This window comes from Chiloscyllium plagiosum, unplaced genomic scaffold (genome assembly GCF_037043375.1).
Source record: "Chiloscyllium plagiosum isolate Xiang-an unplaced genomic scaffold, Cpla_swu_hap1 HiC_scaffold_5, whole genome shotgun sequence".
Taxonomy (NCBI): domain Eukaryota; kingdom Metazoa; phylum Chordata; class Chondrichthyes; order Orectolobiformes; family Hemiscylliidae; genus Chiloscyllium; species Chiloscyllium plagiosum.
In genome coordinates this window covers 14,579,672-14,723,850 of record NW_028270143.1, presented here as the reverse complement: position 1 = coordinate 14,723,850, position 144,179 = coordinate 14,579,672, and the positions used below count along the sequence as shown (strand labels likewise).

The 144,179-nt window shown below is 40.7% G+C and overlaps 1 protein-coding gene across 2 annotated transcripts; it reads left to right on the top strand.

Moving 5' to 3' along the window:
- Positions 1-38,968: 38,968 nt before the first annotated feature.
- On the top strand, positions 38,969-116,240 carry ice1 (KIAA0947-like (H. sapiens)). Of its 2 annotated transcripts, XM_087987018.1 has the most exons (20): positions 38,981-39,125; positions 56,599-56,661; positions 59,007-59,065; positions 60,696-60,731; positions 63,093-63,110; positions 65,056-65,167; positions 65,511-65,587; positions 65,682-65,719; positions 66,925-67,007; positions 74,274-74,310; positions 74,407-74,466; positions 75,977-76,057; positions 77,870-78,279; positions 81,009-85,913; positions 91,349-91,517; positions 93,567-93,727; positions 95,849-96,039; positions 97,126-97,232; positions 104,473-104,571; positions 113,405-116,240. In XM_087987018.1, the coding sequence occupies exons 1-20, from the start codon at positions 39,039-39,041 to the stop codon at positions 113,599-113,601; spliced, it is 6,990 nt and encodes a 2,329-aa protein (XP_087843144.1). In that variant the 5' UTR covers positions 38,981-39,038; the 3' UTR covers positions 113,602-116,240. The 2 variants fall into 2 exon arrangements, with proteins under 2 accessions (XP_087843145.1, XP_087843144.1); XM_087987019.1 differs by lacking the exon at positions 56,599-56,661 and having other exon boundaries at positions 38,969-39,125.
- The last annotated feature ends 27,939 nt before the right edge of the window (positions 116,241-144,179 follow it).

Here is a 144,179-nt window from a genome sequence, read left to right as displayed (position 1 = left end):
TTAGGCAGTTTTACTACTCCAGTATTTGGTCAGTTGTATAAGGCTAATTTTGTGCATTTACTGGAAAAGATAAGGCAGGACCTCCAGCGATGGGGAGACCTACCAATTTCCTGGTTGGGTAGAATAGCACTAATCAAAATGAATGTCCTGCCCCGTCTCCTATATCCTATGAGAATGCTTCCGGTGATGCTGCCGAGGACGGCTCTACGTAAATTATATGGCTGGCTGGGTTCCTTTATCTGGAATCATAGATGGCCCCTCATTAAGCTGAAGAAGCTACAGCTTCCACAGACAAGGGGAGGATTGGACTTCCCAGACTTTAGGAAATATCAGTTAAGTTCCTTATTAAGTTACATAGCTGATTGGGCCTTGTCTGATCCACAATCAATCTGGTTGGACATCGAGGCCTCTCAAGTAAAATACCCACTTATTAACCTTTTATTTTCAGACAAGAGGAAAATCATTTCAGATCACTGTAAAAACCCTATAAACACAATTAAGGCTTGGAATATAATGCGGCAAAATGAGGGCAACTCAAATAAAACATCCCCCTATGCACCGATAGTGGGAGCATGGGAATTCCAACCGGGGTTTACAGATGCCACTTTTAAACTCTGGAGATCCAGGGGTATCTCATGTTTAGGGGACCTATTTAAGGATGGGGTCCTGATGTCTTTTGAACAGCTGTGTCAGAAATTCGGATTACCTAACGGAGACCTTTTTCGATACTTCCAAATTCGAGATTATATACAGAAGAAGACTACGTTATTAGATAGTCTTTATAAATCAGATAGAGAATGTAGTGTCCTACGACCAGTGGGGGTATCTTCTGTCAGTACTATTAATCATTTACTACATGGTGAAGTATCGGGAAATATGGATAATCTGCTTAAAAAATGGGATCAGGATTTGGGACTAGAAATCTCTATAGAAACGTGGAATGATATTTGGGAAAACGCTAGAAGAATTACTATCTGTAACAGAACCCAGGCTATCCAGCTGAAGATACTTTATAGGGCCCATATAGCACCGGTTCGACTGGCAAAATTTAAGGCAGGAGCATCTCCAATGTGTCCCAAATGCAAAATAGAGGTGGGCACTCTTGTACATTGCCTATGGACCTGTCATAAGATCCGTAGATATTGGACTAATGTAGCAAGTACCCTGACAGAAATTTTAGGAACGGAAATTAAAGTGGACCCTGTATCTCTTCTTTTGGGCTTTTCGAACTTTCCCTCCCAGGACATGTACGGGAAGAGACTATTTTCTATTCTTTCTTTCAGTGCAAGGAAAAATATTTTGGTGAACTGGGTGGCTGAGGGCCCCCCTGGACTTTCAAATTGGCACAGATTAATTATGGAATGTATTCCCCTTGACTTCCTTACAAATATGGTGCACCGAAAGACCGAATTATTTTATAAAATATGGCAGCCCTTCTTGAATTACATAAATACAGATATTTCGGCTATCCTAACAAGGGCATTTATTTAATTGAGATTACAAACCTGGCTGGTCCAGGGCCCCTTAGGAGAGGAATCCCGCATGAATGCGGGTTTTATTACATCTGATGTTAACACATTCCGAGCATGTAAGAGACTTAAATATACACTCTGGTTAGTTGTAGGTTAGATTAGTAGATAGTTGAGTTTTGTCTTTTTTTCTTTTTCGGTATTTTATTTTTCTTATGTTAAATTTTGGCTATTGTATATTTGATCTAATTGTATTTTTGTAAACTTGTAAAAATGTTAAATTTCTAATAAAAATATCTATATAAAAAAACAGAAAACAGGGGATACCTGTGAGCAATTAGGTTGCAGTATTGTCAATGGACTCTGAAAACAACACTAAATATGTTAAGTTCAAGTAGATCCAGATGCTAAGATTAGATTCCCTACAGTGTGGAAACAGGCCCTTCGGCCCAACAAGTCTATACGAGCCCTCCGAAGAGTAACCCACCCAGACCCGTTTCCCTCTGACTAATGCACCTAACACTATGGGCAATTTAGCATGGCCAATTCACCTGACCTGCACACCTTTGGATTGTGGGAGGAAACCCACATAGACATTGGGAGAATGTGCAAACTCCACACAGACAGTTGCCTGAGGCAGGAATCAAACCTAAGTCCCTGGTACTGGGAGGCAGCAGTGCTTACCACTGAGCCACTATGCCACCCTAAGATTGAACACATCCTTGAGCTCATTCCAGTGTCACCCTAATGTTAAGTTCATTGATCCGATTTTATTCCATTTTGGATCAATTTTGTTTTCATAATTTAGCTATTACGGCAAACATTGATATCCAATGTATTTTGTTAGAGAACAGTAAAGATGGTATGCACGGAACTTCTGTATTTTGAAATGAAAATTAGCCATTTAGAAGTATTTTTAGTTCAGCACAATTACTCTTTTTACTTCGTACTGTTTCATATGATCTTTCTGAGAAAAACATGCTAATTGAATTTTACGGGAGTATTTTTCATAGAAGGAGGTATCGCTGATTGAAATCTTTCAGAATTCTGGGGTACACCAGAGATATTTTTCTGAATTTTGACTGGGAAATGAAAAGTGGTTTAAGGCTGACTGAAATGCCACATTCAACAGATGTAAGAGCTGTGAATTCAGCAAAATCATCAGCAGGAATCCCACCTTCACAAGAATGATGGCAACTAGGGATCACATGGCAGAAGATAATTTGTGTGGAACGCAGCAAGAGAGAATGAACAATGTTTAATGCAAAAATGATATTAAAGTCTTTTCTAGTAGATACATGCACAAACGTGGACAGCCTCAAAATAATGTTCAATCATTTTGGAATGAAACGATAGGATCAGTCATGCAGAACACAAGATACATATGAAATTAAATAAGGGATCCTGTTTGGTGGTTTTTCTATTCACTGTAAATTAGGAATGATGAATACTTTCAGATTGAGGTGTGATGGGTAGTCTGTTGAAAAAAGACCCCAGACATGATAAGAGGAAAGGATCTGAGCTCATTCCAACAGTTCTTGGCAGCAAAACTTTTTTTTTCCAGCTTAAGAAGCATAGGGAAGAAGAATTTAATTTAATAGCTACAAAGGTGCATTTTGCAATGAATCTCCAAACTGGCAAGCGTCCAAGGATGTGCAGTGAAAAAGGGGCCTGGAATTACAAACAACATTTAGGCCAGTGCACTTGCAATATCAAAAGGCAAATACCAGTTGGGCTTTACAGTTTCTTCAAAATACAGGTAACTAATTTATTCAAGTTTGTTTCATACTAAGTTTTAACTTATTGGACTCCCACTACTAACAGGGACCCAACTAGCCAGCAAAAGAGTTTGAAACTAACAGAGGATCTGGCAAGGCCAAGGATCTGAAGACATTACTGGTCTTAACAACATGTCAGTATATTGTGAGGCTGCGTCACATCTAGTGGCCAGCCAAATGGGACAGTCTAAATAAGGTGGAACATCAGAAGCAAGATGCTGCAGCTAAGGATTTTTCAGAATGGTGCCCAGAAATTGGGATGGCAACATTAGCTCCAGATAGGGATCAGCTGAGTTGAGAAGAGGCTGAAGGTCTGCACTGAGGGATACCAAAAGCTTTCATGAGGAAAAGCAAAATACTGTAGTTGTTGGAAACCTGAAATTGCTCGAGAAGTTTGAGTAAGCCCTCGAAAGTTATTTATCTTGGGAATCAGCAGCTCTTACTTTGGATCAGGGTAGCACGGTGGATCAGTGATTAGCACTGCTGCCTCCCAGTGCTAAGGACCTGGATTCAATTCCAGCCTTAGGCTATTGGGTGTGTGGAGTTTTCATATTCTCCCTGTGTCTGCATGGGCCACCTCCAGGTGTTCAAGTTCCCTCTCTCAGCCCAAAGACATGCAGCTTAGGTGGATTGGCCATGGCAAATTGCCCATAGTGTCCAGGAATGTGCAGGTTGGTGGATTAGCTGTGCGAAATGCAGAGTTACAGGAATGGGGTAGGTCTGGGTGGGATGTTCTTCAGGGGGGTCAGTGTGTACTTGATGGGCCAAATGGCCTACTTCCACACAGTAGGAATTCTGTGATTCTTTAAGCTGTTGGACATCACTTAACACAGCTACGCCACCATTGATGTAATCAGTCTTTGACTTTGGAATTTAATTGATGCCTTCCTTATAAAAATGAGTCAGACTGCTCAATAATAATATTTTATCCCAACTAAATGTGTCTTGCCAGTTAGGAAATTTAGGGGAGTGATGGGGTGAAAGAAAAGTCAGGTTTTTGTAAATGTTGCAAGAATAATATGCAAAATGTCATTGGTCATAAAATAATGAGAGTAATCATAAAATTGCTGCCCTTTTCCAATGGGCCAAAACGTTTGTGAGAGAAGTATTTTTCTGTCAGCATACACTTGAACAGCAGAGATGCCGTAACTCATGAGTAATATTTGATGAACAAAACCAAAGTGATCTTTGAGAGTGAAATAAAGTTTTAGGTGATAAAGTATGCAATGTATGCTGCAGGGGAATCACAGCTAATAGTGATGAGATTACCCATTTTACTGCATTGGCAAGTGCCACTATGTCCAGGGTGGGTAGGCAGGTTGACAGGATTTAACTCACATACTTAGAGTAATTAGAGCAGTTTGTCAGCTCAGAGCAGAGCCAGGCCAGCTGCCTGTCAGCACTTCACCAACACTGAATCTTGGGAAGAAACTGTATATGGCCAGTCCCTGTACTGTAGGATAAAAAAAATGGTTTACAGGTTTCTAAGTTAATACCACTATAAGGTCATGTTACATTATAAACATATAAATATTAACTTTTTGTTACACTTCTTTCTTAAACATTGTTGAGTTTAGCAAAATAAATTTTAAAAGTTTACATATAATTATTGTAGTTAAACTATATATTAGTTGAAGCAAGGAGTGAACATTGGTGAACTTTAAGAATGGAAAATCATTGAGAAACAACTTCTTGCCAGTAAAGGGAATATTATGCTTAAGTAATCATCCCATGAGAAGGACAGGCAACTGGTGGTGAGTTGAACCTGAGGGTTACCATGCTTCTAGAAAGGGGTGATCTCAGGCAGCAATTAAACCCACACTGTTGGCATTACCCTGCATTGTGAATCAATCAACCAATCTAACCAACTTCTCCTATGTCATGTGTTAAAATGCAGAATGCAGCAATGTTCGTGAATTTGTACTCTTAGATTTCAATCTTATCTTTTTTTAAGGAGAAAGTGAGGACTGCAGATGCTGGAGATCAGAGCTGAAAATGTGTTGCTGGAAAAGCGCAGCAGGTCAGGCAGCATCCAGGGAACAGGAGAATCGACGTTTCGGGCATAAGCCCTTCTTCAGGAATGAGAAAAGTTTGTCCAGCAGGCTAAGATAAAAGGTAGGGAGGAGGGACTTGGGGGAGGGGCGTCGGAAATGTGATAGGTGGAAAGAGGTCAAGGTGAGGGTGATAGGTCAGACTGGGGTGGGGGCGGAGAGGTCAGGAAGAAGATTGCAGGTTAGGAAGGCGGTGCTGAATTCGATGGATTTGACTGAGACAAGGTGGGGGGAGGGGAAATAAGGAAACTGGTGAAATCCGAGTTCATCCCTTGGGGTTGGAGGGTTCCTAGGCGGAAGATGAGGCACTCTTCCTCCAACCGTCATGTTGTTGTGGTCTGGCGATGGAGGAGTCCAAAGACCTGCATATCCTTGGTGGAGTGGGAGGGGGAGTTAAAGTGTTGAGCCACAGGCTGGTTGGGTTGGTTGGTCCGGGTGTCCCAGAGGTGTTCTCTGAAATGCTCCGCAAGTAGGCGGCCTGTCTCCCCAATATAGAGGAGGCCACATCGGGTGCAGAGGATGCAATAGATGATGTGTGTGGAGGTGCAGGTGAATCTGTGGCGGATATGGAAGTTTCCTTTGGGGCCTTGGAGGGAGGTGAGGGGGGAGGTGTGGGCGCAAGTCTTGCACCTCCTGCGGTTGCAGGGGAAGGTGCCGGGAGTGGAGGTTGGGTTGGTGGGGGGTGTGTATCTGATGAGGGATTCACGGAGGGAGTGGTCTTTACGGAATGCTGATAGGGGAGGGGAGGGAAATATATCCTTGGTGGTGGGGTCCGTTTGGAGGTGGCGGAAATGACGGCGGATGATGCGCTGTACATGGAGATTGGTGGGGTGGTAGGTGAGGACCAGTGGGGTTCTGTCCTGGTGGCGGTTGGAGGGGCGGGGCTCAAGGGCGGAGGAGCGGGAAGTGGAAGAGATGCGGTGGAGGGCATCGTCGACCACGTTGGGGGGGAAATTGCGGTCCTTGAAGAAGGAGGCCATCTGGGTTGTACGTTTTTGGAACTGGTCCTCCTGGGAGCAGATGCGGCGGAGACGAAGGAATTGGGAGAATGGGATGGTGTTTTTACAGGGGGCAGGGTGGGAAGAGGTGTAGTCCAGGTAGCTGTGGGAGTCGGTCGGTTTGTAGTAGATGTCCGTGTTGATTCGGTCACCTGAGATAGAAATAGAAAGGTCGAGGAAGGGGAGGGAGGAATCTGAGACTGTCCAGGTGAATTTGAGGTCGGGGTGGAAGGTGTTGGTGAAGTGGATGAACTGTTCAACCTCCTCGTGGGAGCACGAGGCGGCGCCGATACAGTCATCGATGTAGCGGAGGAAAAGGTGGGGGGTGGGGCCAGTGTAGTTGCGGAAGATGGACTGTTCCACATATCCTACGAAGAGGCAGGCATAGCTGGGGCCCATGCGGGTGCCCATGGCTACTCCTTTCATTTGGAGGAAGTGGGAGGATTGGAAAGAGAAGTTGTTCAGGGTGAGGACCAGTTCAGTCAGTCGAAGGAGGGTGTCAGTGGAAGGGTACTGGTCGGTATGGCGGGAAAGGAAGAAGCGGAGGGCTTTGAGTCCTTCGTGATGGGGGATGGAGGTGTACAGGGACTGGATGTCCATGGTGAAGATAAGGCGAAAATCATGGAGGAGGTGGAGGGCATGGGTGGTTCGGACACCACCCATGCCCTCCACCTCCTCCATGTACGTTCGGGACACCACGTTTCAGCTTATGCCCGAAACGTCGATTCTCCTGTTCCCTGGATGCTGCCTGACCTGCTGCGCTTATCTTTTTTTAACCCTATGTGGTCCAGTTTTTACATAGCTAAGTGTTTTTTTAATGACCCTTTATCTCCTCAGGTTAAAATCATGACAAGTTGGCAAATTTAAATCTGATTTGTAGTCTGTAGATGCATCTATTTTGATTTTACGGACTCCTACACCCAAACTTAACAAGCTGTTCATTTTCATGTCGCTACAATCATAGTTCTTAAGTTTACATTGCAACTGTCTTTAGTTTGGTATTGTTAACATCTCTCATTGACTGCAATTATAGCAACGTTGTTGCCCTAATCGTCTCTATTTTTCACAATCCTACTCTGGCTATACCTTATGCATGTTAGCATGTTCCTTTTTTCCTTTCAGGAACAAAGACCTTTAACAAAACACTTCTAATACTCTTCAGTACTTCAACAGCTTTCTCCAAAGTCTCACTGATCATTTTACTGATTTCTTTCACCAATTAATCTCCTGGTAATTCATTGAATCCCTGCAGCGTAGAAGTAGCAATTCAACCCATCAAGTCCACACCAGCCCTCTGAAGAGCATCCCATTCAAAGCAATTCCCCCTAGCCCATCCCTGTAACCCTGCATTTCCCATGACTAATCCGTCTAACCAGCATAGCCCTGGACATTACGGGTAATTTAACATGACCTTCTACTTAACCTGCACATCTTTGGACAATGGGAGGAAACCAGAGCACCAGAGGAAAAGCCATGCAGACATAAAGAGATGGTGTTTTTATGTACACTCAAAAATACAAGGTTAGAATGAGATGGTAGAAATGGAAACATACGTGAGTAACAAAATTGAATCAGAGTAAAAGAAAAAGCATTTAATTACACAAAGATGTCAGATGTCTGGACAGAAAATAATGAGTAATAAAGAATGACTAAAGGATTGAGAAAGGTGGAGAAATTAGAATACATGAGAAAGCTAGCTAAAATATGACAGATCATAAACATTTATGCATGTATTTAACAAGAAAAAAGAAAATCAGTATTAATACTGGTTACAAGGACAACCTGTTAGAGAGCTTATCTGGACAATTAACAATAGAAAATAAAGGAAGGACAGATGTATTTTGTATCTATCTTCACTGAAAGGATACAAATAAGCACTGCTGCCTCACAGCGCCAGGTACCCAGGTTCGATTCCAGCCTCGGGCAACTGTCTGTGTGGAGTTTGCACATTCTCCCCGTGTCTGCAAGCGTTTCCTCCAGCTGCTCAGGTTTCCTCCCACAGTCCAAAGGTGTGCAGGTCAGGTGAATTGGTCATGTTACATTGCCCGTAGTGTTAGCTGCATTGGTCAGGGGTAAACATAGGGTAGGGAAATGGGTCTGGGTGAATTACTCTTCAGAGGGTCGGTGTGGACGTGTTGGGCCAAAAGGACTGTTTCCATACTGTAGGGAATCTAATCTAATCTAAAACAACTTCCAAGAACTCATTGTGAATTAGGAAGCAAAGGGAAGGAAATTAAAACAATTACATTCACCAGGCAAAAGATATTGAGAAGATTATTAGAACTAAAATCTAACAAGTCTCCAGGCCTCCATGGACTTCTCCCTTGGGCATTAAAAAAAGTGATTGCTGAAATAGGGTGAGATTTGCTCTTAATTTTCCTAAATTCCTGAGAGTCCCATCAGATTGGAAAATAGCAAATGCGACTCCTCAATCCAAGAAAGGGGAAGATAGAAAGCAGAAAAATACAGGCCAGTTAGATTAACATCTGTGATAAGGTGGCACAGTGGCAAGCTGTAGCCAGTGGACTATAACAGTGCTGGAATTTCAATTATTTAAAATTTATATGACTTGGATGAAGAAACTCAACGTTGAGTTGCTGATAATGCTGGTGATATAAAAATAGGTAGCAAAGTAAGTTGTGAAGAGGGGGCTAGGTGAAAGGGAGAAAATTGCAAGGTGGTGTCTAATGTGGGAAAATTACCAACGTGTCCACATTGGTAAGTGATGAGGCTGTGCAAATGAACTGTGCAAAAAAAATTTCGAGGGACTCTGTGCTCTGAAATAAATTGTTGCATACTCCAAACAAATTAGAAGAAAACTTGATCTCATTCTCTTCAACAGCTAGCTATTCTTCACTCTTTCTCAGGTCTAGCTCAACGGCTGCAACAGCCACAATTCACCACCCCTTTACGAGGTGTAGGTTAGCTTTTAGTGCAAGCTTGACTTAAATCATGCAAGTTATTTATGATATTGGGTGCCCCACTAATGTGTGGAACAAGTGAGCAGCACATGAGATGATTATAATGAGCTGGCATCAGTAAGTTGGCGTGCTGCATGCATTACATTGAATGACTCTGCGTCTATTTTTGAGACCAACGAATTGAATTTCCATCATGTATTCATGTAGGAACAGCATTGTATAGTTTCCACACTTTTATTTTAGAGATTGATTACTTTGTGCATTGTGCATCACTAGAAATATTACTGATAATATTCAAAGCCATTTCTTGCTGTCTTCAATGCAAGCAGGTGATTGAAGCTGGTGCTTAACCAGTTAAAGTAGCTCTGTCTCAAGCGGATGGTGGATTGAGCTATAAAGCCATAGAAGAGGGAAGGTGAGAAGAGCTGAGCTATTATTATTAAAATGCTGACATCAAAGAGTGAAACTAAGAAAGAAAAAAGTTTCAAAGGAATACTCCACATTCCAAATTATCAATAAAGTTTTTTTTAAAACATAACATTTCAAAGAGAAACACAATTTTCTTAATCGACAAAACAAACACAAAACCAAGATGTTAGCTGAAAAAACATGAAAATGCCTGCTGCACAAAAATGGCTTTGGTGAATGATCCACTCAACCTCACACTGTAATATGATGCCTTAGGTAAAATAAATCACTTCAACCTCCAGCTTCCTGTTTTTCCTAGCTCTTTTTATCTCTTACCAGCATACAACATGTTGGATCACTCCTTAGAAACTTAGATTCTCTGTCTGTTGATTTAAATCAGGCAAGCATGCGTTCTTAATTTCCCTGTATTTGCAGTCCCCAGACAATCCAATAGTCTCAGGTAAAGAACAAAAAAAACTTGACCCAGAGCTGTGCTGAACAGAAGCACAATTCTCAATGTACCAAGGACATTTGAAATTTAAATATCATGCTGATACAATGAGCTTTTGTGCACTCAGGATCAACTAAATTAAGGATTATTGTGAAAGTGTTTGTTTTTGCAATAGTCGATGCCTGCTACAAAAACACAACCAATACTCTGAGTTGAAATCCATTTTTAGGTTAGATTTCCTACAATATAGAAACAGGCCCTTTGGCCCAACAAGTCCTCACCGACCCTCCGAAGAGCAACCCACCCAGACCCCCACATTTACCTCTGACTAATGTGCCTAACACTATGGGCAATTTAGTGTGGCCAATTCACCCGACTTGGACATCTTTGGATTGTGGGAGGAAACCCACACAGACACAGGGAGAATGTGCAAACTCCATACAGACAGTCTTCTGAAGGTGGGAATTGAACCCTGGTCCCGTGAGGCTACAGTGCTAACCACCGTGCCATTACCTACCTAAATACAACAACATTCTGCCCCCCCTCCTCCTAAATTTACTACATTTGCTGAGCCCACAGAATCAAGATGTCGAGCGACAGGAAAAGGTGAGCCTGGCCCCCAAATATATAGCATGGCTTCATCCAACAGAATATGAACTCCAACAAGTCAGATTGTTTAAATTTAGTTTGAATGGTGCAACAGTTTTCAATCTGGTGATTGTGGTGCCTACATTACGAAGCTCTGTACTGCTGCTATTGAATAATTTTCTGCATTGTTTGCTATTGCCTTGGGCATTCTGTAGTATTGAGCAGGGTGCGCAATGGTGCACTTTCAAACAGATCACCACCAATTGACTCCCATCAAAACTATGTTAGCTTGCATGCATCGCCTCATCTAAAAAGAAAATGAAAAAAAAGCATCAGTTTCTAATTAACAATTACAACATAAAAACTAACTACGATAGATATTGCTGTTTATTTCCATTACATTTAATCAACATGTGGTAAATTAAAACCTTAATTATTTGAAACAAGATCAAACTGTCATAGGTTCTGCTTCATTTTCTATACTAAAATTGGTACTATAATTATTCTGCAATCCTGAAAATGATTGTTATTTAACATAATTTTGAAATCCAAAATACAAGCAGCATACATTGAACAGACAGTGCCTCTTAGTGACTAACTGAGGAACTACAAAGTTAAAAATCACACAACACCAGGTTATAGTCCAACAGGTTTAATTGGAAGCACTAGCTTTCGGAGCACTGCTCCTTCATCACAAGTACCCAGTGAAAGAGCAGCACTCTGAAAGCTAATGATTCCAATTAAACCTGTTGGAGTATAACCTGGTGTTGTGTGATTTTTTAACTTTGTACAGCCCAGTCCAACACCAGCATCTCCAAGTCATAACTGAGAAATTGTCTGTGTCGACACTATTGTATAGTTGTTAAAGTTATTACAGATCAATGGATTTGAAAGAGTGCTGTCTACTGTCATCAGAGATCGTGTTTCATTATTTCCAATTTCACTGTACCATAAATTATCTTGCATTATATAAGTAGTGAGGATCAACATTCAGATTTTGAGTACATATTATCTGAAATTCCAACATTTCCCACTCCTTTAAAACATGACTGTTTGGAGGATTGTTGAAAAAAAATTGTAATCAAAAAGGTAGATACTTCCGAGCTTTCCTGGGTTATCAAGAATATTAGTTCACTAGATGCACAGCACTGTTTCCAGATTAACATTAGCAAACTTCAAACAAAATAAAAAGCACACAAACCTTGACATTATATTGGGGATACTAAACTGTGAACAACCATTTCAATTTCCTTTCCCCAATATTTTAACAGATGAGTTGACTCATTTATTCTAAATAGTGCCCTGTTGTTTAACTGCAGGAGCACAGAGGATAGTAATTAAGAATAATTATGAGATAAAGGTATGGTGGGCTGAATCATCTTCTTCTGTGCCATAAACATATATATGAAAATTCTATGTATAAAGCAATGCTATCAAAAATACAGGTAATGTGGCAGTCATATAGAGCCTGATACATTTTATATATTATCCAGGATTTAAGTAGAATCCCACCATCTATACTTTGCTGCTTACTCTTACCAAACTTAAAAGCACTCAGTTATCAATTTCATTAAATGTTTACTCCAACTCTTAGAAACTGCACTTAAGTCCTTCTTTGTGCTGTCTCCATGGTTACTTTTGTTGATTCTTCCTTGAAAGTTTAATGAAATCCTGACCCTGTGACCCATTTATCTCTCTGTTCTTTTAATCTTTAGCGTTTATGTGATGGTGTTGTAATTCACAACCAAAATAAACATTATTCTTCATAAACAATAAGATATGATAGCCCTGCCTCTCAAATGACAACTAGTGAAGTAACATTTCTCACTTTTTTTCTCTCCTGTGAATTGTTTTGTCCCACTAAAGCTGAGTAACTTGGGTAACATATTCCTCTTAGACATATCTGATCCTCCACTGTGTTCATCTGCCTGACTTTGGGGAATTTAGCATATGTGAACAACAGACAGAAACATAAGTCCTGCACCATCCAATAGCATAGCTTCATCAGTCAAAACCACGATGCAGTACTTCATCTTGTTGGAAATAAGCATTTGCAACTTTTATGGCGCACAGAGTTTGAAGCTTTTATATCTTACTAATTATGAATATGCAAGACTCCATAATGTCTGAGGACAGAAACCCAAAATTAAAGTAAAAATTACCATCTGTGAGACTCAAATGACCTGCATGCTATCATAGAACATAGAACATAGAACAACACAGCGCAGAACAGGCCCTTCAGCTCTTGATGTTGCATCGACCTGAGAACTAATCTAAGCCCATCCCCCTACATTATCCCAACATCATCCATGTGCTTATCCAAGGATTGTTTTAATCTCACTAATGTTGCTGATTAATGCTCACTAATGTTCAATTTGAAACTATTCGCATTTCCAAAGCTGAGTAAATGTAAATCTGAAGTAACCTTGCTATTGAAAGTTCCTGGTGTAGCTCAAATAAAAATAATATATTGCCATATCTCAACATACAAGGGGTACAATTTTCTCCTACTGAGGTGACATGAAAAATAGTAAGCACTTAATTGGTCAGGAGCCCAAAATCATGGATGAGTTCAAATTCTTGCCATTAGGCTGCAAGAAACAGATTAGCAGGTATGTCTATCTCCTTATTATCTGCTTCCTAATTAAATTCTCCCCAAATGAGAACTTCAACAGCTCAAAATTTCAACAATAGAACCTGAGTGGGTATCGGTTGAGATCAATCTTCAGTCTTGAATTGTTATGTCAGCAACCCTCCTTTTTCTGCATATTGCTTCATATATAAGACCACGAGACATAGGAGTAGAAGTAGGCTATTCAGCTAATTGAGTGGCTTCCACCATTAAAAGAGATCATGTTTGATTTGATAATCCTCAACTCCGCTTTCCTCCCTCTTCCGCATAACTGTTGATTCCCGTTACTGAGTTGAAGTCAGCCTATCTCTGCCTCCAATATCCATAAAGACTCAACCTCTGCAGCCCTCTGTGGTAAAGAATTTCAGAGATAATCCTCTGAGAGAAGAAATTCCTCTTTGTCTCTGTCTTAAATGTGTGCCACTTTCCTCTGAGATTGTGCCTTCTGGCCCTACTCTCTCCCACAAGGAGAAATAATGTTTCTGCATCTACCCTGTTGAGTTCCCTAAGAATCTTAAAAGTTTTTCAATAAGGTCACCTCTCATTCTCCTACATTCCAATGCATACAAGACTAATCGTCTCAACCTTTCTTTATAGGACAGTCCCTTTGTATCTGCTATCAACCTAATGAGCCTTCTCTGGACCACTTCCAATGCCAGGATGTATGTCCTTGGCAGCCCAGAACTATTCACAGTATTTCAGCTATAATCTGGCTCCACTTCATCTCCCCCACTTCCCGCTCCTCTGGCCTTGAACCCCACCCCTCCAATCACCACCAGGACAGAATCCCACTGGTCCTCACCTACCACCCCACCAACCTCCAGATACAGCGTATCATCCTTCGTCATTTCCGCCACCTCCAAACAGACCCCACCACCAAGGATATATTTCCCTCCCCTCCACTATCAGCATTCCGGAAAGACCACTCCCACCGTGACTCCCTCGTCAGGTCCACACCCCCCACCAACCCAACCTCCACTCCCGGCACCTTCCCCTGCAACCGCAAGAAATGCAAAACTTGCGCCCACGCCTCCCCCCTCACTTCCCTCCAAAGCCCCAAGGGATCGTTCCATATCCATCACAAATTCATTTGCACCTCCACACACATCATTTACTGCATCCGTTGCACCCGATGTGGCCTCCTCTACATTGGGGAGACAGGCCGCCTCCTTGCGGAACATTTCAGAGAACACCTCTGGGACACCCGGACCAACGAACCCAACCGCCCCGTGGCTGAACACTTTAACTCCCCCTCCCGCTCCGCCAAGGACATGCAGGTCCTTGGCCTCCTCCATTGCCAGACCATGGCAACACGATGCCTGGAGGAAGAGTGCCTCATCTTCTGCCTAGGAACCCTCCAACCACAAGGGATGAATGCAGATTTCTCCAGCTTCCTCATTTCCCCTCCCCCCACCTTATCTCAGTCCCAACCCTCAGACTCAGCTCCGCCTTCTTGACCTGCAATCTTCTTCCCGACCTCTTCGCCCCCACTCTCACTCTGGCCTATCACCCTCACCTTAACCTCCTTCCACCATCGCATTCCCAACGCTCTTCCCCCAAGTCCCTCCTCCCTACCTTTTTTCTTAGTCTGCTTGGCACACCTTCCTCATTCCTGAAGAAGGGCTTATACCCGAAACGTTGATTCTCCTGCTCCTTGGATGCTGTCTGACCTGCTGCGCTTTTCCAGCAACATATTTTTCAGCTCCGATCTCCAGCAGCTGCAGTCCTCACTTTCTCCTATAATCTGGCTAATACCTTGTATAGTCAGAGCAAAACCTCCCTGTGTTTTTATACACCACTCCCTTTGAAATAAAGCCCAACATTCCATTTGCCTTCCCTATTACCTGCTGAACTTGGATACTAGCTTTTTATGATTCAGAGACAAGGACTCATAAATCCCTCTGTTCTGAAGCTTTCTGCAGTCTTTCTCCATTTAAATAATATTCAGCTCCTCTATTCTTCCTGCCAAAGTAGGTAACCTCACATTTCACCATGTTATGTTTGACTTACCAAGTGTTTGTCCACTTAGAATCATAGAATCCCTATGGTGTGAAAACAGGGCATTTCGCCCTATACATCCATACTGACCATTTGAGGAGAATCCCATCCAGACCCACCTGCCCACCCTATCCCTGTAACCCTGCATTTCCCATGGCTAATCCACCTAGCCTGCACATGCCTGGACACTATAGGCAATTTAGCATGACCAATTCACCTAACCTGCACATCTTTGGACTGTGGGAGGAAACTGAAGCACCCAGGCACAGGGAGAATGTGCAAAGTCCACACAGACATTTGTCCAAAGCTGGAATTGAACCAGGTCCCTGGCGCTGTGAGTCACCATGCCACCCCTTGCTTAACCACTGAGTCACCATGCCACCCCTTGCTTATCCTCTCTCCAGCCTCTGCAGCAGATGCTTCTGTCATCACTGGGAATAGTCTCTCTGAACTTTCCATTCGCACAAGCAGACAACAGCAACCCATCAGCCTCAGAATAACTGGTTGCTTGACATTGACCTGGTTCAGGCATAATTTGTTAGCCTAGATGCAGCGTGAGTGGACATGGGCAGACAGATTTAATTGGCTTACAGGTAGCTTCAGTGGACATAGGTACTTGTAACTTTAACACAGGTGGACAGCCAGGTATCCTGTGGCTTGCTGGTGTTCAGTACAAAGGGATGCCAAGAAGTTTGTGGCCCCAGGAAACAGTGAAAAGTAAACTTTCTAAAGGGAAGAGACATGATGCTGCGTTCATATCAGAGGTTGTGCAAATGCTAGCGGCTTTGTTGGTGAACACACTGCATGAGCTTGAAGAGAAGGGTGATGCAGGAAACTCGAAAAGACTACTGTTTAGTGGGGCAAGACTGAACTCCAGAGTGTCAAAGGGTACTGCCACAGTCAGGCCATTTCCAGTCTGACAGATTGATTGTGGTCACTTGGGCAGATGATACAACTCAAGTCCAGGGATCCATGGGGTGCAGTCCCAGGATTAGACCATGGCCAGTTGGGGGGGGGGGGGCGGGGGACATTGGGTCATTGGAACAGGAATATGATGAATAGGTATAAATCGTGGGTCACAGGCAGAGCCCCTAATGTGGCTCATATAAACTTAAAAACTCACCATATTGATCCGACAATCAAATTCCAGAACTCAATATTGTTCAAGTAATTCAAACATGCACACATAAAGACACATTACAGCTGCATTGCATCCATTGATTTCCAGCTTGTGATCTACCAGCTCAACAATATTGAATGCATCACAGCCTTATCCTCTCAAATGGCCAAGACATACATTTCTAAGGACGAAAGTGGGTACTGCAAATGCTGGAGATTAGAGTCAAGATTAGAGAATTGCTGGAAACCACAGCAGATCAGGCAGCATCCAAGGAGCAGGAAAATCAACGTTGCGGGCAAAAGCCCTTCATCAGGAATCTCGAAATGTTGATTTTCCTGCTCCTCGGATGCTGCCTGAGCTGCTGTGCCTTTCCAGCAATATTCTAATCTTGACCACATACTCCTAAGGATGTGAACTCTCCTCTTGCAGCCAGATCAACTGACAATAAACAGTCAGTCTACTCTTACTTTACTACTGAGGTGGAACTGGGGGAAGATTGAGGTATTTCCAGGGGGTCCTCCTGGTATAACGACAAAAGAAAATACAAAACTTGGTGGCCAACCTTACACATGTAAATGTTACAGCACTTAAAATTCTTTATCCACACAGTACACGGGTTCGGTAGCACTGGCTGAATGCTATCCTCTGTGAGGGCATGAAATTAAATTCATTGCAAAGGAAGTCATGGTTAGCTGTCTCCACTCTGTTTACTTTTATCAGAGAACTGCATGTACCTGACACAACCTGCTGAAGCAAATGTGAGTGTTCTTCTGGCAGTGCTGCCTCTGATATTGGCAAAGCACATAAGAAACCAGAGAGAAGAGGGTATGGAGGGTCTGTCACAGCCTACAGATGGAGGAGTAGGGCATCATCATTGGAAATACCTAAAATAAAGATACAATGACAAAAGATATTAAGGATTTCTAAAGCCATCATGTCATATTGATGCCAGCTGATAAACGAGGATTTAGGTTCCCAAAGACTGAGTGCCAATTCCATCCAAGATTACTGCTTTCTTTCATCAATTTATCTGTGGCTTATCTGACCGAAGAATGAGTAACTCTGTAGATCTCACAAACTTCCACTATTAAATGCTGATGCAATGTTCAAAAAAGGCCTCTTCTTCATCTGGTAAGCCTCTGATGTGGCTAGTCAAACAGCTAGGACATCAGGATTCTTAGCCATTGCAGTCATCCCACAGATCCAGTTTGATACATGGTATCCACATGATTTTTAAGAGAGTCCTACCACCAACTGTGTTTTCGAAAAGTTGATTCCACTCCCTTAATAATAAAATTGCAGCACAGCAATGGCAAGAGTGCTGAAACACTTCAACAAGGGACACTGCAAACACGCTGCGTATCTCCTGAAGGTGAGGTTTTAATGCTTGGTCTGCCTCACATCTTTCCAATGCTGGAACTTAACTGAGGTCCATAGGTACTACAGCAGACACTGTGACAATGACGATATATTTATAAAAGTTGGCTATTTACAGATTAATTGAGCATCCATCTTACTGATGTGCCTTCTGTGTGCTGACTCTGCTTCTATCCACAGAGGCTGCCAGACCTGCTGAGTTTCTCCAGCAATTTCTTTCGTGGTTTCCCGAATTCTTTACAATTCCAGATAGGCTAACAAAACCGGTTATGTTCCCAAGGGAGGAGTGATAAACCGTCTCCCCTTCTTAAGTTGGATTCAATTTGTTTGGTTATAAGTCCAATTTAGAAAAGGTCCTTTTCTTTGTGAATATCTTTTCCCAATCTGAATGTATTTACATTTTAAAAGTGACCAAATTAACCAGGCTTCCTTGAGTTAATGAAGGGGTGAGTTTATTAGCTAAATAAAAGACACGTACACACAGATTAGAAATGTGAATTTGAGTAAAAGGGTAACAGTTGAAAAGATATAGGAATTAGTCTCTGTTTTTCATAAGAAGTGGATGATTGATCTTTCCAGCCATTAAATTGGATGATATTGATTATGCTCATATTGATTATCCTGATATTGATGATGCTGATATTGGTAGTGAACCAGTTGGTTTCATGATTCTTTGCTCCGGAGTTTGCCGATAGATTTTTACTTTCTCAACGCTGACTTCACTGGCTCACCTAGCTTCCAGCAATCAGACAAAGAAAGGGCCTTCCTTTTATTTGCAGCAGACAGCTGCATCACGACTGTCCTCAAACCACGACCTTCAAAGCAAACTAGCATTTAGCCTACTAACATGCACAGATACCAGAGGTTGCAGTTGGTTTTTAATCAATGTTTTTGCATAATCCTGCAAGGGTCAACCACAAAACATGTCTGCAATTTGGGACATAATCTGCAAATAAGCTTTCTGCTGAGAGAGATAGCCAGTCCCTCATTATCTTGTCTGTTTAAATATCCCTGTTTGAAGTTTCCCTGACAATCTAAAAGTGTAATATTCCATAGATTAATGGTGGCACGGTGGCTTAGTGGTTAGCAATGCTGCCTCACAGTGCCAGGGACCTGGGTTCGATTCATGCTTCAGGCGACTGTGTAGAATTTGCACATTCTCCTTGTGTCTGTGTGGGTTTCCTCTGGGTACTGTGGTTTTCTCCCCAATCCAAAAAGATGTGCAGGTCAAGTGAATTGGCCATGCTAAATTGCCTATAGTGTAAGGTGCATTAGTCAGGGGTAAGTATAGGGTTGGGGAATGGGTCTGGGTGGGATACTCTTCAGTGGGCTTGTTGGGCAAAAGGGCCTGTTTCCATACTGTAAGGAATCTAATCTAATTGAACACAGGACTTTTCCAAACAGCCGGAGAATTTACAGTCAATGTTTGGCTGTAGGGTCTCTTTTAATGTTCAATTTGTAAGTAACAGAACGTCATCATGATATTCTGTCCTCCCTGTGTGTGTATGTCTACTGGCACCATCCTGTAATGGAATTGGGCATTTGGTGTGAGGTCACATTCCATTGCTCCCCTATCACCTTATCATTGATTTTAAGCATTCATAGCTATGGTGATGGAGTATAGTTCAGAGTCCAACAGCCACTGAATGTTCTGCTGGAACTGGGTCTTCAAGGCAACTGTCACCCTTTCCATAGGTGCTAGAGCCACCACATTAGTGAGTCTATGGACAGACTCCTCAATCTTTTGCTCCAGTCTACCACTGGCCTCTAGCACACCAGAGCTTCCCTCTGCCTTTCCAGTGTATTGCAGCTGACTGGAGAAAGATGGAGGAATCAGAATAAAGTGTGTCATTATGATCCAGGCTTCTTTGTGTTGGTATCTACAGTCAAGGAATAATTGGATGAAAACTGGAGCTCTCCAATGGCCTGGACACTCATGATGCTACCTTTGAGGGACAAGAGAAATCTGCACTTTGATCAATCAATTCCTCACTCAACTGCAGCAATGTGCTTTCCTGCTATTGGCCTATAAAGACATACAATATATGAGCAGAATTATGCTATTCAGCCCATTCGGTCTTTTGATCGTGGCTGATATGTTTCTCAACCCTATTCTCCTGTCTTCTTCCCATAACCTTTGATCCCCTTACCAATCAAGAACCTACCTATCTCTGTCTTAAATGTACTCAATGACTTGGCCTTTGCAACCTTTGTTGCAATGAGTTCTACAGATGAACTACCATCTGGCTGAAGAAATTTCTCCTCATCTCAATTCTAACGGTCATCCCTTCACTCTGAGGCTGTGTCCTCAGGTCCAAGTCTCTCCAAGTGGTGGATACATCTTCTCCACACCAACTCTATCAAAAGCCTCTCAGTATTCTGTAGCTTTCAATAAGATGTCCCCCCATCATCCTTCTAAAGTCCATTAAAGACTGATTCAGAGTTCTCTCAAATGTTCCTCTTATGTCAAGCCCTTCATCCCAGGGATCATTCATGTAAAACCCTTCTGGACCGCTCCAATGCCAGCATACCCTTCCTGAGATATGGGGTCCAAACCTGAAAACAGTATCTTGAACATGGTCTGACCAGAGCCTTATATAGCCTCAGCAGTACAGGTCTACTCTTGTATTCTAGCCCGCTTGAAAATGATTTGCCTTAACTGACAACTGAACTTGCACGTTAAGTGTAAGAGAATCCAGAACTTGGCCTCCTAAGTCCCTTTGTGCTTCAGATTTCTGAAGCTTTCTCCCCATTTAGAATACAGTCTACACCTCTATTCTTCCTACCAAAGTGCGTAACTCACACTTTCCCACATTGTATTCCATCTGTCACTTCTTCACCCATTCTATTCATCTCTACAAGTCCATCTGTACCCTCCCCATTCCTGCAACACAACCTGTCTCTCTTTGTGTCATAGGCAAACTTAGCAACAATGCCCTCACTTTCTTCATCCAGATCTTTAACGTATAACATGAATAGTTGTGGTCTCAACACGAACAACTGTGGAACTCCACTTGTCACCGGCTGCCAACCTGAAAAAGACTCTTTTATCCCCACTCTACCTTCAGCTAATCAGCCAATCTTCTATCTATGCCAGTACCTTGCCACTAACAACATGGACTCATATTTAGTAGCCTCCTATGTCACACCTCATCAAAGGCTTTCTGGAAATCCAAATAGATCATATCCATTGGCTCTCTTTTATCTAGCTAGCTCATTACCTCCTCAAAGAATTCTAACAAATTTGTCAGGCATGACCTCCCTTTGATGAAGCCATGCTGACTCAGCCCTATTTTACAATGCACTTTCTGCAATCTCATCCTTAATAATGGACTCCCAAATCTTCCCAATAACCGAGGTCAGGCTAACCAGTCTGCACTTTCCTGTCTTCTACCTCCCTCCCTTTTTAAACTAGGGTCTTACATTAGCCATTTTCCAATCTTCTGTGAACACATGACCACACCCCTCCCTGCCACCCACCCCATGCTCCCAGATCACCACCAATGCTCCATTATTCCTTCAGAGCTCTGGGTGTGGTTGTTGAGTGATACAGCACAGAAACAGACCCTTCAGTCCATCTCATCCATACCAAACAAGTTTCCCAAACTTAACTAGTCCCATTGACTGCATTTGGCCCATAATCCTCCAAACCTTTCCCTATTCATGTACCTGTCCAAACGTCTTTTAAATGTTGTAATTATACCTGCATTTACCACTTCTCTGGCAGTTCATTCCACATATGAACCACTCTCTGTGTGAAAAAGTTGCCCCTCAGCTCCCTTTTAAATCTTCCTCCTCTCACTTTAAAATATGCCCCCTAGTTTTGAACTCCCCTACCCTAGGGAAAAGATCTTTGCTATTCACCTTATCTATATCCTTCATGATTTTATACCAGGTAATTTATCCACCTTTGGTCCTTTCAGCCTCACCAGCTTCTTCTCCTTCATGATGGCCACTCCACTCACCTCTGCCCCCGACCCACTTGGAGTTCTGGAAAATTACTGGTGTCTTACATCATGAAGACTGATGCAAAAGTACCTATTCAGTTGTTCTGCCATTTCTTTGTTCCCTATTACTACTTCTCCAGCCCCGTTCTCCAACGGTCTAATATCCATCCTGCCCTTCTCTTACCTTTCATATCTCTGAAAAAAACTCTTGCAATTTTCTTTTACATTACTGACTAGCTTACCCTCAAATTTCATCTTCTTCCCCACCCCACCCCTTCACCCTCTCCCCTCATTGCTCTTTTTGTTGTCCTCTGGTGGGTTTTTTCAAAGGCTTCCCACAATGCTTCACCACATTGTATGCATTTTCTTTTGCTGTAATGCTTTCTCTGACCCACCCTCTCAGCCACAGTTGCCTCGTCCTCCCCTTCATATTTTTTTTCTTCTTTGGGCTGAATTTCTGCTGTGCCTCTCAAATTATCCCCAGAAACTCCTGCTATTGTTGTTCCAACGTCTTCCCTGCTTGGCTCCCCTTCCAAGCAACTCTGGCCAGTTCCTCCCTAATGTCTTTGTAGTTACCTTTACTCAATTGTAATACTTTTACATCTTATTCAAGCTTCTGTCTCCCAAACTGCAGGGTGAAATTGATCAGATTATGGCCAACGCCCCCAAGGGGATCTTCCCCTTAAGATCCCTAATCAAGTCTGTTGCATTAGACATCACCAAATGCAGAATTACCTCTTCTGGAATAGATTCTAACACAAGTTGCTCCAAATAGCTATATTGTGGACATTCCACTTGGAGTTCTGGAAAATTACTGGTGTCTTACATCATGAAGACTGATGCAAAAGTACCTATTCAGTTGTTCTGCCATTTCTTTGTTCCCTATTACTACTTCTCCAGCCCCGTTCTCCAACGGTCTAATGTCCATCCTGCCCTTCTCTTACCTTTCATATCTCTGAAAAAAACTCTTGCAATTTTCTTTTACATTACTGACTAGCTTACCCTCAAATTTCATCTTCTTCCCCACCCCACCCCTTCACCCTCTCCCCTCATTGCTCTTTTTGTTGTCCTCTGGTGGGTTTTTTCAAAGGCTTCCCACAATGCTTCACCACATTGTATGCATTTTCTTTTGCTGTAATGCTTTCTCTGACCCACCCTCTCAGCCACAGTTGCCTCGTCCTCCCCTTCATATTTTTTTTCTTCTTTGGGCTGAATTTCTGCTGTGCCTCTCAAATTATCCCCAGAAACTCCTGCTATTGTTGTTCCAACGTCTTCCCTGCTTGGCTCCCCTTCCAAGCAACTCTGGCCAGTTCCTCCCTAATGTCTTTGTAGTTACCTTTACTCAATTGTAATACTTTTACATCTTATTCAAGCTTCTGTCTCCCAAACTGCAGGGTGAAATTGATCAGATTATGGCCAACGCCCCCAAGGGGATCTTCCCCTTAAGATCCCTAATCAAGTCTGTTGCATTAGACATCACCAAATGCAGAATTACCTCTTCTGGAATAGATTCTAACACAAGTTGCTCCAAATAACTATATTGTGGACATTCCACAAATTCCTTTTCTTGGTATCTACTACCAACCTACCTTTCCCAGTCCAACTGCATGAAGAAGTCCCCTATGATTACCGTAACAGTGACTTTCTAAATTGCCTTTTCTATCTCCTGATGATACTTTCTTCCTCACATCCTTGCCCTTGGAGGCCTGTACATAGCTCCCATTAGAGTCTTTTTGCCTTTGCAGTTCCTCAACTCCACCTATACAGATTCTGTGCTTCCCAACTTTACATTACTTAGCGTCATAATTTAATTTCTTACTGACATGGCAACCCCAATACCCCTGCCCATCTGCCTCACCTGTCGATTGGATGAAAATCCTTGGATAATTAATTCCCAGCCCTGATCCCCTTGCAACCACATTTCTGCAATATCCACATCATACCTGCCAACTTCAATTGATGCAAAAAGTTCATTTATCTTGTTTCATATACTAAGTGCATTTAAGTATATGACACTCAGTCCTGTTTTGACTGCCCCCCTTCCCCTCATAGTTGTTTGCTCATCTGCTGTGCCTGAAGTTTCTGAATTCCTGGATCTTTTCATTTTCTCTGTCCTATTACTTGTTCTGGAAATTTTAGCAACCTCTGTGGAACACCACCAACCAATCCGCCCATCGCAATCTGCACCCATCCCAACACCCACCTCACAGCCCTCCTCACCCCAACCAGCAGGATTCAGATGGAACCCATCCCATCGGAACTGCTTCCTCCTTCCCCTGGTCCTGGTGCAATACCCCATCAATTCTAACCCATTTCTCCTATACCAATCTTTGAGCCATGCTCTTACCTCTTTAACCTGTGGACCTCTGGCTCTGGTAGTAATCCAGTGATAGTTACCCCTTTGGTTTTCCATTTTCATTTCACCCCAAGCTGCTCATACTCCCTCAGCAAAACCTCTTTCCTCCTTCTACCTATATCGTCAGTACCTACGTGGACAGCCACAACTGGATTTTTCCCCTCCCACTGAGATAGCCTGACCCCACACACCAGGTAGGAAACACAGCCTTCAGGACTCTTGATCCTGGTACAGAGAACAATGACTATTTCCCTGACTATACAATCCCCAACTGCAACTACATTTATCTTTCCTCCACCTTCTTGAATGACCCTCTGCACCATGGTGTTATGGTCAGTTTGCTTATCCTCCCTGCAGCCCCAACTCTTATCCAAACAGAGAGCAGTAATCTCAGGTAAACTCAACGGCTGTGTTTCCTTTACCCTAGATCCCTCTATCTGCCTCCCTCATGGTCACATCCTCCTATCCCTAACCACAGACCAATTTCAAGTTAATTTAAGGGGTGTGATTGCCTCCTGAAACACAGCATCTATGTAAAACTCCACCTTCCTGATATATCAGTGTTCTAAGCTCAGACAGTGGCTTGTCAACTCTGAGCCGGAGTTCCTCAAGCAACCAACACTTGCTACAGATGTGGTCACTATGAACCACAATGGGGTCCACTAGGTTCCACATCTTGCAGGTACAACACATTGCCTGGTCCTGCTTTTCTATTTTTAGTTAGTTGTTAATTTCATTTTTAAAAAGCTCCTATTGGTCTTTTAATTTGTAATTATTTTCTCTTTTTACCTTCAATCTGAAAATAAAATATAATAGACTATCAAATTAGTAGCCAATACCAATCAATGAACTTATCGTTTTCCTGTGATGACACACTCTCTTTTATGCTGGGCCCCAGGCTTCAATTTATCTCGGGCTATGTCTCACTCCTTCCTGACCATACACAGCTTACTGGTCTTGGCTAGGAGGGATCTATGGGTGTCATAAGAAGGAAGATGGAGAAAGGGGACAGAAAAGTGAGGATTTTGCTCACTGCACTTACACATCTGACTCCTTGCCCCTGCCCAAACCTCTTCAAAAGCCCAAGTGCTGTCCTCATCTCCTGATGACCAAGTCAGTTTCTGCACTGACCAGTGCAGATGGGACTGTCTTTGATACAACTTTGCAATCTCACAATCAGAGAAACATTGGTCACATTCATGTGAGTAGTCAGGACAGAGACAAGATTCTAGCTCAGCTCAAAATACTGGGGTATCACCACATAGTTGATGAAAGATGACAGATTCAGGTGCTTAATACAATGTTACATTGTCACATTTCTTATTTATGAACCAGTAATTATGCACAGTTCTGTTATTCGATTCTGACCATTCTTGCTTGCCACCAGGCAAATGGCCTTTGCCCCATTAAGGATGGTCAACCCATTAAAGATGAGCAATTGGTTTGAGAGAGGAATCGTTGACTGCAGATCTGCCTTGTGCTGGGGGTGGTCGGGTAGATCCTAGTTCAAAGTTTGTTGAAAAGGGTACAGTATGTCTACCAGTTGCAGCATTGCCCCATTTTAACTGAAGCCTGAATTAGACTGTTCCAGGCATTCTTAGTGGCTATATGTGCGGCTGCTGGTGTCCTTGCCTGTTACTTCAGTTGTTATCCTTCCCCTCTTCTGAAGAGGTTGAGCATTCATCACGTTCCTCCTCCTGGAGCTGTGTTCCTCACTGCTGTACAATGTTGTGTAAGCAACAGTAGAAAACACAACAAGCCATTGCTCATGAATAATCTGGGGCATCATCAGCTGTCCACCCAACTGAATCATAGGCATTCATTTATGATGTATTAGTTATAGACAGGCTAATTGAAAATTGGTGGTGTAGTGGACAGTGAAAATGATTAACTCTGAGTACAACAGGACCTTGATCAGATGGCTAAGGAATGGCAGATGAAGTTTAATTTTGATAAATGTGAGGTGTTGTATTTTGGCAAATCAGGGCAGGACTTATACACTTAATGGTAGAGCCTTGGGGAGTATTGGCAAGCAAAGGGATCTTGGGGTGTAGGTTCATAGTTCCTTGAAGGTGGTTTCACAGGTAGTCAGGATAATGAAGAAGGTGTCTGGTCTTGCCTTCATTGGTCAGTGCTTTGAACACAGGCGTTGGGAGATCATGTTGCAGCTGTACAGGACATTGGTGAGACTACTCTTGGAATACTTGGACAAAGTCTACAGGCACATTGCATTCAATTCTGTTCTCCCTGCTATAAAAAGATGTTGTTAAACTTGAAAGGGTGCAGAAAAGATTTTCAAGGATGTTTCCTGGGTTAGACGGTATGAGTTATAAGCTGAATAGACTGAGGCTATATTCCCTGGAGCATTGGAGTCTGAGGGGTGACCTTATCAAGATGTATAAAAGCATGAAGGACTTGGATAGGGTGAATAACCAAGGTCTTTTCCCCAGGGTAACGGAGTCCAAATCTAGAGGGCATAAGTTTAAGGTGAGAGGGGAAAAGATTTAAAAGGAACCTAAGGGGCAACTTGTGCATACAGAGAGTGGTGCGTATATGGAAATGAGCTGCCAGAGGAAGTGGTGGAGGCTGATACAATTACAACATTTAAAAGGCATCTGGATGGCTGCGTGAATAGCAAGAGTTTATAGGGATATGGGCCAAACACAGGAAAATGGGACTAGATTAATTTAGGATATTTGATCGGCAGGGACAAGTTGGACCAAAGCATTTGTTTCCATACTGTACAACTCTATGACTCCAAAATCCAAATTTCTAGAGTAAATTTCACCATCCAGACATTTTATTCTATTTATAACACAGCACTCTTTGCCCTGTTGTATATGATGCACTGTGAGTGTGTGCTGTCATTAGCACGCTCAAGGTCGTTTCGAGAGAAAACATAAATTAGATGTCGTAATGGATGGAAACAGACCATAGGGCTAATGTACAAAGTGCTCTATTTGCTTGCCAAGTGTCAATTTGTGAAAAAGGTTGATACATGCGCCCAAAATGATTTAGATTTTGTTTAATGTTTCATTTCTTAGCGCTAGGTCTTGTTGCCACTTGAACAGTGTGTATTTTTAAGTGAACTTGAGAAAGCCTGTCACCTGCTTAGCTGGCTTGCCTCAGGACAGTTTGGTGAGCGTCTTCTAGTCACCTGAAGCCTGGGGAGCTCCAGTCTGCTTGAGGTTACTTGCACAAATGCAGGTGAAACCTTCTTAGCTGGCCTTGAAAGAGGTGTTTTGTTTCCTGGCAGAGGTGATGTAACAGGTCACTTTTCGAGTGTCCTGAGATAACAATCCATGGGTAGCAGTCTGTTTCTCCTCTTCATTGGTGTGCAGTGGTATCACCTTCACCTTTTAAGCAGATCGGTTGCTACACTTCACTGCAGTCTACACATAATAGCTCACTAATGACAAAGTCTACAGGCTCATCATTTATACTGGGCGCAGCAGGAGCATGTTCCCCAACAGTTCAGCAAGCTTCATGTTGATTTGTCAAACCGGCTCAGTCAGGATAGCCTGGAGGAGGAGTTCATTGAGTGTATCCATGATAGTCATCTTGAACAGTATGTAATGAAACAAACAAGAGAGCAAGCTATCATTGATCTGGTCTTGTGTAATGAGACAGGAATAATTAATGACCTCATAGTTAGGGATCCTCTTGGAAGGAGTGATCACAGTATGGTTGAATTTAGAATACAGATGGAGAGTGTGAAGATAAATCCATTACCACTCTATTGTAGCTTAAACAAGGGAGGCTACAATAGAATGAGGGAGGACTTGGCTAAAGTAGACTGACAACAAAGATTTTGTGGTGGGACAGTTGTCCAGCATTGGAGGACTTCCAAAGGAATTTTTCAAAGTGTTCAGCAAAAGTATATTCCAGTGAAAAGGAAGGACTGTAGGAAAAGGGGACAATCTGCCATGGGTGTCTAAGGAAATAAGGGAGGCTATCAAATTGAAAGAGAAAGCATACAAAGTGGCCAAGAACAGTTTGAAACTATAAGATTAGGAAAACTTGAAAGGTCAACAGAAAGCCACAAAAAGAGCTATAAAGAAAAGTAAGGTAGAACATGAGAAAAACCGAGCACAGAATATAAAGACAGATAGCAAAAGTTTCTATAAATACAGGGGAATCTCGATTATCCGAACATGATGGGCGGGCACTATTTCATTCGGATAATCGATTATTCGGTTAATCGATCAAATGCCTTTCCTCTGGGGCTCGGACCTTTTAAGTCTGCTCCCTGTTCTGGAGCAGCACACAGCACGCGAGACCCCACCCACAATGCTGTTCAACATCACCCCCCGCCCCCAACCCTGTCCAACACTGTCTCTCGCCCCCAACACTGACCCCGCTCCCCACTCCCATGCAACACTGCACCCCCACCCCCAACCCTGTCCAAAATTGCCCCCTTCCCCCCACACCGTCCAAAAAACCCCCAACACCGGCTCCCTGCCCCCAACCTCTTCCAACTCCCCCCCCAACCCCATCCCCATGCAACATCGCCCCCAACCCCATCCAACACTGCCCCCCACCCCCAACGCCGTCCAACATCCACCCCACCCCCAACACTGTCCCTCACCTCTAGCCCCATCCAACACCGCCCCCTGCCCCCAATACCGTGTCCCCCCACCCCAACCCCATCCAACACACCCCCACCCCCAACGCTGTCCAACATCGCCCCCCGTCCCCAACCCCATCCAACACTGCCCCCCGCCCCCAACCCCGTCCAACACAACTCCCTGCCCCCAACACCGTGCCCCCCGCCCCCAACCCTATCCAACACTGCCCCGACCCCCAACGCCGTCCAACATTGTCCCATGCTCCCAACCCCGTCCAACACTGTCCCCCACCCCCAACCCCGTCCAACACTGCCCCCTGCCCCCAACACCGTGCCCCCCCACTCCCAACCCCATCCAACTCCAACCCCCGCTCACTCCCCAACCCTGTACACACCCACCCACTCTCCGAGGCAGCTGGACTGGACACCAACAGGACTGCTGCAGTAGCCTTTGTGGGGTAAGTCTCGGAATAGCACACACACACATATACACACACAAGCACAGCCACACACACATTTTACTGCAACTTTTTGACCGGTTCCACCTTTGCCCTACCTTTGACAGGACAATGTTAGAGAGATTATCTGGGGAAGGGGGGGGGGGGGGGGGGGGGTATGGTACACCCCCGCGTAGAACTCCAGGGAAAGTGTGGGGAGAGAGAGGGCGGGCAGACAGTCATTTGGAGACGGTGCCTGTTTAATCACCGCAAACAAAAGACGCAATCACTGTTGGAAACATGTCTTTGATGCAATGTTTCCATCAGGACCTCGAGATCTCCTTCGGATAATCTGATTTTCAGATAATTGGTATTGGATAATCGAGATTCCTCTGTATATAAAATGAAAAAGAGTGATTAAAGTAAACGTTGGTCCTTTAGAGGATGAGATGGGACATTTAGCTATGAGATATGATTAAATGGCTGAGGCATTGAACAGATATTTTGTATTGGTCTTCACAGTGGAGGGCACTAATAACGTGCCAGTAATTGACAAGGAGACAAAGGTAGGTGAGGACCTGAGAACAATAACTATCACAGAAGTGGGCAAGCTAATGGAGCGAAGGATAGACATATCTCCTGGCCCTGATGGAATGCATCCCAGGGTACTAAAAGAGCTGGTGGATGAAATAGCAAGTGGTAATTTTCCAAAATTTTGTTGGACTCTGGGGCAGTCCCAGCTGATCGGAAAACACCAAATGAGACACCACTGTTTAAAAAGGGAGGTAGACAAAAGATGGGGAATTATAGGCCGGTTAGCTTGACCTCTGTAGTGGGGAAGATGCTTGAGTCTACTATCAAGGAAGAAATAGCAAGGCATCTTGATAGAAATTGTCCCATTGGGCAAATGTAGCATGAAGGGCAGGTCATGCTGAACAAATCTCATGTAATTCTATGAAAATGTTATGAACAAGGTAGACAATGGGGACCAAGTGGATGTGATGTAACTAGATTTCCAAAAGGCCTTCAACAAGGTGCCGCACAAGAAGCTGCTGCATAAGATAAAGATGCATGGTGTTAGGGGTAAAGTATTAGCGTGGTTAGAGGATTGGTTGACGAACAGGAAGCAAAGTATGGGGATAAATGAGTGCTATTCTGGCTGGCAATCAGTAACTAGTGGTGTGCCTCAGGGATCAGTGTTGGTACTCCAATTATTCACAATTTATATTGATGACTTGAAGTTAGGGACCATGTGTGTCAAAGTTTGCAGATGACACTAAGATAAGTGAAGAGCAAAGTATGCAGAACACTGTGACACTTTGCAGAGGAACACAGACTTTTTAAGTGAATGGGGAAAGGTCTGGCCAATGGAATACAATGTTAATAAATGTGAAGTCATCCATTTTTTTTTGTAGGAATATCAGTAAAAAGGATTATTACTTGAATGGTAAAAAAAATTGCAGCATGCTACAATGCAGAGAGACTTGGGTGTCCTTGTGCATGAATCACAGAGGGTTAGTTTGCCGGTGCAACAAGTAATTAGGAAGGAAAATGGAATTTTGTTCTTCATCGCTAAAGGGATTGGCTTTAAATGCAGGGAGATTATGTTGCAGTTATACAAGGTGCTGGTGAGGCCATACCTGGACTTTTTGGTCCTGCATATTTTTGGTCTCCTTACTTGAGAAAGGATATATTAGCACTAGAGGGGGTGCAGAGGAGGTCCACTAGGTTAATTCCAGAGATTAGGGGGTTGGCTTATGAGGAGAGACTGAGTAGACTGAGATTATATTCATTGGAATTCAGAATGAGGGGGTATCTTATATATAGATATAAAATTATGAAGGGAATAGATAAGATTGAAGTAGAGAGGATGTTTCCATTGGCAGGTGAAACAAGAGGGCATAGCCTTAAGATTAGAGGGAACATATTTAGGACTGAATTGAGAAGGAACTTCTTCACCCAGAGGGTTGTGAACTAGTTGACACTACTTCAGTAAACGTTTTTAAAGCTAAGATTGATTTTTTCTTACAACAAATGAACTAAGGGATACGGTGAGAGTTCGGATAAGTGGAGTTGAATCCACGATAAGATCAGCCATGATCTTATTGAATGGTAGAGCAGGCTTGAAGGGCCAGGTGGCCTACTTCTGCTCCTAGATCGTATGTAAGCATCATTGACCTCTGCTGCTTTCTTTTTCTCCTCTAGCTGCAAACTCTTTTCAGTGTTGTGCTCACCATAATATGACCTTGAATCTAATCTAGATAGATTACCCATTGATTAGATTACTTACAGTGTGGAAACAGGCCCTTCGGCCCAACAAGTCCACACCGCCCCGCCGAAGCGTAACCCACCCATACCCTTACATTTACCCCTTACCTAACACTACGGGCAATTTAGCATGGCCAATTCACCTGACCTGCACATCTTTGGACTGTGGGAGGAAACCGGAGCACCCGGAGGAAACCCACGCAGACACGGGGAGAACATGCAAACTCCACACAGTCAGTCGCCTGAGGTGGGAATTGAACCCGGGTCTCTGGCGCTGCGAGGCAGCAGTGCTAACCACTGTGCCACCGTGCCGCCCACTAATGATTGCCACCCACAATTGATGTGAATGTCTCTATGCTGCTCGACCTTCTTTGAGGTTCATGACTGCTCCTCCTCAAAGATGTACTTTCAGGGGCTGATAGGCATGAGCCTGGGGCTCTTCCGTATTTTAGCTCTGACTTGGGAGTGGAAACTGTAAGTTCCATAGTAAAACGCAACAAATTCTTAGTATCATGAGCCACCACCCTTACCTAATGTTTCCTTCAGATGGTGGGGCTTGATAGTGGAGGCAATGGTCTAGTGTTATTCTTGCTGGACTTTTAATCTACAGACCCAGGTAATGCTCTGGAGATGTAGATAATGGGACTAGAATTCAATAAAAATCTGGAATTAAGAGTCTAATGATGACCACTAATCCATTGGCAATTGTCAGAAAAACATCAGGTTCACTAATGTCCATTAGGGAAGGAAACTGCCATCCTTACCTGGTCTGGCCTACATGTGACTCCATACCCACAGCAAAGTGGTTGGCTCTTAACTGCCCTGTGGGCAATTCAGGATGGGACATAAATGCTAGCCTGGCCATTGATGCCGACACCCCATAAATGAATTTTAAAAAGTGCAGTTGGGAGAAGCAGATTGAAGGTTTTATCAAATAGCTCCAGACATCGAATCTCTACTTCAGCAAAGGTGCTTTGTTCTCCTGACAGTTCAGCAGTGTCCTCCTCAAAGGGGGTTAGCAGGTGTATTCAGATATCACTCCTGTCCCCACATCCAGGTCTGTGCAAGTTCTTCTACTGTGCATGTTCTTCTCCAGCAGAAGCATTAAGACACGTAGGCATGGTTGGATAAACTCTAACTGTGCTTTTATAGAAATAAAGTTAAAAATCACACAACACCAGGTTATAGTCCAACAGGTTTAATTGGAAGCACACTAGCTTTCGGAGCGACGCTCCTTCATCAGGTGATAGTGGAGGGCTCAATCCTAACACACAGAATTTATAGCAAAAGTTTAATTTGCTATAAATTCTGTGTGTTAGGATTGAGCCCTCCACTATCACCTGATGAAGGAGCATCGCTCCGAAAGCTAGTGTGCTTCCAATTAAACCTGTTGGACTATAACCTGGTGTTGTGTGATTTTTTAACTTTGTACACCCCAGTCCAAAACCAGCATCTCCAAATCATGACTTTTATAGAAATAGATAGAGATGTCAATCCCCAGAGCTGTGTGTTATTAGTGAGAAAACTCTGGTATGGGGCATGTGTGGTGTAAAATTATGTCCCAATACATGTGTGAATCATTATGCAACACATGTATTGGGCCAAGCAGTGGAATGTGGTGAAAGGGTTAAAATTGTGTCCCAATACATGTGTGAATCTAACCGAAAATGGAAGGTGTCGCTTAGTCCCGTGTGAATCTTGTTATACACCTTCCCGTGTGAATCTTCTTATCTGTATGTAACCAGAATGGAATGTGTTTTTTAGCCTTGCTCTGCTGTTCACATGAATGTTTATATCTGGAAAAGGGTATATCAGCTGGAGAAGTCTCCAGTTCGGTAGAGTCTGCTCCGGGGTTACGTTTAACCGCCGAGCGTGGGTTGTTGGCAACCGCTCTACGAGAACTGACGGCTCCCAGTTTTGGTAACATGTAGAGTGAGTATAAGCCAGACCCGTTGTAAGTACGAGACTGGTTGTGGTGACACTGCGGGGAATAAAACACTTATATTCTAGCAGACTCGCCTCTTGGCTGTTTGTTCTGTGTCAGACTACTTTCCTGCGAGCCTGGTCCTTGACCTTGAGAATTTTTTAAAACATTTTGGCGTAGCCGGCAGGATCAATCGCAATTGAGGAAAGATTTTGATACAGAACAATGTTTTGGAAAAAGGCTAAGAAACCAGAGGAACAAACTGTGGAGGTCCCGACCGTCCCGGGATGGCATGGGCCGTGGCATGGCGTGGCAGTTTGTTTGAGAAATGGTGGGGGGCGACCGGAGGACTGGGAGGCCGAGGGCGTAGGAACCCCAGGGTCGCTGCTGTCCACCCTTGAGAGGATCCCAGTCCTGCCGAAGAACCCATTGCCTGGGGTACAGCGGAGGATGTGGGCCTGTGCGGCGGCTTGTAGACAACAGTCAGACAAGCGCCAAAAAGCTGAAGCAGAATTAGCCCTCCTGAAACATGAGCAGGGACTCAGTTCGGGAGATGCCTCTATGTTGAGGCAGGAAATTATGAAGTTAAAAGCTGAATTGACAGCATTAACTGAACTAGCAGGACGAACTATTATGTATCTGTCTGCTAAGAAACGGAAAGAGAAAAGGAAGGTCCCTCGAACCCCGGACCCGGTACAAGTACGGGCGTTTGTAGCCCAGTTAAATAACGGGGATCGGTGGGATATCGATCATTGGGATGGGAACATTTGGGGAGATTTAGATGATCAGTACGAAGAGGACCCACCCGTACTCCAAGCTAAACCAGTGGTTAGGAGAAAGCAGGTTCAGAGACGTCTCCCAGTGCAACGGGAGGTAATGTTAGATGAGAAAGGAAACCCTATACGGAATGAACAAGGGGAGGCAATTATGCATGAATTACCGCGGGCTCAGCCTCCCGCAGAATTCTCTGAATTAACGGAAGACTTCACTACCGATGAGGTGCTGTTTATCACCCAGAAAACCCGACGTAATCCTGGGGAGCCGTTAGAGCTATGGCTAATTCGGCTCCTCGAGGAAGGGGGGCAACAAGTGCAGGTAGACTATCAGGATGCTCCCAAGTTTGGTGGACTAGCAAAGGATGCTGCCATAGACCTGGGGTACCGCAACCAAGCCAAGGATATGGTAATAGATCGCAGTATGGGGACCCTATTTGGGATGTATGCCAGGGCAGTGGCCGAACAGTATCCCTTCCCGTCCGATTGGCCCCCCTTGGAAGGAACTTGGACAACGATTAAGGAAGGGGTTCAGAGGCTAACCCGTTTGTGTGTGCGGGATGCCCTGTTGCTGGGAGTGCTGGACGAGGTAGATAACACAAATGTTAGTAGACAGACTAGAGACCACCTAGTGAAGACTGCCCCCCCCCATTATAAACCACTGTTATTAACCATAATGTTGAGTGGACGGGGAGAAACCCTAGGAGATGCCCGTAGTATGATGAGGGAGATGGGTGGTTTGGGGGATTGGGGACCCACAACCCGTGCTTCTCAGGGGGGCACGGAGGGGCGTCGCCCTGAGGCTCGGGCAGGGGGAAAAGTAAACCCTAATCAAGGAAGTAACCAAGGCCCCTCACGGCGTGCTTTGTGGCAAGCTTTGATACGGGCGCAGGTCCCAGCATCGGAGATTGATGGCCTACCTACACCGGAATTAAAAGACTTATGCAGACGAAAGGGACTGAAGGTGTCCCGGGTAGAGACGGAGTCCCGACCCACTATGGAAGACCTAGTGGAATTACTAACACAAAAATGTCAGACACGGGGTCCGGTTGTTAATGAGCCTCGAAGGGGTAGAACTTCCACTTCCCAGCGGTGGGAATCCTCGGAGGACGAGGAGGAGGAGGAGGTACGGCCTCCCCTCCGAGAGTGTTATAAAGTGGATAGGCGTGGCCGGAAACCTAGTAAGAAAGGCAAGAACAAAGAAGGGCGAGGCAAACGTCTTTACCCAGTGCTGTCTGGGGAAGATGAATGGGAGGAACAATAGGAATCACACCTATTTGTTGACCACTTATAGCAGTGCTCGCCACTTTACCAAGGTGCAGTGGAAAGTGCTGAGGAATCCCTGGAACATTTCCCTGGATCGGTTTAAGCGGGCATTGGACCGATCTGAGGAGCTTAAGCAGATATTACGAAAGCATCAAACCAATGTCACCAAGGTTACGGTGTCTACCTTTATACATGGACAGGAGGTAGTACATGCTGCCCGTGTAGTGGACGTGGAGTCAGCTCATCATTGGTGGGACATATTGAGTGGTATGTCCTCCACTGCGGGGACATTCCTGTTCCCACCCTTGTCGATCCTGGTAGCGGTCCTGGTGATTTTAACATGCTGTAATGTCCTGACTTGCTTGTATATTTGGCGTGTACGTAGGCGCTTGTTAGAAAGAATACATATGGGCATAATGTAACACATGTATTGGGTCAAGCAGTGGAATGTGGTGTAAAATTATGTCCCAATACATGTGTGAATCATTATGCAACACATGTATTGGGCCAAGCAGTGGAATGTGGTGAAAGGGTTAAAATTGTGTCCCAATACATGTGTGAATCTAACCGAAAATGGAAGGTGTCGCTTAGTCCCGTGTGAATCTTGTTATACACCTTCCCGTGTGAATCTTCTTATCTGTATGTAACCAGAATGGAATGTGTTTTTTAGCCTTGCTCTGCTGTTCACATGAATGTTTATATCTGGAAAAGGGTATATCAGCTGGAGAAGTCTCCAGTTCGGTAGAGTCTGCTCCGGGGTTACGTTTAACCGCCGAGCGTGGGTTGTTGGCAACCGCTCTACGAGAACTGACGGCTCCCAGTTTTGGTAACATGTAGAGTGAGTATAAGCCAGACCCGTTGTAAGTACGAGACTGGTTGTGGTGACACTGCGGGGAATAAAACACTTATATTCTAGCAGACTCGCCTCTTGGCTGTTTGTTCTGTGTCAGACTACTTTCCTGCGAGCCTGGTCCTTGACCTTGAGAATTTTTTAAAACAGCATGTTAAGTCTTAAACAGTTGAGTGAAAGAGTAAATGTCATCTGAGCTACAGTTGATGAAAAATAACAAAGCATTATATGATGTGTGTGACATATACCTATGAGGTTTTCATCCCAAAAGAATCGTTTATGGTTATGACCTTGTCCCATGCCAGTGTTTGGTGTACAATTATCAGATGTGTATGTTCCCCTAGTTTTGATGAATAGTCAGTGAACTGATGATGTATGAGCTATTTTGTGCTGCATCTCCTTGTGTTTTAAATGTGAAATATGACAGGTGTGGAGCAAGCAATGCAAATTGGTTATTGCAATAACAGACATACAATGTACATGAGGCATCCGATGACAATCAATCTTGTGTCTATCAGCCCTCTGCAGTAGCAAGACTATCTCAGATACAGAGAGAGGGTCATGATAGTGGTACATATTCTGGCAAGATCATTCATTTTGTTACAGATTCTCTTGAGCTGCACTTGGGTGCTGATGTCTGCAGACAGATATGTCCAGTCTACCTTCATGAGTTAGGAAGACATCCTTAATTTTCTTTCTCTACTGGACAGCCTCTAGCAGAACCTCCAAGAGGGCATCACCATAGCATGGTTCCACATTCTGCCTGGTTTCTGACATCTCAAGGAGTGGTTAGGGGTGAATTAGCAGAGGCTGAATGATGCAGAGATTGAAATGCTGTCCAGCTGTCTTTCAAAGCCCCTAAAGTCCTGATAAGAGGTAGATGTTCCAGCCTTCTTGCCCGTAAAACGTTCCTGATGTAGTGCATGCAATGAGCTGCGAAAAGTGTAACTGACGAGCAAACCCAATCCAACCCTATACAGATGTTTCTCCCATTTTCAGGCCTGCCTGCACATTCAGTCTTGAACACAGGATTTTACCCAAAGTAATAATACTGCTGGACTAATAACCCAGAGGCTTAGAATCCTTACAGTGCAGCTACAGGACATTTGGCCAATGAAGTTTACACTGACCCTCTGAACAGCATTCCACACAGGCCCACCCCATCCCCGTAATCCTGCATTCCCCATGGTTAATCCACCTAGTCTACATATCACTGGACACATGGGCAATTTAACATGGCCAACCTAGCTAACCTGCATATCTTTGGACTGTAGGAGGAAACCGAACAGAAACCCATGCAGACACGAGGAGATTGTACAAACCCTGCACAGGCAGTTATTCAAAGCTGGTTTTGAACCCAGTGCTAACCACTATGCCACCATGTCACCCCCACTGGCTTGAACCAATGTTCTGCAGACAACAGTTCAAATCACACCATTACAACAATTTTAATTAATTGATTAAACATGGAATAAAAATCAAGGAACAGTATTGCAGATGATTAAAATTTGGATTACCTGTTTCACTATTTCTGATTTGGAATTATTCTAATCTTAGCATAACTCCTGGAGTAATTCTGATTTGGAGTAACTCTGATCTGGAATGAATCTGACCCTGGAGGAAACATGATCCTGAAGTGATTCTGGTCTGTAGAAACTCTGATACTGGAATAACTCTGATCCTGAAGTAATTCTAATCTAGAGGAACTAAATTTTGATTCTGATCCGGATTAGAATTACTCCAGATACTGGAGTGATTCTGATCCCAGAGTAATTTTGATCTGGAGTAATTGTAATCCTGATACTGGAATATTTTGTTCCTGATGTAATTATAATCTGGAGTAATCCTGATCCTGAAGTAATTCTGATCCTGGAGTAATTATGATCTTGAAACTGGAATAATTCTAATCCTGTAGTAATTCTGATCTTGAAACTGGAGTAATTTTGAACCTGAAGTAACTCTGATCCTGGAGTAATTTTGATCCTGAAGTAATTCTGATCCCGAAGTAATTCTGATCCCGAAGTAATTCTGATCCCGAAGTAATTCTGATCCCGAAGTAACTCTGATCCTGGAGTAATTCTGATCTTGAAACTGGAGTAATTCTAATCCTGAAGTAATTCTGATTCTAGAGAAATTCTGATCCTAGAGTAACTCTGATCTTGATCCTGGAGTAATTCTGATTCTGGAGTAACTCTGTTCCTGGAGTAACTCTTTTTCTTGAATCTGGAGTAATTCTGATCCTGGAGTAACTCTGATCTTGATCCTGGAGTAACTCTGCCCCTGGAGTAACTCTGATCTTGATCCTGGAGTAACTCTGCCCCTGGAGTAACTCTGATCTTGATCCTGGAGTAACTCTGCCCCTGGAGTAACTCTGATCTTGATCCTGGAGTAACTCTGCCCCTGGAGTAACTCTGATCTTGATCCTGGAGTAACTCTGACCCTGGAGTAATAATATCCTGATTCTCTATATTGTGAGGAACGGGGACCTGAGCAGATACGCAGAAGCTGTCTATGCAGCTGCCACGTTTGATATACTGTATTCCTGTAGTTTTTTTTTCTCTCTGTCTGAATGAAGGTGGGGTGGGTGACCCGTTCTGCCTTCTGTGACGATCTGCGGTGGCCGGCTGGCTCCGTGCTCGTTGAAGGCCCGCTGGACTTCAGCGGCCTACCCGACCCGCTGCCGGCGGCTGTTAGTGGGAGCTGGGGTCCGGCCTGGCTGTTGTCGCGCGTACAAGTGCGTCATCAGCTGTGCGACTGAGGAGCAGGGAGTGAGAGGGGGGTGGGTGGAGGAATGGCGTCGTTGCGGGGCCCGAGTGGGGAGTGAGGGCGAGCGCCGAGTGCAGCCGCTCCCTGGGAACAATGATGCCCGGAGAATCCCGCTCGCAGGCGGCCGACGCCGTGACCGCGGGCTCAGCTTCCTGCGTGAACTGCGACACCTTGCAGCAGGTAAAGCGCGCGGCTCATTGTCCGTGACGACGCCGCCGCCGCCGCCGGGGATCGATGTCACGTTGGGCTAGTGGCTGGAACCAGACAAACAACAAGGAGTTAGCGGGCAGGGGGGGCCGGGGGAGGCCGGGGTACGGGGGGCGGGAGGCCGGGGTACGGGGGGCGGGCGTCCGTCCGCGACTGAAACACGGCAGCACTCGGTGGAGATCACTGCCCCTGTGGCGCTGAGTAAGGCTCAAGGAGGCGAGAGTGGAAGCGAACCCCCGTTTGGGCTGAAGTCGGGGGTGATGTGTTACACAGACCGCAAACTAAAACAGAGAGCAGCGAATCATAACATGAGGGAACAAAGGGATGCGCTAACATGTATTGTGGTAACAACGCATTGCCATGCTGCCGTCGATTATTATTGATTAGAATTCAGGTGAATAGATTGTAACAAAAGCATCGGATTGTAACGCAAATAAGGGAGTGACAGGTTCTCACTGAGCCATGCAGAGTGGCGGCTTGCAATAGCAACCATTGGATTGCTTATTCCTGATGGAGGGCTTTTTGCCCGATTTCGCTGCCCCTCGGATGCTGCCCGAACTGCTGTGCTCTTCCAGCGCCACTGATCCAGAATCTGGTCTCCCAGCGTCTGCAGGTCATTGTTTTTAACCTCCGCTGTAGAAAGTGATCTGTTAAATTCAAGGCGAGCGCAGGTGTGACGGATCAAGATTGGGGGTGCCTGTGTTCTCTGTCTCAAAATGCTTTACAGTCAGTTGAGTCCTTGCAGGGCATTCGTTACTGTCATGAAGGGAAAGTGACATGCAATTTGCACGCTGCAAGGTCTGTTAAAAAGAAATATGGTCATGACCAGATCATCAATTTTAGTGATGACCGTTGAGCCATAAGTGTTGACCTGAGTGCCCAAGAAATCTTAGTATTCTGTTTTGAGTTGTGTTGTGTGATCTTTCATAACCACCTCAGAGAAAAACTTCCAACTGTGAAGCATAGAAATTTAATCTTTCTTTGTGTTCGGCTTCCTAGTGTAGTACTTGAATTTTCAATTCTAAAACAACTATTGCCTTATGATAAATTATAGATTGCAATACAAAGTAATTTAACATTAAATTATAACTGCATTGTCATAGAGCTTTATAGTGTGCATGGTATACAATTTATTTTACTGTTTAAGATTATGATACAAAGAGAATATGTGCACTTAGATTTTTCTGTAAGTTGCATTGTTTCCACTTCCATACTTTGTGCATCCTTTGCACTGGATTTTTAAAAAATAAGTATAATTGTCATTTTTAAATTATGTTTTTTTAGATCTACAAGCCATATAATTCAAAAGATGGCTTGTGTATTTCCTGGTAATTGTCTATGTATCCAACAGTAAAGTGTTTGACCTGACTCTCTGAAAACATAGAAATATGTGAAACTATTAATCACTTTCTAGAACTCTATCGTAATACCTTCTTCTGACTGCTTATCTTTGAAATAATTTGGAGATGCCAGTGTTGGACTGGGGTACACAAAGTTAAAAATCACACAACACCAGGTTATAGTCCAACAGGTTTAATTGGAAGCACACTAGCTTTCGGAGCGACGCTCCTTCATCAGGTGATAGTGCTAATTGGAAGCACACTCGCTTTCGGAGTATCTTTGAAAAGTACTGATCATGTATAACTTAAAATTTTATTTTATAAATATTTTCAGATATGTCTCGTGTTAGAAATAATTGGTATCCTTGAATAATTTATGCCTGAAATTCTATATGCTTTGCTATATTGTATAAGTTAGTGTTGCATTTATAAGTTCAAAAACAAAATAAAAATTATATTAAATTGAGGGCAGTGATAGTTTATATCTCACTGAAAATGGGGCAGAAGTCATCCCTCAACCCTACAATGCCCTGATTAAACCAGACCTATAGTATTTTGGGCAGTTCTGGATACCACATTTTAAAGGCATTTTAACAAGGATTTTGGAAGGAGTGCATCATATTTTTACCAGAGTTTGTTTATAAGCTCATATATGTATGGGCGTTATCATCACTAGAATTTCCAGGATTTGCTGCCCTTTTTTTTTGAAGGTAGTGTGGACTGCTGCGTTGAACCGCTGCAGTCCACGTGAAGGAGGAACACAATGCTTTGAAGGTTTTCATTCGGTGACAGTGAGGTTGGTAAGGGTTTGGAATTGTCTTAAGACAGTAAGATGTAGGAGCAGAAGTAGTCTATTCAGCAAGTACAGTCTTCTCTAAGATCATGGCTGATCCAGTAATTCTCAATTCTACTTTCCTACCTGCTCACCAAAACCCTTGAGTCCCTTACTGACTTAAAATGTCTGTGTTATCCTTGAGTAGATGCAACCATCCAGCCTATATGCAGTAAATAATTCTATAGGTTGGTTACTGTCTGATAGAAGAAGTATCATCCTCCCCTCTGTCTTAAATAGATGACCACTTGTTCAGACATTATGCCCTTTGGTCATAGACTTTCTGACATCTGCCTGTCAAGTCCGTAAGAACCTCTGTGTTTCAACAAGGGCTGTTCTCATTGTTCTCAACAGCGACGAGTACAAGCCCAACTTACTTCACTTTTTCGAATAGGAAGATGCCTCCAGATATGGGATCTGCGCAGTGAACCTTGTCTAGATCACCTCTCATGCCAGTATAGTTTTGCTTAAATAGGGGACCCTACTGTGGTACTATTCCTGGTGTGGCCTGACCTGTTCCTTATAGAGTTTTAACAAGACTTCCTATTTTTACACTGCATTCCCTTTGAGGGGTGCGTAGGTTAAGTTATTTTATTTTACATTAGGATTAATCCACGGCACAACATCTTGAGCCAAAGGGCCTGTTCTATGCTGTACTTTTCTATGTTCTATATTCTATGAAATAATGGTAAAAGATCAATTGGTCTTTCCTATTTTTCAATGAACTTGGCTGCTAGGTTTTTCTGATTTATGCACAGGGGTCCCACATCTTTCTGTGCTGCAATTTCCTGCTGCTTTCCCCATTTAAAAAATATTTAGCTGTTCTATTTTTCTTGGAAAAATGCATAACTTTATACTTTTCCATCTACCAAGTTTTTGACAATTCTCTTAACCTGTCAATATTTCCCACTGTAGTCTGTGTTATCCTCACTACTTGAAGTTGCGCCTATTTTGAGTCATCTACAAACTTGGTAACAGCTCGTTCACTTCCTTCATCTAAGTCATTGATATATGTTGTAAATAATTCTGCCCCAGCACTGATCCCTGTGGCACTCTTGTTACAAGTTGCCATTTTGAAAATGCCCCTTTTGTCCCAATTGTCTAGCTTTTATTAGCTAGTCTTTTATCCATGCTAATAAAGTACTTTACTGGCAAAACTATACTGGCATGAGAGGTGATCTAGACAAGATTCACTGCGCAGATCCCATATCTGGAGGCATCTTCCTATTCGAAAAAGTGAAGTAAGTTGGGCTTGTACTCGTCGCTGTTGAGAACAATGAGAACAGCCCTTGTTGAAACACAGAGGTTCTTACGGACTTGACAGGCAGATGTCAGAAAGTCTATGACCAAAGGGCATAATGTCTGAACAAGTGGTCATCTATTTAAGACAGAGGGGAGGATGATACTACTTCTATCAGACAGTAACCAACCTATAGAATTATTTACTGCATAGAGGCTGGAGTATGCTCAAGGATAATGTGACATTTTCCCAATGTCACATTAAATTGACTGGCCTATAGTTATTTGATATTTTTGTTGTCTTCCCTTGATTGAATAGAGGTGTTACATTAGCAGCTTTCCAATTCTCTCCCCCTTTTCCTGAACCTAAGGATTCTTGGAAGATTGCTACCATTACATTCACTAGTTTTGTGGCTGTTTCCTTTAAAATTCTAGTGTGTAACCCATCAGGTCCCTTTTAGTTTTCCTAGTTTTTTTTAATAGTGATCATTATAATTTTTTTTTCTTCGTCCCACTTGGGCCCCTTGATTATTGAGGGTGCTTTTAATATCTTGTACCATGCAGAGACATCCTAAAGAGATGTGCTGTTTGATGTGACCCACCAGTCATTGGGTGTACAACTTTCATACCTGGCATTACACTGCCACTGAAATTCAAATACCAAATGCCTCATTTGTGTGATAGGTGAAATGTCTTCTTGGCTTGATGGAGGCATCTTGATATTATTGCATAGTAGCAGTGTGTAATGTTTAACTTTTCCACTTGCTCCAGGGTTGTGTAATAAATAACCTCTTTAAGCAAGTTGTTTAGAAAATATCTATAATGGCTAGCTTCACCAATTAATGAAATTTAAGGGACACCTTATTTTGTGGGAATTTGAGATAGAGTTGGCACTTTTTTACCACTGAACAACTTAGTAATGTGGTACATGAATTTCAGCACAGGCGTGATGGCAGGTAAGTAAAACATATATCTCAATGACAGGTTAATCATATTGAATAACTTGACTCTTCCGTTCATAGTTGGTAAAGCTTTGATCATACTTCCTGTTTGTCCCACGTCAAGTAAGTTAGCCACCAGGATACACGAACACCAGCTAGCCACAAAAAAGATATGACCTTCTCTCCTCGTAGCCCTGCACACGGAGGAAAAAAATCACCATTTCGACTGGGACAACACATCTATCCTGGGGCAGGCTAAGCAAAGACATGGCAGAGAATTCCTAGAGGCCTGGCACTCCAACCACAAAGCCATAAACAAACACATGCGAACAGGAAATGACATCGCCACAAACCCCAGGAACCCCATCCAGGACAAACATATAAATAGAAAGCAGGAGACAACAGCTTCGCTTCACTTGGAGGTTGCCACTGATGACGTTACCTAGCCAGGTAATGAAATGTCTGGATATCAAACCTACAGTTCAGCGAGCAAACCTACACCCTATACTTGATCAGCCTTGCAAAATTCAGAACATAGGGTCCAGGATGAAATGAACAATCCCACATGAGCCAAGAACCAAGCAAACAACCAATTTAGGATGATCATTTGACCTTGCAATATTCCTCATTGATTTTATCAAAACTTAATGTATTCATTACCAGTTCTTGATACTTCGCAGACGAAAGAAACTTGTCCAGGCATAGCACCTTTTCAGTTTTAATTGGAAAACTGTTTGTTGATGCATTCTCCATGATATTGTCAAAACCAAAGTTGAGTTACCTTTTTAAAAATTTAAACAAAAGTTTGGGGGTAACATTTTCCATAGTGCACTTTCTATAGCAACATTTTGGTTAATCAGATGGCCAAACAATGAGCATCTGATCTTGGATAGTATAGGGCACCCTCACTTAAACTTGTGATTGTATTGGTGAAAGTCGCAATTTTAAGTAGGTTCCCGCAGGAATCGATGTTCATGTCAGGTTAGATTACTTTTAGACTTCTCTTGCCTGGTCAATGACTGCTGAAGTGCTATGCCAAAAATGTGCAGTATTATACATTCCTAGCTGAAGTAATGTGCAAAGTTGTACATCTCTACACAAAAAAATACCATATACAGTGTAATAGATTGTCACAATTCAAAAGATTTATTCATATTGGGAAAGGAAAGGACTGATTAGGAATAGTCAATATGGCTTTTTGCATGGGAAATCATGTCTTACTAACTTGATTGAGTTTTTTTTTGAAGAAATAGCGAAGAGGATTGAGAAGGCCAGAATGGTAGACATGATCTGTATGAACTTCAGTAAGGGCGTTCGACAAGGTTCCTCATGGTGCACTGGCTGGCAAGGTTAGATCACATGAAAGACAGAGAGAACGAACCATTTGAATAACTGGCTTGAAGGTATAATACACAGGATACCTTTTTCAAGCCAAAAGACATTTCACCTATCACACAGACTGGAGGCCTGTGACCAGTGGTGTGTCAATAGGATTGGTGTTGGGTCCACTGTTTTTTGTCATTTAGATAAATGATTTGGATGTGAGCATAGGAGGTATAGTTGATAAATTTCCAGATGACACCAAAATTGAAGAGAGAGTGAACAGCGAAGAAGTGCCTCAGATCTTGAACCAAGATCACCTTACCTCAGAGTACAACAGGATCTTGATCAGATGGGCTAATGGGCTGAGCAGTGGCAGATGGAATTTAATTTAGATAAGTGTGAGATGCTGCATTTTGGAAATGCAAATCAGGACAGGAGGTATACACTTAATGGTAAGAGAGTGCAGTTCATAGTTCCTTGAAAGTGGAGTCCCAGGTAGATAACATGGTGAAGAAGGTGTTTGGTATGCTTTCCTTTATTGGGCAGAGCATTGAGTATAGGGGTGGGAGGTCTTTGTTGTGGCTGTACAGGACATTGGTTGGACCATTTTTTGAATATTGTGTGCAGTTCTGGTCTCTCTGGTATAGGAAGGCTGTTGTGAAACTTGAAAGGGTTCAGAAAACATTTACAAGGATGTTGCCAGAGTTGGAGAATTTGAGCTATAGGGAGAGGCTGAACAGGCTGGGGCTGTTTTCCCTGGAGTGTCGGAGGCTGAGTGGTGACCTTATAGAGGTTTATAAAGTCACAAGTGACATGGATAGGGTGAATAGGCAAGGTATTTGCCCTAGGTTGGGGGAGCCCAGAACCAGAGGGCATAGGTTTAGGGTGAGAGGTGATAGATTTGAAAGGGATCTAAGGAGCAACTTTTTCACGCAGAAGGTGGTGCGTGTATGTAGTGAGCTGCCAGAGGATGCGGTGGAGGCTGGTACATTACAACATTTAAAAGACATTGGTATATCTATAAGAAAGGTACAGAGGGTTATGGGTCACATGTTAGCAAATGGGCCTAGATTAACTTAGGCTATCTGGTCAGCATGGGCAAGTTAGACCGAAGGGCCTGTTTACATGTTGTACATATCTATGACTATTGAAGGCACTTTTAGATTGACCAAGCACCATCTAGTGGCAAATTTGGTCAGTGCAGACATCAGCTAGCCTGAATTACTTGCACCAACCAATCTCTGCCACAAGATGGAGCATAGGACTTGAATGCAGGTGCAGCTGAAGAACCAACCCCAGGCTAAGGTAAAAACATAGCGGGGAGTTTTAGCAGCCAGGAGGTCATCTGAGTGTAGTGTTATCGAACCACAACTGAGACCACAAATCTCCTTCGGTAATGTTGTTTATCAACATTTCTCTTTCAATTCAGTTAAGTGTGAGATAAGAAATCATTTATTCCAGTAGATTTATATAGTATTCAAGGAAAAATATTTTGCATAAAGTACTTAGAATTATTGTATTTGTTTTATCAAAGGGAGGTAGAAGATTCTGATTTGTGGATCATTCTGATAGTTACACTGCCAGTTAGTGAAAATTTTACTATGTATTATTTCTTTCAGGTTATTGAAATGCAAATTTTTGTGCAAATCCATCTTGGAATTATCAGCATGTTATGCAGAGCCATTCATAATCAAGAGGGAGTCCAAGATCAACTAGTGTGTAACTAAGCTGAAAATGTGTTGCTGGAAAAGCGCAGCAGGTCAGGCAGCATCCAGGGAACAGGAGAATCAACGTTTCGGGCATAAGCCCTTCTTCAGGAATGCTCCTGTTCCTTGGATGCTGCCTGACCTGCTGCGCTTTTCCAGCAACACATTTTCAGCTCTGATCTCCAGCATCTGCAGTCCTCACTTTCTCCTAGTGTGTAACTAACCTGAGTTAGATGTTTGTGGATCATGGTTAGTCGGGTTAGACGATATGGGATCCAGGGGGAGCCAGCCAATTGGATGCAAAATTGCTTTGAAGGTAGGAGACAGAGGGTGGTGGTAGAGGGTTGCTTTTCAGACTGGACGCTTGTGACCAGTGGTGTGCCACACGGATCCGTGCTTGGTCCATTCATTTATATAAATGATTTGGATGTGAACATAGGAGATATGGTTAGTAAGTTTGCAGATGACACCAAAGTTGATGGTGTAATAGACTGCGAAGAAAGTTATCTCAGAGTGCAACAAGACTTTGATCAGATAGGCCAATGGGCTGAGGAATGGCAGATGGAGTTTAATTTAGATAAATGTGAGATGTTGCATTTTGGTAAGGAAGGGCTTTTGCCCAAAACGTCGATTAATTTACCTGCTCCTCGTATGCGGTCTAACCTGCTGTGCATTTCCAGCACCACACTCTTGACTCTAATCTCCAGCATCTACAGTCCTCACTTTCGCTGAAGACAATTAATGGTCGGGCCCTGGTGCGTATTGCCAAACAAAGAGACCTAGGAATGCAGATGCATAGTTCCCTGAAAGTGGAATTACAGGTAGACTGTAGTGAAGAAGATGTTTAGTACACTTGTCTTCATTGGTCAGAACATTTAGTATATGAGCTGGAAGGTCATGTTGCGGTTATACACTAAAAATGTTTAGGTCACTTTTAGACTACTGCATACGATCCTGGTCACCCTGGAAGGATGTTGATAAACTAGAGAGCCTGCAGAAAAGATTTACAAGGATGTTGCTGGGACTGCAGGGTTTGAGTTATATGAGATGCAGAATAGGCTGGGGCTTTTTTCTCTGGAGAATCGGAGGCTGAGGGGTGACCTTAGAGACGTTTACAAAATCGTGAGGGGCATAGATAGGGTGCGTAGCCAAGGTCTTTTCCTAGAGTGGGGGAGTCCGAAGCTAGAGGGCATGGGTTAAAACTGAGAGGGGAAAAGGACCTAAGGAGCAACTTTTTTCACGTAGAGGGTGGTGTGTGTATGGATTAACAGCCAGAGGAAGTGGTGGAGACTGCTATAATTACAACATTTAAAAGGCATCTGGACGGACTTATGAATAGGAAAGGTTTAGAGCAATACAGACTAAACACTGGCAAATGGGACTAGTCAGATTGGGATGTCTGGTCGATGCAGACACATTGGATTGGAGGGTCTGTTTCCATGCTGAACAGCTCTGACACTGTGAGTCACCTCAGCAGCATGTACATTTAGCTGTAATGTTGAGGGAGGACTGTACTGTTGGAGGTGTAATGTTAAATCAAGTTCCCAATTGCCACCTTGGGTGGACATGAAAGATCATTTGGTGCCATTTTGATGAATAGCAGGAGATTTCTCCCAAGTTGCCAAACCAATGTTTGTCCATATACTGAAGTCGGCACTGAGAACGCAGATAATGTGGTCATTTCTTTCATCTCTGTGGATGTGAATTAGTTACCAATACAATGGCAACTAATTCAGTAGTATCTCTGACTACAAGGTGTTTCGGGACATTGAGATTGTGAAAGATGGTGCAGAAATATATGTTATTTCTTATGTTGGACGTATTGATCTTGCAACTTATCATTAAATATATTTCAAGGAGTTTCAAATAATTTTAACAAACTCACTCATTTCCCTTGAAATATTTACATTTTCCCTGTATTTTGTAACATTTACTGGACCGTTGTGTTGGATTAGTTACTTATAGGAGTTGACTGGCTGACTTTGAGAGATTTAAAACTCTCAGTTTAGTAGTTGTCATCAAAATTTAAGCGCATCTTTTAAGTTTGTAACAAAAATTTATGTCATTCAGATTTGTTTGCACAAGTGCTCTTTTAATAACAGCACCTGTATTGAGGTTAGTCATAACAGCTGTTTGAAGTGAAGTTTGAAAACAAATAAGAGGTGAAAATAATAGTTAAGAGTAAATTCACTGATTTGTGGTATGACAGCAATATGAAGGATAAAGTAAGCTGGACTCTGATGGATATGTATGTAAGTCACACTCATCTACTTGTAAGAAAGATTATGACAGCTTTATTTTAATATACTTCTGAAATCACAACAGCTCTGCTCAGCATTTTCTCAGGACTGAAGTGTCAGCTAAATTTGTGTTCAACTTTTCTGATTGGAAGTTGGTTTTAATCTGTAGTGATTATTGTGCAGGAGAGAACTTAAGCACTTTCTATGATATATAAAAATGCTATTGGAGAATGTTTTGTTAAACCTAATTGTTGTACTGTGATCCAAACGAGTTGACTGCCATAGACATTAGTTCAGATCTTCCAGTCACTACCAATATTTGGCTCATTGTTGTTGGCTGCAAAGGTTTTTTTTGCCATGACCTTTTCTCATTTTTTCAGTCAGGGCATTCAATCCTGGCTGCAGCAGCAATGGGTCAGGGCAGCATTTCAAGTGGAATGAGGCATATTGGAGTACGCAACCACTATACAACATTCAGTGCCCTGTTTGGGTCTTGCAGTAGGTGGATAGGTCAGTAAGTGATGCGCTGGGAGCAGGCAGTTGTGTCAGTCATTTGGTCATGAAGTGGTGGTGGGGAGAGAGAGTTAGATCTAGTAATTATTGAATTATATCACTGATGAACCAGCATAACAGGTAACTATCCAGGTAAGTTCTGCATAGCTAGCCCAAATCACCAGCGTTGAAACCAACACAAAATACATGCATCTAGTGTCATCGACAGTGTGAATCAGTATATTTTAACTGTAAACTTCTTGGGCAATTTCTGCAACCGTGTCTGTGTGCCAAGAATTACATTGAGTCCCAATGCTGACTTAAGTGTAAATTTTGGAAGATTTGGGCCTTTGTGAAGCTGCCAAAAATAGTGGACCCCAACACGTGACACTCTGCCCTGTAAGTTTTTTCACCTATTGTCTTTTCCCAATATAATCATCTAGGGTCTGGTAAGGAAGATAACAGGTATCCCACATATTGGAGGCAAGATTGCAAAAACACATTTTTGCGATGGCTTAAGTGATGTTTGTAATTAATTGCATTCTTTCTGTTTGCTGAGGAAAAGTCTGGATTTGCAGATAATGCTTGCCACCCTGTTTTACATAAAGTACCTGTGGGAAACCTAAGCCTTGAGTTCGTGAAGCTGGTGATTTAATTAATGGTAGACACTTAGAATTATTGAATGTTATCACTCTGCATGAGGATGGCAAGAGAAACATGAGGACTGTTCAGTTTGTGGAACTGTGAAACCTTTTGATTAAATCATTGTTATCAATTGACATAATTAAAGATAGATCTGCATGTTGTACAGTGGCAGACATAAAGTCAATTACTTGAGAAACAATTTGCTTTAATAAATTATCTCGACATCAATTACCCGGTTATCAAATCTTCACATGTCTTGAAAGAAAAATACATGATCTGGGAATAACACTTCATAAGTTTGCTGCTCACTGCCTCTATAACTACTTCAGTACCCTTTCGAACTTTATCCTATCATCGCTTACTCTCATCTGGCTATGCAACCTCTTCTGAGTTCCAAACAGTTGGGTGCCCTATCCCATATTCTCAACATCTCAATTTGATTCATGTCGATGTGACTTGTCCTTAAAGCTTAGGAAACTCTTTTGTATACATAATGGAGTCAAATTTCTGCCCTTTGTTCAGCCAGGACCACCCTATCTGTTAGAACTGTGCCGGTTTGGGAAAAATTCCAGCTCCTGTCCATGAACCAACCTAGCTTTAAGGGTGTGCTGTCGGCCTGATGGGGGAAGCTGGCTTTGGCCATCAAATAAACTGGGGTGCAATAAAACAGAAATTGGTGGAGAAACTCATCAGGTCTGCTGGCTTCTGTGGAGAGAAAGCAGAGTCAGTGTTTTGGGTATTCTGACATTTCAGCAGAATGAATCATTTTCTTGGTTTTAAACTGGGCTGTAGACCAGCTACTTGATGACCATGCGCAGTAGAGATTTAGTGAAATATTTTGCTGATTTTCTGTTTCAAATGTACAGTTGTTAAATTTTTCATCTCTGTGGTCTGAAATCTTGTGCAATTCATTGTTTCTTATTTTGTGTTGCATCTATAAAGAACTTCAGGTAAACACTTCCCTGGAAGGGAGAATGAGGAAAGGTATTATGAACTAAATTGCACTATTTAAAATGGAGTGCAGTAAGTAAACGACTTGGTGACTGCTGTCGGTATTTTTAATCTGATCAAATATGTTATGACACACCCCTGGAGCAGATGGGGTTTGAAGGCTGGGCCTTTTAAAGTAGTGATGGAAAAGGATAGACCAGAACTAAAAGTTGAAGTTCTAAATTGGAGAAAGGCCAATTTTGATGGTATTAGGCAAGAGCTTTCAAAAGCTGATTGAGCGCAGAAGACGGGAATCCTTCAGAAATGAATAAACTAGAATCTAGAGAAAGTAAAGTCCTGTACGGGTGAAAGGAAAGGCTGGCAGGTGTAGGGAATGCTGGATGTCGAAAGACATTGAAGGTCTCATTAAGGAAAAGAAGGAAGCATATGACAGGTATAGACAGGATAGATCAAGTGAATCCTTAGAGTATACTTAAGAGGGAAATCAGGAGGGCAAAAAGGGGACATGAAATATCTTTGGCAAATAGAGTTAAGGAGAATCCAAAGGGTTTTTACAAATACATTAAAGACAAAAGGGTAATAAAGGAGAGAATAGGGCCCCTCAAAGATCAGCAAGGCGACGTTGTGGGGACGATACTAAACGAGTATTTTGCATCACTGTTTACAATAGAAAAGGACGTGGAAGATATAGAATGTAGGGAAATAGACGGTGACATCTTGTAAAATGTTCATATTACAGAGGAGGAAGTGCTGGATGTCTTGAAATGCATAAAAGTGGATGAATCCCCAGGACCTGATCGGGAGTACCCGAGAACTCTGTGGGAAGCTCGGGAAGTGATTGCTGGGCCTCTTGATAAGATATTTATATCATTGATAGTCACAGGTGAGATGCCGGAAGCCTGGAGGTTGGCTAACGTGGTGCCACTGTTTACAAAAGGTGGTAAAGAGGGACAGAATGTGCATGTACTTGGAAAGGCAAGGACTGGTTAGTGATAGTCAACATGGCTTTGTGAGTGGGAAATTATGTCTCACAAACTTGATTGAGTTTTTTGAGGAAGTAACAAAGAGGATTGATGAGGGCAGAGCAGTAGATGGGGTCTATATGGACTTCAGTAAGGCGTTCGACAAGGTTCCTCATGGGAGACTGATTAGCAAGGTTAGATCTCATGGAATACAGGGAGAACTAGCCATTTGGATACAGAACTGGCTCCAAGGTAGAAGACAGAGGGTGGTGGTGGAGGGTTGTTTTTCAAACTGGCGGCCTGTGACCAGTAGAGTGCCACAAGGATCGGTGCTGGGTCTACTACTTTTCATCACTTTTATATAAATGATTTGGATGTGAGGATAAGAGATATAGTTAGTAAGATTGCAGATGACACCAAAATTGGAGGTGTAGTGGACAGCAAAGAAGGTTACCTCAGATTACAACAGGATCTGGACCAGATGGGCCAATGGACTGAGAAGTGGCAGATGGAGTTTAATTCAGATAAATGCAAGGTGCTGCATTTTGGGAAAGCCAATCTTAGGAGGACTTATACACTTAATGGTAAGGTCCTAGGGAGTGTTGCTGAACAAAGAGACCTTGGAGTGCAGGTTCGTAGCTCCTTGAAAGTGGAGTCCTGATGAAGGGCTTTTGCCCAAAACGTCGATTTCGAAGCTCCTCGGATGCTGCCTGAATTGCTGTGCTCTTCCAGCACCACTGATCCAGAATCTGGTTTCCAGCATCTGCAGTCATTGTTTTTACCTAGTGAAGAAGGTGTTTGGTATGCTTTCCTTTATTGGTCAGAGTATTGAGTATAGGAATTGGGAGGTCATGTTGTGGCTATACAGCCCATTGGTTAGGCCACTTTTGGAATATTGTATGCGATTCTGGTCTTCCTATCAGAAAAATGTTGTGAAACTTAAAAGGGTTCAGAAAAGATTTACAAGGATGTTGCCAGGGTTGGAGGATTTGAGCTATAGGGAGAGGCTGAATAGGCTCCAGTTTTCCCTGGAGCATTGAAGGCTGAGGTGTGACCTTATAGAAGTTTATAAAATCATGAGGGGCATGGATAGGATAAATAGGTAAAGTATTTTCCCTGGGGTGGGGGAGTCCAGAACTAGGGTGAGAGGGGAAAGATATAAAAGAGACCTGAGGGGCAACGTTTTCACTGAGGGTAGTACGTGTACGGAATGAGCTACCAGAGGAAGTGGTGGAGGCTGGTACAATTGCAACATTTTAAAAGGCATCTGGATGGGTATATGAATAGGAAGGGTTTGGAGGGATGTGGGCTGCGCGCTGGCAGGTGGGACTAGATTGGGTTGGGATATCTGGACGGGTTGGACCGAAGGGCTTGTTTCCATGCTGTACATCTCTATGACTCTCTGACTCTTCTGGCCCAGTGTTGGATGCAGTACTGCTTTTCCACAAAATCCTCCGGCTGCTGAAGCAGACAGATCTTCAAAGGTGACAAGCAAATTTGTAAAGCTGTTTCTCAAATATAGAAGTATGAGCTTTATAATTAGAGATAATTAACGAAAGCAAACAAGTTGTGCTAAACCTTAGTAAAAACCTTGATAAAGCCTCAACTGGAGTGTTGTGACAACCTCTGGGCACTGTATTTAAGAATGTTTTCTAGGATGGTAAAAAGGTAAAGTCACTTCCCAAAGGACCATAGGGTTGCCCCCTCATATTAGAGACAACAAGTGTTGGGTTTGAGCTGAAGCTCGCCCTCACCACGCCAATAGAGAGGGGCAAGGTTGAGAAGGTAGGACCTTCAAGGTAACCTCTGCCAGTGCAGTAAATGAAGCTGCACTGTTGACATCAGTCTGCATCGCACGCCAGCCGTCCAGCTAACTGAGCTAACCAAGTTATCTGAGAAAGATAATTTCTGTGACAGGACCAGGAAAACTAGGATTGTTCATTTTAAGGTGGCAAATGTATTGTGGAACAAGTAGCTTCATTCTTTGCCTTAACAAGCTAAAAACATTATTAGCAGCAAAATATATCTTCTGGAAACGGAGCAGCGCAAAAACAAAATGCGTCGGGAGTAGTTACATAGTCTGCTGTTAAATCAGATTTGTTCCGTGACATTGTAAACTACAGATGTCATTAAAATGGTTTATTTCAGTTATCTCAAATTTATAACTTGAATATTGCTTGTGAAGTACACTGGTTTTTGCTTCCTGTGTTTTGACTCTTGTTAATTTTTTGAATCATATACATTTTTAAGTTTATATTACAGTACTTGCAGTAGTATAGAACGGATTTTGATAAGATTAAAATTTTAGATTTCTTTGATTAGTAACAGCTTTACACGATACAGGAATTTATAAAGCAAAGTTCCTTGTACTAATATTGCACCAATTTGCCAGATATATTCCATTTAATGAAAATGGAATGTCAAGCTTAGGTTTATTGTCTGTCACGTTTCTAAGTGTGACACTTTTGTCTCTGTCTCACGCATATTTAAAAAGTTAAGTAAATAAAAGCAATAATTTGGAATGTTTTGGGGAACCCTCCAGTGACACATAGTGTCATTTAGGATGTTTGCAGCTTCTTATTTGACTTCTATTGTATTTTGAAAGATATGGTAAGTTTCTGGTCTGCTGTATTAACTGCAGTAACGTTTCAAATGAGAAAACTCAATGTTTGCTTAGACTTAATGACACAACATCACTGGTTCTGCTGTTATACCCACCTGTCCTCCTTTCATCCAGACAATTTACAGCTTTATTGTTTCTTTTTATGCACGCAATCGCTGTGTTGCTTTATTATTCCCCTGTGTTGCTTTATTGAACACCGAGCCTGATCTTCAGGACACTGTTGGAGCAGGAGCACTTGACACTGATCTGATGCTGACAGTAATTTAATTTGCTGAATTGCCAATTTAATCTGTACCTTCCAACACTCACACCAACAGAGTTGAAGAGTCAAACACAGTCAAAAATCACACAACACCAGGTTATAGTCCAACAGGTTTAATTGGAAGCACACTAGCTTTCGGAGCATTGCTCCTTCATCAGGTGATTGTGGAGGGCTCGATTGTAACACAGAATTTATAGCAAAAATTTGCAGTGTGATGTAACTGAAATTATACATTGAAAAATTGATTGTCTATTAAGCCTGTCATCTGTTAGAATAAAGTGATAGTTTCACTTCTTTCATGTGTAAATCACAAAACCCTTTTGTGTGTGGGAGTGTGTGTGTCTATAAGGATGTGTGTGGGTGTCTGTGTGCATGTCTGTGTGTATGTGTAGGAATATCTGTGTGTGTGTGTAGTGCAATGGTGATCACCTGTAATGTGACATGAACCCAAGGTCCCGGTTGAGGCCCTCCCTATGGGTAGCGAACTGAGCTACCAGCCTCTGCTCGGCCACTTTCCTCTGCTGCCTGTCCCGAAGTCCACCTTGGAGGATGGTCACCCGAAGGCCCGAGGCTGAATGTCCTGGACCACTGAAGTGTTCCCCAACTGGACATTCACCCTCGGACCTTCGGGTGACTAACCTCCAAGGTGGACTTCGGGACAGGCAGCAGAGAAAAGTGGCCGAGCAGAGGCTGATAGCTAAGTTCGGTACCCACAGGGAGGGCCTCAACCGGGACCTTGGGTTCATGTCACATTACAGGTGATCACCATTGCACTACCTACACACACACACACACACACACACACACACACACACACACACACACACACACACACACACATTCTTACACATACACACAGACGTGCACACAGACACCCACACACATCCTTATAGACACACACACACTCCCACACATGCACCCCCTCACAGACTTAAGACACTCTGCACTTACTACACACAGACACACACGTACACACTTTCTCACACTCACAACCCCCACCCCAGACAAACACGCAAACACAGACAGACAAAGACCCACATGCACACACACATTTTGTGGGGTGAATTTGTACTTGCAGAGTTACATTGCACTTTGCTCAAAAACTGTATACATTCATGTAGAACTCTGTTATCTCACTTTTTAGATTAGAATCAATCTAAACATCAGGTCATAGGCAGAGAACACAGGGGGCTAACACCTTCAACATATTGTCGAGCTATCACCATTGTTAACAGCTAACCCGAGAATGCAACTTTTAAAAAAAGGGTTTTGTGATTTACACATGAAAGTAGTGAAACTATCACTGTATTCTAACAGATGAAAGGCTTAACAGACAATCAATTTTTCAATGTATAATTTCAGTTACATCACACTGCAAATTTTTGCTATAAATTCTGTGTTACAATCGATCCCTCCACAATCACCTGATGAAGGAGCGTCGCTCCGAAAGCTCGTGTGCTTCCAATTAAACCTGTTGGACTATAACCTGGTGTTGTGTGATTTTTAACTTTGTACACCCCAGTCCAACACTGGCATCTCCAAATCGCAAACGCAGTCAGGCATTCAGATATCCAGTGTAACTCCAGTGCATCCATCCACACACCTTTTAAGGTCTGTTTCCAATTGATTGACTTTCATTAAATGAAATTGTCAATCCTGATACTGCAAAACCTCTCATGATTGACAGTGTAAACACCTGACTATCATCCCTTAACCCCCGCCCTCAACCTCACCCCCACCCAATGGTGTTGTCTCCACCCCTCCTCCCCAACAATGCAGACCCCTCTCACTTGTCAGCACCTCTCCCACTCCCAACCCAACACAGAAACAGCATGTGACCCACCTCACTCTAAAACACTAATGTTGATTCTTCTGACATTGGCTGGACAGGAGCCAGGAATTCCGGAAGTTGATCCTGGAGAGGGTTTGGGGGAGGAACAACAATCAGGCACGGTAAGACCAGCAATTGTAAGTTTAAACTTGTCACATGAGGACTGCAGATGTGCGCACATTCGGACTTAATAAGGGTCTTGAGGCATATTAGTGAAGTTTCCTGAATCAGAGGCTGTTGCTGTTGCTGTCATTGAAAAGTTTTGGCCATCACTTCTTTCCACTGTTCTTTTCTGAGTGTTGTACTTTTAAAAAGTAATTGCTTCTTACAGATGCCACCTGAATAACTATTCTAACTCATTTGCTACCCTGAAATGACAATTCCATTTCTTTTATAGTGCTTTTAATATTTTTTTTAACCCCATAACACATTTTCCACAACAACTGTCCAATCAAATACATCTTCTTTCGTTATTTTCAAATATCCCCAAAAACCTGAACTCCGATTAATGACTTCTGTGTCAGGACGTCTGGCCTCCTCCCTTAATGTGTATAGAATTGCTGCTCATGTAAATGTTTTTGACTTCAATCTAGATGTTACACCATGCACATATAACTGCTATATAACTCTGTTTTGAGTTCAGCATATATTCAGACATCCTCTTGTGTATTCTTTCATTAGCCCATGGCCCCTCTAAACATTTTCTCTACTAAGGCAACTGCTTTCCTGATCAGTAGCAGACCTACATTGTTGTTCACTACATCAATGGACATTATACTCTCCACTTGCAGTTTGATATAATTGGATCACAATAGGTTCTGCCCCAACAATAATTTTACTTGGGTGTTTGATTCAATGTCTCCAGATTCTTTTCAGATGCTGACATATGTCCAGTATTCACATGCTTGCCAAAGATTCTTGTATAACCTAAGTAGCAACATTTCACAAAATAGGAGTGTTAGATCTTGGTACAATTGTATTGTCAACATTAAATATCTAAATATTTCCATTTTCTCACTTGTGGGATGTGGCTCAAATAGCCAATACTGGGCTGAAGCGCTGGGGGTTAACATTGAGGAATATCAAAGCATCTGTAATGGGAGGGGGGGGGGGGGTGAAGGTAGAATTTATGCTATGCAGTTTTTTTACAGACCCACTTCTCCTGATCAGTAGCAATTAACTGTCTGTTAACAATAGATGTGTTCCATGATAATGCACAGTTAGTTTTGAATGTGTTCACATATTAAGTCTGCAGGCTGACCCTACATTTCCCTGAAACCTGGGTTGTTTATTCATTTTAGTCTTCCATCTTGCATTTCTGCTGAGCCAGAAGCATCCTTAGAAGCTTTATTTAATATTTACTTCTTATAGTATTTCTAGTTTAGCATAAATAATGTAAACATCAGCCCTCAAGGAATGACTATGTTTGAAATTAACTTACATTAAAATACAAAAAAACTGCAGGAACATTCTGTAATTGTTAGCTTGTGCACAGCTATATAGTGCTCCTGGCACTCTACACTGATATCAGGTGTCATTTTACTACTGTATGTTTAATACAAACGTACTTTTAGAACTGTCTAGCATTTTTAAAAGAAATCCCTGGAAAATCTCAACTGATCAAGTAGCATCAAGGTGGGTAGAAATGGTCATGACTGCCCAATCTCCACTGATGTTACCAGATCTGCTAAGTATTTCCAGTTTTTATAGAGGGTCGGTTAGTTCAGTTGGCTGCGAGGCCTGTTTGTGATGCAGAGTGATGCCAACAGGGAGAGTTCAATCCCCACAATGATTGAGGTTACCATGAAGGATTCTCCTTCTCAATCTCTCAAACCACCACCAGTTGTCTCTCTCTGACGGCAGAGCAGCCCCCTGATCCAGTAGGACTGAAGTGACTTTACTTTCACCTTTTACAGTTCTACAAAGGTTAAACACCCCAAAGTGACTCTTTTTCATGTCTGATCCCAGACTCTCAGTGCCTGCTGTTAGAGTAACTATGTATAGAAGTTAAACATAGTCGACTCCTCTTCATCTGACATTTACAAATGTACATTTTCCAATGGAGCTGTGTAGAAAGCAGTAGTGGAGTTGCAGTCCTGACTTCATTTTTCAGGAAGAGCAACTGATGATTGGTGTTGAGATTGGTGCTTGGTACCATTTAAAATTCTGATACAGTAATGAGCTGTGAATGCACCCAGGTTTACAAACTTTGACCACTTTTTTTTTTTGCAAAAGTATCCTGCAGATGCTTTGTTTAATCCTGAGAAGTCATACTTGAGTCTTTGAGTAGGTTACGTATGGTGAAATATGGATTTATTACTGGTGAAAGGGCTTATTTAACCAAATTAGACTAAAGTAACACTGAAATTGATTACATTTATGTGACAAAAGGAAGATAGTTTGTAGTGTTAAAATGCTTTTCTATATTTTCTGCAAATTAATCTTATAACTTTTGTTTATATTTCAGAATTTAAATGAATATGTAACTGCATTAATAGCACTGAAACAAAAAATCATTGATACAGAGTAAGTATATCAGTCAGTTTTGTTATCAATTCATGAATTTTGCTGTGACTTTGTTCTCAGAAAATCTTACAGATTCTTTAATATCCTGTCAAGTTTCAAATGTTTGTCTCCACGTTTACAATTTTGTGACCTGCACTATGTCAGACAGTTCTTAGCCCTGATCAAATATGACTGCAATCATAGTAAACTATTGTGCATCCTGCTTGATGGTCTGTTGGCTTTGACCGGGTTGACTATCCCATTCTCTTCCGATGCCTTTCATTTGTTGCCCACCTTTTTGATTCCACTTTTTTTGAATCCATTCATAGCCAGAGAAATGTTCTGCAGCTTCTCTTCTAACTCCCAAACCATTGCATATTGAAAGTCCTAAGGATCTATCCTTATCACCCCTCCTGTTTCTTATCTAAACACTACCTCATTGACCTCAATTCAAAAAAAAATTAGGTTTCATGTCTATATTGATGGCATCTAAATTGCTACCGCTTCTCTTGATCGCTTCCCTCTCTTTGAATTGTCATACTGCTTGTGCAATATCCGGTTCTAGATGAGCAGAGATTTCCTGCTAAAAATGAGGGGAAACTGAAGCATTGTTGTCTTCATCACAGATTTGTTTCCCAACCTGCTAACTCCTCTCTGACCTTAGCAACAATCTAAGGCTGAAACAGTGTAGGATCATTTGACGTATTTGACACAGAGATGAACTTCAGAGTATATGCAACAAATCATCAAGAGCTCCTACTTCACTTCTGATTGTAACATATGACTATCCTTGACTCATCGGCTGGTACCCTTGCTATATCTTTATTATCTCTGCACGTAACTATTTAAGCACACTTCTGGCGACTGTGCCTCTTTCATTCTGCATCAACGTGAAGTACTGTAAGACTGTATCAAACATGGTCTGTTCATCCATCAACCCTATTGACCTGCATTGACTTTTAATCTTGTTGTGTCTTAATTTAAAAATTCTGATCCTTGAACTTTTGTAATTTTTGCTTTTGTTGCATTTCTGATTTTACTTAGTCCATCATGCGTGGTCGCAGTTTTGATTGTCAAGTATTTAAATTCTGTAATTCCCTCCCTGACACTCTCCCTATTACTTTCCTCTTTCAAAATTCTCCTTGTCCAAGCGTTTGGCCATTTGGCCCAATATCCTTGACTCATCGGCTGGTACCCTTAGTGGGCGGCACGGTGGCACAGTGGTTAGCACTGCTGCCTCACAGCGCCAGAGACCCGGGTTCAATTCCCACCTCAGGCGACTGACTGTGTGGAGTTTGCACGTTCTCCCCGTGTCTGCGTGAGTTTCCTCCCACAGTCCAAAAATGTGCAGGTCAGGTGAATTGGCCATGCTAAATTGCCCGTAGTGTTAGGTAAGGGGTAAATGTAGGGGTATGGGTGGGTTACGCTTCAGTGGGTCGGTGTGGACTTGTTGGGCCGAAGGACCTGTTTCCACACTGTAATGTAATCTAATCTAATCTCTTTGTGATTTTGTCTTATCTTAATGTGAACATTTCTGTGAAACATCCTTGTATATTTCACTAGATTAAATATATCATATAAATACAAATGTTGTTGATCGACTGGTGGAAATACTTTTTGTAACATTGCGATGTTGCTTTTCTCTTTCCAGCCACGTTCTGACAGAATACCAGAAAAAATGTGATGATATCCTTTATTCGTACAAAATAACCATACTATACTTGTACTGGTACTCTTTGATTTATAAAATTATTTCAGAAATTTGAATTCCTGTTTTCTATTGCGTCTCTCTTAAAACTTGATGTGTTATAGAATTTATTGTTTAATTGTCAGTCTCATTTAAAGATATAAAAGAGAACTAAGTGGCAACTTTTTCAAGCAGAGGGTGGTACGTGTATGGAGTGAGCTGCCAGAGGAAGTGGTGGAGGCTGGTACAATTGCAACATTTAAGAGGCATTTGGATGGGTATATGAATAGGAAAGGTTTGGAAGGATATGGGCCAGGTGCTGGCAGGTGGGACTAGATTGGGTTGGGATAGCTGGTCGGCATGGACGGGTTGGACCGAAGGGCAAAAGTGAGGACTGCAGATGCTGGAAACCAGAGTTTAGATAAGAGTGGTGCTGGAAAAGCACAGCAGGTCAGGCAGTAACTGAGGAGCAGGAAAATCGACATTTCGGGCAAAAGCCCTTCATCAGGAATAGAGGCAGGTAGCCTTCAGGGTGGAGAGATAAATTATTTGGGTTGCGCCGAAGGGTCTGTTTCCATGCTGTACATCTCTATGACTCAATATGATATTCTCAGACACAGCAGAGAGGAAAATCAGGTTGAATAGAGTGTGAAAGGCAGACTCCAAATGGGCCTTCTTCTGGGTTTTTTAATTTGATATATAATTATCTAGCTTCCCTTAAATGGTCAATGCTATCGCCTCAACTCACGAAAGTCCCTGTTTCATCCTTCTGATAAAAGAAGCTTCTTCTAACTATTAGATTTTGAGGATTGAACCTTTAAATGCTGAAACTCCACTGTGGCAGCTTTGGCAAAATAATTTATCATGTATAGAAATAAAATATGGAGATTTGAGAATGGATAGATATAATTTATTGTCTCAAGTTTTGAAATGTAGGTAGACAATTCACAAGTATACTTTGTCAGTTCTGATATATCACTTTGATCAACCTGATGTACTATAGCGGTTGATGAGTTGCTGTCTTCTGACCACAACAGAACCACAGAAAACATAAACCGCAGAGTATGCTCTGGGCTATCTGAGACTGCTATTTCCCTTAGTACAATTCGCTTTTAAAATTGCTCTTAACATATTTCTAGTTACGTTGGTTAAGTTGGCAGCTTTTAGGATCATCTTCAAAGTGGCAGACTTGGATTTTTCTTTTACAGAGGCACATTGGCATCCCTGACAGAAATTGGGATTCAGGGTACTTTCTGAAAAGGAAATATATTTTAGTCAAGGGCAAGTGGAAGTAAATGAATACCTTCCAGAGCTGGTGCCAAAGGTGAAATGGTAGCTTCCTAGAGAGAGTGATTGTTTTTCTTCCCTTGAATGTGAATGAACGTAATTAATTGAATGAGCACTAACAAGCTAGAGCCTCATTTTGTATTTTTGATCACTGGAACTATGCAGTTATTAGTCATTTTCCACTCCCCATGTTTTTACTTTGGAATTTTTCAGATTCTAATTCAACAGTGTGTTTTTTTAGTGTAGCATTCTCACTTGCTATGGTAGTATAACAAATAAAAATAACTTTTTTGAAGAATTGAGGGAGTTTTGGAAAAAATAGAGACTGGAGTTTCCACTTAAATGCTCTCTTTGTTTTGTCTGGCGAACTTCATGTGCAATTTGCATTCACTGTGGTTGTGGAATCTTTGTGCTGCTTTAAAGATTTTGTGCTGGGAAAGCAGCCTGCCCACTATATTAGTCACACCCCTGGGTAAATTAGTCACTACACAATTGAATTTAAGTAATTTAGTATTGGATTGTTTGGAACTGATGGATTTACATTATAATCAAAATGTTATTTTCATTGAATCTTATTTTCGTAATCAAATTTAACCAAATTGCCACATTTAACAGTTTGAAGAAAACCTTTTAAAGCAAATTATGAAAAATATAAAATGCTGTCCAGTTACAATGATTCATGGCAGATTTTGTCTGTCAATGTGCAAATACATTTACGTGAGACCTATGTGGGGGGGAGGGTGGCGGTGTGTGGTGGTGATAGTATGAAGTCTCCCTGCAAAACGTCTTAAATTTTGGATGTGATACATGTCCAAGGTAGAAACCTTATCTCTTATTTCACTTTGAACTACATTGCCAGCACAATATTCACAAATTGTTGAAAATCATGTTAAAAATGGTACAAAATAATTCCAACTTGTCAATCTTTGTGGTATGTCAAATAATTCATGAGAAGGAGATCATCTAATAAAATACTGTGTCACGTTGTTCACTGATTTTAGCATTCATCAGCTTCTTTCCAACCGAGTTACTGTTTAAAAGATTTGCCCTTGTTTTCCTTAATAAATTATTACAGCTTCAAAAAACAGAAAGGTGAGACAGCATGTTATTTTTCAGTTCTTGTTTAATGTGATGTTGCATAGTTAAGAGGGTTGATTTCCAGTTTTGTTTTCTGCATGATGTAATTATCATTAATAATTTTTTAAGCATTTCTGTTCATCCATCTATTGTAATTCATAGACAAAATAAACTTTTGTTGACCTCCCAACAATTATGTCTCAATCAACAAATTGAGACCTTATCATTAGTGCAAGCATTTCTTTATTTGAATTCTGAAAGGAAATGGAATTACAAGGAATTATTACTTGCCTGTATCAATTTCATTGTTTTTAATTTCATGAAATAAGATCAAATAAGTAATCCTCTGACCTGAGGATTGAGAAACTTGTTATAAGAAGATCATATTACTTAAAATCTGGCAAAGACTTTTCTCTTTATGTTCCTCTTCCATTTCTGCAGATGTTGGCTGTTCTTGGTAATTCTTTGTTTGTTGGTGCACTTCACTGTCTAATCCAAGTAGTTTGTAATTGATGAATGAAACTGTACAGAATATATTGGATTGGCAGGATCTTGATCAGATGGGCCAGTGGGCTGAGAAGTGGCAGATGGAGTTTAATTCAGATAAATGCGAGATGCTGCATTTTGGGAAAGTAAATCTTAGGAGGACTTATACACTTAATGGTAAGGTCCTAGGGAGTGTTGCTGAACAAAGAGACCTTGGAGTGCAGGTTCATAGCTCCTTGAAAGTGGAGTCGCAGGTTAGATAGGATAGTGAAGAAGGCGTTTGGTATGCTTTCCTTTATTGGTCAGAGTATTGAGTACAGCAGTTGGGAGGTCATGTTGGGCTGTACAGGACATTGGTTAGGCTGTTGTTGGAATATTGCATGCAATTCTGGTCTCCTTTCTATCGGAAAGATGTTGTGAAACTTGAAAGGGTTCAGAAAAGATTTACAAGGATGTTGCAAGGGTTGGAGGATTTGAGCTATAGGGAGAGGCTGAACAGGCTGGGGCTGTCTTCCCTGGAGCATCGGAGGCTGATGGGTGACCATATAGAGGTTTACAAAATTGAGGGGCATGCACAGGATAAATAGACAAGGTCTTTTCCCTGGGGTTTGGGAGTCCACAACTAGAGGGGAAAGATATAAAAGAGACCTAAAGGACAACTTCTTCACACAGAGGGTGGTACGTGTATGGAATGAGCTGCCAAAGGGAGTAGTGGAGCCTGGTACAATTGCAACATTTAAGAGGCATTTGGATGGGTATATGAATAGGAAGGGTTTGGAGCGATGTGGGCCGGGTGCTGGCAGGTGGGACTAGATTGGGTTGGGATATCTGGTCGGCATGGATGGGTTGGACCGAAGGGCCAGTTTCCATGCTGTACATTTCTATGACTCTGAGTCTTTGACAGTGAGCAATTTAATCACAGAATCTGATTGGTCATTCCTCCACCCAGGGTAATTTACTCATACCATCCTATGGGAATCACTGAATACATAGCAGGAGTGAGAACTTCTCTGATCTTCACATCCCCATGTATAATTCAGTTATACCCATCTTAACTCTATTCAACTAACTCAGAAGGGTAAAAGAACTTGAAGAATAGGAACAGAGAAAACTCCAATCTGCCAGCATTCGCGTAGAGAGACAAGCAGTGTTCATGTTTCAGGTCTACAACCTTTTAATTCAGAACATCTAACTTTTTTTTTCTACATGGATTCTCCTGATTGGTTGCGTTTTGCAGCATTTTTTAAAATTTCAAACATCCAACATCTGCAGTATTGTGCTTTTTAAAAGGAACTTCAGTATTGTTCCATTCAACATAGCCTTGCATTCAAATTGGTGTATTACAATTGACGGTAGTCCATCACAGTCCTGCTAGTGTTGCAGCTTCTTTTTAATTCACAGTCTCGTTTCACCCCATTCTCAAATGTTTCCATCTAAATGTTGCTTTTTTTTTAATGTTATTACTTGACTGCAGGGATTGTAAAACACTTCGAGATCAACTGGATGAGTTGTTGCAGAAATTTGCACCTCTGGAAAAATGCAAGGAAGAAATGGATGCCATGAGGGTGGAACTGGAAGAAAAGAGGGTAATACAGTCTTAGACCTAGTGGCCTCTTGACAATAAAATAGAAATGTCCAGTGACACTTTTTCCCTGAAGTACATGCTAATGACTCAATCTTATTGGTTTTTGTTATATATATAATATATATTAAATGTATATGAGATGTTTGAGAGATTGTTATTTTGAGATTATATTTACCCTTATTTTAATGCATTAAACCTGTCCATAAAAGAGAACCAAATCTCATTTAGTAGAACATGAAATTGAAATCTATTTATCATCAGAGACTGTCCATTTTCCCCTATTTAAGAAACAAAACACTTTGAAATATCTAATGCACTTTTGTCATTGTTGGTTTTCTTTGTAGAGTTCCATCAAGATGTACCAACAGACCCATTTAGAGTTCAATGAATTGCAGCAAGAACAGGCAAGAAATGATGCTGCGTAAGTGCAGAGTTTTATTGTTGTTAATGTGGTTTGGTTTTAGTGCTTGCCTGATATTGTTTATTTGATTTTTTTTCTTAACCTTGTACTTTAGGAAGAAGAAGTTGGAAAGTCGGGTAAAAAGACTGGAAGGTAACTAACCATAAAATGCACGATTCTCTTTTTCTAGCGTATTTGTCTGCTTTCAGGCACTCTGCACTCAGGAACCAAACGATACGATAATCTAATGGCTCAAGTTGCAAACATTGTAGGGGGTTGCTACATTTCAAATCTTGTATTTTGCCATGTAATACTCCATTATATTGATAAAAGCTCACTGCAAACCTCTGTTGAAAGCTTATTTTGGATGAGAATCATATCCAAAATCTGGAGGCCCAGTGCTGCTTTGCTGATTGTGATCCAAATCAACACCTTCCTTCATGGCAGCGCAGTATTCCTTTCGAGAAAGGAACCTCTTGCATGCATCAGAAGCCTTTAAATTAACGCTACTCTGATGTTACATAGCCAACCAAATTTAAACCATCCAGGCCCAGACAATGTATTCCTCCATCAATGTGCATTTGACAGGCAAAGAGATGCAAGGTGGGCCCACCACTAATGTTCCTTAAAAGACTAGAAATCCAAATTACAGGTAGTTATTTTTAAGAACCTCTGCCATTTCAAAGTGTCTGGAAGTCTTGTGAAATGTGTTGGACGATATGTGAATTCATGGAGGTCCAAAAAATGTTACACTGTGACAGGGAGAGCATTGGGCTTAGAGACCTGTCCACACAGATGGATCTGCAGCATGACAAGAAGATAGAGCAGAAGCTGCCAACTTGGACATGTGAAGAGGTTATCTGGTAGGCTAACTGTTACTCTGCCCTGCTCCATTCTTTTGAGTGCCATCGTATTCTGTAATACTTGGCTGCACACTGCAATTGGGCAATTTACTCACTGTCCCCCTTCAACTAGAACCAAAGCAGGTAGATTAAGAATCCCAAACCTGGCCCTCAAATAACTGAAACCAATGAAGTTTTAGTCTGTAGTTTAATAAAAAGATAGCATCTATTTGCAGCTGGAATTCTTTTTTAAAATGCTGCGACCCCCGCCAGATAGCAAAGGAGACCATCGTTGATTGTTGAAATGTAAGTGTTCAAAGCAGAAAGCATTGCTTCCTGTTTGAGCTGCTGGTGTTTTACAACTCGCTGAGCATTTCAAGTGAATACTATTGTTTTACTGAATAGAATAATGTGTCAACAAAAACATTCTTATGACTTACTGCAAGTATGAATACTACTTGGGATTTTTCATTTGACTGTCTGATTATAAACTTTGTCCTTTTCTTTCTAATGAAGAAACAACAGCAAAACAAAATGCAGAAATAAAGCAATTGAAAAGAGAGAAGACAACATTAGAAAGAAATCTGAAGAAAACTCAGGTATAATTCAAATAAGAGATTCCAGAAAAGTAGAGCCTATTTTAAGAAATTTCACTGCCAGTGAAGAGTTTTACTCATTGATTTAAGACACAAAATAAGAGGGGGAGCTGAGAGTATTGTGTGCCCCAGCAACTGGGAGTCCTTAAAAGGAGCACATTTTTTAAAGAGGAAAATCCTTTGCATACAGAATCCACATGGGTTATTGGGTTTAAATTGAGTTAATCATCTAATTAATGACAACCTATTGGCATCCATCTTTTGGACTAATAAATGGGCATCAAATATATTTTGGGAATGAAAATAATTTTTTTGGAATAGCAATAATTCATGCAAGAAACTCCTTCATTTTATAATCTTACTAAAATGTTGTTTGATTTTTAAAGTTTTGGGAAAGCTCAGTCATCCCTACTTTCTATTGTTCTACTCACTGAAGTTACAACAGAGTACTTGCTTTCTTGCACTCTGTAGAGTGACCTTGAGATTTTCTCTGGAGCAGAACTGAAATCAGATCCTGAATGTTTGCATCCCAGCTGCTTTGAGCAGTTCCTATCTGGATGATGCATTATATCTCAGCGTCAAATCTGCATGTTCAGATGTATTTTTATAAATCCATGGCACAATCTAAAAAAACAGCAGGGAAGGAAGTTCTCGTGTTACTTTGGCCCTGTTTATTTGGATCTCAGCCAACGTTTTCAAACAGCACCTCCTTTATCTTGTTGCTGTCTCTGGGTCCTTAGAGTGCAGAAGTTGTTTTCACAATTTGTCGATATCACAACTGTGAATATAGACGACTTCGGGAATGTGTGCTTTTAACCCACCTTACGCTGCGTTGCCAGATGCAGAAATACTTTTGTTCTAGTTGGAGAAAGTGGACAAGTGTCTGGGGAACATGAGTAAGAACAATCATTGTATCCTAAAGTTTCAATAGTAAGGCAAGAAGAATGCGTAATAATCTAAAGTGGAATGGCTAAATTAAAAGAGGAATAATTTAAAATGGGAAGGAAAAGGTTCTAACTAAACGCAGTGGATCCAAAGCTAGGGCTCTTTGATTGATAAAGGGAGAGAGATAATATGATGAAACAAGAAGATGATGCTTGATGGATACCAGATAAGGACTTCAGTAAGAATTTCATTGAATACTGTAGATTGGGAAAGGAAGTGAAGAGAAAAATAAGACTAGCAAAAATAGAATGTGAGGATAGGATAACAGTCAACATAGAAGTGAACCAAAAAATCATCTAACGACATGTAAACAGTAAGTGATTAGAAGTGAATGCTTTGACTGGCAAAAGGCACACCGCAAGGCTGTAATTCTTATTGAGTACTTTGTATCAGTGTTTTCTAAGAAGGTGGAATCTGATAAATAATAGTAGCCGTAACAAAAGGAGAGGTAACAACAGACTTGTGAACTAAAGGTTGGGAGTGAAGTTCCACAAGATTTAGTGTTAGGACTTGGCTTTTTCATATACAATTAATATATGCATAAATGATTTGGATTTTGATTTCAAAAATTGCATGTCATGTAAAAAACAGTGCAGAACCTCAAAAGTATGTACAAGCTAGGAGCAGAAGCAACCCTTGCGATCCCTTGAGCCTCTTCTGCCATTCAGTAATGGCTGGTTTAATCACTCCGCATTTCTGCTTAATCCTAATACCCTTTCAACCCCTTGATTATCAGAAATGTATCTCTCTCTGCCTTATAAATATTCAAAGATTGTGTTTCCACTACCTTTTGAGAAAGACAATTGCAAAGACTCTCATCACTCTAGCAACTACAGGCTAATTAGTTTAACATCATGTGGGTAAGGATTTAGAAATAATCAGGGAGATAAAGTTGACAGATGCTTGGAGAGATTTAGTTAACTAAGGAGTGCATGCGTGGATTTACAAAAGGCATATTACATTTGCCTAATGTTTTAAAAAGTCATAGCGGTTGATGAAGGGACTGCAATGGATGTTGTCTACATGCATTTAAGGAAGCATTTGACAAAGTACAATGCAGAATGTTGATGAACAAAATTGTGACTCATGGAATAGGAGTTCAGTGTCAACTTAAACTGGCTTAAGAGCAGTACACAGTAAGTCATGCAAGATGGTTGTTTTTCAGAGTGGGTGATTGTAGAGAGTTATGCTGTCCAAGTGTCAGTACTGGGAACACTGCTGTTTTGATACACAGGAATGACTTGGGGAGTTAAGTATTGAAATACTAAATTTCAAGTTTTGCCAGTGAATATCAAACTATGAAGAGTGGCAAACAGGTGGCAGATGGAATTTAGTACAAAGATTGTGAGATAATGCTTTCTGACAGAAAGGATAGAGAAGGAGCATACTTTTAATGGCATAAATTTAAAGAGAGCAGGAACAGAGGAACAGGCAGGGGATGAAGTGGTCATGCATGTAAGCAGAACTTTGAAGGTAGCAGAATGTATGTGATTGAGGGATTCGCAAATAAATACATTGAGTTCAAAAGCTGAAAATAATGCTGAACATTTGAAGCTCTGTTAGGCAGACCACAACACGAGTATTGATCCAGTCTGGTCACCACTTATGAGGAAGGATGTCTGTATCCTTGAGAAGCTGCAAAAGAGATTTAGCACAACCTTTCCAGGAAGGGAGTATTTAACCAGAAGATGAGATTGGCAAAGCTAGGATTATTCACCATGGAGAAAAAGGCATTGAAGAGAGATTTGAAAGACTATATACAAATTTATGACCGATTTGGATAAAGTAGACAAAGCAAAACTGTTCTCAAAAGCTTATACACAGGAATAGGAACGTTGCTTTGAGATTTGGGCAAGAACTACAGGAGGAAAGTGCAGAAGAGCATTTTTGTACAGAAAGTGGTAATGGCCTGAAACTTGTTTCCCATGAGAGTGGTGGAAGCAGATCAATGATTTGAAAAGGATGTTGGGTGGTCCTTGAAAACAACAAACTGGCAAGACTCTGGGATATTGTTGAGGTATGGGACTGACTGGATTGTTTCATGGAGAGCTGGCTTGATAAGCCAAATGGCTTCCTCCTATGCCATAAATTACAGAAACTATGATTTGAAAACCAATTCATTGGCTGTGAAGCAAATTGAAACATCTTAGTCACAAAACACATCACATAAATGTAAATTGTATGATTTGTATGGTTTTTCACTCTAAAGTAGAGAACAATGCTAAATCCCACATATCCAGGAAGGGTGAGAGAGATCGGCACCTAGGGCAGGAGTCTTTTGTGGATATACCCATTTCAAACACGTATGCTGTTTTGGAAAATGTAGGGGGTGATGGATTCTCAGGGGAACGTAGCACAAACAGCCAAGTTTCTGGTGTTGAGAATGGCTCTAATGCACGTCGACTTCCAAGAGATCAATTGTGTTAGGGGATTCTGTAGTCAGAGGTACAGACGGACATTTCTGTGACCAGCAGAGAAAAAGCAGAATGGTATGTTGTTTCCCTGGTGCCAGGATCAAGGATGTCTCAGAGAGGGTGCAGAATGTTCTCACGGGGGAGAGGGGCCAGCTGGAAGGTCATTGTCCACATTGGAACCAACGATATTGGAAAGGAAAAGGTTGAGACTCTGAAGGGAGATTACATAGAGTTAGGCAGAAATTTAAAAAGGAGGTCCTCAAGGGTAGTAATATCTGGATTACTCCCAGTACTATGAGCTAGTGAGGGCAGGAATAGGAGGATAGAGCAGATGAATGCATGGCTGAAGAGCTGGTGTATGGGAGAAGGATTCACATTTTTGGATCATTGGAATCTGTTTTGGGGTAGAAGTGACCTATACAAGAAGGACGGATTGCACCTAAATTGGAAGGGGACTAACATACTGGCAGGGAGATTTGCTAGAACTGTTTAGGAGGATTTAAACTAGTAAGGTGGGGCGGGGGGCAGTGGGATCCAGGGAGATAGTGAGGAAAGAGATCGATCTGAGACGGGTACAGCTGAGAACAGAAGTGAGTCAAACAGTCAGGGCAGGCAGAGACAAGGTAGGACTAATAAATTAAACTGCATTTATTTCAATGCAAGGGGCCTAACAGGGAAGGCAGATGAACTCAGGGCATGGTTAGGAACATGGGATTGGGATATCATAGCAATTACAGAAATATGGCTCGGATGGGCAGGACTGGCAGCTTAATGTTCCAGGATACGAATGTAGAGGAAGGATAGAAAGGGAGGCAAGAAAGGAGGGGGAGTGACATTTTTGATAAGGGATAGCATTACAGCTGTGCTGAGGAAGGATATTCCCGGAAATACATCCAGGGAAGTTATTAGGGTGGAACTGAGAAATAAGAAAGGGATAATCACCTTATTGGGATTGTATTATAGACCCCCCCTAATAGTCAGGGAAATTGAGAAACAAACTTGTAAGGAGATCTCAGCTAACTGTAAGAATAAAAGAGTAGTTATGGTTGGGGATTTTAACTTTCCAAACGTCGACAGGGACTGCCATAGTGTTAAAAGGTTTAGATAGAGAGGAATTTCTTAAGTGTGTACAAGACAATTTTATGATTCAGTATGTGAATGTGCCTACTAGAGAAGGTGCAAAACTTGACCTACTCTTGGGAAATAAGGCAGGGCAGGTGACTGTCAGTGGGGGAGCACTTTGGGGCCAGCGACCACAATTCTATTCGTTTTCAATTAGTGATGGAAAAGGATAGACCAGATCTAAAAGTTGAAGTTCTAAGTTGGAGAAAGGCCAATTTTGACGGTATTAGGCAAGAACTTTCAAAAGTTGATTGGAAGCAGATGTTCGCAGGTAAAGGGATGGCTAGAAAATGGGAAGCTTTCAGAAATGAGATCACAAGAATCCAGAGAATCCAGGGTGAAAGGGAAGGCTGGTAGGTATAGGGAATGCTGGATGACTAAAGAAATTGAGGGTTTGGTTAAGAAAAAGAAGGAAGCATATGTCAGGTACAGACAGGATAGATCGAGTGAATCCTTAGAGTATAAAGAAAGTTGGAGTATACTTTAAAGGGATATCAGGAGGGCAAAACGGGGACATGAGATAGCTTTGGCAAATATAATTAAGGAGAATACAAAGGGTTTTTACAAATATATTAAGGACAAAAAGGTAACTAGAGAGAGAATAGGGCCCCTCAAAGATCAGCAAGGCGGCCTTTGTGTGGAGCTACAGAAAATGGGGGAGATACTAAATTAATATTTTGCATCAGGATTTACTGTGGGAAAGGATATGGAAGATATAGACTGTAGGGAAATAGATGATAACAGCTTGCAAAATGTCCAGATTACAGAGGAAAAAGTGCTGGATATCTTGATGAGGACAGAGCAGTAGGTGTGATCTATATGGACTTCAGTAAGACATTCGACAAGGTTCCCCATGGGAGACTGATTAGCAAGGTTTGATCTCATGGAATACAGGGAGAACTAGCCATTTGGATACAGAACTGGCTCAAAGATAGAAGACAAGAGGGTGGTTTTTGGAGGGTTGTTTTTCAGACTGGAGGCCTGTGACCAGTGGAGTGCCACAAGGATCGGTGCTGGGCCCTCTACCTTTTGCCATTTACATAAATGATTTGGATCGGAGCATAAGAGGTACAGTTAGTAAGTTGGCAGATGACACCAAATTTGGAGGTGTAGTGGACAGCGAAGAGGGTTACCTCAGATTACAACAGGATCTGGACCAGATGGGCCAATGGGCTGAGAAGTGGCAGATGGAGTTTAATTCAGAGAAATGCGAGGTGCTGCATTTTGGGAAAGCCAATCTATGGGGGACTTATACACTTAATGGTAAGGTCCTAGGGAGTGTTGCTGAACAAAGAGACCTTGGAGTGCAGGTTCATAGCTCTTTGAAAGTGGAGTCGCAGGTAGATAGAATAGTGAAGAAGGCATTTGGTATACTTTCCTTTATTGGTCAGAGTATTGTGTACAGGTGTTGGGAGGTCATGTTGCGGCTGTACAGGACATTGGTTAGGCCACTGTTGGAATATTGCGTGCAATTCTGGTCTCCTTCCTATCGGAAACATGTTGTGAAACTTGAAAGTGTTCAGAAAAGATTTACTAGGATGTTGCCAGAGTTGGAGGATCTGAGCTACAAGGAGCGGCTAAACAGACTGGGGCTGTTTTTCCTGGAGCGTCGGAGGCCGAGGGGTGACCTTAGAGGTTTACAAAATTACGAGGGGCATGGGTAGGATAAATAGGCAAAGTCTGTTCCCTGGGGTCAGGGAGTCCAGAACTAGAGGGCATAGGTTTAGGGTGAGAGGGGAAAGATGTAAAAGAGATCTAAGGGGCAACTTTTTCACACAGAAGATTGTACGGGTATGGAATGAGCTGCCAAAGGATGTGGTTGGGGCTGGTACAATTGCAACATTTAAGAGGCATTTGGATGGATATATGAATAGGAAGGGTTTGGAGGGATATGGGCTGGGTGCTGGCAGGTGGGTCTAGATTGGGTTGGGATATCTGGTCGTCATGGGCGGGTTGGACCGAAGGGTCTGTTTCCATGCTGTACATCGCTATATCCCCGTCTTCACTTTTTATCATTTCTAAGTCAGTCTTCATTGCACACTATCTTGTGCTGAATATTTTAAAAATAAGATTCCATTAGTATCAACTATGCTTCAAATCAAATGGCTCTTTATTTCAATTAGATGTGAGTGCTTGGGGTTTGAGAATGGAGAAACAAAAATTAGGACAAGCGTGCTTGAACCGTAAATGTTGTTTTCTAACTGTAGGTTGTCATTATGGAAGCACCTCTACCAATCAGAGTCCGCTTGCCAACCAAACAGCATTTTCTTCTCATACAGTATAAAATGTTTGGTTTTCCTTTATGTCAGTATTTCTTGGGAATTGTCCTGATGAGAACAAATCAAGAAACTTAGGCAAAATCTGATGTTTTACAGCAATTCTAAGCAACTGTTACGATTTTCAGTAAATGTAACATCAACAGACAGTGAGTTCACTTAATGAGCAATGTGTTAAAATAGGGTTAAATCTCTAAATTTGCCGCTGGCAACAATATGCAGTAAGACAGGGAATAATGGGATGCCACAACATTATTGTCATAGAGTCATACAGCAAAGAAACAGACCCTTCAGTCCAACCAGTCCATGCTGACCATAATCCCAAATTATACTAATCCCGCTTGCCTGCTCCTAACTCTTATCCCTCCAAATCTTTCCTACTCATGTACTTATCCAAAAATTATGCCAAGTTCTTGGCATTTCTAACTAAGTTATAGGGCAGCTTCTTTGCATATAAAAGGTTAGTACTTCAATATTTTTGAGGTTGATACATGTTTTTTCCAAATCAACAGGAAAAGTTGACACTTCAGCAGAAGAATGGTATAAAAGGTAAATTTCACACTTTTTTTTTATTGTGATGACTTTTATTTACTATTTGTACACAAGTGCATGTTTTTACAATTTATGTAATATGATATCTTCTAGTTCTGAAAGATGCACAGACACAGAATGTCCTGCAGGATGTTGCAACAAGAATTGACACAAGTAAGTAAATCAGCAACTCAGTAAATTTTGTGCACCTTTTTAATTTTCTGATTTTCTAATGAGCCTGTCCAGAGATGTTATTACATCCCTCTGGAGTAGGTTGGACTTGAACCCCTGCCTCCTGGTTGAGGGGTGGGGACACTACCAGTGAGCCACAAGAGGGCCTCTTTCTTTTGAATGGAGATAGAGCCGAGATGCCAGTCACTGCCCCAATACCCCCCTGAGGGGGAGCATTTTTTTAATGATGTTTCAGTATTGATTGTAACAGGATGTTTGACCTTGGATAAGAATAGTCATTGGTGAAGAGTTTGTTTGCATCACTTATCACGTTGCTGCAAACAGCCAAAAGTAAATCTGCCTTTCTTGCATTGATGATCTGCATCTCTACTTATTTAAATGCTGAGATTTTCTTTTAAAGAAAGAAATTTCTGGGACAGATAAAGGATGTCCTAAGATGCATATAGTGTGAACTTGTTGATTATATTTAATTACATGTTGAACATGCTATATTTTATCTGGGTAATCAGGAAATATTTTAAATATTTTGATGCATCAGGTGATAATTGGAAAGTGATGAGGATGTGTATTTAAATGGGTGTTTCACAAAAATCACAAAAAAAAATTGAATTGAAGGTGTTGTTTTGGCTGCTCCCTTTATACGTCAGAAAAATGACTGACACATTTGGTTCACTTTAGAGAAGGAAATCATACCTAGTCTGGCCTGTGTGTGACTCCAGATCCATAGAAATATGGTTGACTCTTAACTTCCCTCTGGGTAATAAAGCCAGCGAGACCCTCATCCAACAGTGTTTTTTTAAAAAAAGTTATTGATGTGGATTTTATTTACTGTCTTTTTTCCAAAATGCTTTAATTACCCAAATATATAAAAGAAACTCTGGAAGCTATCAGCAGGTGAATTAATAAATGTAGTCATTAAATCTAGAATTGAATGTTGATAATCCATAATGAACACTTTTATTAAATAACTATCTACTTCACTGAAGTGCTTTTAGGGAGGAAACTTGTCATACTTACTTTTTGTCGTCTTTACATGATTCCATACCACAGCAAAGTGGTTGACACTTAAGTGCTCTTTGATGTGGCCTGGCAAGCCATTCAGGTATACCAAACTGCTACACAAAAGTCATACCACATGGTCTGCAGTGGTTGAAGTAGACTGCTCATCACCACCTTCTTGAAGACTGCTAGGGGTAGACAACAAACGCTGGCCTCGATAGTGACACCGACATCCCTTGGGAAAAGAAATATATACATTGGAAACTGTCCACTGTTAGAATGTTCTGCTAATTATTCTATCCTAATAGTGAATGTTCAGATAACCAGGTCCTTTAATTGTTTTCACTATGTACTGTTGGCAGGAAAGATGCCCGCATGAAGCAAACATTGAAAAAACTACACCAAATATTCATAAATGAATGCTTGATCTCCTCTTTCCCATTTTATAAGTCCAACTTGGTGACTGTCTGTTTACTGTTGATTGTATCCATAGATAAAGTAAAAGTGTTACTCGAAGAAATATGGAAGTGTATTGAAAAACCCAGTGTACAAGAGAAGCCAAACAAGAGCCCAGGTACGGTGCATCTAATTTGGATTGTTTGACTCTGCTATTTAATGTAAAAGCAACAGTATTAACCTTTTAAAGAATGGTAACAACACAGAAGTAGACCATTTCGCCCCTCAAATCCACAGAGCTGTCTGGCAAGAGCAATCCAGCTCGACCCACTCTATCACTCATTCTCTCTAAACCTGCACGCTATTGATGCTTATCCACTTCCCTTTTGAAAGCCACAATTGAATCTGCCATCACCACCCTCTCAGTGCATTGCAAATCTGAAACAATCAATATTAAAATTGTTTTCTCTTTGCCTTTCATCTTTCGTATGTGTCTTTTAGTTCTTAACGTGTCCATCCGAGAGAGCGATATTTCTCTCAGTTCTGTCAAAACCCTGAATAATTTTGAACATTTCCAACTATCAAAACCATACTTCTCTTTAAGGAGAATATCATCAGTCTCTCCTTGTAAACAATGACCTTCATCCCTGGAATATCCATATATATCTTGTCTTTTCCCCTCTGTACTCATGCATAAAATTCTGACTTTCATGGTTCCCGCAAGGAATAAGTTAGGGCAATGTACGAAAACCATCTCCTCTCTAATAGTAGCAGAATGTTCTGATGTTGTTTTGTCTGCCATTCTTTAATTCCAACTTTTCCAAGACCATTCCACTCAGAACTAAATCCAGCAATCCATTCATTCTCATAGGATGAAATGCACTGATCGTGAAAATACTCCCAAGCACTCAAGAAAACTCTTTCCCCCTTTCTACGCTATTGCTTTCCTAGTTTGTATTAGGATACATAAACAACCATCCACGCAACAATTTCCAAATGCTTCATTAAAAAGTCAGAAGTAGAGATATTTGTTGATGATTGCACAATGTCCAGCACTATTCGTGACTCCGATACTGAAGCAGTCCGTGCCCAAATGCATCAAGACTGGGACATTATCCAGGTTTGGGCTGACAAATGGAAAGTAACATCCATGCCAGACAAATGCCAAACAGTTACCATCCCTAACTAGAGTGAATCTAAGCAACATTGCTTAGCATCAAATGACTTCCTCATCTTCAGAGTTAACGTTGACCAGAAACAAAACTGAACTAGCTATTTAAGCATAGTGGCTACAGAGCAAGTCAGAGGCTAGGAATCTTGCAGCAAGTAATTCACCTCCACAAACGCGTCCACCATCTACAAGGCATAAGTCAGGGATATAGTAGAATACTCACCATTTGCAGCTCTAATAACACTCAACAAGCTTGATACCATCCAGGACAAAGCAATCACTTGATCAGCACAATATGCAAAACATTCATTTCCTCTAAGGTGGGAATATCACCACTTGCAGGTTCCCTTCCAAGCCACTCACCACCTAGACTTGGAAATGTATTGCTGTCCTTCAATGTCACTCAAAAACCTGGAACTCCCTACCTCATGGTATTGTGGGTCTACACACAGCACGTGGACTGCGGTAATTCAAGAAAGCAGGTCACAGCTCCCTTCTCAAGGGCAGCTGGAAGAGGCAGTAAATGCTCGCCCAGCCAGCGACATCCACATCTCATAAATGAATTGAAAGTTTCCCATATCAGTACTTGAAAATTCTTCCACCAATCTACAATTTCCGTCCAACTGTATTCCATCATATTTTCCACTTGCTTGCTGGCTTGGAGGATACAGTTATGTCAAGAATTCGCTACTGTTAAGCAAAAAGCTTAAATGCTAATATTGCTCCAAATTCTTGAATTCTTATGACAGCGCATTTTTAAAAGGTAAAGCTCAACTATTTGAGTATGTTTAACGTTTTCTCCAATCTAACCTGGTATAGGCAAGAGAGGACCTTCGCAGAAGAAAACTAAGATGCTTAGAAGTAGTCTAAGTAACCCAAGTCACAGCAGTCCAATGGAAACTTCAGAGCTGCCAACATCTTCACTCCCATGTCAATTGGAGTGCAATCAAGAAGAAAACAATTTCTCAAAGATGGATGAGAGTTTGGCTGATGAAGGACTGAAGAGCAATGGTGACAGTGCCTTCTATGATGACAAAACTATAGAGCTAACTCAACACAAAGATCCTACTGACAGTGCAAACACTTCAAGTAGTGATATTGATAGCGATGATGGTGATGATGATGATGAGCAAGATGCTTTAAGCCGGCAGCTGCAAGAAATACTTGATTGGACTGAACCTCTTCCTCCTCAACTGTCTCCATTGCCATGTTCTCCTTCATCTAAAAAGGCAGGTCTAAACAAAATGTTAGTTGTCATAGAAAACTTAATTTTATTGTTTTATCAAATATTTTATTAATATCTTATTGGTTTTGCACCAATGCTGTGTTGGGTCATTGTGCTTCCAGGTTTCAGAACATTAGAGAACAGTAATAAATATTTCATTGTAGCTAACATAATTAACACCAAGGTTATTTGGATAAGACTGAGGTACAACAGGGAATTACCACTCGGTTTGTTCTCTGGAGAAAATGTAAAAGTGGTTGAGATAATGAATGATTAAGTACACTTGCACACCATCCTTATATTTTGATACCTTGCCTTAAATCCAGCCCAGGAAGGTGGGGTTAAGGTTTCCTTTTTTTAACCAGTTTTTGGTGACAAACAAACCAGGGAACAAGGTGACTTCCAAAACTCAGTACTCATGGGAATTAAAGTAATAATTCCACACGTAGAACCCAGTAAGTGAGTTGGATGGGAACGAATAATAATTCGGGAGAGTGGGAAGTGTTTCTTTTAAGACCAAGTTTATGCTGAAGTTGATATTTAGGGAGCTTCACTGAATAATTGTTGGAACACTAGTATTGTTTTCTACGGTCAATGTAATATAAGCAATGTATGAATTTATTTTTCACAAAAAAAGCCATCGGAATAAAGTCCTACCCACGTAGAAAGGGCATTCAAACTCTAGTTTATTTGACTGATACTTTATATCATAGTTAATCTATGTCTCAATTTCATTTATCCATCTTTGCTGTGCAATCTCTCTTTGCCCTTACCTAACAACTCAAACAATCCTAGTCTTGGCGATTTTATTTAACAAAGTCCCCGCTGTTTGGGAGGAATCAGTGTACATGTATTCCAGAATGTAGATTGTTAGTTTCCTTCCTGCACCCACTAATCCACCAATGCAACAGCTGATATTTGAAATGATGTTACAGAAAATTCCAACAGCACTGTTGTTTCAATGGCATCTAATCTTAAAACAGTGCAGCCAGAAAGGTTAAAACTGTGAAGAATATGGAATAGGCACTTGCATTATAAAGAGAACGAAGGAGGACATCCAAGGAGATTTATTGGGATGTTGCCTTGGATGATACTCTTGAGCTATATAGGGAGGCTATTAAACTCTGGTTGTTTTCTTTGGAGCAGAGAAGGCTGAGGCAGGACCTGATTGAGGTTGTATGTGATTATGAGCGGCACGGACAGGGAAATTAGAAAGCAGCTCTTCCTTTAGTTGAAAGGTCAGTGACAAGGTGTTAGAATTTTAAGTTAAAAGGCAGGCTATTTAGAGGGGGTTTCATGAAAGCTCTTTTCACGCAAGAGGGTGTGGGAATCTGGAATGCAGTAGCTGGGAGGTTAGTTAAGGTGGGAAACCTCACAACCTTGAGAAAGTACTTGGAAGGCCACTTAAAATGTCATGGCATTCAAAGCGATTGGCCTGGTGCTAGAACATGGTTCAAGTATAGATTTGGAGTAAGTTTTTGTCGAGCAGACTTGACGACCTGAGGGGTCTCTTCTGTACTGTAAGATTCTGTAACATTTTATCACATTGAACCAGTGCTCATAGACAACTAAGGGTACAATATTTGAAGCAGTAACTGGGTTTGGGAGCAACTTAGCACACAGTGATGCAGATAAAGCTATGAGAAGGCCCTTTCACAAAAAACAGTACACGGTTTAAAATGGTAATCAGTGATAAGAGATTTTGAAAGAGGGCTTTTGTTAAGTGTGGGTACGTAGATCTCTAGACTTTGCCAGTGAAAGCAATAGTGGGTAATTGAGCAAGAGGTAAAAGTTTTGTGTGATGTGCCATTCTGTACATCTTTCCTGTCCTTAGGTCGTTGAATCACTTCTGGCATTGTATCTATTAGCCAACACGACACTTCTAGTTACCTCAGCAGTTTCCATCCACACTACTTTCTCTGTAGCAGTTCTCTCCCATCATTAAGAAAGGCTGTTTCCCTGCAGACCATATCTGTGAAGCTTTGGGACTCCATTATATCAGTTCATCCTTTGTTCACTTACCTCCCTAACCCAATAGCTCAGATGAAGTAATCACAAACCAATAGTCATGAAACTAATTTGGGAATTCAGCCAGGTTAAAAAACTACTGATAGACATACTACTGAAACCTCAGGGTTCTTAATGTAAAATTAGATGTACCACCCTAAACTGAACTGAATTGCCTACTCCTGCTACTAGCTATGTTCTTAGAAGTGTCAGTTGTGATTTTAAAATCTTGTAAGTGTCAATGTCTCTAAGAAATTTCACCTGGGACAAGCTTCATTTTCTTTACCAGTTCTGTCCCTTATTCTTGCCTGAAACAGTTAACTGCTCAGTGTAGTGAGCATTCTCCAAGTCCTAGCCCAAGAAACTATTTGTGTTCATGCTAAGGACATGTCTGGCTCCATTACCCCTACTCCCATGTTAATGCATTTTCAACAACTGTATGATACATGATAATGTGGGAGTCTTTAACTTTCCTGAACTCTGAGACACTAAGTGAATTGTAGCATTCCAACTAATGTCCCAATTGAAATTTGAAACTCAGCACTTAACCTTAGAATTTTCCTTGTCTCTCTAACTCAGTTACTAATTCAGATATTAAGACAGCTTGATTAATTGACTTCTTTTAAAACACTGTAAAAGTAATGTCATAGTGGTTTGTTTTTGTTTTGTTCAGACTGCTTAAAAAAATCAGAAAAATGTAAATAAAATATTCTTTCTCTTCTGCAGCAAATCCTGTTTGGCGATATTACCGATTCAAGCGACGATGAAGATATTAATCTTCCTGGAAGGAACTGCAGTGAAAGTGTAGCAGAGACTGATCAAGTGGATAATTCTGGATGCACCAAGGTGCTGACAACTGATCAGGCATCCCTGATGGAAGCAGGCATTTCTGCAAGTGTGTGTGAACAGTTACCTGCAGAAAAAATGGATTGTTCTGAGGCAGAAATTGATGATCTGAATGAGCAATGTTCAACAAAAACTGAAGTAGAGGCTGAATTTTCAGACTCTTCTTTGATTGTCGAAGATGCTCAGTGTAGAAATGAGAACGGCGCTGAAGTTCAGTCCTTATTTGAGGAAACTCCAGGGAACTGTGATGTGACCAGAAATCCAGAAATGTGTGATGTTGATTCTGTCCCTGTTGCTAAAAATGACACAACATCTCCGCAATACAATTGCAATGCTGATGTGAAGAGGGATGATGATACAGAAAGTTCAGAAAACACTGTGGTTTCAGTAGAATCTAATCTTGAAACAGTGGAACCAGAATTTGAAAAGACGCAACCATGCAGTAGAGAAGAATATGGCGTAGAAACTTGTGTTAAAGAAGTGGACAAGGAACAGCTTGTGTCGGATGAAGTGCCTGCTAGTGGACAGTTAGAAACAACATTTGAAGCAATGGAGGTGTCAGAATTTAATTGTAATAGTCTTACATGTCACAATCAAAAAAGTGAAGGCATAATAACTTCAGTGCTGGCCACTGATATGGAGCACACCACATCAGAATGCACGACAAAGAAGCAAATTGGTATTAGCACAGGGGAAGAAGAAATATCATTTTCACAGCTGAACAATACAGAAGTTGACAGTGTTGCTCTGATGAATAACTCTGACGAATGTATTCCTGCAGAGGACATGGAGGTAGAGGAAAGGAATTGCAATAGCTTTACACTTGACAGGCAAAAGGGTGAATGTTCACAGATTTTGTTGCAGCCAACTGATGTGGAACTTTCTCAAACAAACTCACTGACAACAGAACAAAATCTTAACAAAATGGAGGAGAAAACCCCATCAGCTGAGACTTACTGTTCTAAAGAAATTGATGTTTCTCAGCACATGTCTGAGACCTGCACTGCTACAGGGTGTGCAGAGGTGGAGGAAGTTACTTTGGATGGTTCCATGTCTAATCACAAAGATAAATGCATACTGACTTCAATGTCAGTCACTGATTCTGAGCAAACACCTAATGAACTTGCTGCAAAAGATCAAATACAGGCAGTATCATCGCTAGCAGATTTTGAGTGTCCCACAGAAACCAGTATATCCCAGGATAAGGCAAAGAACCATTTTTCTCCATCGGACAAAGAAATAAACATCAATTCTGTTGGTCTAACATCAGATAATCAAAAAGATGAAGACAGACTGACTTCTGTGTCCATTGACACTGAAGAGTTGGATGCAAAGGAACATAAGGAGATTGACAGAATACAAGAGACCGGAGTAGTTGGCAAGTTTGACAATTCTGTCATAGCTCAGGACAGGTCCAAGGACCATTTCGACACTGAACATGTGGTAAAAGGCTTAGATTCCACAGCTTCTGCCTTTGACAGCCCTAACAATGAACCTGTAGTACTTTCAGAGCCTGAATTTATTCAACAGGCCGAATCATCCTTTATAATAAAGGAGAAAGACAGTTTCAGCAAACTCAATGAGGTGTCTTCGCATGAATCTGACTGCTCTGATGTCATTCAAGAGAGTTCCATTTGCAGTACAGATACGGAGATGGACGAAGTAGAATTGAATAGTTCTACATCTGATGTAACAAACAATACATGTACACCAACCTTGGTACCATTCAGTACTCGGATGACTGAAGTGGAGACCACGGCAAATGGTCAAGATTATCTTAAAATGAGAGAGCTGCCTTCGCCACTTTTTGAGTTTGACAGTTCTGAGATATCTGGTGTTACACAGGATCAAAGCAAAGACTATCTTTCAACACACATTGTAGACCTGGAGGAAGGTAGTTCCAACGGATCGGCATTTATCGAATGCACATTGATTTCAGTGCAGTCTTCCATAGAAGAATCCGAAACCAAGTCCATAATAGAGGAAGATGGCATGATTACCAAAACTAGTGAAGCACCTTCACCCCTCGAGTCAGATTGTTCTTCTGTTTTGACTGATCTTGCTGAGGACAAATCCTCAGATTGTACTTTTATGGGAATCTCCAGCAAATCTGAAAAGCCGAATTTCCTTTCCACAGGATCAGAATCAACTGGAGATGCTCAAAAAGTAGAAGACCTTGTTTGTGAAACTGCAGTTGACCAATGGAATGAAGAAGAAGATAAAGTTGTGGAAAATGAAAAAGAAGAATGTCACATGGGAGAGATAAGCAATCAAGAATCTAGCACAGACTCAACTCAAATTTGTGAGATGAATCTGCAGAACTCTGAGGCAGAAGTCTCTGTGTTGGTTAGAAAAATCAAAAGAAAGCAATGGCATTCAAAGGTTCTAACTCCCGAGGAAGAAAAGCAAGAAGCCATTAATCAAAAGGTAGTTGAACTAGACACCACAGCTGATGTTAGCATGCGTGAAAGCTCGTCTCATGACGTCGAAGCTCAGATTGTGAATCAGAAACTTGAAGCTAAACACCATACCTTTTCTGTTAATGGCCATGTTACAGTTCAATGTGACAAAGTACCTTTTTCTTCCGTCTGTGTATCAGAAGGTACTGAAACTATTTGTAAAATTGAAAGTGTAATAAATGCTAAGGAAGATCAAGTGGCTATTCATCCTGACTCTATTGAGAGTAAAACTGAGCCAGTAACTTTGGATAAAGATTTTTCACAAGACATCTGTCAGACTCCAGCAAACAAAGAAAATGATTTGAATTCTGAAGGTGACAAACATGGGGATAATACTGTGTCAAGAAAATATGGGGTTTCAGCTCCAGATTTAGATACCCCTGCGATAAAGAATTGTGAGAATGAACCTCTTTCGGAATCGAGCACCAACACTGACATGTTGTTAGGATGTGTACGTATAGAAAATAAATGTTTGGAAAACAATTGTCTGCAAAATGATCCAGAGATTGTGGAGAAATTGAGAAACTCTTCTGACGTTTGTTTCAATAAAGACAATGACATGAAAGAGAAGGATGGCTTGCAAACAGACAAGAATACCATTGGAATTGTACACAAAATGCCCAATTGCATCTCAAATGTAAAAACAATGAATAATTCTACAAATACACCTACGGAGGGAATCTCTGGTCATGTACATCTTGTACAAACAGTAGACAGTTCAACACAAACTGAATTAATGTGTGTTGGTTCACAAACTGTGCTTTACACTAGCAGTGATCTTAAGGCTGCTCCTCAGACAGATATTGTTGAAGCAAGTAAAGTAGGAACACCAAATGCAAAACAACATTCTAATTATTGTGATTTGTGGAATCCATCACTTCCAGATGTTCCTTCAGACCATCGCAGATCCATTTACACAGTGGCTTCACATGATACAGAGGCATTATTTGAAAGTACAGTTGACAATTCAGTGGCTATGGAATCATTTGGAACTTCAGAATGTGAGCATGCCTCTAAAAAGACTGCAAAAACCAAAAAAGTACAATTAGGTAGAAGAATGCCACGAAGTTTGGCTGAAGGTGATGGAGATCTGCAACCAGAGGATGTTTTACAAAAATTGAATGTGCAGTCCACCTGCAAAAGTCGTGCTGTTTTAAGAAGAAACAGAAGAAGTTCAAATTTGAACAATCCTCCTGTACAAGCCAGTGCCGACACTTCTGCGCCAGCATTGTGTACACAGGAAATTCATCAAGTCATGTTAGAAATGGGAGACCCTTTGCCACCATTACTGCCACCACTCGTAGCTACACCACCAAGAGCTGTAAGAGCTGCAAAACCGATATCCCCTCTTATTACAACATCTAGTACAGTGTCTTTATGTTCTCCTGTGGATGATTTGGCTTCACCTTCTAAAGAGACTACAAAGGCTGCTTCAGTTTCTCCTCCTTTGGATTATACCCAACAGAAGTCTCCTTTGATGCAGTCGCCATCCCCATTAGAATTTGGAAGACATGAACGAATCCAGTCTTCTCCATTACAGTTTTGCACTGCAACCCCAAAACATGCTGTACCTGTGCCTGGGAGACTACCTCAGTCTGCATCAACATCTGGGAGTTCAGCTTTACCTCAAGAGAACTCTGTAAAAATTTTGGATGCTATGTATCCCAACCTATCTGCCCGTGCAAGAACTTTGAACATTCTCCGTGGAAATGTTCAACTCAGCATTCGTAGCCCCACAGATAGTGAGAACCAAGCAGGAGCAGTGAACCAAATCATGGGGTTCAAAGCAATTAATTCTTCTGCAACTGCATTTGTTAAAGCAGGAAGTAATTCCAGATCTGAAGGCTCAAAGCCTGATGGATATGAGAAGGATTTAGAGCAGCAACACCCAGCTGTTGCTGTTGTGTTAAGTACTGTGGATAGGCCTAAAAAAGACCAAAAGGGTGCCAAAAGAAATGCAGATGATGATGGGTCAGGAAAAGCTAAACGAGTGAAAGTAGAAAACAGTTGTCAAAATGGCGATAGTACTACTGATTTAATCATATCACAAGAGTCCTCAACTGTAAATGTTATTGACACAACCAAACCACTTTGCAATGGGCTAATGGAACAAAAAGCTGGATATAAAGCTCAATGTTTCTCCCAGCCTCTTGAATCTATTAATTCAAGTGAAGAGGCTTTAGCTAGTGCCTTAATGAAAATTACCAAGTCCTGCTTTGACCTACTGCCTGTTATTCGCAGTCATGTATTTGTTGGGAATATTCCTCATATTCCAGTATTACGTGATGAGGAAAAGGAAGTGATTTGTGAATTGAGTGGTAATAAGGTAAGCATGTGTCTCTAATTTTCTTTATGTGCGCGGGTTTCAGTTGTTTTATGGTAGTAATTTAATATATGATAATATATGGTATTAAAATATTCTAGGATGACTCTCAATGATGCAAAAAGGTAAGGATATCGAAAAGTACCCCTGAGTACCAAATTTATTGTGTGGTTGTAACTACCTACATCTCAAATAATTCACTATATTATCGCTGAAAGCAGTTGACTAATTCAGTTCACTAGCTGTGGGATTTTTGCACAAAAACTCATTGCTATTTTTGTTTGTATAACAGCAACTACATTACAAACATAATTTATTGTTTGAAATACTTTATCATATCCTGAGGTTGTGATTTAAGAGTTATAATAGCATTCTTTTCTGATTTATTTTTCTTTGTCTTTCTCTGTCTTTCTCCTTCTCTGTCTTTCAAAAGTTAAACTCTTCAATGGAAATGCCTTACAAAAGTGATGTCTACATTAGTCCATTGCAAAACCAAAGTAGCATCCTTTTATTTATTATGGTTTTATCTCAAAATACATCTATGATTTTGTTGCAAGGCTGAATAGTTATTACTGATTTTAAATAAATTTTCTTAGTCCATTGTGCCAGACATTTGTATTGTCATGTACTTTCTTTTTATTTTGGTAAGTACTATTAGTCTGCCACAAATTTTGAACCATTCCTAAATTTAAAATTCTACATTTAGTTCATTCTGATGCACCGAAAATAAAGCTTGCCCTTTTTTTAAAGAACGAGTATTTTCACTTCAAGAAACCAAATTCTAAAAGCAAGCAGAAAATATTTTGAAACCGAAAAACTCGCTAGTCAATCGTATATAAATGTTTCTTAAATTTTAATGTTTTCAGTTACTGAATAAAAATTCATGCATTTAATGAATTGTTTGAACTTGTTTAAGGAGAAACTGATTATGGAAGTGATCATAGGCTCAACCAGCCATTGTAGGCATAAGGATCAGTGAAATGAGCAGAATAATATTATTATCAAATCAGTAGTGTACAATTCTAAGACAATTATGCTGAAGTTTCAGCTTGCCCTACTCAAATAATAGTTTGAGGACTGCATTCTTTTCTGGTCAGAAAAGCAAATGGAACACACTGAGCACAATGTGATACAGCTGATCTCCAGTGTCAAAGTGACAAGGATCAGGAAGGAAAGTTACAAAAAATTCAGACTCTTTTACTCTGAAATAATCTCATTTGAGGAGACTTCAGCAAAATTTATAAAATATTTAATTAAAAACTAGTTAGATTTATTGATGGGATTTCTGTGGAAAATTGAGCTAGATAGGCTAATTGTCTTCCACGCCCTATATATGACGGGACCTTGAACTGTGCAAAGCAGAAGATTCTGCTGGTGACAATGTCAAGACTCAATGTTGAATTATGATTACCTTGCAAAATACCCGAAGCCAATTGATCAAACTTAAGGGACTAGTGACTTCTTAGTCACAGAAGAATAGGGTGAAAATGAAGTTAAAGCACAAAATAACACTATAAATAGTTTTCAATTGAAGGCTTGTATTTCTCTGGATAAACTGCTGATAAATGAAACTACAACATAGATAACTCAATTAATTCAGAATTGCTCCAGCAGATGGCAGCCAGGCTAAAGAGATTGAAGCTTAGCAAATAGTATAATTTTCCAATAGAAAAAACTGCAAATGTTAGAATTCAGAAACGAATACCAAGCATCTTGGTGATTAACATTTCATTGATAATCTAGACTTCACCAGCAGCATATGATGTTAATAAAATGTAAACTAGCTAAACATAACTGTATCATAGGATCATTCAGTGAGAACAGCTGTATAAACAAAAGATTGCATTGTTTTTCCATAAAACGTACTCATCAGTTAACATCTAATCCTATAAATCCTTATGTTTCTGTCTGGGCAATAAAGCTAGCCTCCTACTGGTTTTTACGAAATTTTATCTATATTTAAGGTGTCACTGGTGAATCAGAAATTTTGAAAATAAGATATTTTCAATAGCTATTAGTCTGCAAAAGATGAAACTTTCAAAGGGGTTAGATGATAGAATCAAGATGAAAAGTAAGAATGAAAATTTAAAAGTGAAGCAAAAATTAGATCTGTTAGCATGTTTAAAGGGAAAAAGCAGGTTAGCATCTTAGCTGAGAATCTATAATTAAAACTAAAAGCTCAGAGGCAAAGCTCATTCAAAGGATTGAACAAAATGGCAGTTTAGAATGTTAAAGTAAAGCAATAAGTTTGACAACATACAAATAAAAAACAAGAATGGGTCATCTGGCACTTCAAGCCTGCTTCAGACATGTTCCACCATTCAATAAGATCACGGCTGACCTGATTGTAATTTCAACTCTGCATTTTTGCATATACCAATAACCTTTCATCCCCTTGGTAATCAACATTCTATCTCCCTCTGCTTTAAAAGTATATGGATTCTGAATTTTGAGGAAGGGAATTCCAAAGACTGTCAACCCTCAAAGAGAAATAATGTTTCCTCATCTCTTTTCTTGAAATAAGGGGCGCCCCCTTATTATTTAAACTATGACCCCTAGTTCCAGATTCTCACATATGAGGAAACATACTTTCAACATGCTCAAACTCGGTTAATCACTGAAGTCAACAAATGGACTTCATGGAACCTTACCACAATGGCAAGAAACATGATATTGTGAAGGAAGGGAGTGTGTACTTAGAAAGTTGGCAGCATTCCTGCCGCCTTCCTTCTAGCAATAACTGAATGGCATGGGGACCAGATGCAAAAGATGCGTGTGGTTGAAAATACACTGTCTATTTTTTAGTGTTTTGGATTATCCTGTCAGTAACTTCTTCACCTGCAGCAGCATCTCCATGATTTGGAGGGGTCTGGATTGGGTTGGGATTGGTATACTAGTAGTGGCTTGAAAGTTGGAATCTGAAGGCTGTTAAGAATGGCATCTTTTGCTCCTGATAACTGCCTTAAAAATAAATCTATGATGCACAATGAAATGTTATTAAAAGCTGTGCTTGGGAGCAACCATGAGAGTAAAAGGGCATTCAATGTGGAATGTAAGTGAAGGCAGCAAGTACAATCCTTTCTTTAGAAATTTCACAACCCAGGTTTTCAGGTCATCACTGCTGTTCCCAGTGCACGATTAACACACTATATGCTTTCCAGGATGTTTTTTTGTACAGATGTTGTTAATCTGGCCATCAATTTTCTTGTGTAGGAAACTATCATTACAATTTTAAATTCTAATATCATTTTTAACTCAATGCGGCACATAAACTTCTTGTACTTTCAATGGAGGCAACCCTAATGGCTTAGATGTTAGATTCCATCTACCAGGGTAATTATCCAGCAACTGAGTAACAGTACGGAGGAGCAACCAGTTAAATGAAAGGAGATAAATCAATCTGAGTCAGAATCTGAATCTACAGCAAGTTCCTGTGTTTAAAACGTATGGCTTGCAGTTTTAACAGTTGCTAAATACACCATTTTGGTCCTTGTGTGAGCCTGTTTGAATTTCAAAGGGCCAGACAATTATAATTTCAAAAGGAATTACTGCTCAGTTTTTTTTCTGCTCCATTTTGAGAAATTAAAGGAAATCAATCACGTCGATCAAGGTGAGTAATAGAATAAAGTGGATTATTTTGCAACTGTAAGTTTTCTTTCAATAAATTGTTCATAATCTTAGGTAAGGAAGGTGCAAAAAGACGTAGCCCCTGTAAATATATTTCTACCAAAATATAGGGCGGCACTGTGGCTCAGTGGTCAGCACTGCTGCCTCACAGCACCAGAGTCCCAGGTTCAATTCCAGCCTCGGGCGACTGTCTGTATGGAGTTTGCACATTCTCCCCGTGTCTGCGTGGGTTTCATTTGGGTGCTCCAGTTTCCTCCTACAGTCCAAAGATGTGCAGGTCAGGTGAATTGACCATGCTAAATTGTCCGTAGTGCTAGTCAGAGGGAAATTTGTCTGGGTTACTCTTCAGATGGTTGGTGTGGACTGGTTGGGCTGAAGAACCTGTTTCCACACTGTAGGGAATCTAATCAAAAAAGTATTGTGAATGGAAACTATGTCTAAAATATCAGAAAATGTCAACGTTCAGACCTTAATCTGGCCATGTTAGTTGACCTCAGTTGGACTTGATGACAGGGATCCTACAGATGCCTCACTGCTCTAAAATTTCAATCTTGATTGCTTTTCAGCAATTCCTGTTTTGAATCTCTATGGATTCTGTGTTGTAGTTGAGAAATCTTTTCCTCAAATCAGTGTTCTGATTGGGAAAGAGACCAAATGCATAACCTTTCCAACATTCTGTTGAAACCTCAGCCTCAGACAGAAAGATACTGGGTGACTTTAACGAAGATTAAAATGGTGTTGACAGGTTAACCTAATTATTCAGCAAATATAGTTCAACCATTCTCTGTTTATATAATTGAAGTAATTGAGCCACTGTTTGAACTCCTGTGACATTGCGCACAAGCGACCAAGACCAAGTGCATTATTGGAGGAGAGCTGGATGGAGGAGTAACTGGACAAGGAAAGGTGCATCGCAAGCAATGTACATGGGAGAAGATGAACAGTGGACAAGAGGAGGGATGTGGAAGGTGCCAAGAGGAGAGTGAAAGAGATGGTAATTGGGTAGAGGAGCAGAATGAACTGAGCTCAGGAGAAGAGGAGGAAGCAGGGAAAGGAAATGGGGAGGGTAACTAAATGTTGGGGGGAGCTCACCTTCCTGATGACAAGGCTGATTTTCCAATTGGGCAGTTTGAAATGAAAAGTATTATCATCCGTTTGTAGAGGTGGGGAAGACATGTCCAAGTCCAATTTTGTTCTTGTTAAACAGTTTATATCCCAATTTTTTGTTAAGTGCCGGATCTGCTATCAAGCCTGAATTTTTTTTTTATATGAACAAGATCAACAGATGCGCTGAGAAGGGATGTTTTCTAATGGTTGTATAAACATTTTCTTCTATGTTGTGGGAAAGTAGCAGTTGATAGGCATATTTGTAGTGTGGATAGACATATTTGTAGTGGTAGGGATTCCAGTTGCCCTGTGTGGAGACAACTAAGGCCAGGTTTTCACTTTCGGCGGTAAAGGTACTGTGGTGGGGTCATACCTGCTTATTCTTTAATTGCTGGACCAGATTGCATGGTTTTGATTCTGATCAAGGAAGTTTACCTCTTAGCTGCTTGGCTGTAAGTGCACAACCATTGTGGCTGCATAAAACTATTTAATGGGGTCATACGTGTAATCTGTCTGTGCACACCAATGGAAGATAAAAGGCCATGTTAATTAAAAGGCAATTCGGGGAAGAGGGGGCTGTCGTGGAGTATTTATAATGATATTAACCAATTAGGACAAATGACTTATTTCTATGGTACGGGTTCTTTGAAATGTAGTTTATTGGTGATTGTTGATGCAGTAATCTCTTCACTTGTTGACAATAGGAATTAACAGAAGCTTTAATGATGGCTATTCTCAAGAAACTGAAGGTTGAGCAAATGACCCTGGATGGTAACTGTCTTCAGGCACTTTCTCGAGTTTATGTTGCAATCTGCCGACAACAAGGAGATCTCGAAAGAGCTCGTATCCTCTCCTATAATATCTTAAAAGAAGGTAAGTTTGAGTCTAAATTACATAAACCAATAGAATGTGTTGTTCTGGATCTCCTAGTGAAATTGTAGTTCCTGTTATTAAACCGATAGTCTTCACTGAGTAAAATCTTAACTTAGTAAATGCAGTTTCATTTTCCTCCTTGAGATGCAGGCATTGCTGACAAGCCTGCCATTTATCAACCTTTCCAGGATTGTAACCCAACGACAGTTTAGAGAATGGCAAAATAGTCCCATGGCATTTTGCTGAGTGAGTTGGAGGGGATGTCAATGGTAGTGTTTCCAAGCACTTTGGTTTTTGAGGCAGTAGTTGTTGCAGGTCCTATAGGTAACGTCGACATTGGTAGGCAAACGATTGGTTTCACAACTCGGGATTTTATGGTCTGACTGAAGTTCTGCTGTCTCAGTTAGTTTTTTTTTTAAACTGATTTGTAGCACACTGATTATTGGAAGGTCTTCTTTATAAAAACCCAAAGAACTGCAGATGGTTTAAGTCCGGTACAAAAACAGGAATTGCTGGAAAAGCGCAGCAGCTCTGGCAGCATCTGTAAAGAAAAATCAGAGTTAATGTTTCTGATCCAGTGACCCTTCCTCAGACTGAGAAACTTACCTTCCCCCGTCTGTTCTGAGCAAGGGTCACTGGACCTGAAACATTAGCTTTGATTTTCCTTCACAAATGCTGCCAGACCTGCTGAGCTTTTCCAGCAGCTTCTGTTTTTGCTCAAGGTCATCTTGTCTGGTTGCTAGTTAGCTGACTTCTGTCACTCAGTGTGACACTGTCGTATTGCAGTGTACACTTGGGTAACTAGATCTTCAACTGTGACCCGTACAGTATGCTCATGCTGGAATGCAGGCTTATGGGCAGCACAGTAACTCTGTGGTTAGCACTGCTGCCCCACAGCACCAGGGTCCAAGGTTCGGGTGACTGTCTGTGTGGAATTTGCACATTCTCCCCGTGTCTGCATGAGTTTCATCCAGGTGCTCCAGTTTCCTCCCACAGTCCAAAGATGTGCAGGTCATGTGAATTGGCTATGCTAAATTGACCATTGTGCTAGGTGCATTCGTCAGAGGGAAATGGGTCTGGGTGGGTTACTCTTGGAGGGTCGATGTGGACTGGCTTGGCCGAAGGGTCTGTTTCCGCGCTGTAGGCAATATAACCTAATCTATTCTACACATTCAGTCCCACTAACATCACCCCAGTAAAGTTGAACCTGACTTTTTAGCCCCTGTCCTTGTGTATTCTTCAAAATGCAAAATCTGCCTGCAGATTAGGACAAAATCTGCAGGGCTTTGCTTACTGTTGAGAAGGGTTTTGAAGTCCTCTTTGGATGCATAAATCTAAAATTCAGTGGATCCCTCTCTAATAACCATTAATTTACATATACCATTTTTGGGTGTATCAGCACACTTTTTTCCAAAAACGAACGTTGGAAGTACAAATGAAACGTTTGCTTGGTAACTTGGGGTTCTGACTCATAGTCATGACACCAGACAGGAGAACATACCATATTGTATGCTGACAAGGCAGCGCATTTTAGAGATCAAGAGACTAGCACACCAGCATTGAAGTCAAAATACAACATTGCAACCACATTGATGTGAGGTGAAATTCATGAACACTAATTATCTTTCCCTGTAACAGACGCAAGCAACCTCCAAATGTAGATGAGTAACTCTAAACCAGAAGCAGAATTTTTGAATGATCAAAGATTGAAATTTTGAAGTTTTCTTTTTAACCAGGTGCCTCAATCTTTCATATTTGAGACTACAGTACATTTCAAATAGTATCAAAAATAATTCACAAGAAATAATTCATGTTTTTAAATTCAACTGGAATTATTCAATTTTGTAAAGTGTGAAAATGGTATCCAAAATAGTGCCTCTTCAGATATCTCATTATACTGAATTTTGCAGTATGTAATTCTGTTTTGTTTCATTCCATCTGAAAATATTCTTTTTTCTTTGCAATTCCGCATTTCACATGTGGATAGGTCAAATATTTATATTGCAGCATGTACCAGATTTTCTATTTGATAAAGTTTTTTTTTTCCAGATTTTCCAGATTCAAGCAAATTGTTGCTGCTCATCCTGAGTGTTTGGCAGAACATATTTTCTACGCAAGGACCAGTCAATAAAGCTATGCAAGCTGTTGCCAAGCAACGTGCCAAAGGAGATGTTCTGAATTGTTTGAGTGCATACCTCAATTGGGAAAAGGTACAGTTACTTTATGACATTTTGTCACAGTCTAAATTGGAGGGGACAGTGTAGAAGTGAATGGTTTTATAGATACACTTTTGTCAGGTATTGAGGTCAATCAGACTAAGTGCTTATAAATTTCTGAAATCAGTGAGAAGATTCCATCATATGATACTTGCCATTTTCCCTGACACATTACAAAAAAAATCATTTCTGTAACATATTGAGGCATATTCTCATCTACCTGTTTCTTTTCATTTCTTCAGTGTCCTTCTGAAGTGTTTTTACTGCATCTTTATTTCTGAATTTGGCATTATCTGTAAATTTTGAAAATATGCTGTGTAGGTCATTATATCAAAAAGAGCTGTGATCTTGCTTTTCTAAATGATAGTTTACTGTGTCCTCAATTGTTGCCTGTCAAAATTTCCTCCATATTGATGTTTAAGCTAATTGGTTCACAGTTGACAGGTAGACATATCTCCTATTTTTGAAGAGGGATGTAACATTTGGAATCCATTAGCTCTCCAGCACCAGTTCTATATGTCCACCTGTGTCCTTGATGAGTATGGACCTGTCAAGCAGGGAAGTAGTAGTTGAGCGAGGGAACCATGGTTTACTAAAGAAGTTGAAATTCTTGTCAAGAGGAAGATGGAGGCTTATGTAAAGATGAGACGTGAAGGCTCAGTACGGGCGCATGAGAATTACAAGTTAACCAGGAAGGACCAAAAGAGGGAGCTAAGAAGAATCAGGTGGGACATGAGAAGTCTTTGGCAGGTAGGATCAAGGAAAACTCTAAAGCTTTCTGTAGGTATGTCAGGAATAAAAGAATGACTAGAGTAAGATTAGGGCCAGTAAAGGACAGTAATGGGAAGTTGTGCGTGGAGCCTGAAGAGAATAGGATAGGCACTAAATGAACATTTTCTGTCAGTCTTCCCACAGGAAAAAGACAGTGGTCAAGGAGAATACTGAGATACAGGCTATTTGACTAGAGGTTCATAAGGAGGAGGTGTTAGCATTTCTGCAAAGTGTAAAAATTAAATAAGTCCCTTGGGCCGGATGGGATTTATCCTAGGGTTCTCTGGGAAGTCAGGGAGGAGATTGCCAAGCCTTTGGGTTTGGTCTTAATGTCATCATTGTCTACAGGATTAGTGCCAGAAGACTGGAGGATAGCAAATGTTATCCCCATTGAATGAATGTATGCTTCAACGAATGAATGAACACAGTTTGATTCATTGAACGAATGAGTGATGATTGAGTCAGTGAATTAATGAATGAAGTTTGAATCATTGACTCAAACTTCACTCATTAAGTTTGAGTCCATGAATTAATGAATGAAATTTGATTAATTGAATGAATGCATGAAGTTTGTTTCGTTTAATGAATAAACGAAGTTTGGTTTGTTGAATTACTGAGTGAAGTTTGAGTCAAGAGTAGTAAGGGCATGGAATGCCCTGCCTGCAACAGTAGTGGACTCACAAACATTAAGAGGATTTAAATGATCATTGGATAGACATATGGATGAAAATGGAATAGTGTAGGTTAGATGGACTTCAGATTGGTTTCCTAGGTTGGCGCAATCTCGAGGACCGAAGGGCCTGTACTCTGCTGTAATGTTCTATGTTGTATATCTAAGGAGATTTTGACTAGGCTGCCACAAATGGGGTGCATCCCATCTGGTTCAGGATTTTTTTTTCCCCTTTTGAAGACAACCAGTCTCTTAAGTGCCTTATTTTTATCCAATGCAAAATGACTACCGCCTCCTCCTTTATTCCCACACTGGCAACAGTATTTTCTAGTGAATGCAAACTTTTTTTACTCTTTCTCCAGAATTAAAGCCAGCACTGCTTCCCTGCTTGCTGAGATAGAAATGCATAAATGAAGAAAGCTCCTAGTACATATTAGATGAGTTCCTCCTCCTTTCCCTTCACAAAATTACAATCTCATTTTTATAATTAAAGCAGAGGGAAGCCACAAATGATCTTTTCAGTGTTCTCGCAGCAGAAAGTGAAAATGTTACCTTGCCTGTTTATTAGAATTCAGTTGCCAGATCTGTCCACTTTCTTTGGAGATCGTTGATGAAGCTGCGTCTTCAACAAGCAGAGAGATTTAATTCTCATATGTACTTATTTAATTTTTCAGAATTCCCCCCTAGATATTAGTCCTTTGGTTTCGAGTTTCCTTATTGCCATGCAGCAGAGTCCTAAAGTGGGATTCCGAACAAGTAATGAATACGGCATGGATTTTAATGATGATATGTGGGAGCTGATTTACGCGATAGATTTGCTGTGTTCTCAACAGCCATGGTCATGGACACACAACAATTTCATAAGGTAATTCAGAGATATGCTTGATTCTAAAATGACCATTTAAATGATTTGAATGTGTGCATAATTCCATGTACTCGATGGATCAATTTTTTTTATCTGTTCATGGGATGGAGATTCACAATCTGGGCCAACATTTATTGCCCACCTGTAGTTACCCTGGAAGTAGTAGTGGTTAATCTTGAACTACAGCAATACTTGGAATGTAGGTACAGCCGCAACATTGTTAGGAAGGGAATTCCAGGATTTTTAACCCAGCGACACCAACAGATGATGAAATAACTCCAAGTCAGGGTGCTGGAGAATTAGAGGGGGACTTTTGGGTGATATTCCCATGTATCTGCTGCCCTTGATCTTCGAGGCGATGAAGATCGTGGTGAGTTAACGTATACAGCCCAGTCATTCCTACCATAACACTGATTACTATGAAAGGCATGGTACGGTTTGTTTCATATCTGAGTTTATAACTGAGCTGAACAGTTAGATAATTCAGTTAGGTGCTAACATTATCCTCAGTCCCAGGCTTGAGTGGGATTAAAATAAGCTGTGGTTCAAATTTATGATTGCTAGTCAGTGATGATTGCTGGATTGAACATAGAAAGTTTTGAAAGTCTTCTTTCAGAGGCATAACCAGCACGAGCCAGTTTAAACAATAATTCTAATATTTTATTAGCATGTTTAAGGCTATAGTCACACGGCTGCATCAAATTAAGAACCATGTTTTCTGAAATGCACTCAAAATTGCCATGCTTGTCAAACCAAAATTTTATTGCAGTACAGAATCATCCAAAGGCTATGACATTTTTGTTTTAATTGATATTTGAGGCTGATCCCCAATCTCTCAAAAGACCATTAGGAAATTAAGAGCAGCTAGTGGGGTGCACGGCACTGACATTTCCTTTTGCATGATATAATTAATGCTTTCACTCTACTTCCAATCCAGTGAGATGGCAAATATATCAGAAGTGAAATGCTTTTCTTTGGTAGTATTTCTCAGTAAAGTGCTGTTTTGCTATCATTTTGGTGGAATGTTTATAATGTGCATTCTCTTTTTTTTATTATTGTTGACTTCTCTGCTTTTTTTTCTTTTAGGACAGAGGTGTGGCCTGTAATGGATAAATGGATGAAACGCAGAAGAGGACAAGCAAATATGCCAAATGTTCCAGATGCTACAGTGGCAGGCGTCATGAGACTTATTGGTAATTAATTTGATTATGGAAAACTATACTTAACATAGTTGAAGATTCTGTGAATTATGAGGTACAGGTAATGCCACATTGGCTTTTTCAACCTTCTGATTTTATGAAGTAAAAATTATGTAAAATTTAAAGTTTAACCTTCACTCTTCTTTTATTATGCAGCATATATCTTGTTTTTGCATCAAATTTATTTTGTAGGGCAGTAGGTTATGGCAATCTTTTTGAATATACTGTGTAATTTTTTCTTAATTCTCTATTGAGGTTATCAGATTAATTTGGGAATCTTTTTTAACAAAGAAAAACATCCAACCCATTTTCAAAAGTTGTCATTCACACAAAGGAACATTTTTTTCTCAAATCCAAAAGGAAAGTAAATAGTAAAACAAACACTATCTCGAACTTGGTTGTCCTGTACGTTTTGCATGGTCATGAAGGAGAAATCTCTTCCAGAATGAGACTCTACCCGAGTGAATATATAGTTCATGAAATTTGGATACAGCGTGAGAGGTCATGCAGAGGGCAAGGGGTGCTTTTGCTGATGTTTTTAGCTTGTAAGCATTTTTTAAACAGGATAAAATTGAAGACCAGGATTAGGGGACGAGCACAAAACAGTGTAAATTGTAATTTCATTGGTTGGCAACAGCTACTAATTTGTCTATATCAACCTCTTTCAGTTGAAGATAAATAGTGGAAATAATAACAAGCTACAAACTAAAAAGACAATACAAAATTTTAAAAAAAACAAATCAAGAACCATATAATGGAAATGCTAGGCCCAGGACTCTTCACCGACGTATCAGGAAGTGGAAGAGTTACCTGGATTCTGTGTTTCAGAAGGCATTCACACCCCTTAACTTACCTCAAATTCGGTCAGGGGCAGAAGGGTGTGACTACATATGAGGCAGGTGGATAGTGCTGAAGGAGCTTTAGCCTTTGAGCTTGTCCAACAGATTTGAGATTGTTGCTCCCTGTGTGTTTGGGAGTGGGGCTGTAGGGAGGATCAACAATCTGACCATAGCACCATGGTACAAGGAGCCATTCAAGAGGATGGAGAAAAGAGAAATGTAATTGTAATCAAGGATAGTATAGTCAGGGGAATAGACTGTGGCCATAATCAATAGTCCTGCAGGCTGTGTTGCCTGCCTGGGTTCAGGAAATCTCATCTGGGCTGCAGAGGACTTTGGAGTGGTCAGGCCAAGCTACAGTTGTCATGGTCCACATAGATACCAACAGTAAAAGTGGAAAGAGGCTCTGCTGAGGGAATATGAGCAACTTGGAGCTAAATTAAAAAGCAGAACCGAACAGGTGATCATCTCTGGAGTATTAACTGAGTCAAGAGCAAATTGGTATAGGCCAACAAGATTAAAGAGTCAGTTGTATGCAATTATGGAAATAGTTAAAGGGGGGACGGCTCAGCTGAGCTTTTCCAAGAACTTATCTATCTCGGTCTTAAATACACTCATTGACTTGGCCTCCCACAGTGTTCTGTGACAATGAATTCAACAGGTTAACCACCATCTGAATGAAGAAATTCCTCCTCTTCTCAGTTCCAAAGGGTTATCCCTTCATTCTGAGGCTGTTTCCATAACCAGTAATAGGATGGAAAAAAACTGAAAAGTTCAGAAATCTAACTTCAGACACAGCAGATAAGGGGATAGCTATAAGAAGGGAGACAGTCAACTCAGAGCTGAGGGTGTTGTACTTAAATGCGTAGAGCAAACAAAACAAGATAAATGAGGTTGTAGCGCAGGTTGAAATTGGCAGGTACAATATTGTGGGTATCACAGAGTCGTGGCTGTAATGGAATCAGGGCAAAGAACTAAATATCCAAGATAGACATCCTTTCGAAAGGAAGGCAGATGACAGAGGGGACAGTTAGTAAGAACTGACAGATGGCTTGTTAGTAAGAAATAAAATTTAAGTCAATAGCAAGAAGTGATATAGAGTTAGAAGGCATAGAATCTGAGAGTAGAGTTGAGAAACCATAAAGGAGAAAACAGTCTGATTGGAATTGTGTACAGGTCTCCTAACACCAGTCAGGACATGGGGAAGAAAATAACTCCGGACATAGAAAAGGCATGTAAAAGAGGTACTATGGCAATACTCTTGGGGGATTTCAATATGCAGGTGGACTGGGAAAATCAGGCTGGTAGCAGATCTCAAGAAGAAGAATTTGTGGACAGTTCACCAGATGATTCTTTGGCTCAGCTTGTGGTAGAGCACACTGGGAAACAGGCAGTGCTGGATTTGGTGATGTGTAATGAAGCGGACTTTGTTAGGGAGCTGAAGATGAAGGAAGCCTTGCGGGTAAGTGATCAATTCACCCCGCAGTTTGAGGGGAGAAGCTGTAATCAGATGTAACGGTATTACAATTGATTAAAGATAACTACAAAGGCATAAATGAGGTGCTGGCCAGAGTTGGTAAGAAAGCCCAGTAAGCAAATTGGTGGAGCAGCAATGGCAGGAGTTTCTGGGGAGGCACGCCAGAGATCCATCAAAAGGAAGCAGCAGCATACTAAGGGGACGAAGAGGTAACCATGGCTGACAAGAGAAGTCAAAGACAGCAAAAAAGCAAAAGGAAAGGTATACAATGTGATTAGATTACTGGTAGTCAAAGGATTGGGAAGCCTTTAAAAACTAGCAGAGGATAACTTAAAAAAAAAAAATTGAGGGCTGAAAATAGAAGATGAAATATGAGAGTAAGCTGGCTAGTAAAATCCAAGATTTCAAGAGTTTTTGTAGGTATGTAAAAGGTAAGAGAGAGGCAAGGCTGCACCACTGAGAGATGAGGTTGGGGAGCCAAGAAATGGCAGAGGAAATGAATAGGTACTTTGCAACAGTTTTCATGGTGGAAGGCTCCGTAGCATATCAGAACTTCAAAAGAGTCAGGGGCAGAGTAAGTGTAGTGGCTATCACCTAAGGAGAAGGTTTTTGGGAAGCTGAAAGGCTAGAAGGTGGATAAATCATCTGGATCAGATGGACGAAACTCCAGAATTCTGAAGGAGATAGTTGAGGCGATTGTAGAGACAAAAATGGTGATTTTGTTTTCGGGAATCATTGGAGTCTAAGAACATTCTAGAGAATTGGAAAATGGCTAATGTAACACCCCTGTTTAAGAACAGATCAAGTCAGAAGACAAGAAACTATCGGCTGGTTAGCCTGACTTCAGTAGTTAATAAGATTTTTACAGTCCAATATTAAGGATGAGATTGCAGACTACTTGGAAGTGAAAGGTAAAATAGGACTGAGTCAAATCTTTTACAATTCGTTTGAGGAGGTAACGAGCAAATTAGACAAAGGAGAGCCCGTGGGCATGATCTATTTGGATTTTCAAAAGGCCTTTGACAAGGTGCCACACAGGAGGTTCTTAGATAAGACAAGAGCTCCATGGTGTTAAGGGCAAGGTACTGCCATGGTTATAGAATTGGCTGACTGGTAGAAGACAGAGAAGGGGTAAAGGGATCTTTTTTCTGGAATGCGGCCATTGACTAGTAGTCTTCTGAAGTGGTCTGTGTTGGGACCACAAGTATTCATGTTGCATGTGGTGATGTGGATGAAGGAACTGAGGGCATTGTTGCTAAGTTTGCAGATAACACAAAAGATAGATTGATGGGCAGGTAGTGTTGAGGAAGTAAGCAGGTTGTAAAAGGATTTGGACCAGCTAGGAGAGTGGACAAAGAAGTCTCAGATGGAATACAGTGTGGAAAAGTGTGAGGTTATGCACTTTTGACAAATGAACGGAGGTGTCAACTATTTTCTAAATGGGGAAAGGTTTTGAAATCTGAAGCACAGGAGGGACTTGGGAATCCTAGTTCATGACTCTCTTACATACCAGTTCAGTTGCAGTTAGGAAAGAAAATGCAATGCTACCAATCATTTCGAGAGGGCTAGAATGCAAGACAGAGATGTACTGCTGAGGCTGTATACAGCACTGGTCAGACTGTATTTGGAGTATTGTGAGCAGTTTTGGGTCCCATACTTAAGGAAGGATGTGCTGGCATTGGCGGTAGTCCAGAAGAGGTTTGCAAGAATGTTCCCAGAGATGAAGGGCTTGTCATATGAGGAACAGTCGAGGACTCTGGGTGTGTATATCTAGTCATAGACACACACAGCACGGAAACAGACCCTTTGGTCCAACTCGTCCATGCCGACTAGATATCCTAACCTGATCTAGTCCCATTTTCCAGCACTTGGCCCATATCTCTCTCAACCTTCCTATGAATATGCCCATCCAGGTGCCTTTTAAATGCTATAATTGAACCAACCTCCACCACTTCCTTTGGCAGCTCATTCCATACACGCACGATGTGTACGGTGGCACAGTGATTAGCCCTGTTGCCTCACAGCGCCAGGGCTCTGGGTTCGATTCCCACCTTGCGTGACTGTGTGGAGTTTGCACATTCTCCCTGTGTTTGCATGGGTTTCCTCTGGGTGCTCCAGTTTCCTCCCACAATGCAAAGATGTGCTGGTCAGGTGAATTGGCCGTGCTAAATTGCCCATAGTGTAAGGTGCATTAGTCAGGGATAAATATCAGGTAGGGGAATGGGTCTCGGTGGGTTACTCTTCAGAGGGTCGGTGTGGACATGTTGGGCCGTAGGGCCTGTTTGCATACTGTAGGGAATCTAATCTAATCCAAACCACCCTCTGTGTAAAAAGGTTGCCCCTTATGTCCATTTTATATCTTTCCCCTCTCACCATAAACCTATGCCCTCTAGTTTTGCATTCCCCCACCCCAGGGAAAAAAGCCTTGCCTATTTATTCTATCCATGCCCCTCATGACTTTATAAACCTCCTATAAGGTCACCCCTCAGTCTCTGATACTCCAGGGAAAACAGCCCCAGCCTATTCAGCTTCTCCCCATACCTCAATTCCTCCACCTCTGGCAACATCCTTGTAAATCTTTTCTGAACCCTTTCAAGTTTCACAATATCCTCCCGATGGAGTTTGGAAGGACAAGAAGTGATCCGATTGAAACTTAAAGATTACTGACAGACCTGGATTGAGTGGATGTGGAGAAGATGCCTTCACTAGGAGGAGAGATTAGGACCTGAGGGCGCAGCCTCAGAATGAAGGGATGATCCTTTGGAACTGAGAAGAGGAGGAATTCCTTCATTCAGTTGGTGGTTAATCTGTTGAATTCATTGTCACAATGCTGTTGGCGGCCAAGTCAATGAATGTATTTAAGACTGAGATAGATAAGTTCTTGGAAAAGCTCAGCAGGTCTAGCAGCATTTGCGGAGAGAAATCAGTGTTAATGTTTCTGGTTGAGTGTCTCTTCCTCAGAACAGGTCCTGAGGAAAGATCAGTCGACCCGAAATGTTAACTGTAAACTGCCAGACCAGCTGAATTTTTCCAGCAATATCTGTTTTGGTTTCTGATTTGCAGCATCTGAAGTTCTTTCAGATTTTGCTTTAGAGATAGGTTCTTGATTAGTAAGGGGTTCAAGGGAGAAGGCAGGAGAAGGGGAATATCAGGCATGGTTGAATGGAGGAGCAGACTTGATGGGCCAAATGGCCTAATTCTGCTCCTGTGTCTATGGTCTTATATACGTTTTATTGATTTCATCCGCTGTTGAGAATAATTAATAAGCAAGGAGCTTTGAATATTTATCTCCATGAAGAGCACACTTGAACTTAATTTTAATCAGCCTAATGTTTCCATTTTCTTTCACACAATCTGGAATATATTTGAGTGTTTTTATTTAGGATATCCTAACTAGACTGCAATTGTTAGCTGTGTTCTGTTGCTCTTAAATCAACAATGGAAATACTGGAAACTGTAAACAGATCAGGTTGAGATGACATTTCATCAGAACTGGATGAACTTAGTGATAAAACAGATTAGAGGCAGGTGGAGTATGGGAGATATCGTGAAAGGAAGGAACAAAGGGGAGGCCTTTGTCATGGGGTGTGGACAAGAGTGATGGTAAAGCCATAACCTTCCAACCTCAGCATTGAGTTCAGCATCATTATTGCTGTGCCAAGCAAATGATGGCAATTAATCTGGTATTGCATTCACAATTTCCTCCAGACCCATCTTTTTGTTTATATCTGCATTACAACCTCATTTCTTTCTGTGCACTACCACCTTTTCTTGTTACTTAGCCTCTCCTCATTGCAACTCCTATCAAAAGCCTTCCTTTCAGTTATTTCCTTCTCTCACTCCTTTCCTGCCTTGTCTTTCCATTTGCACATGAACTATTAAATCTCTAATTTTTTTTTGCTGATGAGCTGTACTGTTCTTTACTGATAAAGATCATAACCTGGTATTTACACTTTCTCCAAGGATGCTGTCTGTCCTGAGTACTTCCACCATTTGCTTTTCTGTCCATGTTTCCAGCATCTGCAGAATTTTCTTGCACTTTGTAGCAATGAACATTTGTATTCACTATTACTATTTGAACTGCATTTGTAGTGAATTTAAAATGCATTTTAGGTATCTAAAAAATCCCCTCACCGGTTTATTGCATGGTTCCAGTGAGTAAAGAAACACAACGTTAACTGCCATGATTTGGAGATGCCGGTGTTGGACTGGGCTGTCCAAAGTTAAAAATCACACACCACCAGGTTATAGTCCAACAGGTTTAATTGGAAGCACACTCGCTTTCGGAGCGCTGCTCCTTCATCAGGTGGTTAAACGTCGCTCCGAAAGCTAGTGTGCTTCCAATTAAACCTGTTGGACTATAACCTGGTGTTGTGTGATTTTTAACAAAGTTGACTGCTATTGTTTACATTTATTTCTGTCCATTTCAGTATGAATAACTAAGAGTGGATTATTTTCTTTTATTTTTGTGCTTTTATATTGTTCTTCTGTTATAGTGTGTTGCAGCAATACAGTGTGTGTTTTGCAACAAAATATATAGTGTATATTTAGAGCTGGCAGGCCAATGCCACTGCTAGGTTATTATAGTGAATGATGGTCCTGTGTTGACACTTTACTCTGTTTCATTGGGTTCATCACTATTGGAGTGGGCCAGCCACTCCTGTGTGCCTGCTGGTTCTGCTCTGAAACAGATGCGCATCCTCGTTGCTGAGGGGAATTGCAATGTTTGCATTTTTGTAAGTCAGAAATAGGACCAATATATTTAAGAGGTTCTTGGCAGGAGAATGGGGTTAAGATAAGTGACTATTCTGTATCAGTTTTGCCCATTAAAGTATTCAATATTATAAGTGTTCTGTAAGACAGTATAGAATTGTGGTCAGAAATATTTATATTTTACTGGGTTTTATTTAATTAAAAGGACACCTGGGGCAGCAAGGACTGAAGAAAGAATCTTTAGTTGCTGTAAGAAACATGGCTGCAGTGATGAACCAGTTTCTCCAGCAGGCTTTTCAAGAAGGTAAGTGTCCACATATATTTCGGTCAAAGGAACTTGTTGCTTAAATTTTGCATCTTAACAAACACTTGACTTTGAGACTTTTTACCTTTCTCTGTCATGTGTTTGGCTTTGTCGTCATTTATTGCCCATCCTTACTTGACCAGAGAGCAATTAAGTATTGGCTGCATTGCTGCACATCTGGTGTCACATGTTTCCACACTGTAATGTAATGTAATCTAATCTAATCTAATCTAATCTAGACCAGACTGGGTTAGGCTGACCAATCTATTTCCCTAAAGAATATTAGTGAACAAGGTTGGGTACTTATGACAGTCGATGGTGGTTACATGGTCACCATTAGACTAGCTTTTATACATTTCCACATTTTTATTGAATTCAAATTCCACCAGCTGACATGTATGGAATTCATATTCATGCCCCTAGAACATTAGGCTTGGGTTCTGGATTGCTAACACTATTCCACCGCATTTAGTATTTAGCATAGAAATGTTGTTTACTAAATTGTTAATAGACACACTTGCCGACTGTTAAAAGTGAAGTTTACATCAATCAGTCATAGATTTAAATCCACTTTAATCATTTGAGTTTATTTACTGAATTGTTGCACAATATTCTTTCTGGGTTGATGCCAAAGGCAGACAAACCTTCACCATTTTATTTAGCAAGAAGGATTTTAGGGCATAATTTTTCCAATTTTTCTATCCCACCACTGGAAAAGTCAAAGCTGATAGAGATTGATGGGAACACATTGCCATTGATCAGGACTATCGCACAGTCCTTCCCACCTATGTAGTAACTGTTCAGTGATTGAACGCAAGACATTTACTATTCGCATGAGTGGAGGTACCATCTCTGAGGCTGCCAGCCAATCATATTCATTAGTAACTTTGGGGTCAGCCAATCTGTTTGGCTACACGAGAGTTTCAGTTAGGGCTTGGTGGGAGGACTTTCCTAGACATCTTATAAAAGGGAGGGTGACGGAGGGTAGAAGATAACAGGCCAGTTAGGGTCACATGTCATCGGGGAAAGATGAGAGAAACTGTTATTAAAGTTGTTTAGCTGGGTACTTAAAAATGTTTAAGGTAATCAGGCCAAATTAATATGGTTTTGATGAAAGGAAAACATAAGACTGAACCATTCAGCCCATCGAGCCTGCCCCACCATTCAGTATAATCATGGCCAATCTAACACATCAATGTCTTTTACCCACCCCACCCCCATAGCTGTCTGCACTACAGGTAATCAGAAATCTATCACTCACTACCTTAGACATACTCGGAAGACTGAGTTTCCACAGCCCTGTGTGGTAGAGAATTCCAAAGTCTGATAAAATACTTCTTCCTCATGTTGGAACAAAGTGCCATGACCCTCATTTTTAAGTTTGTCCACCATTTCTAGACTCATCAAAGGGGCAAGCATATTCACTAATGGGACATGGGTGTCACTGGCTGGAACAGCGTATATTGTCTGTTGCTAGTTTCCCATGAGAGGGTGTGCAAGCTGTGTTTTCTTGGTTTGCTGCAGTCCCATATGCTGTAAGTAAACTCATAACGCCATCAGGAAGGGAATTGAAAAATTTTGACCAAGCAACAATGAAGGAGCAGCAATCTTATTTCCAAGTCAGGATGGTGAATGGCATGGAAGGAATCTTGCAGATAGTGATCTTCCTACATATCTGGTGGCCTTGTCCTTCTCAATGGTACTGGTCACAGTGGAAGTTGCTGTCTCAGGACCTTTGGCGAGCCTCTGCACTGCATATTGAAGGTAGGACACACTGAGGCCTCTGAATGTCAGTGGTAGAGTGAATGTTTGTGGATGTGTTGCCAATCAAGTGGGCTGCTTTGCCATGGATTGTCTCAAGCTTCTTAAGTGTTGTTGGAGCTGCAGAGTATTGCTTCACACTTCTGACAGGTGGTACTAGGTGTAATCCTGAGACACTTGAGGAACTGTTTTTAATCTCCTTCCTAACTCCCTGAGATCTGATTGCAGGACCTTTATTCCTGTTCCTACCATGTTGTTTGTGCCAGTAGGGACCCGAACTTCTGCCTAATACCCAACCCACCCCCAACCCAAAGCCCCCAGAAGGATTTCTGTGATCCTGGCACCAGAGGAGCAATGCACCATCTCGGAATCACATGCTTGATTCCCGACTATGGAATCTTGTATAACTGTTGCTCTTCTGTTTTCCTTTCTCCTCCCCTTTGCAGCTGACTCTCCCATGGTGCCAGAGTCTTGGCTCTCTTTGCACTTCCTTGAGACACCGTGGTTCTAAACGGTTTTCAAAGTAGAATAACAAATAGCAAACAAGATAGACTTGGGAACTCTTGCACTACTTGACTGGTTTTTCTAGACTGCGTAGTAATCATCCATTTCCCTCTCCACTAGTACGCTTCTACTCTGCAGTGTAGTGACCTCCTTATACGTGCTATCCACATAGTCCATGCCTCATAGGTTCATAACAGTGACATCTCTGCACATGTTTTGTCTGGGACATATAGTATGTCCATGACTTCACACATACCATAGGTTGTACACTCCACTTCTTTCTAATCAGCCAACCTGAATTTTAAAAACTATTTGTTACTCTTGGACTCTCAAAGAACTAGCTATGAAACTGAATGAACTATTTCTCAAAAAGAGAGTGAAAAACATTGACATGTTTAAACACAAACTAAGTACCCAATGTTCACTATGAAGATTGGCAAGCATGTTTGGTCACTATATTTCTAATCGGCTGCTTTCCCTGCAGTAGTGACATCACACCATTTTTGGTTGTGCAAGCCTCTCAATCCATGACTTAATTCATCTCCTGCTGTCATCTCAACCTGGAAACCTTTTTTAACGGTAAACCTATCTTTGACTTAACTTTGACCCAAAGTGCTACTTACTCGCTCTATCTCTCTCTCAATTTGGCAAAGTCTCCTTCACTCTGACCATGTGGCTTATTTCAAAAGGAAACCATGTTAACCAATATATTGAAATTCCTTACAAAAACATGTGCTGTGGATAAAGGGAAAATGTGGCATGTACTGTACTTAGATTTCCAGAAGGCTTTGATAAAGTGCCATGTCAAAGGTGATTGCTTATTAAATGGAGAAAAAGCATTGGCATAGATGTAAGATTAGATAGCTAACAGGAAAAAGCCTAGGCATAAACAGGTCATTTTCTGGTGGCAAGATGTGGAAAACACTAATGTCTGTGGCACACAATGCATTACAATCTATATAAAGGCCTGGATAAAGGGGCCATAGATATGGTTACTAAGTTTGCTCATGGTACAAAGGTTGGTTGAGAAGAGCAAATAAGAAGGCTACAAAGGAGTATTGATAGCTTAAGTGAGTAAGCAAACATCAGGCAAATGGAGGATAATGTGAGAAAATGCAAAATTGGCAGTTATGGCACAAGAGTGAAAAAGTAAGGAAATATCTAAATGTTGAGAGATTGCAGAACTCTGTGCTCCAGAGGGATGTTAGTGTAGTAGTACATGAATCATAAAAGATTTGTTTGCAGATCTAGCAAGTAGTTTATTGTTAATTTTGTTAAAGTGAGATTATCATTTATTGCAAGGAGAATAGAATAAAAAGGTAGGAAGGTTATCCTTCAGTTATAAAGTGCACTGGTGAGACTGCATCTGGAGTATTGTGCACAGTATTGATCACCTTATTTAAGGAAAGCTGTATGGAAGACAATTCAGAAAACATTTACTAGTCTAATACCTTGAATGAGGTAGGGCTGTTTTATGAAGAACAGTCCGACAGACTAGACTTGTATTCTCTGGAAGATAGAGGAGTAAATGGCAACTTGATTGAAATAAATAAAATCCTGAAGGGTCTTGGACAGGATAGATATGGAGAACATATTTCCACCTAAGGGTCTAGAACCTTGAGGTCACTGTTCAAAAGATTAGGCAAAATCTTTCTTCTGCAGATTGAGTGTTTTTCAAACACTCTCTTGCTGAAATGGTAGTGGGAGGAGTGTTGTTAAACATCTTGAAGAAAGGAATAGACAGATTAATGTTAAACAAGAGATTGAAAGGTTATCAGTGTCAGTCGGAATATGGATTTGATGTTCCAGTCACATCAGTTGTGATCTTATTGAATGGCAGAACAGGCTTAAGGGGCTGAATGGGTTACTCCTGATCCTGATTTGTATGTTCATATGAATTACGAACGGTTGATTTGTAAGCTAATGGAATGTTCCCATTCATTGCAAGGGAAATTAAATACAAGGGTAAGGAGGTAATGCTTCAGTTATACAAGGGCATTTGTGCGTCCACATCAGGAGTAAGAATAAAAGCAAAGCACTGCGAACTGAAATAAAATCAGCAAGCTCAATGGGTCTGGCAGCATTTGCAGAGAGAGAAGTTGAGTTAACTTTGAGTCCGACATAACTCTTCTTTGGCACTAGGTTCTGAAGGAGAGTCATTTTGGATTCTATGTTAACTCTGTTTCTCCCTCCACAGATGCTGTAGTGCATCCACCACTTTGCTACGGATGCTGAGTGAGAACAGACTATGTGCAATATTGGTCAACTTTATTTAAGGAAGAATGCATTGGAAGCAGTTCAGAGAAGATTTGCTAGACCATTCCTGGTATGGGTGAGTTGTCTTGTTGAACAGGGTGAGCTTGTATCTACTGGAGATTAGAAGAGTAAGAAGTGACTTGATTGAAACACATAAGGTCTTTAGGGTGTTGACAATGTGGATGTAGAAAAATATTTTTCCTTTTGTTGGAGAATATGGAATTTGTGGTCACTGTTTAAAAAGTAGGGGTTTCAGACAGTTGAGAATTTGCTTTCACCTCAAAAACCTGAGTTTTTGGAGGTCTCTTTGTCAAAAGGCATTGGAAGCAGTCTTTGAATATTTTAACATGAACATAGAGCTATCAGGGTTGGTGGTGGGTGACGTCGAAGGTAGGGAAGGTGCATGACTGTGAAGTAATCCAATTAGCCGTGTCTTTATTGAAGTGGCTGATTTGTACTCCTAATTTGTTCATATGTGTGAACATCCCCATGCATGTAAAATTGCAAACAAGTCATTAGCACATGTAAATTCGAATAGAAGATCGTCTGAGAAATGGTGCAGGCCTCCTTACCTGCAAACCTTAAACTGGAGGCCCAATAGATTCTGCACTCTGGGATGTGGATCCTAAATACGTGCAATTTGGCCAAGATTAGCCTCTTCAATGGAGACCTCCAGGAAATCAATATTTTCTTGAATTGATACTGTCCTTAAGAGTACGAGATATGGGAGCAGAATTGGACCACTCAGCCCATTGACTCTACGATTATGGCGGATACGTTTGTTAACCCCACTCTCCTGCCTTCTAACCGTAACCCTTGATTCCCTTACCAATCAAGAACCTATCTGTCTCTGTCTTAAATACATTCATTGTCTTGGCCTCCAGAGCCCTCTCTGTGGCACTAAGTTTCACAGATTAACCACCCGCTGACTGAAGAAATTCCTTCCCATCTCAGCTCTCAAGGATCGTTTCCTGTCCTGTCAGAAGGCAATGAGTTGAATTTCAGTTTCTGCTGTTATTATCAATTTAGGATGAGAGAGTATTATCTTTGAAAGAATGTATTCATTATCTACTCCAGATCAGACTAGATTTTATCCTTTGTAGTGAAAAGCATTCAGTCTGATATCAATTTGATTAAAAACAGAACATTCTGGGATGCTTAGTCAACCTGAGCTGTCAGTAAAGAAAAAGAAGTGAAGTTAAAATCTTGAACTTGAGCATTGACCAGTAATAGAAGCTGGCAAGTGAATTAGCCTTCATAATGATGGAATAAAAGACTAGAGTAGGGCGAGAAAGACGATGATGGATTGAACAGGTTAAATTTTGTCCTAGCGATGAAACAGGGAAGGTGTGCAGAGATGGTGGGTCATGATAACGCACCTGCTGAAATTGAAATTCAACTCATAAATGTGGATTATAAAGCTATTCTCACTAATGTTGACACTGAGAAGTGGCATAAGGGTTTTTTCAGCAATCAGTCTGGTTAAATTCACTCTTATGATCTGTATGTCCTTGTTTGCTATGGTCTGCTGTACTGCTCACAAAACAAAGCTTTTCACTGGAATTATGTACCTGTGACTACAATAAATCAAATCAAATCACTGGTGTCCTCTAGGGAAGGAAATCTGTCATCCTTATTTGGTCGAGCCTACATGTGACTCAAAATCCACAGCAATGTGTTTGATTCTGAAATGGCCTCGCAAACCACTTAATTCAGTGGCTTTTGGAGATTGGCAAAAATTTCCAGTGATGCCATATAACATGAAAAAAGAAGATAAAAGGTCACGAAATCATCTTTTGAGAGGCAATTATAATCCTGAAAATCAGAAAACATAATCTAGAATGACTGCAAAAAAAGAAAAACTGAAATCTTTGGCTGAAGGGAAAATTAGACTTTTCAGGTGACCTCGTGCTGCAGCTGCATTCATCAAAAAAATGGCTGAAGATGTAATAACTAGGGAAATTAGTCCAAATTTTGATAAATAGTTGCAAAGGGGCATAATTTGGGTAGCTGCCAGATAATTCTTGTTTACACATCAGTGGCAAACCCATTGCCAGATCTGGAGAGAGAGACACAACAGTCTAACAGTAAAGATTAATATCTAACAAGGCGATTGTGGTACAAAACTTGTGTTGCTGAATAAAGACACTTAATTGAAGCTTTTCATTGTGTACTCATCGGGACAATTCACAAGAATTTATCAGGTAACGGGTCAATAAAATTTATATTTGAGAACGTCGCTGACTGATTATAAAGTGAACTTGTAGGGGCGTTATCATGGAGAACACATCAGATACAATATAACTGACATTTAAGTGTCAAGCTAACAAAACTTCATCACTAACTTGCCAAATTCAGGACTTAAATTTAAAATTTCTTCACGTACAACTTAGGGCAGCAAATATATAAATATGGTTTCATGTGTAAGAAACCCAGTCAGGTTGTGTTATGTTTTTCATTTTGCATGTTTTGTTTTTAGTCATTCTAATGAATAGAATTGTTCACATTGTTGTTATTCATATTTCATCGTTATGTTCTTATTCGATTTGTATCACCTGTTCATTGCACCATTTAGAAAATGATAATACAGTCAAACAGAAAGCATTTTATGAAAGAAAGTAATCATAGAGTTCCTACAGTGTGGAATCCGGCCACTCGGCTCATCGAATCCACATCGACCGTTTGAAGTACATCCCACCCAGACCTGCCCCATTGCCCCATCCTTGTAACTCTGCGTTTCCCATGGCTAATCCACCTAGTCTCCACATCACTGGACACTATGGGCAATTTAGCATTACCAATCCACCTAACCTGCATATCTTTAGACTGGTGGATGAAAGAGCAACTGTATTGGAGCCAAATTTGCGAATGAAACAAATATAAGGAGGACAAGAAGTTTTGAGGGTATACAGTCAGCAAAAGGAAGCATATTGATTAACAAGATTAGGCAGTAATGTGGATTGTAAAGCTATTCTCACTAATGTTGACAATGAGAACTAGCATAGGCCTTTTTCACCAATCAGTCTGGTTCAGTTCACCCTATGATCTGTATGTCCTTGTTTGCTATGAACTACCTGTACTGCTTACAAAACAAAACGTGTCATAAGTCAATAAGTCAAGTCAAATCAAATCACTGGTGTCCTCGAGGGAATGAAATCTGTCATCCTAATTTAGTCCAACCTGTAATAAAATGTGGAAAAATTAAGAGTTTGTCCAATTTGATGGAAAAAATAGACAAGCAGAATATTATTTAAATAGATGGAGAGATTCGTGTGCCCTCACACACAAATTAAAAGAAAAGGTATCAAGTAGGTAAAGCAGGTAATTAGGAAAGCACTTGGAATCTTGGCCTTTATTGCAAGAGGACTGAAGTATTAAAGTGGGGAATTCCTGCTGCTGTAACTACTCAAGGTAAGAGCACACCAGTGTATTGCACTCAGTTTCGCTCTCCTTATTTTAGGAAAGAAGTCCTTCAGTTGGAAGGAGTTCACAGCAGGATCACTAGGTTGATTCGTGAGATGAAGGGTTTGTTTTTTGAGGAGTGATTTGTTATGTTGATTGGAAATTAGCAGATTGAGGAGATCTTATTGAAACATACAATATTCTCAGGAGGTTCAATAGGATAGATGCTGAAAGTTTATTCTCTCTCTTTTGGGGGAACCTAGAACCACATGGCATTGCTTCAAAAAAAGGATATCCCACTTTTAAGATCGTGAGGAGAAATGTATTTTCTCACAGGGCTGTTAATCTGGAATTGTGTACATCAGAGAACAGCTGAGGCTAGATGATAGATTTAGGTTGTGTTGTATGGATTTTTAATCTACAAAGAAATCAAGAGTTATGGAGCCAGGCAAGAGTCTCGGCCACAATTAGATAAGCCATGATCTTTTGGACTTGCAAAGCATATTGGCTAGGTCAGATACCTTGCTGCTGTTGCTCTTACGTTCAGTTTCCTTTTTTGTTCTTAAATTATCAAAACTAGTTCATCGAAAGCTGGGAAGTAAAGGAAGATCTTTTCACCACCTAGAAATTAAATTTGATTTAATAAAGAACGTAGGACTGAACAGTGCTGAAGCCAACCTTTGGTAGAACTGATGGAGTATCTGGATGCTCTGTGCCTTCATCTAATTAATCTTTAACAAGACTTTGTTTTACAGCATGATATGCGGGAAAATGATCTTGTTCAAAGTTGCCGTTGCTAATTCTGGAAGGAAGAAAATCTGTTCTGTATCGGATATTTTGAACAGAGACTGTTTTCTATGTTTTATATTGAACAGTTTGTGATCATGGTTTCTGATTACTATGTTTTCAGGTGTTCCATGGCCTGTACAGTTAGCAGCAGTTTATGCGGTTTATGACCTTGCTCCTAGTAACCCTAGAGGAGCCATGGAGGCCCTACATAGGTGGAAGGCATCAGTAACTGAAGCAATCCCTCCTGAGGCAAGCAACTGCATAAAGGAACTTGAGACTTTTTGTGAAAGATTAAATTGTGAAATACAGAATCCGTGAGAATTGTATCTAGTAGGTTTGTGAAATGAAAGTAGTTGTCAACCAGAAGTGATCACTATTGGGGAAACTAATATTCAAAAATTGTGTTTTCACTTGGAAGTAATAAACTGTTACACCATACTATATTTGATAATTAAACCAATGTCTGTATTAACAGTTTTGAATATGACATTAGTATTAAATCTAGTCCCTTTCCTTCCACCAAAAAAGTACCTTATTAGAGAGATGGGAAGCAAGTTTTGATGCATCCTGGAGTTGTGATGCTGTAATTTACCTGTGTATAAGGATACATTTACAGTATAATGCATTGTGTATCCCCAAGCCAGACTTTTTTTGTTTTAAACATTTTAAATCCCACTTTTCCTTAGATTTGTTTTTGAATTTGTGCCTAAAACTAAAAAGATCAGACCATATTCATTATTATAAAACATTTTTATTTCTATGAAAAGTTCAATTTGTTGCAGTAAACTTTTAAATTGTAGGTTCCAAGCCTGCTTTGAATGATGAGTGCAAGCACTTGATTGCGTTTTTAAAATGTTTAAAATGGCTAAATGTTGAAAGTCAGGTGCTTTTTAACTCCAAAGCAGGAAAAGCTTCATTTAGACCTTAATTGAATCACACTCCTGAAATAAAAACTGTAAATGCTTTTACATGAAAAAAAATTTTTCAAATGCTGAAGACCCGCTGTATAATTCTGCCATTTCTCGTTTTTATTTTGGTTAGCCAGTATTTGCAGTCTTTTAAATCTTATCTATTCCTCCAATGTTTTAGTTTGTAGCTTAAACAATACTGAGTATGGCAGTAACATGCATTCTTATAACAGGTCATTCTTAGCCAGAACAGGGCAGAGCAATGCTATATCAAATTGTATTCTTCACTTTCAGTCTTTGAACAAGAACAAGAAGAGTTGTGCAGCTGAATCTAGTATGCTGAAGCTCAACACTAGCCTACTTTTTTTCAGTTTCACCTATCCCCTATTTTGGGTTGATTGTAAATCATACCTTTGCCCATTAGGATCTAAAGCAGTAATAGAATTACAACACAGAAGGTCAGTCATCCCATTGTGCCAATGATGATTCTTTGAATGAAGTTGTCCAATTTGTTCTGCTTCCCTGGTCTTTCACTATAACTACGATACTAAAATAATTTTGTCAATCGAACAGAGCAGGATTAGTCATTAAGTAATAGCCAGTTAATATACTTGTCTTCATACTGGGAAATAATTTCAAACCTCGTTACCATTCTGAGAGATTTTTTCCTCTTTTACCTTAGTCATGTGCTCTTAAAATAATTGACCATTTGGTCTGCAATTTACTGTTTGTTTGCCACATTAACATGCAGTGTTATTTATTTTGTTGTTATTTGCCTTTTCAGTCCTAAATAATGTCTTTAATGCCCTCAGACTTCCTGAAAATGATTTCAGCTGGCCAGCACACAGCAGTAAATTCAGTCGTCTTAAAATTTTCACCTCAACACTTTTCACAACCAATCTAGTCTAGGTGAAAAGGGATTTCACCCACACCACTTCTTCATAAAGTCAGAAGTCACATAATATCAGGTTGTAGTCTAACAAGTTTATTTAAAACACAAGCTTTCAGAGCACACCTCTCCAAAAGCTTGTGATTTCAAATAAATCTGTTGGACTATAATCTGGTGTCATATGACTTCTGACTTTATCCTCCTCAGTCCAACACTGGCACCTCCATGTCATGGCTTTCTGACATATGTATTTGTCAGTGAGAAAATGTGTTGCCTTGTTCAGTATAAGACAGTTCCAAGTTTCGTAGCTCTTCAAATAAAAAGATCTGTTGGCCTCTATATTCTTCACCTGCTGCTGGTCAATGTTCAGTGAATCAAGTTAAAAATATTTTTGTGCATTACCAATTCTACTGTCTAGACCCATAAGAGCAGCATTTTGCCAAGCACAGATTGTCAGGGGTGCACATTAGTCCACTGAGTGACATTTTGAAGATATTTTGAGCGGACCCAACAGACAAAGTGGGCTACAACACTTCCTGTGGTTTTACATTATTTCCCAGTATGCCACTATTTTAAGTGACATTTCTGATTACGCTGCATTAACACTTGAAAGGTGCAATAATCACAAAACAAAATCTGGAACTTACAATTTTTAAATATTTGCTGGCCACAGATTCTAATTGAAAGTGACCCCATTTCATGTAATTGTTTAATGCTGAATGATTATGCTCATGTACTCTGATGATTCAGCTATCTTTGTTTTTAAATTGTGGGAGAAGCAAGGCCAAACTTATACAGGAAGTAACTATGTAGATATTGTGTTAAGTCTCTCAGGTCCCTGGATTGGCAAATGTTAGCTTAAAGTGAGACCTGCTTATAGCTGTGTACATATGATTATTCATAGTGAAAAATGTGATTTTTTTTTCTGTGAATGCTTGTAATTAGATGAAACTTTGTTTCTGATATTTTTGTTCCATTTGGGAATGTTTATTATGTAAAAAGTCACCAGGTGCAATTTAGGTTTTGGGTTGTGTAAAAAGATACTAGGTAAATATGTATAACACTGTTCTGTTGAGGTTTTTTTAATAACTTTTTATACAAATGCTTCTGGAATTTTCATGTGCAACGCATTTTATATTAAAGTAAAACATTGAATCACATTTGTATGTTTGTGGTTGGTATTTTAATATGTCAGTTGGAAGTGAAAACAGGAAGTAAATTTTGAGAGAAACATGTCAGTGACAAATACGTTGTTTTTTCTTTTCATTTTCCATGTTACATAAAGTCACCTCCATATCAGCACTGATATGATGAGATTCACATGACAATGACAAATGCTATTTTAAAATAACATAAATGCATGGGTTTCACTCCCTAACATCCAGTTTTTCTTCCTAAGCTATTCAGGCAAATTGATTTCTCTGCCTATCACTTATTCTCCTATCTGTCATTTGTTGTTGTCCTTGATTCCCCATCCTCTGACTCATTGCAAAGATTCCCATCCCCCTGCCATTTTAGTTTAAAGCCTCCCCACCTACAGCAAATACTGCCCGTAGGGCATCAGTTTCACTCCTGCCTAAGTGTAACCTATTCAGTTTTTACTGTCCCAGTATCCAAGGAATCTGAAATCCTCCCCATCACGCCATCACTTCAGCCACATATTCATCTAGTATATGTCCTGCTATTTTATAGAATCATAAAACACTACAGTGCAGAAAGAGACCATTTGGTCCATCAAGTCTGCACTGACCCTCCAAAGAGCATCCCACACAGACCATGACCCCACCTGTACCCATAACCCCACGTTTACCATAAGTAATTCTCCTAACCTGCGCATCTTTGAACTATGGGAGGAAACTGGAGCACACAGCAGGAACCCATGCAGACACAGGGAGAACTTGTAAACTCCATACAGTCGGCCAAAACTGGAATCTGAGCTGGGTCCCTGGTGCTGTGATTCTGCAGTGCTAACCACTGTGCCATCATGCTGCACAGCATGTGGAATGACAGTAATCCTAAAAGCACTATCTTTTGAGGTCCTATTTTTTAACTTACTTCCTAACTCCTTATATTCTGCTTTTAGGACCTGAGCCCTGAGGTTTAAACCTAAGTTGTTGGTACCAGTTTGTACCACAGCTACTAGCTGTTCACCCTCCCCATCCAGAATGTCCTTTGTCTAGTGGTCTTCTCTACATCGGGTGCACCAAACATAAATCTAGGGAACAGCTCACCGAGCATCACAGCCGGGTCTGCACGGGCCGGCCAGACCTCCCAGTTGCCGGCCATTTCAACTCCCCTTCCTACTCCCTTTCTGACATGACCATCCTTGGCCTCCTCCATTGCCACAACAAATCAAACCACAAGTTGGAGGAAAACACCTCCTCTTCCACCTGGGCAGACTACAGCCTGGAAGACTCAACATTTTGAGTTCTCCAATTTCAAAACTTCCCTTACCATCCCCTGATTCCCTTCCCAGCCCCTCCCCCTCCTTGCACTGCTCCCTGCCACTAACCAAATTCATTCCTCCTATTGATCAACCAGGTGGTTCCTGAAGAAGGGCTCATGCCCGATACGTCGATTCTCCTGCTCCTTGGATGCTGCCTGACTTGCTGCGCTTTTCCAGCAACACATTTTCAGCTCTGATCTCCAGCATCTGCAGTCCTCACTTTCTCCAGGTGGTACCCTCTACCTGTCTTGTTCTATCCCCACTTCACCACCCCCTGCCGCCTCCTTTAACTGCAGCTCTCCCCACATCCACCCCCAGTCCAGAAGAAGGGTTATACCTGAAACGTTGACTCCTGATGCTGCGTAGCTTGCTGTGTTCTTCCAGCCTCCTGCCTGTCTACTTTGCCAACTCTGAGACATCCTTTAACCTAGCATCAGGGAGATAACATACCATCCTGGAATCTCATTTGCAGCCACAGAAAAGCTTATTCATTCCCCTTACAAATGAATACCCAATTACTCTTGCATTCCCAACTCATTCCTTCCTCCTTTATGTAGCAGAGGCAATCATGGTGCAATGAATTTGGCTGTTGCTGCTTTCCTCAGATACTTGGGCTATTATCCCAGCAGTATTCAAAGTGGTATATTTGTTTTGCAAGGCAATAGTCAGTGGAGAAGCCTGTATTGCATTCCCAAACATTTTGCTCGGATTGGTGGTCACCTATTCCCTTCCAACCTGTGGAGTCTTATTATGTGATGTAACCACCTCTCACATGCTATCCATGCTATTCTCCACCTTGTCGATGCTCCACAGTGTCCAAAACCTGGGCTTCCAGGAGCTGCACTTGCATTCACGCAGGCCCTTTAACTGTGCCTGTCTTCTCAAATAGAGCAGAACAAGCACATCAAATCTTTAAAGTCTCCTGCCATGACTTACTCCTCCAAATTAAACCTTTTAGAAGTTGCTTTATATAAAGTCATTTCAATTAATGTAGAGCCTGATGCTTGGTCCTCGTAATTATGGAATATAGTCCTTACGAACTATTAGCCACAAAGACTATCTTCCAAACTACAAACCAAAGAAGTAATAAGGGAAAAGCACTGCTGCCCCTCTGCACTGAACGCCCAGTGTGTCCGAATTCCCAGATATACAAACTCTTTCAGGTAGTGTCTTAGGGGATGTGCTCTCTCCCAACTGCTCATAGATGAAGCTTACTGATCTACACCCAATGCAATGTGGTTGCCTTTTATATATTTTCTCTATTTAATCAGTCTCTGTAATGACCCAAAAGGCAATCAGTTGATAAAACATGATTCACCTCCACCTTTGCAGGAACAATTAGTTATAGACAATGAACCCATCAGTAAAACAATGATTTTTTAAAAAATCTTGCCCAGATATTTTTAAAATAAACCATCTGTTCTGTATATGCTTGAGAAAGTGTTTCAGAAGCAACAGAGAGACTGATCCTGGGGACCATGCTTGGAAGATGGAATCGGGACTAAGTAAAATAAATGTAAAGCTTAGTCATGACTAATGAGTCTTAGAAATAGGTATAACACAGTGCCAATAACAGCAAGAGTGACCGCTGCACAACCTGGTGGAGACAGAAGTCCTACCTTTACATTGATAGTGCCACAAAACATGAAGAAAGAAACCCTCAATGTGCTAAATGGGACAGACTTAAAATACTCAAGCCTGGGCATCCATGAAAGACTACAGCCAAATTGCAATGCAAAGCAATTTGTAAACTTACAGCCTGCCATATACCTGACACTACCATCGATCCTGCCATGCCAGGAACAGCATCGTGTATACCTAAAACTTAGGTGCCAATCTGAAGCTACCAAACAGGACTAATTGAGTATGAAAGAGCAGAAGCAGCAAGTGATAGAGCTAAGCGATCCCATGACTAATGGATCAGATCAAGTGCATCATCAAGTTGTGAATGGTGGTGGACAATTAAACAACTCACTGGAGGAGGAGGCTTCACAAATATTCCTATCCTCAATTATAGGGGATTCCAGCACATCAATGCACAAGATAAGGATGAAGCATTTGCAGCTAATTTTAACCAGAAATGCCGTGTGGATCATTGATCACTGCCTCCTCCAGAGGACAACAGCAATTCTTCAGCCAATTGAATTCACTCCATGTGATATCAAGAAATGGCTGGAGGCAATGGATACTGCAAAAATCATAGATATGGGTCCTGACATTCTGGTAATACTACTGAACACTATTGCATTCCAGAACTTGTTGCACCCTTAGCCAAGTTGTTCCAGTACAGATACAACTCTAGCATCTACCCAACAATGTGGAAAATTGCCAGGATATCTCCTTTACACAAAAATCAGAGGTGAAGTGAGTGTGACTGCCCTTGATATCAAGGCCAAATTTGACCATATGTGGAATCAAAAAGCCCTCGCAAAACTGGAGTTAATGGGTATTGGGGAAAATCTCTCCACTGCTTAGTTTCAAACCTGGCACAAAGGAGGATGGTTGTGGTTGTTGGAGGTCAGTCATCTCAGCTCCAGGACATCTCTGTAGGAGTTCCTCAGGGTAGTGTCCTAGCCCAACCATCTTCAGCTGCTTCATCAATGACATTTCTGCTATCATTAGGTCAGTAATGGGGATGTTTGCCAATGATTGCATAATATTCAGCACCATTCACAACTTCTCATACACTGAAGCAGTCATAGAGATGTACAGCATGGAATGTTCAAAATCAGTGAGACTTGGACAATTTTCAGGTTTGGGCAGAAAAGTGGCAAGTGACATTTGCGCCAAACAGATGTGAGGAAATGATCATCTCCAGTTAGATTCAAGCCAAATACCTCCCTTGACATTCAATGGCATTACCATGACTGAATTCCCAACTGTCAACATACTGGAGATTACCACTGAGCAGAAACTCAACTGGTTTGGCGATGTAAATACAGTGGCTGCAAGAGCAGGTCAGATGCTAGAAATATTGTGGTAACTCACCTCCTGACTTCCCAAAGCTTGACCATCACATATAAGGTACAAGCCAAGAAAGTGATTAATTACTCCCCAGTTTCCTGGATGAGTGCAGCTCCAACAACATTCAAGAAGCTTGACACTATCCAGGACAAAACAGCCTATTTATTTGGAATAACATCTGCTCCCTCCACCATCAACATTCAGTAGAAGCAGTGTACAGTACATAAGATGCACTGCAGAAAATCACCAAAGCTCCTTAGACATCACTTTTCAAACCCATGACCACTTCCATATAGGACAAGGGCAGCAGATACATGGGAAACAGCACCAGCTGCAAGTGCCTCTCTAAGTCATTCACTGTCCTGACTTGAAAATATGTCACTATTCCTTCAGTGTCACTGAGTCAAAATCCTGAAATTCATGCCCTAACAGTATTGCAGATTCCTTACAAGTGCAAGGACTGCAGTGATTCAGGAAGGCAGCTCACCACCTTCTCAGACAATAAATGCTGGCCCAGCCAGCAACATCCACATCCCACAAGTGAATAAAAGTTTTTGAGTTTTGCTTAACAGGAATTATAAGCAAATATCAGACTTGACTCACTAAATATGATGGTTTATGATCATATGGTGGAAATTATGGCTTCTTTTTTTAATAACAGCTTGTGTTATCATTGTAACACAGGAAATCAATGAGTCAGTCCAGACCACAATTCCTTGTAAGAGTAATTCAGCTAGACCTATTTCCCTCTCTATCTCCATAACTTGAAGATTTTATTTCTTAAGGTGCTGGTCTGATTATGTTTTGAAAGCCATAATTTAGTGTGCATCTACCCATCCTTTCAGAGAGTGTATTTCAGACCAAAACACCTACTCTATTTAAAAAAGATTTCAGCTTTGGTTCTGTTTTCAATCATCTTATATCTGCGTTCCCTGATTCTCAACCACTCTTCTAAGTGTCTTTCTCTAGCCCTGCTCTGCTCAGATATAAATTGTTATTTCCTTGCACTTGTATCCTCTGCCTCTGTTCATTAATCCAGGGCTTATTTGCATTTTTAACCACACTTCCAACCTAACTTGCCACCTTCGAGGATCAGCGTTTGTATCCCTAGATCTCTGTTCCTGCACTCCCTACAGAATTATACTGTTTTGTTTAGTATCTCCTCAATCTACTTGTCAAAATGTATCGCTTCACATTTCTCTGTAGTAAATTTCATCTGCTACATGCAACCCATTCAACTGGTTTCACTATCACGGTGTTCCTTACAATTTACAGTACTTTCAAGTCAGTGTCATCTGGAATTTTAAAATTGTGCTTGGCACACACAAGTTTACATCTCCAATGTAAGTATATTAATATCAAGAGATGATACCTCTTTTGCATACCTTCTTCCAATCTGAACTATCTCTTTCACTCAATCAACTTTGTATCCATGTTGTCTCTGCAGTTTTTGTTCAATGGCCTTCCTCTTTGCTGCCAAACCCATTAGTTGGTATTTTACCCAATGCCTTCTGACGGTTTCTGTACAAAATATATATTCGAAATCCTATAAGATTAAAAGAAAAGGCTTATAAAGTCACTAGAAATAGCAGTAATTCTGTGGATTGGGAGGTTAACTGAATGCAATAAAGGGGGACTGAGAATTGATAAGGAAAAGAAAAATAGAATTTAAATGTAATCTTACAACAAAAAGTAGAAATGGACTGTAAAAACTGATCAATATGTATATAGACAGGAAGCACTTGGTCAAAACAAATGTAGGTTTGATACAGACAGAGTCAGGATAGTTTACAATGAGCAGCTGAGAAGTGACAGCGAAGTGAAATGATTAACTTGTGTCTGTTTACACTGAGGACAATTCTAGAAATCTCCCAGAACTAGAGATCCAAATGACGAGGAAGAATAAGGAGTTGAAGGAAATTAGTATCAATAAGAGGTTTGTACTGGAGAAATTAATGTGGCTGAAAATTGATAAATCCTCAGTACCTAATGGTATGCATCCTATAGTGTTGAAGGAGGTGGCTATAGAGATAGTTGATGCATTGGTGGTTATCTTCAAAATTTCAATTGCTTCTGGAATGAGTCCCGCAGATTGCAAAGTAGCAAATGTCATCCCACAATTTAAGAAGGGAGTGAAAGAGAAAACAAGAAACCACAGACCTACTAACCTTACATCAGTAGTAGGGCAAATGACAGAGTCTCATATAAAGGATGGGATAAATAGCCACCTTGTTGATAATGATTGATTGAGCACAGTGAGAATGAATTTGTGAATGGAAAATTGAGTCATTGAGACAAAGAGTTATACAGCATGGAAACAGACCCTTCGCTCCAAATTGTCCATACTAACTAAGTTTCCCAAACTAAACTAGTCCCATTTGCCTGCATTTGATCCATATCCCTTTAAATATTTCCTATTCATGTACCTGTTTAAATGTCTTTTAAATGTTGTAACTATATCTGCTTCTATCACTTCTCCAGGCAGTTCACTCCACACACAAAACAGCCTCTGTGTGAAAAAATTTCCCCGTTTTAAATCTTTCTCTTCCCATCTTAAAGTCCACCACAGGAGGTTGGTTAGAAAAATTAAAGTGAATGGAATAAAAGGTAATGTCCTGGCATGGATTAATGATGAGCTGACAGCCAGAAAATAGAGAACAGGACTAAATGGTTTGGAGATGCTAGTGCTTGCAAATAAACCTGTTGGACTATAACTTGGTGTTGTGTGATTTTTAACTTCGGACTAAATGGGCCATTCTCTCATTAGTAGGCTGTCACTAGTGGGGTATAGCATGGTTCAGTACTTGGGGCTCCAACTGTTCACAAAGATATCAATGATTTATATGATTTTGATATCAATGGGTGGCCTGGTAGCTCAGTGGTTAGCACTGCTGTCTCACAGCACCAGAGACCCGGGTATGATTCCATCCTCAGGCTGTGTGAAGTTTGCATGTTCTCCCTATGCATGGGTTTCCTTCAGGGTACTCTGGTTCCCTCCCACTGTCCAGAGATATGCAGGTTAGGTGGATTGGCCATGCTAAATTTCCCATAGTGTCCAGGGCTGTGCAGGTTAGGTGGATTGGCCTTACCAAATTGCCCATAGTGTGCAGGTTAGGTGAATTAACTATGGGAAATATAGGGTAGAAGGTTGGGTATGAAGGAGTGGTGTTGGCCTGCTTCCATACTATAGAGTTTCTATCCGTTGGGAACCAAATGTATTATTTCCAAATTTGTAGGGGCTAGAAAGCTAAGTAGGAATGGGTTTTATGAGAAAGATACAAAGCAACTCATAAAGATTTGGACAGGGTTAATGAATGGACATGAACATTACAGGTGGAGTATAATGTGGAAAAATGGGAGGTTATCTGTTTTGGTAGGAAACAGTTCTTAAGCTGTAAGAGTTTGGAAAGTGGAGATATACAAAGGGATCTAGATGTTGACAAGTCACTGAAGGCTAACATGCAGATGCAGCAAGGTATTAGGAAGGTTAATGGAATGTAAACATCATTGCAAAAGGATTTGAGTAAGGGGTAGTGAAATCTTTCTTCAATTGTATAGGAGCTTGGTTAGATCACATCTGGTACACTGTGTGCAGTTTTGGTATCCTTACCTCAGGAATTATTATTACAGTGGTGGTTCACCAGTCCTGTCCCTGGGATGGCGGAACTGACCTATGAAGTGAGAGTGGACAAACTGGACCTCTATTCTCTGGAGTTTTGAAGAATGAGAGGTAATCTCATTGAGATTTATAAAATATTTTAAAATTTAGACGGGTTGATGCAGTTAAGATATTTCCTTGAGATAGGGAGTCTAGAAGCAGGGAACACACTTATATAGCAAGAATAATAAAGGGGATGCCACTTCAGTCCAAGATTAGAAGACTCTTCTTCACTCAAAAGGTTATGAACCTTTGAAATTTTCTACCACAGAGGTCTTGGAAGCTCAGTCTTTGATTATGTTTAAGGTAGAAATCGATAGATATTTGATTACAAGTGGCATACACAGTTATGGATAGTGTGGTAAACAGAATTGATGTTATCTGTCACCACAGTCATATTGAATGGCAGGGCGATCTTGATGAGCTGAATAACCAACTCCGATCCCTATGTTCTTATGTTTGTGTGACTATCACAATTATCTGCCTGAACCACTGCTTCTTGAATCTTTGAAATTTCATGCTCGTCTAAATAAGTTTTTAGGTTTGCAGGAATGCTATTTCTGAATTCTAACAAGACATACTTTCCCTAATTTTTCAAATTTTTTCAAATATTTCAAACTAATCAAAACAACTGACCTTATTATTCTTCTTTTCTCTTGCAAATCTTACAAATGCCTATTTAGGTTTATTCATTTTAAACAATCATCTTCAGAAGCGAGCTCATGCGCATTGAATTTATTTTAACAGTTTCCAAATCTACATATTGTTCTTCTGACAAATGTGCACACACAGTCATATAGTACTTGTCAAGACGTTATAGCATTAAGGTCTAATGATCTTTTTTCCACTTTGATCGGTTAGATTTTCAAATCAGGCAAAACAATTTTTGACTCCATTCTCAGTAATTTTAAGCATTAAGTGTAGATTTTCAATTCTCAGATTCCTAACAGGAATCTCAATCATCCTTTAGACTGCTTCTTTTATCTTCTTTCTTTAAGATTTGTTTTCTGGCCAACACCTGTTTTCTAATTTTCTGATTTCATTTGGGTTTAATCATTGTTTAATGTTACGAAAATTGCAATAATATAAACTGCTTTAGTTTGATAAAATTACTTTAATATGATCTCATGTATACTGGCACAGATTATCAATTTAATGCTCTTAAATTCCAACTTCATGTAAAGTGATAGCAGTCTGTTTGTAATAAGTAAGTACTGAAGTTACCCTGAATCTAACTCATGTTCCTTTTGTATTTATACAACATTGGGAATAAGGAATTGCTTACTTTTTGTTTCATGTACTACAGAGTAAATCATTACATTTTCCATGACCAAGCAATATAGCAGCAAGAACTATTTGATCTAAACCATGGACTCTCAGCATGAACTAAAGCTTGTTGTATTGAAATCAATTATATTCCATTATCTTACTGCATAGTCACTTGTCCTTGGTGCTTTCTAACATTCAGCACTTTATTGATAATGCAGTTAATTAAATTTTAACTAACTGAATAGAGCAACAACCGACACCACAGTGGCACTGCCTTTGTCTCTACAGAAGAGCTAATGATGGATTACGGTCGTATATTAAAAGCTTAGTAAGTAGTCTGTGTCATGATATAACTTCAAGTAAATTGGGCCAATATTCTGTAAGATTTAAAGTGGCAAGTTCAAAATAAACAAGACAATCTTTGGCTGGCTCTGTCTATAAAACAACCTTTGAAAATCCAACAGATTTATAGTTGTGTTTTAACCTATCAATATAAAGGCTATTTGCACAAAACCTGTGGTTAGAAATCATGGGTACTAAGTTCCCTGTAAGTTAAGACCAACTTAACAACAACTTCGTGCTTACCTAATTTACCTAACTTCATGCTAACCTAGTTAGCATAGTGCTTTTAACAATAAAAATTATAAGGTATTTTACAGGAATATTATGAAACCAAGCCATATAGGGCAGCACAATGGCTCAGCGGTTAGCACTGCTGCCTCACCGCGCCAGGGTCCTAAGTTTGCATATTCTCCCTGTGTCTGCGTGGGTTTCCTCCAGGTGCTCTGGTTTCCTCCCACAGTCCAAAGATGTGCAGGTCAGGTGGATTGGTGATGCTAAATTGCCTGTAGTGTTAGGTGCATTAGTCAGAGGGGAATAGGGTCTGGGTGGGTTACTCTTCAGAGGGTCGGTGTGGACTGGTTGGGCTGAAGGGCCTGTTTCAGCGCTGTAGTGAATCTAATCTAATCTAATCATATATGGAAATGACCATGAGGTATCCAATAAAGGGAAATGAGTAGCAGAGAGACAGAGGAGTTTAAGGAAGGGTATTCCAGGATTTGGGGACAAAATTATGAAGGAAAAGAGCTTTGCAGATGCAAATAAGCCACTGCATATTTTACTTACCACAAATTGTTGTTAAATAAGTGCGCTTCCCAGCATATGTTGTTGCTGAACTTTGATCACAATGTGGTTTAAACATATGAGTATTAGGCTGCTTGTGAACCTCAAACTTTCTAAGTTTGCATTAAACAGCTTGTGGTCCATGACTGGCAGGATTCCCAACCATACATAGGCCATTTCCCGTACTTTTGCTCTCCTCCCTTCTCCTGTATCTCAAAATATGATCGAAATTCCCTCGACCTTGCCTTCCATCTTGCCGGGCTCTGCATACAATAGATCACCCTCTGTCATAGCCATTACATGTAATGTGATTTCACGAACAACCGTATCTTTCTCCCTCTGTGCTTCTTTTAGCATTCTGATGGGATCATTTTTCAAACTTTCCCAGGAGCCTCTCCCCTTCACAGAGCACCTTCCTGTTAACCTTACCTCCTTCCTTCCCACCTTCTAGGGCCTCAGAAACTAATTGTAAGTGAAACAGCAATGTATTTGCTTTGAAGAGTACTTATGTTCAGTCAACAGTTTGGGCCCAGGTTTCTGCTCTCTTGTTATTTTAATCCTCCACCTTGCTCCAATTCGGATGTCTCTAATCTTTACCCTCTTAAATATCCCCTGAGACATGATAAAAACTTGGTGAACAGCATCTCATCTTTCAGTTAAGATTTTTACAGCCTTCCAGTAATAACTCTGCTGTTTCCATTTACACTGTGTCTCGAAACCCATTATTTGTTTGTTGTCGCATTGCATCCTATCTTCCCTGCATCTTTATCCCTTCTGTCATTTAATCTTTTCTGTCTTCCATGCTTTCATTGATCCTATTCCTCCTCCGCTACTCCCTTCCATGATTCAAAATTAAAACTGTATAGCTATAATGTTTTCCCTTTATTGATGCAAGGTCATTGGCCTGAGTTTTTCACTTTTGTTTCTCTCTCCGCAGATTCAGCCTCATCTGTTGAGCATTCCAGCAATTTATGGTTTTATTTCAGTGTTTGTTTTACTAGTTGTTTCTCACCCATTTAAAATTGCTGTCCAAGATTATTTTATCTGAGGATACACGATATGTTAGTTGTTCGAATGAAATTAGATAATTAGTTGATATTTAAGAGTCTTTAAAGCAACCACCTAGATTATGAGATGAATTTACCTCACTCAAATGGAACCAATGTTACTGGAGAACATGCTGTGAAAGCTGCAACTTCTACTCTGAGGTGAGCTTCTTTTGCATACTACAATTGCATTCAGTGCTCCTCAGCATTGGATTTGGCAGAGGATGACAAGCAGGAACGGATAGGGGTTCCTAGTTGTATAAGGAGAAAAGTGAGGACTGCAGATGCTGGAGATCAGAGTCGAAACATGTAGTGCTAGAAAAGCACAGCCAGTCAGGCAGCATCCAAGGAGCAGCAGAGTCAATGTTTTGAGCATAAGCTCTTCATCAGGAAATGGGAAGGGAGGGGAGGCCCAAGGGGCTGACAGATAAATGGGAGGGAGTGGGGGGGAAGAAGCTGGAAATGCGATGAAAGTGGGGGTGAAAGTAATAGGTTGGAGCGGAGGGTGGAGACGATAGGTGGGAAGAAAGATGGAAAGGTAGGACAGTTCAAGAGGGCAGTGCCAAGTTGGAGAATTAGATGTGGGATGAGGTAGGGGCATGGGAAATGAGGATACTGGTGAAATCAACATTGATCCTGTGTGGTTGGAGGGTCCCAAGGCAAGAGATGAAGCGTTCTTCCTCCAGTGAGCAATTAGCAGAGTTGCAGGAGGCAAGGTGGTGCACCAAGCATTAATATCAGAAATATCCTAAACAGTAACCACAGTTAGCCCATCCCTCAAAATGCTAATGACCGCTGCAGAGTAATTGCCTGTAAACCCTTTCTATAATATTTTCACGGCTCGACTCTGTAAATATAGATTATTTCTTCCGCTGGGTTGTTTCTACATTTTTATCAATTTTCTGCAACAGCATGAGAGAGAGAATGCAGAATACTAGAGATTGTATAGCATTACCTGTCTATCACAGCTGAATAAGTGAAGAATTTTGGAATCAACAAATATGTGAGGCTGGCAGCATTGGGGATGCGGTGATGTATTTGGATGTTTAGTTTAGATTAGATTCGCTAGAGTGTGGAAACAGGCCCTTCGGCCCAACCAGTCCACACCGACCCTCTGAAGAGTAACTCACCCAGACCCATTTCCCTCTGACTAATGCACCTTACACTATGGGCAACTTAGCATGGCCAATTCACCTGACTGTGGGAGGAAACCCATGCAGACACAGGGAGAATGTGCAAACTCCACACAGACAGTAACCCGAGGCTGGACCTAGGACCCTGGTGCTGTGAGGCAGCAGTGCTAACCACTGAGCCACCGTGCCACCCCATGTTACTCCAGACCCATAGCAATGTAATTGACTCTTAACTGCCCTCTGAATAATTACAGATGGGCAATAAATGCTGGCCTAGCCATCAATGCCCACATCCCATGAATGAATGAATAAAATATAATATGTATATATGGGATCAAACTATACGCTATTCATAAGCAGCATAAGCATGTCCCACCTCGCAAATCACACCCAAAGATCACTACACACCAATTTTCCCCCACTATCTTGAGGACTTTACTGAGTTGGGTAATCCTTTTCGTGAACCGTAAATGCTAAATGATCCAAATTTTAAATTACTTTAAGTGCTCGTTCCTAAGTTCCAATCACATTTATTCATGTTGTTGAGAAGTTTAAGAGCACTAATCCCATTAAACTGTGATTACTACAGCTATAGCCATCTCATGCCACATCTGTAGCTTTCAATAGTACATTAATCTGAATTCTTTCAGCTGCAGAAGGATTCAAGTTCATGTTTCGAGTGATTCTGATGATCAATCAGGGAGCTTGGGAAGCTGAAGAGATGGAAACATCTTTTACACACAATTATATTTTCTTTGAAGTAAACATAAACTGAAATAGGGTTAATAAAATATGTTTCCAAAAAAATGTACTGGCTCGCAACTGCCAGTTTGAGAGGACTCTTCTTTCTTTCTAAATAACTTCAAGAAAGTTACCTTATCAAACGTTAATGCCAACCTACGTCTAAATTTATGCTGTGGCTGCTATCTAAATTCAGTATTAATAAGGTTAAAAATTGAGATATTGACATTTAATTAGGCTAGTTTTAATACTGAATTCCTCTAATCAACTTGAGAATGATGTTAGTATCATCGACAAACAAGTTATCCAGATTCAAATATTAATGTAGCTCATCATGTAATTTATTTTGCTGCATACCATTTAAGAACTGAGATTTTTGTTAAACTAGCCAATCAGCTTTTTTGAAACTGATAAACGTTAGTGTATATTGCAGAAATTGATCACTGCTTGCTTTTAAATTATAATAGACTGAATACTTGAATCTCTACATTACCTGGGTTATAAGCTGAATGACGACTAATTCTGGGAAGGATTGTTTTCTTTCATTAATTCATTGAAAATGGGTGTTTCTGGCTATGCTAGCATTTATTGTTTCAACCTACTTGCTCTTGAGATGGTGTTCATTTGCTGCAGGTACAGCCAAAATACCATTAGAGTCCCAGGGGTTTGATCCAGTGTCATTGAAGGAATGGCGATACATTTGAAAGTCGGGATGGGGGTGAGTTGCTTTGAGGGAACTTTGCGGGTAGAAGTGTCCCCATATATCTACTGTCCTTGTCCTTCTGGCTGATAGAGGTCATGAGTTTGGGAGGTGCTGTGTAATGTGCCTTGGTGAAGTTCATGTAATGTGTCTTGTTCATTTAAGTTAATCAAACACTGAATGTCATTTCTAATGGATTTTGTAACCAAAGCTAAGGAACAAAGTTACAATTGTGATGTAATTATTATCTGAACAACTACTACATTCAAGCTGAAGGACTTTATATAATGGAGCACCTTTCTAGGTAGCTCCATGTTAAAAAAAAGAGAATTAATTGAATGTAACTTGAACAACCCTAATTGGTTGATGATGTCGAATAGAGGAAATAGAAATTTAAACACAATAGATGTTACAGTGTACATCTTTGAGAAATTTGAAAAAAAATTGCAATCTTCCATTTATAAGAAATGACATTAACAGTTCCTGCCTTAGTTCAATTATTAGGTTTACTGAAGGTCATCCACATTTGGAAGCTGAGCAGGTCTCTGCATACTGACAAGATATGAACAAATCTGTTCACTATTAACACAATTCAATTAATTCCTATTTCTCACAAGGCATCTGCTGATCAATTACAAGCTTGATATAATCAATACACACAAGAAGCTGACATTTTTAACTGAGAAGAATACTTTTTTAAGAGAACCGTTATAAAGCAGAATTGCTGACTGTCAGTAGCTTACTGTTATTATGTCACCCAGTAGAATGAATAAGTATGATTTCAGGAGATGGAACTGCAAGGATGTCTGAACTAAATTGTATATGTATATTAAAAGTAAATACCAAAATCCATTGTTGTTTCAAGCATGTAACAATCAAATTTAGCTGGTTGAGAACATAAATATGTCATTTTGTATCCTCTGAAAAATATTTCAAAACTATACATCGTATGAAAAATGTAGTGGCCTTTGATTCAAAAGCAGTAGCAACAGGAAGATTTTTAATAACTTTAAATCATTTGGGGACTGTGATTTTGTTTAACGATTGAAAAGGACTTTTTAAATGTTTCTCTCATTTGTAAATGGATCGATTTTAATTTTTGGATGATAAATACTACTTCATTTGACATACAACCTAGGCAAACCCCATGACCTGGAAGCAAAATCAACAGGAAGGAAGTTAAAGTATGGGGGCATTCGGTGGAGAGAGAAAGAAGAAAGTGAAAAATTACAATTAGAGGAGTCAGTCAAGAGGCTAAGTCAAAGAACTGGATTCTGAGCCATCCGAGATTATGTTGAGAACTGCTGCTGCTGTTTCATTCCTTTCCAGATCATAGAATGACCAGAGTCAGTCATGTCCTGAGAAGACAAAGACAGTTCTAGTGATGGGAGCTGAGAATTAAGAATCCACCAGAGAGCAGAGTGTGATCATCTGGAAAACTGTACGGACAAAACTCTGCTTTCACAGAGACGGCTGCCTATGGAGAATTCACTAGTCTTTGAAGTCTAATCTTTGGATTCTGCACAAAAAATATCCAAACTGATAAGAACTGTGAGCTGAGATTGATGGCAGGGAGAATAGAGTGCATAGAATATCTTTGAAATCTCTCTCTTCGCTTCCATATGTAATTTACAGTTTCATAGCAGCTGTCAATTTTCTTGTTAATTTATGTTTATGTAGATTATTATACTTGCATAAGTTAAAAGCAGATGAAATCTTGTTCAGTTATTTCCTAAGTTAAAGATAACTTGTTTTCGTTTATGGATTCTCACGATAATGAAAATATTAAAAATGGCAGAAAGGGAATATATTATGCTTAAAAATAGAAATATCTGATGGCAATGTTAATGACAGTAATATTAGCAATACTATACTTCATCACATTTCTTTGTCTTTTCTGTGAGGGTTTAATCCATTTTATTTGATACTTTATTAAATAACAATCTGCAAATATCACTTGCAACAATTTTAAGGTGATAGGATTTATTAATGCTCTCTTGACCCCAAATCAGAAACTTTCTCTGCATTCCAACTGCAGAGAAATATCTGAAATGAGTGCAATCAATCAGTGATTTTTTTTTTAGCATCTACTGTTGTGATGTATGAAGATATGTCTTTTTTTAGAATGAAACAGGTAATCTTGTAAACATTCTCTCAAACAAGAGAAAGGAGCTCTAAGTGCCTGCCAGATGTGAATGAATAAGCTGTCATCTCACAGGGAAGGAAAAAGTAAACCATTATCTATTAATGGCCTCAACTGGGAATAAAACCATTAAAAAGTTGCACGCTGTATTCAGTGATGCTGCTTCATGGATCAGCAAGCCATCAAAATGCCCACAAGAAAATGGGGCACACAATTCTTTTGCCCAATACAGTCAGTTCTTCAATAGCGTGATGGTTGTGTTCTTGTGCAATCTCGCATTATAGAAAAACTGCTTTAGTGCTTAAAGTGTTGGCGCTGTGTTGACATTACAGCCCAAACATGTTTTAAAAGTTTACGCTGGAGAAACAGCATCCCCCAATTCGTTAATCGCGTTACAGCAAATTCGTTGGTGTTATAACAAAACGACATATGTTGAAGTTAAATGATGTGGAGGTACTGGTGTTAGAATGGGGTGGACAAAGTTAAAAATCACTCAACACCAGATTAGAGTCCAACAGATTTTTTTTGGAAGTACTAGCTTTCAGAGCGCTGCTCCTTCATCAGGTGGCTGTATAGCAGGATCATAAGACATAGAATTATATAAATTTTATAAATTCCTACTTTGGAAATAGAGCCAGTCTGACTCAAGATTGGGATACAGATAGACTCTAACCTCACACCTTTAATGCATTGTCTGAGCTGAGATGTCACCTGTTTTTTTATAAAACCTTACATTACCTCAAGAATGTGATTTAAAAGAAGTTCTGGGATTTACATATTAATGAATTGAAATCTGCAAGATGAAAGACTTAACAGCAATCTAGGTTTGTACAATATATCATTTCAGTTGCATGACACTGTGATCTTTTGCAATAAATTCTGTGTCTTATGACCCTGCTCCATAGTCACCTGATGAAGGAGCAGCGGTCCGAAAGCTAGTGCTTCCAAATAAACCTGTTGGATTGTAACCTGGTGTTGTGTGATTTTTAATGTTGACATTCAAGGCAGTGGATGAAATGAGAGTTGAGGCATAAACTAATTAGGCTTTTACCCTCTAAACACCCATCACTGTCTTTTAGTTGTGTACCTCTCATTTCAGCATAATTTCTGTATGTGAGGCAGAGACAGTGTCTAAATTTCAAGAATACAAGATAAATTGAAGTACATTGCCTGTAAAAAGGAATATAGACGTACATATTCAGACGTGAGAAAATGTGTTTGAGGATTTTCTTTAACACCAGACAAGATTCTGATCCTCAAGGTCTTTTCCTGATAATGTACAGCGTTCCCAGTGGATTGTATGAAAAGAACATTACTTGTTATCTTGTGCACATTTATTTAGAAAAGTGAGTGATAAGCTGAAAATATTGCTGAAACATATTGTTGAACATGCTGACCTTGACCAGAAAATCATTGAAGTGATGAAATATTCTATCATTGAAATCGAATGGCTACAACGACGAAGACAGAGTAAGTCTCTGTAAGTGAATTGAGATGTGTTTTCGTATTTACTTTGAACTGTGATTTTGTAATAAAGAGCTGAAAGAAAATGCAGGTCTCATCAGAAAGAGTTATGGTTAATTGATTTGCTTAAAGAAGCAATTTAATATAATTATTGTTATTGGGCACTCTCCCATCAAGGGCATAGACAGGAGATTCTGTGGCAGTGAGCATAAATTTAGGATAGTTTATTGCTTTCCAGATGCTAGGATTAAGGACATCTCTAAATGTTTCAAGCATATTGTTAAAGATGAGATTGAGAAGCCAGTAATTATTGTACGCATTGGAAGGAAAGACATTTTTAGGGAAAAGATTAAAACAGTACAGAGTGAATTTAAGAGGTTAGATGGAAGATTAAAAAATGGAACCTTAAAACTAATAATTTCTGACTTACTTCCGTCAGAGAAGTGAGCCCAATTGAACAGAGACTACAGGAGCCAGATCGTGTGAAATTGACAAGCTGTTTATTACAAGCCATATGGCTGGAATAGAAATTGACTAAGCTGACACAGAACTGACAGTCTGTACAGGTAGATCAAGGGTTCTCTTCCCTGAGCTGAGAATCAAGCCACCTTTTCTAGGCATACAGTACAATGATGCTAATTAAAAATAGTGAAAATACAATGGTCTTGATCATCAAGTAATCAAGTTACGATGGTGATAATCGCAAAGCAGTTATCAGTTATCATTGTATCTGGAATGTAGATACAATGAAGCATCTGGCAGCATCAATCAATTCTTAATGGGATTGGGAGACAGCAGTTCTCTTCGAGGGTCGGTGAGAATGTCTCTTTTCTTGGCAGTAAGGTGTTTCCATTGTTGCTCTCCTGTGAGCGGGGTATTCTGGTGTCTCTCCATCTGACCTGTCCTTTGTGTGTCTTAGTTATCACTGGGATACAAGACTGCATTAGGGCTTTGGGACAGTGGTGTTTATCGGGTCCAGAACGCTTATTATCAGGTTGTCTTGGCAAGTGTATTCCCTGGTCTGCGAGTGACTGTGGTCAGGTCTGGTTTCCCTGGTCAGCCTGTTTCATCGATGCTGAGGCATTCTGGCTGTTCCTTGTATGGTTTGGACAGGTTTGATTTTCTGTTTTCTGTGTGGCCATGCTGTGGGTAGGCAAGGTGGCAGATCTTTTCCTACAATTTCCAATGCCAAACTCAAGCATGGGAAGGAACCAAAAGTTAAAGTAGATTAATCAGTGGCTGAAGAGCTGGTATATTGTTCAGGGATTCAGGTTTTTGGAAATTGGAATGTCTTTTAGGACAGAAAAGACCTGTTCAAAAAGGATGGGTCTAATCTAAACTGGCAAGGGACCAATACATTAGCAGGGAGATTTGCTCGTTTCATTAAGGAAGACTTTTTACCGACAGAGAGGGTGAGAGGAGGAATTTGAAGTAGCAGTGTAATCAGAAGGATTGATGAGGAAGGTTCTGAATGTGAGGAGAGCAATTATCAAAGAAAAACAAGAGAGAATTAGAGTATAAGTAACTGAAGATCTAAATTGCCTTTATTTCAATGCAAGAAGTCTTACAGGGAAAGCTGATGAACTCAGGGCAGGTTTAAGAACATGGGATTGGGACATCATAGCTATTACAGAAACTAGGCGAAGAGATGGATAACACAGGCAGCTCAATGTTCTGGGTTTTAAATTTTATAGGAAGGACAGAAAAGGAAGCAAGAAAGGAGAGGGTGGTGGCATTTTTGATTAAAGAATACATTACTGCTGTAACTACAGAAGATATTTCTGAAAAATCGCCTATAAAAATATCTGGGTGGAAATTATAAATAAGAAAGGAAAGTTCACTTTGATGGGATTGTACTATAGGCCCCCCAAAAGTAAGAGGGAAATTGAGAAACAAATATGCAGGGAGATCTCACATATATGTAAGCATATTATGGTTATAATAATGGGGGATTTAATTTTCCAAACAGTGACTGGGGCTACCAGAGTTTTAAAGGTTTGGATGGTGAAGAATGTGCTCAAGAAAATGCTTCTCAGCAATATTTGGATGCTCCTACTAGCGAAAGAGCAAAATTAGACCTTCTTTTCAGCAATAAGACAGGGAAGGTGACTGAAGTAAAAGTGGGGGAACACTTTGGGTCCATAGCAATCATAATTCTATGGTTATGGAAAAGGATAAGCCTTCCATAAATGTTAAAGTTTATAACGAGAGTAAGGCAAATGCTAATGGTATGGGACAAGACCTTTCAAAAGTTGATTGGAGTAGAATGTTCACAGTCAGGGATGTCAGACAAGTGGGAGGCATTCAATAATGTGATGATGAGAGTTCAGAGAAATGTTGTTCCTGTTAGAGTGAAGGGTAAGGCTGGTGAGATTAAGGAACAATGGATGAATAAAGATATTGAAGTTCTAGTCAAGTATTCTAGATATAGACAACTTGGTTCAATTGAATCTCTTAATCAATATAAAGAGTGTTGGGGCATTTTTCAGAGAGAAATCAGGAAGGCAGAGAGGGGATATGAGATAGCATTGGCAGATAAGGTTAAGGATGATCCAAAGAGATTCTATAAATACATTAAGAGCAAGAGGGTAACTTTAGAGAGGATAGGACCTCTTAAAGATTAAGGAGGTCATCTTTGTGTTGAACCCCAGGAGATGGGAAAGATATTAAATGAATATTTCATATCAGTATTTACAGTGTGGAAAGAAGTGGAGTCCAGGGAATGCAAAGAAATAAACTCTGATGTTTTAAATCAGTTCACGTTACAGCAGTGGAAATTTGGGAGATATTAGAGAATATAAAGGTGAATAAATTTCTGGGACCTGATCTAATGTATCCCAAAACATTGGGGTAAGTAAGAGAGGAAATTACGAGACCTCTTGCAGAAATATTTGCATTATCTTTATCTACGGGTAAGGTGCCTAATGACTGGAGGGTGGTCACTGTTGTACCTTTGTTTAAAAAAATTATAAGGAGAACCCGGGGAACTATAGATCCGTGAGTCTGACTTTGGTTGTGGGTAAATTATTGGACGTGATTTTAAAAGATGGGATTTATTAACATTTAAAGAGGCAAAAATTGATTAAAGATAGCATGATTTTGTGTGAGGAAAATCATGTCTCACAAACTCGATTGAGTTTTTTGAGTAGTTACCAAAAGGATTGATGATGGCAGAGCAGTAAATATTGTTTATTTGGGTTTAGGAAAGCTTTTGACAAGGTTTCACATGTTGGACTATTAGTAAAGTTCAGTCACATGGGATTCAATTGGATATATAATTGACTTAATGGCAGGAGACAGAGAGTAATGGTGGAGGGTTGCTTTTCTGACTGGAGGCCTATGACCAACGTTGTTCTGTCGGGATCAGTTCTGGGTCTTCTTTTGTTTGTCATTTACATAAACGATTTGGATGAGAAAATAGAAGGCATGGTTAGTAAGTTTGCAGGTGACACCAAAATTAGTGGCATTGTAGATAGTGAAGAAGATTTTCTAAGATTACAAAGGGATCTTGAGCAAATGGGTCAATAGGCTGAAAAATGGCAGATGGAGTTCAACCTGGATAAATGCAAGATATTGCATTTTGGTAATACGAACAAGTGTAGGGCTTATGTAATTAACTGTGGGGCTTTGGGTAGTGTTGTAGAACAGAGGGACTTAGAAGTACAGGTACATAAATCTTTGAAGTTTGCATCACATATAACAGTGTGGTTAAAATGGTGTTTGACACGTTTGCCTTCATTGCTTAGTCCTTTGAGTATAGCAGTTAGGAAGTCATGTTGAGATTGTACAGGACATTGATGAGGCCTCTTCTGGAATATTGTGTCCTGTTCTGGTTGCCCAGTTATAGGAAGGATATTATCAAGCGAGAGAGAGCTCAGAAGAGATTTACCAGGATGTTGCCTGGTATGGAAGGATTGAGTTGTAAAGAAAGGCAAGATAGACTGGGACAATTTTCACTGGAACATCAAAGGTTGAGAGGGGATCTGATACTAGTTTTTAAAATAAAGAGAGGTATGGATAGAGTTAGTGGTTGTTGTCTTTTCCCAAGAACAGGGATTTCAAGACTGGAGGCACATTTTTAAGGTGAGAGGAGAGAGATTATAAACGACATGAGAAGCAAATGTTTTACACAAATGGTGGTTCGCATGTGGAATGAACTTCCTAAGAAAGTGGTGGATGTGGGTACAATTATAATGTTTAAAAAACATTTAGATAGATCCATGAATAGGAAAGGTTAGGAGGGATATGGGCCTGGAGCAAGCTGGTGGGACTAGTTTAGTTTGGGATTACGTTCAGCATGGATCAGTTGGACCGAAGGCTCTGTTTCCATGCTGTATGACTCTAAAAAGACAGATGGCTGCTTATTGGGGGTTTTGAAAGGAAAGAAATTCAAATCTATTACTGAAGGGAAAGTATTTCAGAAGGGGATCTTTTTTAACGAATAATCTGGAACATCTGGATTCAGGGATAAAACTGCTGCTCTTCTTGCTGACTGCTGTTCTTGTGTAATTAAAGGTGCTGGATTCAGGTCAGCTTCTTCAAGTAAGGTTTCATAGCACAATATATGTGTTTCTATTTCTAATCAGAATGTCTGAATTCAAGAGCCACTGATTTCAAAAATATGTCATAACATGCTCAAATGTTACTTACTTTTTAAAATTAAAAAAAATCATTAACCTGCATTTAAAGATACCAATTTCAACCACATTGGATTCATCATACTTTGTGTCCATTATCTGTAGTGCTTTTTCTTCAATTACCATCTATTTTATCTGAATGGAGAAAAAAATGTTGTATGAATGAAGGTATACAGTGGTTAGCACTGCTGCCTCACAGCGCCAGAGACCCGGGTTCAATTCCCGCCTCAGGCCACTGACTGTGTAGAGTTTGCACACTCTCCACGTGTCTGCATGGATTTCCTCCAGGTGCTCCGGTTTCCTCCCACAATCCAAAAACGTGCAAGTTAGGTGAATTGTCCAGGCTAAATTGCCCGTAGTGTTAGGTGCAGGGGAATGGGTCGCGCTTCGGCAGGTCGGTGTGGACCTGTTGGGCCGAAGGGTCTGTTTCCACACACTGTAAGTAATCTAATCAGTATGGAAACAGGCCCTTCGGCCCAACAAGTCCACACCAACCCTCCAAAGACTAAGTCACCCAGAGCCATTCCCCTACCCTATATTTACCCCTGACTAATGCACCTAACACTATGGGCAATTTAACAGGGCTGCACATCCTTGGATTGTGGAAGGAAACCCACACAGACAGTCACCTGAGGCAGGAATCGAACTCAGGTCCCTGGTGCTGTGAGGCAGCAGTGCTGACCACTGAGCCACTACGCCACCCTGATGAGTTAGTGCTCATCATGGAAGAGAAACCTTGGTGGAAACTATAGGCCGTTGGGACTGCACATTGTGAACTCTGTTCATCAAGCCTGGTTTATAATGTGTTCATCCTTACAATCTGTAACTTTAAAAATGTATCAGTGAATTTGCTGCCAATATTCGCATCACCATAAGTGTATTATGTAACCGAACATTTTTGTTACTGATCTTCTGCCAATGTATCACAGTTTATAGAGACCTCCAAAATTATCGGGAGTGATTTCCCACACTTGCTGCGTTTTCCTGATGAGTTATGTGTTTAGTGGGATTCCGATAGCCCAACTAGGCGAAAGTGAGGATTGCAGCTGCTGGAGATTAGAGTTGAGAGTGTGGTGCTGGAAAAGCACAGCAGGTCAGACTGTGCTTTTCTGGTAAAGGGCTTTTGCCCAAAATGGCGATTCTCCTGCTCCTCGGATGCTGCCTGACCTGCTGTGCTTTTCCAGCACCACACTCTTGACTCAGATAGCCAACAGCAGCCAAGATCTGTTATTTTCTGGTTTGTTGCTGGGCCATGTTATATGTGAATGTATGAAGTAGGAGCAGGAAGATGCCACTTGGCTGCTTGAACCTACTTGGCCATTCAATAAGGTTGTGACCCATCTGATTACCCACATTTCTACCTACCTCCAATAACCAATATTTACGGAGAATCTAACTACCTCTGCCTTGAAAATATTCAAAGACGCTGCCTCTGCCAGATTTTGCATTTTAGAATTCTGAAGACTTTTGACCCTCTGTAAGAAATAAATCTCTCACCTCTGTCTTAAGTGGGTGAACTTTTATTTTTTAATAGTATTCCCTTTGTTGTTGAAGGGTTTTCAGTCCTGAGGTAATGTTCTCATTGTTATCTTTGTCTGCTGTGTGGACCTCTGAGGTCCGCGCATGGCAGCAGCTTCCAAATGCAGAGACAAATGAGGAAATATTGTCCCGGGCATTGCAATGGTATCATGGAGGCTGCTCCCACTGGACATAAATAGGACAGTGTGGCCAGCCTCAAGTTGGACTGAAGAAAGAAGCACATGTAGCAAATCATCTTTCAATAATGTAGTAGCAAGAGTACAGCCTGGTATATCTCTGCTTACCTTGTATAGTAGTTGTTAGAATGAATATGCAATAAATAGAGTTCAAAAGACACCTGAGTCTGAAAACAGCTCTTGACATTGCCTTCTCGACCAGTCTATCTTGAAGCCAAACTCATGATTGTGCAAGTAAAACCCTGTAACGAGAGACCCTAGTTCCAGATTCTCCCACAAGAAGTCTCCTTTCTACATCTATCCTGTCAACACCCCTCAGGATCAAAGTCACATCTTACCCTTCTGCATTCCAACAGATACAAAACTAACCTAGCCAACATTTCCTCATAAGATAACATGCCATTCCAGGTATTAGTCGAGTAAACCTTCTCTAAACTCCTTCCATTTCAGTTGCATCCTTCCTTAACTAAGGAGACCACCACTGTATGCAGAATTCTTAATGTAGTCTCACCAATTCCCTTTATAACTGAACCATAAACTGCCTGCTATTATATTTAATTCCCCTCACAATGCACAATAATATTTTAGTTGCTTTTTAAAGTATTTGTTGAATCTGCATACTAATGTCTTGCGATTCATGCACCAGATCTCACTGCATCTCAGACCGCTGCAATCTCTCATTCTTTACATAAAAAAGTCACAGGGTCACATTGGCTGAGACCTCAACTTGGATTGAGTCCACACGAACAGAACAAGACATTCTCATCAAATTTCTGTGCTTATGTTCATATTCTATACATGAGTCCTCCCAGTCCTTCTCATCGAACACCACCAGCATGAACTTTCTGTTATTCTGTCCTTCATGTATTTACTTAGCTCTCCTTAAATGCAATTCCATTTTTTACTTATGTTAAAATACTCTGCATTTTTGCGAGATGTCTTTTTGAGATTCCATCACTCTGTGCCTTGATGAGCTCATGTATGTTTTTCTATATATCATGTTCCCATGTAGCACTTAAGTCCTTCAGATATTGCTTAGTTTTTTTTTCTCATTGTGTTCTGTTGCTGCTGTGATTTATCAGTGTTCAGGCCACCCCACCAAAAACTGGAATACTTCATCTTGCAATGGTGAGAAGCAGAGCAGTCCCGACAGAAATGTTCCTTTTCATGACTTCAAATCTAATTTCAAGCCTTGACAGTTGTCTTGTTGTAGTTTGGCAGCAGCAGCATCATGTGCTCCCTACAACTTTTGTGCATTTATCAAATCTCACTCTGGCATCCGTCTCTTTGTTTCCATGGATACATTGGCTGCACGGCAGGGCACTCTAGCACTTGCATAGGGGGTGTTTTATGAATATATGCTGCAGACAGGAGGGTTTCAAATGGCTCAGCAAAGCTTTAACTGCTTAAGTGCTTGTGCAGGAATCTGTGATCTTCAAGTGAAATAATGACAAACCACTACCTTCCAGCATGACACTCCTTTCTGCATCTGGGAATCAGATCATTTCAGACAGGAAGTTATACTCCCATTGATCCAAACTGTGTTGTGATGACTGATGAAGTATTTATATTTAATCATCAAATATTTGACCTTCTTATTCAGACTTTTAAGCTGCAACTTTATAATGATTTAACTTTAACTTATAATCATTAAGTCTCTTTACTACTCAAATCATACCTTCTTATTTTTTAAAAGGCCTGATTTGCAAATATACTTGCCTGTAAAACTTCTACCAATATATCTTTTAAATCATCAAAAGAATGAAGCACCCCAGATGAGTGATCTGAGAAGCTTACGCCACAACCTTCAACATGACACCCACTGCCCTGCTTTTCCAAATTAAGGCAGGAAGCCAAATTTTATTCGAGAGTGTGGTGCTGGAAAAGCACGATAGGTCAGGCAGCATCCGAAGCCAGGAGAGTCGACATTTCGGGCAAAAGCTCTTCGTCATTCCTGATGAAGGGCTTTTGCCCAAATCATCGACTCTCCTGTTTCTTGGATATTGCTTGACCTGCTGTGCTTTTCCAGTACCACAACTCTAATCTCCAGCATCTGCAGTCCTCACTTTCACCTAGCCAAATTTTGTGGCCTAGTACAAGAGAAGGCAGCAATAGCAGAAACCCACTGCACCAAATAATCAGAACATATTCCAGTCAGGGCACTGAGAGGGAATTCCCTCTGGAATGAGTCAGAAGGAGCTGATTTGGAGTAATACAGGCTATGTTCCAGGTAGTCTTCCCTTTCGATGTGTCCTGACTAACACCATTTTTGAGTTTCCTTGCCACAACAGTAGAGGGAGCACTTTGCACACAAGAGCAGCAGCACTCTGTAACATGCTCCAAATAGCTGCCTGCACTTCAAGTTAGAATTAGCCAATTATTGTCGCGGGCACTCAAGTACAGGGATACAGTGAAAAGTTTACAACGTCGTCATTCAAGGCACCATCTTAGATACAAGGTACCTAGGTAAAAAGTAGAAAAATTAAAAAATAGTTAGAAGTTCAACATTACAGTTCTTCTCAGTGTAAGGTAGTAAATAAGAAATAAATTTGGATGGTACCATAAATAACCACGCCCTGAGGAAGGAGCAGAGCTCCAAAAGCTTGCAATTTCAAATAAACCTGTTAGACTATCACCCAGTGTCATTTGATTTTTGACCTTGTCCACCCCCAGTCCAACTCCAGCGTCTCCACATCATCTTATGGAGTAGGAACATTCAAATTAGAGGCAGAAATAGGCCATTCTACCCTTCAAGCCTGTTCCATCATTTAATAAAATCAATCCTGATCTGTTTGTGTTCGAATTCCGTCTTCCCAGTGACAACTTTGATTCTCCAGCCTACCAAGAATCTGTTTACCTCCATGTTAAAAGCCTCATTTTATTGCCTAATATTCACTCATCTAGCAATAGAAGGTAACACTAGTGGAAACCCACTGCACCAAATAATCAGAATGTGTTCCAAGTTAAAAGTATTCACTGACCCTTCTTCGCCACTTCTGAAACAGAGTTCCAAAGTCACAAAACCGTGTGAGAGAAAAATTCCCCCATCTCGATCCTAAATGGGTTACCCCTAATTTTAAAACTTGCCTAATTTTGGTCTCTCACACACATGGAGAAATATTCTTTCCACATCCACCCTGTAAAGACCATTCTGGATCTTGTGAACTTCAATCAAATCACCCCTTGCTCTTATATACTCCAGTGAAGACAAACCTAACCTGCCCAATCTTTCTTCATAAGATAACCAATCTAGTAAATTTCCTCTGAACCATTACCAATGTATTTACATCCTTCCTTAAATATGGAGGCCAAAATTTCACAGATTTTGCGATCTGATCTCAGCAATGCTCCTGAAGCACAACATCCTTACGTAATGTTCAATTCCTGTCACAATGAAGGATATGAGTACAGGAGTTGGGCCATCATGTTGTAGCTGTACAGGACATTTGTGAGGTCACACTTTAAATACAGGTCATTCTGCTATAACGCGCATTTCGCTAATGCGAATTTGCTGTAACACGATTGACAAATTGGGGATACTGTTTCTAAAGCACAAACGTTTGAAGTGTATATTGGTTATAATGCGATTCTGGCCCTATTAGTTTAAATGATGCTGCTAATATGCAATTTTCTTATAACACGGGGTTGCACAAGAACAGAACTAGGTGTTATAGTAGAACTGACTGTACTTTGTACAGGTGGAAGTGGGCACTGCAGGTGCTGGAGATTAGAGTCAAGGTTAGAGTGGTGCTGGAAATGCACAGCAGGTCAGGCAGCATCTGAGGAGCAGGATAATCGACATTTCGGCCAAAAGCCTTTTCATCAGGAATGGCTCTGTTTGCCCTGTTATAGGAAGGATATTATTAAAATGGACAGGGTGTAAAAAAAGAATACAAGGCTGTTACCAGGATTGGAGGTTTTTAGTTATAAGGAGAGGTTTGGATAAGCTGGGACCTTTTTTTTCCTGGATCATAGGAGGTTGAGGGGTAATGTTATGGAGGTTCATAAAATGATGAGAGGCATTGATCAGGTGAATAGCAAAGGTATTTTCCCTAGGGAAA

Excerpts from the sequence above, each read along its gene's own strand:
- ice1 (XM_087987018.1), top strand. The coding sequence starts at position 39,039 with ATGATGCCCGGAGAATCCCGCTCGCAGGCGGCCGACGCCGTGACCGCG. Across the intron at positions 85,914-91,348 it reads GTGAATTGAGTGGTAATAAG|GAATTAACAGAAGCTTTAAT; the intron begins GTAAGCATGTGT and ends TGTTGACAATAG. Across the intron at positions 91,518-93,566 it reads CTATAATATCTTAAAAGAAG|ATTTTCCAGATTCAAGCAAA; the intron begins GTAAGTTTGAGT and ends TTTTTTTTCCAG.